Source organism: Mirounga angustirostris, unplaced genomic scaffold, assembly GCF_029215605.1.
Source record: "Mirounga angustirostris isolate CCGP_5_RB_7025 unplaced genomic scaffold, mMirAng1.0.hap1 SCAF_1, whole genome shotgun sequence".
Taxonomy (NCBI): domain Eukaryota; kingdom Metazoa; phylum Chordata; class Mammalia; order Carnivora; family Phocidae; genus Mirounga; species Mirounga angustirostris.
Genome location: NW_026991709.1, coordinates 214369563 through 214505164, shown reverse-complemented (window position 1 = coordinate 214505164; position 135602 = coordinate 214369563). Strand labels below are relative to the sequence as shown.

Genomic DNA, 135602 nt, shown 5'->3' with positions numbered 1-135602 from the left:
CCAGTGAGGGAAGATGGAAGTCTGGCAACACTGTGGCCTCACCCGCGGCCCGAGAGCAGACAGACCCGCTACACCACCTCTCGGTGTCTTCGGACAATAGCGTGGCCGTGTTTGGAAGCCACGGGCTTACGACGGGGTCACAACAGCGAGAGCTTGCTGACCTCAGCGCTTTCTAGTCACCGCTCGCTCGGAGCACCAGAGAGGCTGACACGGAGAACATGGTGGGGACGGGGGACAGGAGGGCACCCGGTGAGGGCCCATGACAGCCACGGGTGCAGGAGGGCCGCCTACCTTGCGGATCTGGTTCGTTGTCAGCATGATGACGTCGGTCCCCTCGTGAAAGCACTGGGAAGCAGCAAGGTAGCCGATCCGCTGTGAGTCAGACATGAGGGCATCAGACACGAGACAAGGGAGCCCCCAGGCCAGGGAGCGACAGCCTGCAGCCAGCCTCGGGGCCTCCAGAAGTCATTCGAGGAGGAGGAGGAGGAACCGGCCGCAGAGCTCCGAGGATGCAGGCTTTGAAACATAAAGTTCTCGTAAGGTCGGCCACACCACCCGGTCCTCTGCGAGCACGTGTCCTGACCACCTCCTTGGCAGCCCGGAACTGCCTTTGTGACAGGGTACGGAAGCCAGCCCACGCACTAGCTCTCCTTAGCTCTCAGATCTCCCTGCCAGGCTGACGCAGACGCCTCCGTCACTCTTGCACGTGATGCTTTCATGCCCAGACCTAGCACCTCCTGCATGCTGCTTCAGCGAGGGGCCCGCGGGCAGGACGACCGTGTCCATCAGAGGGGAGCCCAAGACTGACCCAGCCAGTGACCCACAGGCGGGTGCTGGGGCCCAGGGACCTGGAGATGGTCTCGCCGCCCTGCTGGCGCGCGTTCCCGTCGGAACCTACCCCAGCCCCGGAGAACTACGCAAGGCCCTCCGGCAGGTCATGGATGTTGACAATCACTCTGCAGAGTATTTACTAAAGTGGGAGCCACGCTCACGTTACGATACCAAGTAAGGAGGTAGGCCCCAGACCACTCTCAGGCAGGGCCTCCGTGAGGTGCAGGAAAACGCTCAGAAACACTATGAGGCCCTGGGGCTGGGGGCACATGGGGACCTCCGAGTACGACGGTCAGTGCTTGCTCGTTTTGGGGGAAAGAATTACAAGTTTGTTTTAACTAGTATTACAAAATGTACAACCAACCCTATGAACCCATTTCACAGACATCCCTTAAAGTTGAAAGACAAACACCATGCAGGTTACAGTTAATAAAGAAGATGACGAACGCCAAGGTGGCATCTAAGGGCCAAGGCTCACGTCCCACACTCTGTTTTTGCAGAGCGCGGCCTCCCGCCAGGGCATGCCCTCCACCCGTGAGCAGGAGGTTCGGGTCAAACGGCAAGCTCCTCCACCTCACCTTGAACGTGAACTTGGAGGCGCTCATCACTTCTATGATGTTGAAGGCAGCCCAGCTGATGTCATAGCCCAACATCTGTAACTGTTGGAAAGACAGGCCCAGTGATTTCCACTCACACGCCAAGGCTTGAACCCCAACATTCAGCACTGTCTGAGCTGGTGGAGGAGCAAACACAGTGCACATGCCCAGTGGGGGGGCCTCGCCGAACACACACCCTGGAGGATTTTGTTTCTTCTGGCGCTAGTCCTTGCATTTAGAACCCCAGGGACGGGCTCATCACAAAGGCGGAGGGTAAGCGCCTGCAGCTGAAATGCCAGTGTCCACGAGCGCTGGTGCAGACTCCCCGCCAGTGAGAGTGAACCGGCTCCCCCTAAAAGCTCCAAGGTGATGGGATGCCCCCCGCAAGCCTTCCCCCTCCCTTCTGACCAGAGACGAGGCCAGACGAGGGGAGTCTGCCCCAGGCCAGGTGGGGTCCGCCGTGCCCTGGGCCATAGGATTATCACGACATGCCCCCCCCCGCCCCAACTCTGAGAAATTAGTCCTGCGTGCCAAGGCCAGCACCTGGAGCTAATGTTGTTGATCCCTGTTTGGCAGGTGGGTAGAAATGGGCAGTGAGTGGACAGAGGAGGGATGGAGGGATGGCTAAGCAGCCTGACCGCAGCAGGGGTGTGGGAGGGGGCGGCCCTGTGAAGGGCTGTTGCCTGAGCAAACAGTCCTTGGTACTTACGTAGGTCAGCTTGCAGACTGCATTTGCTTTTACTGCAATGTTGTCCTGCTTCAGCTCTTGCTTGATTTCATCAATGCACTGAGAGATATATTTTGCCTGAAAGGAAAAAAAAAATGAAAAATTATAAGTGCCTGACTAAAACAGTTAAGAATAATTACTGCAGAAAGAAGCCAAACACCAAAGGCCACACAGTGTGATTCTGTTTACGTGAAACATCCAGAGCAGGCCCATCCACAGACACAGGAGGTGGGTTTGTGGGTGTCAGGGGCTGGGGCTTCTTCCTGGGGTGACAGAATGTTCTAAAACGGACCATGGTGCCGGCTGCACGACTCTGTGAATGCACGACTAACTAAAAACCACCAAACGGTACTCTTTAAATAGGTGAGTTGTACGGTACGTGAACATCTAATAAAGCTGTTATTTAAAAAGGCGATTTCAGGGGCGCCTGGGTCGCTATCAGTCGGGTGATAGTCTGATTCTTGATTGCGGCTCAGGTCATGAGATCGAGCCCCATGCTGAGCTCTGCGCTCAGCAGGGAGTCTGCTTGAGATTCTCGATTCTCCCTCTCCCTCACTACCCCCCCCCCACCAGCTTGCACATATGCTCTTCCTCACACTTTTTCTCTAAAATAAATAAGTCTTTATAAAAAAGCCATTTCAGTGTGGTAAGATGCCCAGGATTCCCTCACAGTTCTCCTGGAGAAGAAAGGAGGGTGAGAGGAGCAGGTGCCTCAACATCTATTTATTCGATTTTCCCAACTTGTGTGCATAGCTCATGTTTCTTTCTTTCTTTTTAAAGATTCTATTTTTAAGCAATCTCTACACCCAACATGACTGAAATCAGGGTCCCCAAGATCAAGAGTTGCATGCTCCTCTCAGCCAGCCAGGTACCCCTAGCTCATGTTTTCTACGTGGAAAAGTTCTAAAAGTTAAAAGAATTTCAACACAAAAAGTTAAGACATGGAAATCTTCCTGATTCTCTAGTGTAGCCTTTTAACAATTTGCTCCTGAGACTTGCACAAAGCTGGGAAGCAACCCCCAGGTCCCACCACCTGGTGTCCCTGCCCACCGTCCACCTCACGGGCCCCTCTGAGGATGACGCCCAGCTAGGTGCTCAACACCGAGCCCTCCCCATCCCCAGCCGCTCCTGGAAGCCGGTCTGGGTGTCTCTGTGGCTCCTGTGGGCTTCTCTCAAGGAGCAGTGTGTCAGGGCTCACGCACGCTGCAGAAAGGGGTCCCGGCCCCACCACATGCATACAGACCACCTGGTGTTTATCTAGTTGCTGGAGGACGGACATCTGCATCTTTCCCACTTCTCCACCCTTGTGAGTTGAGCTGCAGTGTTTGTGGGAACATATGTGTTAGGATTCCCTTGGGTTTCCTCTCGAATTCAGCATGTCTACCACTCAGACAGGTTTGACCTGAAGCAGTTCTGACACATGAGGACCAGAGCCACTGATGTGCCTTCTGGGAGCAGCGAGGCACAAGGCTCCCATCACCCCTGCCCCAGAGACACACAGCCCCAAAGAGAACCCATGAGGTGAGTGGCCACTGCAGGGCTCGCAATGAGTTTGTCCAGCCAATGCCCCAGCCCCACACATGCCCAGCACTTCACAAAGCACAAGGAGCCTCCTGTCTGTCATCTGACCAATACCAACAACCGCTAGAACATCCCCAGCCGTCCACCAGGTGGCAAGATTCGATGGTTGGCCCCTGCGGCGCCATCCCAGGAGTGACCGCTTCCCAAGAGACCCGGATGGCAGGCACAGACGGCAGACTCCTGCTCTGAGTGCCCTGTACCCTGACCTCACACGCTCCGGTCACGTCCCCCCAGACCACAGCCCGTTCTGGCCTGAAACGCAGGCTCACGGGGAAAGGAGCTCTTCGAGCCATCTCTCCGCCACAGATGTTTTATGAATATTTGATGATTCGGAGCCATGGAGCAAGCGTCACTATAGCTTTCTGACAGGCTTTGAATTACTGAATCCCACTCAGGGAGCTGCACTCCCGCCTGGCGCACAGACGGCCCCTCCCGCGTCCCTGATCACGACTGTGAACAACAAAAGGGAGAGAACAAAAAGATGGTCACAGGTGTTGGAGAAACCGGCCGTCACACACAGAGGACGGGGCTGGGAGATGGCGCAGCGCCGTGGGAGACAGCCCGGCAGCTCCCGAAAGGGCAAACACAGAGTCCCGCTCCTGGGTGTACACCCGCGAACACCAAAAACAGGGATTCAAACAAAACTACCCCCTGAACGGGCAGAGTAGCATGGCTTGCGACAGCCCCAGAGAAGAAACTCAAATGTTCTGCTGCTGCTGGATCAATACAATGCGGTCTACCTGCACACAACCCTCCTCCAGACAGTCTAGGGGCCTCCCCACCCAGCTTTCAGGAGGAGCACACACAGCCCACGGCTGCTGGTGTCCAAGGGGCTCCCATCGGACCAAGCCTCCCACAAAGACAGTCTGAAAACGGTGGGAGGCACTAGAGAACAAACACAAAGGCACTGGGCCTCACGCTGATCCTGGCTTTTATCTCCAGCACCGGGTCGCCGCGGCCTTCAAGAACCAGAAAGCAGAGACTAGGGTTGACACAGCGGCTGCCAAGCGAGGAAGGAAATCCCAGACAGAGGGGGGTGGGGGATGCCCACACTCCGCACACAAACCCAGCCCAAAGCCTGGCTGACCCGGAGCCAGGAACGCACGATGCACGGTTCACTCCACACAGCCGGATAAAGCTAGAAGTGAGCACATTTCACCTGCCTCCTGCCCATGACAAGGGAGGCAGAGCTGGAGTTCCAGCCCAGACAAGCTAACTGCCCCCAAACAATACTTCCCACAGAACAGAACAGAATCTAGGGCCTCTACAACAGACCAGTCACAACATTCAGGATATGATCCGAAGTTCTTCAAAATAAGAAACAGGAAAACACTACCTAGACTCAAGAAAAAAAGACAATCATGGTGCACTGGCCCTGAGCTAGCCCCAATGATGGAATTAACACCCAAAGATTTCAGCTTCACAACTGTAACCATGATCTCACGGACCAGAAAAAAAAAATGCCCATAAAGAATAAAAAGAGGGGAAATCTCAGCAGAGAAAGTCAAGTGATATAAAACAAGCAAATGGAAAGTCTAGAATTGAAAAACAATTTCTGAAATAAAAGAGTCACTGAATGGGCTGAAGAGCAAACTGGAGATGAGAGAGAAAGTCAGCAAATTTGAAGATGGAACAATAGAAACCAGCCAGTCAGAAGGACAGAAAAGTTTCAGAAAAGATGAGCTGAGCCTCAGGGTCTGTGGAACACCATCACAAGGTGTAACATATGTGTAACTGGTGTCCGAGAAAGGTAAGGGTGGGACAGAGAATATATTTGAAAAACAAATGGCTACAGCATCCCCAAATTTGGTGAAAGACATAAATTTACAGGTTCAAGAAGCTCAGCACCCAGGAACAGAAAACGAAAATAAAACCACACCCAGACAAATCAAAGTCAAACTGCCAAAAATTGAAAATTAGGAGAAAATCTTTTTTTTTTTTTTAAGTTAATTTATTTACATAATCTCTACCCCAGTGCGGGGCTCGAACTCATGGCCCCGAGAGCAAGAGTCACATGCTCTTCCGACGGAGCCAGCCAGGCGCCCTGGGAGAAAATCCTGAAAGCAGCCAGAGGAAAAGGACGTGCTACATACAGGGGAGAAAGGATGTCGTCAGAAACCATGGAGGCCGCGTGATGGTGGGGAAACTGCTGACCTGAGTTCTCTACCAAAGACAACATCCCCCAGGGAATAAAGGTGGACACACGGAGCCCGGTGACATCCATCCCTGCACCTCAGGGCACTCACTGGGGAGGACAGATGAGCCTCACAGAAGCGGGGCTGACTTTCAGGAAGGTCCTGCGTGAACATTAGTTTTTAGGTGGAAAAGAGGCGCACGGCTCGTGGCTCCTGCAGACAGGAAAAGGGGACTCATAAGGACAGAGAAGAATCTGTCTCCTGCTCACTCAGGAGAACTTAAATATTACCTTACGCAGAGTCATGGGAAGGTAAAGGAAGGAAAGTGCAACACAGACATGACATTCATCTCTCATCCACATACAACACTGCTAACAAAAAAGCAGAGTACCTATTCTCCTTTTACAACAAGAAAACAAAATTGGTCAGGGCATGCAGACATGATCTAGATCCAGAAAATTATAATAAAAATGTAAATTAGAAAGATTTTAAAGTCTAAGGTATAAGTGACTACAAAGCATTGAGATTTATTTATTTTTTAAATTTTATTTATTTATTTAACAGAGAGAGACACAGCGAGAGAGGAAACACAAGCAGGGGGAGTGGGAGAGGGAGAAGCAGTCTTCCCGCTGAGCCAGGAGCCCGACACGGGGCTCGATCCCAGGACCCTGGGATCATGACCCGAGCCGAAGGCAGATGCTCAACGACTGAGCCACCCAGGCATCCTGCACTGACATTTATTTATTTATTTGTTTTAAATAGACTCCGTGCCCAGTGTGGAGCCCAACGTGGGGCTTGAACCCACAAGTCCCTGATGAGATCAAGACCTGGGCAGAGATCAAGAATTGGATGTTTAACAGACTGAGCCACCCAGGAGCCCTGACACGAAGGGAAGGGAAGGGAAAAGAAAAGGCGGGGGGGGGGGGGGGCGCCTGGGTGGCTCAGTCAGTTGGGCATCTGCCTTCGGCTCAGGTCACAATCCCACGGTCCTGGGTTGGAGCCCCATAGTGGGCTCCTTACTCAGCAGGGAGCCTGCTTTTTCCTTTGCCCCCCACCCCGTGTTCTTTCTTGCTCTCTGATAAATAAAATCTTAAAAAAAGAAAGAAAGTGAGAGGTACAAGCATGACTCAATTTCTCAAATACCTCAGCCTGTTCTGTGCAAATTCACACTTCAGCACAGAGCAAACCAAGGAATGGAATGCATGCCCTTTCCACATCATCTTCTTTATTAGAGAATTTAACTTAAAACAAAGGACACAAACTTCCCTTACACAGGAACTCCTCAGGTCTAATACGAAATAACCATTTCGACCCTGGCCACTTTGCAGAGTTCTCTGAAGCACTTTATTTAAATCTAACAATCAAAAGTCAAACAAAAACCCACAACAGATTCCTAGGCCCTCCCTGGACTAGTGATGTCAGGATCTCCAGGGTGAGGCCCAGAGTGGGTTTCGCAAAGCCCCGCAGTTGGTTCTGAGGAGCGCAGCTCCATCCAAGGCTGGACCCTGGACTTGTTTTTAAGAGCAATTTTAGGTTCAGAGCAAAACGGAGTGGAAGGTGGAGTTCCCCCAGACCCCCCTCTCTGTAAATGCACAGCCTCCCCCATGACCAGCATCCCCGCCAGAGCCCGATGTTTGTGACAGCTGACGGACCAACACTGGGACATTATGAACGACAAGCCGCAGGGGACACCAGGGCTCACTGTCAGTGCCGCGCACCCTGTGGGTTTGGACGAATGTCACAGGCAGCGATCCACCATCACAGCGTGGCACAGAGCAGTTCCTGGCCCTGCCGACCCTCCGTGCTCCACCCAATCACCCTCCCCCACCCCGGCCACCGCAGATCCTCGTTCCGCCTCCGCGGTTCTGCGGTTTCCAGAACGTCCTAGACCCGGAACCACACGGTGTGCGGCCTTCTCAGCCCGGCTGCTCTCACCAGGGACGTGCCGCTGAGGCTCCTCCGTGTCTCTGCCTGGCTCAATGGCTCATGTTCAGGGCTGGATGGACCAGCCCACCTACCTGCTCACCCGTTGAAGGGCATCTCACTTGCTTCATCCCTTGACATTTTCGAGAGGTTCTCTGGACTGTCCCAAACAGGCCAGTTCTGTCACCGCCCACAGTTGGCTGTGGGCCCCACCGGCTCCCCAGCTCAGGGACTTGGGAGCCCACGCCACTCACTTCATGAGCATGTGCCCCAGGAGTCCTGTGACCTCCGGGCCCCTTAGGTGGTGGAGACCACCTGAGCCTAGTGTGCATGGAATGTCCTAGTGAGAAATCTAATTAAATCAGTGTTCCAAGCCTTTCAAATTTCTCAGATCAGAAAATTTTCAAGTCATCACAACGGGACAGGGTGGGGACAATTTTGTCCACCTTCGGACAACAACCTGGTTACGGTCTGCCATCAGCATCACTTCAATACATTTTAACCCAAAAATGTAGGAACGTCAGTGAGGAAATGAAAAGATGTCCTCCTGACTATATTCAAGCGTAAGCACAGCGGAGGCTGCTGTCCTCGTTTTCACTTGGCCGTGGCTGGGCTCCTCTACGACCGAGCAAGTCTCGGCGACCCTGGACAAGCACAGACCCAAAGGCCCTACGCCAACACACACAGCCACTACAGTTCCAGCAACTGAAGAGAGGGAGGCTGGAGCAACACAGCAGCCAGAGAGCCCTACCCCCGCCCTGCCCCTCTCCCCAACTCAGCCCCCAGACCCCGTACACAGTCAGTCGTGACTTTCCTATCACCCTCCCGGCCCACGTCACCCTCGGCCCAAGGGGTGGCAAGGCCCACCTAGGGGGCGGGAACACCATTCAAAAGCCTTTGGTGCAGGGGCGCCGGGGTGGCTTAGTCCGTTAAGTGTTGACTCATGGTTTCCACTCATGATCTCAGGGTCACGGGATGGAGCCCTGAGTCGGGCTCTGTGCTCAGTGGGGAGTCTGCTTGAGATTCTCTCTCTCCCTCTGCTCCTTCCCGTGCTCAGGCGCCCCCCCCAAAATACATAAATAAAATCTTTTTTAAAATAATAAACAAAAGCCTTTGCTGCAAATACATAAAAACAGAAGCAGAGGGTCGCCTGGGTGGCTCAGACAGTTAAGCGGCTGCCTTCGGCTCAGGTCATGATCCTGGAGTCCCTGGATCGAGTCCCGCATCGGGCTCCCTGCTCGGCAGGGAGTCTGCTTCTCCCTCTGACCCTATCCCCTCTCATGTGTTCTCTCTCATTCTCTCTCTCTCAAAATAAATAAATAAAATCTTTAAAAAAAAGACCGTGTAGAGGAAAAACCACTGTGAATCATCCAGAATCCCCACGTTAGTCCACACGGGACCTGGACAGACCTGCTTCCAGTTTTGCAGACGCTCACAGGGCTTCTGCTGTGCCTGCTCTTCTGTGTCCTACAGCAGGAGCCCCTCCTCCCTGCAGCAGGTGCCACCCCCTCCCCCAGACCCGGCCGGACTGTTGGAGCTGCCCAGACAGGTCAAAGGTCCAAGTCCTTCTGCTGAAAGAACATCTGTCCTGTGGACTCCAAGCAGAGGCAGGTGGTGACCCTACACACCAGGGTCCCACCGTAGGGGACAGTGGTCCCAGCACCCACCTGTGAGCCTGGGTGCTGCCTGCCTAACAAGGATAGGATCACAACATGTGGCCCAATTTGTGGCCCACGTAAGCAGCATTGGGGAAACCAAGATGGGAGGGATGGTGAGGCAGGGAGCGCCTGCCATCTCTGTGCCCTCCACAGTCCCCGGGCAAAGCAGGGGAGGGGTCCATGGCTTGGGGGTGGGGGAGGAAGCCCATAGGCAAGCCTCAGACCTCCTACCCTTCAACCTCCCACCCCCACTCCCTAACCAGCAGATCTCCTAGAGCAGAGGGGTGTGTGCGTGCGGGGGGGTGAGCGTGCCCCCAGGGGTGCTCCTGGCATCGAGTGCCCAGGGTGGCCCCCACAGTACTGAGGTAAGAGCTGGCTTCCAGCGTACCTAGGTCACCCTGCCCTCCTCCTACCACCGCTCCCGGGGGCTCCAAACTGTAGTGCACACCAGAACCACGTGGAGGCTGGTTCGAATGCAGACACAACCCCAACGCCAGCCTTGGTCCTCCCAGCCGCCCCACCCACAGCCTGGCTACACACCATGCCTCCGGCCTAGAGCAGGCCCTTTACAAAGCCCCTACAAATGGGCAGCCACACAAACAGGAAAAGCGACAAATGCCCCTAAGAGGCAATGTCACAAGGAATGCAAAGGGCCACACACTGAGGAAAGCACACCTAGCCATGTTCTCAGTCAGGGAAGTGAGACTGCCGTCTGTCCTGCCCATTCCAGATGCACTCCAGAGCACTCACCGCCTGCTGCTGGGACCTGTGCGGGGAAAAGCGCTCCGGCAGGTGGGCAGCGCCCCCCAGCAGCTGGACAGCAATCCCACCCCAGAGAGTCGTTCATAAAAGGCCCCAGACTGGAAACCACCCAGATGTCCAGAACAGCCAAACAGGTAAATAAAGTGCTGCAGACAGAGCACCAGGTTACCCTAACCCTGCAGCAGCGAGCACCAGGAAGGAGCCGGACCCAGAGAATTATGTTTTAGGCAACAGTCTGCCAGACCGTGTAGAGACACAAATTTCAGTGATAAATTATAAGCAAAGCAAGGAAATTACGCTCAGAGAACTTAAACTAATTATATATATATATTTTTTTAAAGATTTATTTACTAATTTATTTGTCAGAAAGAGAGAGAGAACAAGCAGGGGGAGTAGCAGGCAGAGGGAGGGGGAGAAGCAGGCTCCCCGCCGAGCAAGGAACCCGACGCAGGACTCGATCCCAGGGCCCTGGGATCATGACCTGAGCCGAAGGCAGACGCTTAACCACCTGAGCCACCCAGGCATCCCAAGCTAATTATATTAATTAAACTACATATGACAGGGACGCCTGGGTGGCTCAGTGGGTTAAGGCTCTGCCTTTGGCTCAGGTCCTGGGATCCAGTCCCGCATCGGCCTCCTCGCTCAGCGGGGAGGCTGCTTCTCCCTCTGCCTGCCACTCCCCCTGCTTGTGTGCGTGGCGCTCCCTCTCTCTGGCAGATAGATAAAAATTTCAAAAAATAAAATAAAATAAAATAAACTACATAACATCCTATGCACCACAACTTCACAATGAATAAGGATTAGGAAAGAAGCAAATCTAGAAAACGCTATGCATGTCTGTCTGGGACCAGTTTTCCTTGGCTCCCATGCCTGGGAGGGATGCCGGCAGGCTCAGCGCTCGGTCTCTCGAGACTGCCCCCCACCTCTGACCCCGGCCCCCAGCCCAGGAATGGCTGTCACCAGTGCTCTGACCCACCAGCTGTGAACTGCAGTTCACATGACCCCCTCCTCTCAGGTTCGATTAATATGCCAAAGCAGCTCAGAGATCTCGGGAGAGCACCTGTTCACCTTTAGCAGTTGAGTACAGAATAAAGGGCATGGCAGACAATATGATCAACAGCCAGATGAGGAAGTACACAGGGAGGCGTCCAGAACGGTCCCAAGCGTAGGGGCTCCCGTCCTTGTGGAGTTGCTTTGCACCCTGCCATCCTCCCAACACACGATCCTTTCGCCAAGACTCTCCCCCAACCCCGCAGTTTAGGGATGTGCCTGACAGATCATTAATTCCATCCCTAGCCCTCTCCCCTCCCCCAAAGATGGGGGTGGGGCTGAAAGTTCCAAGCTTCTAATCATGGTCTCTCTGGTGCCTCGCTCCCATCCAGGAGCCAGGTCATCTCATTAGAATGAAACACTTCTGTTGCCCAGGAAATGCCAACAGATCTAGGAGCTCAGGGTCAGGAACTGGGGGCAGAGAACAAATACGTAAACAAGGATGTTCCTAATACCTTTACTGTTTAGGAAATGACAAAGACTTTAGGAGCTCTGTGCCTAGAGCGAGGGACAAAGACCAAAATATGTATTTCTCAAATCACAATATCACAGGGTCCAACAACATGGTGACAATGTAGGAGACACAGGGTGCATGGATGAAGGGAAGAGCATTAGGGAATTTGGGGAGATTTTTATCAATGTGGGTCAGCGGTTCCCCTGGGCAATGTCTGGGGATGTCTGTGGTTATCACGATGAGATGCTCCTGGCAGCGAGTGGGTGGGGCCAGGGATGCTGCTCAGCTCCCACAGTGCCAGGGACAGACCCCACCCCCAAAATGATCCAGTCCTGAATGTCAGCAATGCCGAGGGGAGAGACCCTGATTTAGGGTAATGACCCGTGTTATTAAAGAAAAAAAATAACTCAGTTCAAATTTAGTATCGGATTCTCCTCAGAAGTTGTTAAAATAAAAGGAACCTCTCACAAACAGCCACAAAGCCCTGAGTGCCTGACCCAGGCCAGACATGACCTGCGCTTCAGTAACCGTCCCTGGAGCGGACTCCGGTCCCGCGTGCGCCTCCACGGCCTGACAGGCCCCACCACCAACCTCCTGGGTTGAGCCTCAGGAAACTGCGATTTTTGAGATCAGAAACAACAGAGTATCAGCAATTCCATACAGTTCAATCTTAATCCCAGATTACATGTCATTTCAAAATACTACTCTACGCAAACTGAATGAAGTTCTGAAACACCAGTTAAATGGGCTGGAAGTGTTTATAGCCAAGCAAATCCAAGTGGACATTATTCAGATACTAGTAGATCCACTCAGGGCCCGTGCCTAAGGAAGTGAAGCCACTTAAATGCTGGGAAATAAACTAGGGCACATCCAGACCAGGGAGTGGGACATGTTAAAGATCCGTGGGAGGTCTTCAAATGCTGTACCCTGGAAAGCAGTAAGGACCACTACACTAACCGGCCAGGTGCAGAACAGAATCTTTTCTAAGTAAAGTCTATGCCCAACATGAGGCCTGAACTCATAACCCCGAGATCAAGAGTCGCAGGCTCCACGGACTGAGCCGGCTGGGAACCCCAGGATGCAGAACAGAATCTTAACAGACACTCAGAATCGCCCACGATTTCTATGCACAGAAAAAACACTCAAAGCATATACTCCAAACTGACTTACAGGGAGGGAGCTTTTCCCTTTTTCTTTAATATAAACACCGAGCAGGGGCACCTGGGTGACTCAGTCAACTGCCTGCCTTCGACTCAGGTCATGATCCCAGGGTGCTGGGATGGAATCCAGCATCGGGCTCCCCACTGAGCGGGGGAGTCTGCTTCTCCCTCTCCCTTCACTCCACTCATGCTCTTTCTCACTCTCAAATAAATAATTAAAATCTTAAAAAAAAAAGGTGGGGGGAACGCCTGGGTGGCTCAGTCGGTTGGGCATCTGCCTTCAGCTCCGGTCATGATCCCAGTGTCCTAGGATCGAGCCCCACGTAGGGCTCTCTGCTCGGAGGAAGCCTGCTTCTCCCTCTCCCTGCTGCTCCCCCTGCTTACACTCTTTGTGTCAAATAAATAAAATCTTAAAAAAAAAAATCTCTTAAAAAACAAACCACCCAACATATTTTTAAAACTATGGGTATGACTCTACAGCTTAAAAAGACTGAAAAAACAGCTTTCTCCCAAATATGAAGAGGACTCAGAAGAATAAATTTAGAAGTCATTTGGGTATTTCCCCCTGATCATATCCAAAGTTCAGAAGCAAGGAATTCGTAAGTGGAGTTCCCCCTACCTGTCAACATTGTTTGTGCTCTATCTTAAGGATACCTTAAGGATTAAAAATAAACTCAAGCACTCTAGAAACGTATGAATTAGACCAGTTTTTCAAACTTTTTGGACTCATTTTAAGAAATATGTTTCCACAGTAACCCAATATGCACGCATGCACGCAGCTGAAATAAGTTTCAATAACCAGCAGTTACTCTGCGTGCATGAGGGACTGGGATTTTCTAGTTTCTTCTTTAACATAACCCATTAAATTGAATTCACAACCCACTAAGGGGTTGCAGGCTGAGATTTGGAAGAACCAAGCAGACAGCTTCGTGGGGTGGTCTGGTGCTCGCTCACAGAAGCCCACATTCCAGCACCGCTGTATCCTCAGAAGTGCACAGTGAGGTGGGGAGGTGGCTGTCACCCCCACCGTATAGGGGAGGCTCTCCCCATCTCACCCAGTCAAATAGGCCCAAGAGCCTGGACGCAGGTCTCCCAGCATCACACAACACGAGTAAGTTCCTGTGAATCATGCTGCGTTTCCACGTGGCTTTCAAGGCCCCTTTGAGCCTATTTGTAGGATGCCACACAGAAGTTTTAAGCTAAAATCCACTATAAGCAGTACACCCTGAGGGCACCAGAGCTGCAGAAAACGCATGTCCTTGCTGGGGTGCAGTGGGTAGAAGGGAAGGGCCTACCGGAGCCAGAGTGGGGAACTAGAAGAGCAGCAAGTCATGTGCTGCGTGTGTAGGGGCGTAAGAACGTCTGGGGTCAGAACGGGGGCCTCAGTAACCAGCCTCCAGATCACCACGATCTTCTGGTGAGGAGGCCACGGCACCAAGACGTCGCGGCCTCTGAGAACCGCCCACAGGTCAAGGGCAGGACCCACACAGAACCCTGGCCGTGATGACTTCCGACAGCAGCCTCCTCCACCACCGACACGCCCGTTAAAAGGGCCCCAAGGGCGGAGATGGTGCCGGTGAGTCTCAGTGAGTCAGGTACGGCCGGGGCAACGGCCAGGGACAGTGGGCATCCCCCTGAACGCGAGCTGCCCTACGTGGAGTGGCCAGGGTCCCCCCGGAATCCCAGAACAGGCTGCTCACTAGCAGCCACTAACAGACGGAACCCTCAGGAGCTCAGCCAGGGCGCGCAAGAGCCCTGGGGGTGTGAACCTGGCCACTCTGGGTAAGCTCAGTCCCGCGCAACCGCCTGCTCCTTTCTCCAAGCCAAAGGCACTGGGGTCCAGGACTGAGACGCACAGCGTAACCACCACCGCCCCAGGCAGAACCCAGGCGCAGCGGGGGAGGAAGGAAGGAGGGGTGGAAACGACCTAAAATAACCCCACCACTTTGGGGAGGTCACGCCCATTCCGAAGACGCGCCCCGGCGCGGCAGGAACTCAGGCCCAGCGGACGGACCTGGGCTGCGGGTGCCCCCGACACATTCGCGGACTTCTCTGCACCTCGCAGCCGACGCGGCCGCTTCTCCCGCCGCCGTCGCGAGCAGGGCGGGGGAGCCCGGCGCCGGGGCCGGGGCCGGCTCCCCAGGGCGCCGCTCGCTCCCGACCCCTCGTGGGTGCGTGGGCCCCAGGAAGCCAGCGGCCCGACGGCCACTAGCTGTCCCCATTCCTCTCGGATCTAGGTCACGGGCTGGGGGGAGGGGCGGGGAAGGAAGCGGCGCCCGCGGTTACGACTCTGCTTCTGGAAAGCCCTCCCCTCGCCCTGCCTTTAGGGTTTCTAGCTGGACGCGGCTTCCGTGCTCGAATCCGGGCTCCCGCTGCCTGCCCCCTCCCTGGGAGGGGCGGCCCACCTTCCCGGGGACACGGGCCCCAGGCGGCGGCCTGGACGCGCCCTAGCGGGGCGGCCCACGGAGAGCGAAGTCCCCCGCGCAGGAGTGCAGAGCCCCGGACAGGTCTCCTCCGCGGACACCGGCGGGACGGAGGCGGGCGGGCGTCCCGGCCCCGGCGGGGAAGCGGAAGCCTCGGGGGCCCCCGGGTGATCGACACACACGGGGGGCTCGGGGGCCCCCAGGTGATCCGACACACACGGGGGGCGAGGGGGGCAAGGCGGGCTCGGGTCCCGGGGGCAAGGCGGGCTCAGCGTACCGGGGGTACCCTGAGGCTCGGGCAGAAGGTGGGCGGGGGTGGCTCGAGCCGGGGGCGGGGCTTCGGGGCCGCGCCGGAGGCCGGAGTCGGGCGCAGGGCGGTCCCGGGGCCGAGGTCGGGCAGAGCCGGGCTCACCTCGTCCTCTTTGTGGTTGCGGATGCCGCGCACCAGGTCCTGCAGGTTCTTGTCGAACATGCGGTCGATGCTGCCCTTGACCATCTTGAGGGCCATCGCGGCGGCCGCCGCCGGGCTCGAGCCCCGAGAGGCCCGCGGCGGGGCACCGAGCGGGGGCCCGGGGGCCGCGCTTGCCGCGCGCGGAGCGCTGCGCCGCCGGCTGCCGCGGCGGGGCGTGCTCCCAGGCCAGGTCGGCGGCTGTCCGCGGGGCGGCGGCGGCTGCGACCTGCCCCGCAGGCCGCGCTCGCACTCCCGCTCCGCTCAGGCTCCGCGCCGCGCCGCTCGCAAATGGCGGACAAGATGGCGGCGGGTCAGCTGACGACGCGCGCTCCGGCTCGGCGGCCCGCCCCGGAAGCCCCGCCTCCCGGGGAAGCCCCGCCCCGCCCCCTCCGGGCCCCCGCGTTTCCCTGGCGACGCCGGCCGCCCAATGGAAACGCGGACAACGCCCTCGCCGTCCGCTCAGCCGCGCCCCTCGGCGCGGGGCTTTCCCCTCTCACTGGCCAGGACCTCCATGACTCCACCCACTTCCTCACTTCGGGTCCCAGCCACGCCCCCGGGGGCGGGCCTTCCCTGCCCCGCCCCTAACGAAGTGACAGCTGTGGGTGGGGTCTGCTGTGGGCGGGGCTCCCACGTGGAGCTTCCCAGGCGAGTTCCTGGGGAGGAATCCCGCTCCGCCTTTTCCGAGTCGCCACGCTGACACTGCTCGGGAGTTTCCACCGCGGGCGCTGCGGTGAGCGGATGCGGGGTCCCCTGCGGGCCTCACACACAAAACCCTGGGATACGGGCAGGACAGGAATTAGCATGCCCACATGGAGGAACGGAGGCCCGGAGCTGGAACTGCGGCGCGGTCTCCATTCCACAGACGGCAGTGGGGGCCTGCTGGGCGCCAGGCACGTCGGGGCGCGGGCTGCAGGCAGTGGGGGACGCGTGGCGCCCTCCGCGGGCACCGCCGCGAGAGGGAAGACGCAACCGCAACCGGGATGAGCTGGAGGCGGTATGCACGTCTGAGCGAGGACTGCCATCCGCGATGAAGTCGAGCAGAAGAAGGCAGAACCAAACGGAACTTCCAGCAAATCGTGGAGAGAAGACCAACCCGGTTCAAGCCCGGCAAAAGGCGAACATGCACTTCACAAAGAAAACACCCCCGTGGCCAAGAGATATAAAGGGAAAGGCAGGGAGATGCCCATTTAAACGACAGCGAGACGCCTCCCTGCCTCTATGAGGGTGGCTGAAATGAGAAAGTGTGACGACACCAAGTGTCGGTCGGGATGATGTGGAGCGATTAGAATTCTCCTTTTGGGGGCGCCTGGGTGGCTCAGATGGTTGGGCGTCTGCCTTCGGCTCGGGTCGTGGTTCCGGGGTCCTGGGATCGAGCCCCGCGTCGGGCTTTCTGCTCGGTGGGGAGCCTGCTTCTCCCTCTCCCTCTGTCTCCTCCCTGCTCATGCTCTCTCTCTCTCTCTGTATCTGTGTCTCAAATGAATAGATAAAATCTTTAAAAAAAAAAAAAAAAAAAGAATTCTCCTTTTGCTCTCCAGGTAGCGATACACAACTACACGGCTACACTGGAAGTCCGGCTGGCTGTATGCTGTGGGGCGGTCTGTTTCTTTGTTTTTTGTTTTTTATTTTTCTTAAGATTTTATTTATTTATTTGACAGAGAGAGACACAGCGAGAGAGGGAACACAAGCAGGGGGAGTGAGAGAGGGAGAAGCAGGCCTCCCGCGGAGCAGGGAGCCCGATGCGGGGCTCGATCCCAGGACCCCGGGATCATGACCTGAGCCGAAGGCAGACGCTTGACGACTGAGCCACCCAGGCGCCCCACTTTGTTTTTTTAAAGTAAACTCTACCCCCAATGTGGGACACGAACTCGTGAGCCCAAGGTCAAAATTCGCATGCTCAGGGGCGCCTGGGTGGCTCAGTCGTTAAGCGTCTGCCTTCGGCTCGGGTCAGGGTCCCAGGGTCCTGGGATCGAGCCCCGCATCGGGCTCCCTGCTCCGCGGGAAGCCTGCTTCTCCCTCTCCCACTCCCCCTGCTTGTGTTCCCTCTCTCGCTGTGTCTCTCTCTGTCAAATAAATTTTAAAAATCTTAAAAAAAAATCGCATGCTCTACCGACTGAGCCAGTCAGACACTCCTGGCTGCATTCTTTCTTTCTCTCTCTCTCTCCTGACAAATAAATAAATAAAACAATGAGACACAGCCAGAGAGGGAACACAAGCAGGGGGAGTGGGAGAGGGAGAAGCAGGCTTCCCGCCGAGCAGGAGCAGGTGCCCCTAAATAAAATCTTTTTAAAGAAAGGATTAGGTGACTCATTATAGGTTACAGAACTGTACAGAGGAGAGCTGGAGACTGGATGGATAAGGTCTGGCATATCCATGCAATAGATCCCTGACCAGCTGATAAAAAGGCTGTAGTGGGTAACTGCTGTGGGAATTGTCCTCCCACCCTAAACAGCTGGAGAACTGGACAAAACCTATGAAACAATGGGCTTCAGACAGCTTACGATAGGCAGTGCAGGACTACGACCCCTGAGAGAAGGGAAAAAAACAAGAGGAGCTCTACTGTTGCTCCTGGACTCTGCCTGTAGGTGAGATCCAGGCTGTGGTTGGGGGAGGGGGGGACCGCAAACACAACACAATGGTTTCACAAAGTGAGGAGACAAAGATGGGAGATGAGTGAGGTCGGGGTGGCTAGAATTCTCAGGGCAATGTACCAGACAGCAGGGAACTGTCTTGAGAAAAAGCTCATAAATTTTCACAGGGGCCCACACGAGTCTTTGGAGGACTATCACTGCACATGGTGAAGCTTCACCAGGTCAGGCAAAAAACAATGGCTGAGAAACAGGGGGAATACAAATAAACTTCTAGTCCAAAAAAGTACGGTGTGAAAAATGCTTACTGCATGGAGTTAGCAATAGAGTAGACATTGGGGAAGAAATGATTAGTGAAGTTAAAGATTTTAAAATAAAAACTATCTAAAATGAGGGGAGCCTGGGTGGCTCAGTCGTTAAGCGTCTGCCTTCGGCTCAGGTCATGATCCCAGGGTCCTGGGATCGAGCCCCGTCAAATCTTTAAAAAGAAAAAAACAAAACAAAACAAAAATCTATCTAAAATGAAACACATGGAGGACAAAAATGCTTTCAAGATGAACAGAACCTCAGTGATCTGCAAGATAATATCAGGTAATCTAACATACATATAATTGGAGTCCTAGAAAAGAAGGAAAAAAGCACACCCAGGCACATTATAATTAAAGTATCAGAGGAGTGCCTGGCTGGCTTAGGCAGGGGAGTGAGTGACTCTTTTTTTTTTTTTTTTTTAAGATTTTATTTATTTGACAGAGAGAGACACAGCGAAAGAGGGAACACAAGCAGGGGGAGAGGGAGAGGGAGAAGCAGGCTTCCCGCCGAGCAGGGAGCCCGATGCGGGACTCGATCCCAGGACCCTGGGATCATGACCCGAGCCGAAGGCAGACGCTCAACGACTGAGCCACCCAGGCGCCCCGGGAGTGAGTGACTCTTGATCTCAGGGTCATGGGTTCGAGCCCCATGTGGGGCAAGGAGATTACCTTAAAGAAATAAAAATAGGGCGCCTGGGTAGCTCAGTTAGTTAAAGCGTCTGCCTTCGGCTTATGTCATGATCTCAGGGTCCTGGGATCCAGTCCTGCATTGGGGTCCCTGCTCAGTGGGGAGTCTGCTTCTCCCTCTGCCTCTGCTGTTCCCCCTGTCTGTACTCTCTCTCTCTCTGACAAATAAATAAAAAAAATATTTTTAAAAAAGATTTATTATAAACTTATAGTAATTGAAACAATAAGAAGACAAAAGAGAGTCCAAAGAGTAGATTCATGCTTATATTGTGAATTGATTTACAACAAAACTGCCAAATAACTCAATGGGGGAGAGAATAGCCTTTCAAGCAAATGGTGCTGTAACACCTGAATATCAAAATAGAAAAAAAAGTTGTCCTTACTTTTTTTTTTTTTTAAGATTTTTTAAAAGTAGTCTCTACACCCAGCATGGGGCTTGAACTCATGACCGTGAGATTAGGAGTTGCATGCTCTACTGACTAAGCCAGCCAGCCACCCCGTCCTTACTCTTAATATACATACACAAATATAATTGAGAATAGATCATAGACCTAAATATAAAGGCTAAAAGTTTAAAACTTCTGGAGGAAAACATAGGAGAAAGTTTTTATGACTTTTGTTAGGAACAGATTTTTTTTTTTTGATAGGATACAAAAACCATGAACCATTTTTTTGAAAGCAATAAGACAGACTTTACCAAAATTAAAAAAAAAATGCTCTTCAAGCAAATGTTTAAAAAATGATAAGGCAAGGGGCCCCTGGGTGGCTCAGTCGTTAAGCGTCTGCCTTCGGCTCAGGTCATGGTCCCAGGGTCCTGGGATCGAGCCCCGCATTGGGCTCCTGCTCGGCGGGAAGCCTGCTTCTCCCTCTCTCACTCCCCCTGCTTGTGGAAAGCCTGCTTCTCCCTCTCCCACTCCCCCTGCTTGTGTTCCCTCTCTCACTGTGTCTCTCTCTGTCAAATAAATAAAATCTATAAAAAAAAATGATAATGCAAGCACCAACTGGAGAAAGTACTCACAATACATATATGTGACAAATAAAAAGAAAATACTAAGAAACAATAGGAAAATAAGCCAACCAATTTCTTAAATAGGTAAGTAGATTCCAACAGCAGATACTTTACCAAAGAAGATTATGGATCTCCAATAAGCACATGAAAAGATAGTTGCCATAATTAGTCATTAAGGAAATGCTCCCCAATGGGATATCACAATATATCTATTAGAAAGATTAAATTTAAAGGTCTGTTAACACCAAGTATTGGCAAAGATGCACAGCAATTGGAACTTATATGCATGACTGGAGTAAACACAAAATGGCACGACCACTTTGGAAAATGGTTTAGCAGTTTCTTACAAAGTTAAAGGTACATTTACCATGTGTGCCAGCAATCCCACTCTTGGGTATTTACCCAAGAGAAATTAAAACATATTTCCAAACACTGACTTGTATGCAAATGATCACGGCATCTTTATTTGTAATGGCCCAAAAGTGGAAACAATTTAAATATCCGTCAATAGATGGATGGACTAAAAAAACCGAAACACGGTGGCACGTCCATCCAATGGAATACGTCTCAACGATGACATGAACTACTGATGCACCCAACAACTTGGATGAATTTCAAAAACATTATACCACATAAGAGAAGCCAGACCCAAAACACTACACACTGTATGCTTCCATTCTATGGAATTCAAAAAACACTGGAAAACAATATTGACAGAAAACATATCAGTGAAGGCCTGAGGGCAGCGGGGGAGGGTTCACTGTAAAGGAGAGAGAACTTTGGGGTGATGGAAATGTGCTATATGGTGATTGTGGTATAGTTATGCAACCATAAACAACTGACAAAACTAGGGGCGCCTGGGTGGCTCAGTCGATTAAGCATTTGACTCTTATTTTTCTTAATTTTTTTGTTAAGATTTTTATTTATTTGACAGAGAGAGACACAGCGAGAGAGGGAACACAAGCAGGGGGAGTGGGAGAGGGAGAAGCAGGCTTCCCGCCGAGCAGGGAACCTGATGCGGGGCTCGATCCTGGGATCACGACCTGAGCCGAAGGCAGACGCTTAATGACTGAGCCACCCAGGCGCCCCAGCATTTGACTCTTGATTACAGCTTAGGTCATGATCCTAGTGAGATCGAGTGCTGCATCAGGCTCTGCACTCAGCACAAGTCTACTTGGGATTCTCATTCTCTCTCTCTCTGCCCCTCTCCCCACCGCTCTCTCTCTCCCTCTGTAATAAATAAATTAATAAATAAATAATAAATAAATAAATAAAATCTTTAAAAAAACCTGTCAAAACTTATCAAACTGTAATATAACAGTAAGTGAATTTAATTGTATGTAAAGTATGCTTCAATAAAGCTGAGGGGGAAATGCTACAAGTGGGGGGGAAAACGTTACATTGTCAGGAAAAAAAGGTAAAACATGGAAAAAGATACATCATCCCAACACTAATCATAAGAAATCTGGAGTAGCTGTATTTTTATCAGAAAAAAAAAGAATTCAAAACAAATAATATTACCAGAGATAAAGAAGGACATTACAAAATGTTGTAGGGGTGAATTCATCAAGAGGACATAACAATCTTAGGGGGGCCTGGGTGGCTCAGCCATTAAGCGTCTGCCTTCAGCTCAGGTCATGATCCCAGGGTTCTGGGATCGAGCCCCGCATCAGGCTCTCTGCTCAGCAGGAAGCCTGCTCCTCCCTCTCCCACTCCCCCTGCTTGTGTTCCCTCTCTCACTGTGTCTCTCCCTGTCAAATAAATAAAAATCTTAAAAAAAAAAAGAGGACATAACAATCCTAAACATGTATGCCCCTAATAACTATGTTCAAAATACACGAAGCAAAACTTGACTAGAATGAAAAGAAAAAATAGTCAAATCCACAATCATGGCAAGAGATTTCAATATCCCTCTCTCAGTAATTTGTAGAGTAAGTAGAAAATCAGTTAAGATATAGAAGACTCGAACACCACTATCAACCAATAAGAGTAGTATATACATTCTCTTCAAAAGCACATGGAATATTCATCAAGATGATTGGATAATGAGTTGGGTCATGAAATATGTCTCAATATGTACAAAATATTTCATGACTACAATGTAACTGAATTGGAAATTAATAATAGATACCTGGAAAACCCCAAAATATCCCTCTAAAATCAATAAATATCTTAGGGAAGATATTTTGAGACTATGTAATATCTTGCTTCTCATCCTATTTTTCCTCTGATATTTTAGAATTTATTGCATCTATTGATTTCAGATTTGCTGGGACACTGCATACCTTTTGGCTTTTCTATCTCATGGCCTTCCTCAAAAAGCCTTCCTCCTCATGCCCCAATATCCTCTCCCCAGGTGAAAACCGCTGTTAGCATTTGGGGATGTCTCCTTCCAGACGCTTCTCTCTACATTTATGCATGTTGGTATCTACCTGTTCCATCTGGGAGTGAATGCACTTTCATACAAAGAGAGCATGCTGATCTGTTGCTTGCCTTCCCTTACCAATATATCTTGGATGCTGTTGTTAGCAGAAAAATGGCCCATAAAGATGTCCACATCCTAATCTCTGGGACCCGTGGGTATGTCACGTCACATGGCTAAAGGGATTTTATTAATAAGGACCCTGAGATGGGGATGACCCTGGACTACCAGTGGGGAGGGAGGGCAGCGTCCTTACAAGGACCACACAAGAGGGAGGCAGAGGGTGGGAGTCCGAGATGGGAAGAGCCCGCACTGCTGACTGTGAGGATGGAGGAAGGGTTGTGGGCCAAGGATGCGGCACCTCTGGAAGCTGAATAAGGCAGAAGATGGGTCTCCCTGGGGCCCCCAGAAGGAACCAGCCCTGCCCATGCCTGGGTATACCCAAGTGAAACCCTAGTCGGACTTGTGACCCCGGAGTGTAGTGAAGAATCGTTTTGACAAGGGCCAATTTTTGGCAAGGGTTATGGTGGGCTGCCTGCAATATCAGGGACAGCCAGCAGAGAGCAGTGCTAGCCAGGCTCAGAGAAGGCACCGGTCTTCTCTGAAATGTTCTTGTCTTGGAGCCCTGAGCATGCATCCTGGCCAGAGGTTTGGGCATCCGTGACCAATTCCAGCTCCAGCCCTAAATCAGTTCTCTCATCTATAAATGACCCATCCATCCATGCATCATCCATCCATCAATCATCCATGCATCCATTATCCATCCCCCATCCATTATCCATCCATCCATCCATCCATCCATCCATCCATCCATCCATCCATCCATCCAATCCATCCATCCATCCATCTATCCATCCTCCCATCTGTCCATCCTTCTTTCTACTCATCCATTCATTCAACAACAACATACTGAGTGTCTACCGTGTACTGACTTTGGCAATGAAAAGAGATGGAGGACAAAGTCATAACCAAGGGAAGTTTTGGGGAAGTGACCAGGCAGGTGTCAGAACAAAGTGAAAGGTTAGAACAAACTTAGCATGGTGGGAGAACAGAGAGAAAGCTGGTGTGATTGGAGGGTAAGTGAGGAGGGGAGTAGAAGGTGAGCGTTCATAGAACGTCTGTGCTATACCCCACATGTGTTCTTCTATTTTGATCCTCAAGACAATGGGTGAGGCTTATCTCAATTTGCTCTTGATAGCAGAGGCTTAGAGAAGTGAGGTCAGTTAATCAAAACCCCACAGCTACTAAGTTGCCAGATTTGGACCCAGGTGTCACATTTGTCTCCTGCTCCCAGCTACCTTTGGACTCTTTTGTAACTGTGTCACCATTAACAGACTCTTTCCTTCTGCACTTGGTTTCACTGCTTTGAAGCTCTTTTGGTCCAATAATGTGGACACCTGTATCAGTCAGCAAGTGTTGTGATAATACTGTGTAACAAACTACACCAAAACTCAGTAGCTTTGAAAATAATCATCTATTCTCATCTTTAGGTTCGTCGGGCATCTGTAGAGCTAACCTTATCTTGGCTGGTTTTGGTTCCAAGGTTCATGCTGCCCTACATGTCTTCCTTGCAGGGTGTGCTGGTCAATGTTTAATAGCATTTTGGGGGTGGGGTTGGGGGTGTTTGTCACCTTTGCCAATATCTGTGGTGTAAATACTCCCACTGGGGCTGATCTCAGTTGACCATTATGACATCACTGAGTGCAGAGTTGGAAAGAGGTGCGCAGTGGTGGACCATTATACACTTAGTCCATTTGGGCTGCTATAACAAAAATACCATAGATGGGGGGGGCGCTAACCTATAGACAAGAGACATTTATTTCTCACAGTTTTGGATGATGGGAAGTCCAAGTTCAAGTGGCTGGCAGATTTGGTGATTTGGTGTCTGGTGAGGACCTGCTTCTTGATTCACAGATAGCTGTCTCTTCTCTGTGTCCACATGTGGTAGAAGGGATGAGAGAGCTATCTGGGGTCATTTTTTATAAGCACACCAATCCCACTCATGAGGACTCCACCTTCGTGACCTAATCACCCCCCAAAGGCCCCACCTCCAAATTTCAACACACTGGGGGTTGGGTTTCAAGATACAAATCTGTAGGGGACAGTACTGATGCAATTCACATAAATAGCCTGAAAATATAACCTATTTATACCTATATAATCTGAGGCATGTGCAAAATGTGATCAATAACACCAAGAGAATGGTAAAACAAATGGGAATAGTAAGTTTTGAGTATTGATCACCTTTGTTTTAAATATAACTTATTTAAGTGTATATTCATATAATTTAACTTCTAACACTGGCTGTGTCTAAAACCCAGGTCACCAAATACCTAAATGTTTAACAATTGGTCTTTATGAGCCAGTGCGAGCTGACTTGAGCACATTGCTGGCTCCATGTGTGATGGTTCAAACCCTCCTGGGGCCAGGCTACACCCAGGGGTCGTGTTCCACCCCGGGCCACTGGTGAGCACCTGCTCTCATCCTATTGGCCAGAGCAAGTCAGGGGCATCTCACCCCATGGGGCAGGGACATACTTCCTACAGTTAGAAAACTTTCAGCCTCACCTGACTGTGTTGACACAGGGAGGGGTTAGGAATATGGAAGAATAAAACAAGGAACCACATCTGCCATTGTGTCTCCCTCCCCACCTTTTAAAATAATAGCAGTTATGGAGATGTGCCTAGGAAAGCTCACCCTCCTCCTGTGGGTGTCTCCTTTGCTCTCACACCACCACGTTGACAACACTCTAACACCAAATGTGACATCAGCTGGGAGCCCTACAATCTAACACAATTCTGACATTATCTTCCCGGAGACACATCGAGCCCTGCAAGTTCAGGGCTCTCTTCCACATGGCTGCCCCTCACTTCAGACACCAATCCCCAGTCCAGGCTGTCAGCTGTGCTGCTCATTGACTGGCTATAAATCAGAGGTTCTCACAACCCCCTTCTTGGGTATGATTAATTTGTTAGAGCAGCTCATAGAACTCAGGAACTCAGTTTGACTTACTGTTTATTGGCTTATTATAAAAGGATATGATAAAGGATACAAACATCCACATGGAAGAGATGCATAGGGAAAGGCAGGTGGGAGAGGCGCAGAGCTTCGTATCCTCCCCGGGCACACCACCCTCCCAGCACCTCCACGTGCTCACCGACCTGGAAGTTTCCCAAACCTGGTAACTTTGGGGTTTTATGGAGGTTTCGTCATGTAGCCATGATTGATCATTAACTCAATCTCCAGCCCTTCTCCATCCTCTAGGGAGGATGAGAGCTGGGCTGAGAGTTCCAAGCTTCTGGCTTTTTTTTTTTTTTAAGGTTTTATTTTTAAAGCAATCTCACACCCAATGCGAGGCTCAAACTCACAATCCCAAGATCAAGAGTCACATGGTCCACGGACTGAGCCAGCCAGGGGCTTCTGAAAGTTCCAAGCTTCTAATCATGGTCTCTCTGGTGACCTGCTCCCGTCCAGGAGCCCACCAGTTCATCTCATTAGAACAAAAGATACTTTTATCACCCAGGAAATGCCAAGGGATCTAGGAGCTCAAGGTCAGGAACTGGGGACAGAGACCCAATGGTAGAACAAAAGATATTCCTAGCGCTCTTATCACTTAGGAAATTCAAGAGTTTTAGGAGCTCTAGACAGGAACTGGGGGACAGAGGCCTATATATGTATTTGTTATTATTTCACAAGACATGATTTACATACCATAAAAGGCACCCCTTTAAATGTACAACTCAGTGGTTTTTAGTATATTCCAAAAGTTATGCAAAACATCGCTACTCTAATTTTAGGACAGTTTCAGCACAAAACAAACAAAAACAGAACACCCCTGTCCCCATCAGCAGTCACTCCCCACCCCCTGCCCAGCCCCCAGCCCCTACGAGCCCACTTCCCATCCGTGGATGAGCCTGTTCTGGACGTGTCACCCACATGGACTCACACCCCATGTGGCCTTCCATGTCTGGTTCTCTCCCTGAGTGTCGTGGGCCCGGGGTCCGTCCCAGGGCAGCACGTGTGGGGGCCTCGCTCCTGTTCTCGGCCGAGTGACATTCCTGTGTGTGAATGCCTCCTCATCTGCTCATGGATATTTCGATTGTTTCCATTTTGGGGCACTTATGAAAAATGCTGCTGTGAACATCCACGTACAAGTTTTTGTGTGGACACATTTTCATTTCTCTTAGGCATATGCATAGGAGCGGAACCGTGGGGTCATACGATAACTTTATGCTTAATCTTTGAGGAATTGCCGGATTGCGTCAAAAAGCAGCTGCTCTGTTTTATGTCCCATCTGCAGTGTATAAGTGTCCCAGTTTCCACACATCCTCTCCAACACTTGATATTATCTGTCTTTTTTATTCTAGACATCCTAGTAGGTATGAAGCAATAGCTTATTGTGGTTTGGATTTGCATTCCCCTGAAGGCTAATGACATTGAACATCTTCTCATGAGCTCATTGACCATTTGTATATCTTCTTTGGAGAAATGCCTATCAGATCCTTTGCCTATTTTTCAATTGGATTATTTTTAAGTTGTTGAGTTATAAGAGTTCTTTATATATACTAGATACAAGTCCCTTATCAGATACCTGATACGTAGATACTATTTTTTCCCACTCTGTGAGTTGTCTTTTCAGTTTCTTGATGGTGTTCTACTAAGCACAAAAGGTTTTCATCCTGATGATGTGTAATTTATCTAAGTTATGTACATGCTTGTGCACATTTTTTAGTGGGTATATGCTCTCATTTCTCCTGGCCACACATCCAGGAGTGGAATCTCTGGGCCATGGATTAAGTGTACGTTTAGTTTGAGTAGATTATGCCAAACAGTTTTCCAAAGTATTGTATGAATTTACAATCCCTGAAGCAGTGGGTGAGATTTCCAGTGCTATCTATTCCTGCCAACACTTGGTTTTGTCAATAATGTTTGTTCACTGAACACATATGCGATGTTACAGTGCCTGTCTGGCAGACCAGGAACCTGGATACTACAGAGGGAGGTGGCAGAGCATGAGTCCTCTGGTTCGCAGTGAGAAAACACCTTTCCTTTCTGCCTGTGAGGGGTGGAGTCCCTAGGGCTAGGCCTGGTTCCTGGGTGAACAATTTGGTACCTCCACCCCCCCAGAGACACCAATTAGGCTGTTTCAGTCCCCTGGTAGCTGAGGAGGAGGTCCCAGCAATGAGGCCATCATCTTGCATCACCTGTGGTCCTGGTAACCACAGGCACCAGGTTTGCTGGGAGGATGCGGAGGTGAGGAGGCAAGAGAAGTACGCGTCAGGCTTCCAGGGAGGTGGCTAGGGACCCTGGAGGGGCCTGGTCCCAGCCAACGCTCCACCAGGAGCTCAGCCCGACAGCTTGATCCCAGTCCTTGGTTTCCTCAGCTGTGAAGTGGGGTTATGATACTCCCCATTGGCCTAATCTCATGGGAAGAAGGCAGGGCAAAGATGTTAATTATATTGACAGCGGTAATCACAATAATGGACATAATTATGAGCATTTACTCTAAGCTTTGTCAGAGGTATCTCACTTAATGCTCATGCGTGGTTCATATAAAAATCAGAGGCTGGGCACCTGGGTGGCTCAGTCGGTTAAACATCTGCTCAGCTCAGGTCATGATCTCAGGGTCCTGGGATCGAGCCCCAAATTGGCCTCCCTACTCAGTGGGGAGCCTGCTTCACCCTCTCCCTCTGCCTCTCCTCCTGTTTGTGCTCTCTCCCTCTCTTTCTCAAATAAATGAATAAAATCTTTAAAAAAAAATCAGAGGCCGATGACCCTCCTCTAAAACACAAACAACTGCTAAGGGACAGAGGCAGGATTTGAACTCACATTTCAACCTAGGTGTCCCACCTTCAATAATCCCACAGAGGGGGGCGCCTGGGTGGCTCAGTTGGTTAAGCAACTGCCTTCGGCTCAGGTCATGATCCTGGAGTCCCGGGATCGAGTCCCACATCGGGCTCCCTGCTCAGCAAGGAGCCTGCTTCTCCCTCTGACCCTCCCCCCTCTCATGTGCTCTCTCTCTCTCATTCTCTCTGTCTCAAATAAATAAATAAAATCTTTAAAAAAAAAAAATCCCACAGAGGGAAGCTCCGATTAGGCCATTAAGTCACCGTCCAAAGCCTCTATTGGCTAGAACTCCCGCCCACCCGATAGGCTGCTTCCCCAACCTACCTCGACAATCCCTATGGAGAACTATGACCACAGGACAGCATCTCATGACGATAAATAGGGCTGCTTAGGCTCCAGGAAGTAACTGGGGCCATTTCCCCAAAAGGCTGCTGTATGTTGGACAGGTGTTTGGGTTTCTGGGGAGGAATCCCGCTTAAGATACAGGACTGACCATTAAATTTGAATTTACGGTGAACAGTGAATTTTGTTTAGTTATAAGCATGTCCCATTAAATATTTGGGGCATGCTTACATTACAGAAATTATTCGCTGTTTATCTGAAATTCAAGTCTAACTTGGAATCCCGTATATTTAATTGCTAGATCTGGCAAACCTAATTCCAGAGACTCTCTACCACAGACAGTTCATAGGGAGGAGAATGGGAAATGACAGAAGGGAGAAAAAGTTCATGAGGACTTTTATCCCTGCATGGGGGCTAAATCTCTGGGTTGTCGATCCTGGCCCTACCTGCTCCCACCCATATTGCAGCCCCACTCCCCCTCCAGATCCTTCCCTTCTTTCCTCCCACGAAGAGGACAGTTGAAATACGTCTCTCATCTCTCTTCTCTTTGATTATCACAACATCCACTGGAAGTTTGAACACTGAACAGACTTCCAGACCTCATTATGCTCATGCTAGAGCTGTGTGGCTCAGAGCTACTAAATGGCTCATCCGACATTAGCAACAACTAATCCCAGCTTCTTTTTCTGTGTTTCAGAACTAACCCTTTCCCCACCACCATCCCCTTCACTGCTTAAAGCCCATCTGATAAAGACCTCCAGGGATACAACTGTGGTCCCAGAAAGTTAGGTTTATTAACTTGCCACACCATGAGACCACATAATAGAGGATGTATGGAGTGTCTCACCAAAAAAGGAAACAGATGATAGGATTTGAGGGAAAAGTAGAGTTTAGGTAATATTGACATGAAGTGGAGTTTGATGGGCTCAAAGCTAAGCAGAGCTATGAGTGAAGAGGTTGATGTTAAGCTGGCTAAGATGTGGATGTAGGGTCTTGTTGCCTTGGAAACTGTCATGTGAAATGTGTCTAGACAGCCTAGAAGCTCCACACCTGGATTGGAAATCCAGATTACTTCTCTGGGTCAAAGTGCCCTAGAGGGTTCAGACCCTCCAGACAAGAGCAAGATGTTGCATTCCCACCAATGAGAGTGGAAATAGCAAAGATTCTGACTATGATTTTAGAGAACAACATTGTCCTGCACTATATCTTTTTTTTTTTAAGATTTTATTTATTTATTTATTTGACACACACACACACACACAGAAAGAGCACAAACAGGGGGAGCGGCAGGCAGAGGGAGAGGGAGAAGCAGTCTCCCCGCTGAGCAGGGAGGCTGACTGACAGCGTGGAGCTCAATCCCAGGACCTTAGGATCAAGACTCGAGCCGAAGGCATACGCTTAACTGATTGAGCCACCCAGGTACCCTACCCCCCACCCCTGCACTATATCTTTAATGTGATTAACAGAAGCCATTTGCACAGATTCACATCATGTATCTCTGTCCCAACATGTGGAACACATAAAAGTCCATGACACCCAGCACCCAGACCTTGATTTCTAATACCATTCTCCAACAAAAGGAACCAGGGTCCAGGGAGAGACGGCTGATTCTAGACTGAGAATGTATACAAGATGGGCCTGGAGCACCTTGTGGTACCAGGAAGTAAGTGTTTAAAAAAAAATTCACCACAAAGATGGGGTTATGTCAACAGGACACAGGAACCAGCTGAAAGAGCTCCCAGTGCCCAAAGCTGAAACAATTTTTGCAGTGAAATAAAGCAATATTTGATTAAACCCCAAATATAACATAAATACCTATGACTCCATATGGATGTAAATAAGTGATTAAAGAAGTAAGTGGGGAGATAGATAGACCTCCCAGGCAGAAAAATTCCAAAAAAATCCCATAAACACTCAACCCTCAAGGAGAGGGAGCATAACTTCCAACTTATAAATGTGAACTATACATAACAGCTTCCTGGATGAAAATAGGATGGAGAAGGGGGAGGGAAGAGTAATTTATAGCAGAGACACCTGACATACATACCTCAACCAGGTGATGAAGATCAACAGTGATGTCATATTGAGAGCATGGACACTTGCTTTGGGATGACCCTTCACCTCTGTGATCTTCTTCCCTAAAACCCATAACTCCAGTTTAATCATAAGAAGAACACCAGACAAGAACCAATTGAGAAACATTCTATAAAATGCCTGATCACTACTCAGAACTGTTAAGGTCATAAAGAATGAGAAAATTTGAGCAACTGTCTCAGCCAAGAAGAGATCAAGAAGAAATGACCACTAAATATCATGCAGTCCCCTGGATGGGATCCTGGAACATAAAAATAGCATAGAATTGGGAAAGTCCTGGAGACAGGAAGTGGGTGGTGGGAGCCAGGGGTGGGTGGGTAGGAGTAGAAGGGGAGTTAAGTGTTTAATGGGGACAGAATTTCTACTTGGGAAGATGAAAAGTTTTGGAGATAGATGATGGTGATGGTTACACAACATGGTGAATGTACTTAATGCCCCCAAAGTGTACACTTAAAAATAGTAAATTTTGTTATGTGTATTTTGCCACAATTAAAAACAACAACAAAACACAACTCCAGAAGCCCTGTGTGCTTGACCAGATGGCTTCTGGAGGCTGCCATGTGGTTAAAAAAAAAAACAGAAGAGCGTTTCTTTTTTGTTTGTCCTTTGTTTTTAATCACCATGCTCAAAACAACTGGTATAATTTGAAGCCAAAGCTTGGACACTTGAGGTTGTCCAGGAGTGACTTTTCATAATCCCTAAGAGATATGTCAGTAAAGGGAGAGCTTTCTTCAATCAAAGATCTGCTTACTACTCACCCTCTGGGACTCTCCAAATGTGGAAATATTTAGAAATTCCAGGAAAGCTCTAAGCTCTTGGGCTGCCCTAGAACTCCCCACCAACTGGAGGCCCAGTAAGGGACCTGGGGGGAAAAAGGAGTCCTGGGGTGTAGTTAGCAAAAGAAAGCCGAAGTTAGAACACCAGAGACCCAAACCCCTGGCCGTGAAAGGCAAGCAGTGGTGGGGAGTGGGGTTGGGTATGGGTGGTGGTGGGGGGGGTGTTTCAGTACCACGGAGAGCTCTGAGCTGCCCAGAAAAATATCAATGTCCAGATCCTGCCAAAGTGTGTGTGTGGAGGGGCGGGGCGAGGACACAGCAGCCTGGACCAAGGGGATGAGAGAGATGTAATCTCAGACCCCAGGGACTTTATTGTGGTGGTGGTGGTGGGGGGGGCGTGGAGTGCCCTCCAATAGATCTACCTACTTTACTTAGTGAGAGACTGGGTTTCTGCTTTTCTAAATCCTATATTCAGGGACGCCTGGGTGGCTCAGTCGGTTAAGCATCTGCCTTCGGCTCAGGTCATGATCCCAGGGTCCTGGGATCGAATCTCACATCGGGCTCCCTGCTCCGCGGGAAGCCTGTTATTCCCTCTGCCTGCAGCTTCCCCTGCTTGTGTTCCCTCTCTCTCTCAGACAAATAAAATTTTTATTTTTTATTTCTTTTTAAATTTTTTTTAAAGATTTTATTTCTTTATTTGACACAGAGAGAGACACAGCGAGAGAGGGAACACAAGCAGGGGGAGTGGGAGAGGGAGAAGCAGACTTCCCGCTGAGCAGGGAGCCTGATGCGGGGCTCGATCCCAGGACCCTGGGATCATGACCTGAGCCGAAGGCAGATGCTTAATGCCACCCAGGCGCCCCTGACAAATAAAATTTTTAAACAAAAATAAATCCTATATTCAGCTCTGCATTACCTTCCCCCTGCCCCCAGGCACTTGGCATCCTGCATGTCGTAGCACTGCCTAATAGGCTGGGCTCTGGAGTTAGATCAACCCAGCTGGACCACTGACTAACCACTTGTGACACAGGTAATCACTAAACCCATCTAAGCCTGAGTGGGTTTTTTTTTCACCTGCAAAATGGGATGTTTATAGAGTATGGTAGGTAGATAGATGCTCTTCAAAGACATCCACCTCCTAATCACTGGAACTTATGGACATGTTAGGTCAGGTGACAAAAGGGAATTAAGGTTGTAGATGGAGTTGAAGTTTGAAGGAACTGACCTTGAAATGAGGAGTTTATCCTGGATTATTTGGGTGGACCCAAGGTAATCATAAGACTCCTTAAAAGTGGAAGATGGTCAGGGAGGTAACAGCTTGAGATGCTGCTGGCCCTGAGGATGGAGGAAGGGCCATGAGCCAAGGAATGCAGGCAGCTTTTAGAAGCTGCAAAAGGCAAGGGAATGAATCCTCTCCTAGACCTTCCAGAAGGGAGTGAAGCCCAGTTTATTAGACAGGGAGCTCCAGAGATACAATGTATGTATGAGAGTACATTTGTCTTGTTTTAAGTTGTGGTCCTTGGTTACAGAAGCCATAGGAAACTGATACAGGAAGAATATCCCTCCTGGGGTCCTTGCAGGATGAAGTGAGATTGTGTATCAAGTGCTTGGCTTAGCCCAGGCATACAGACAGCACTCAATAACTGGAAATGGTTGAGTTGCCAAATAGTCCCATTGCAGGGAACTTGGAAAACCCTGGGCTTCACAGGTGACAGTGGCCTGGATCCCAGAGCAGAAGAAACCTGTGGTTTCTCAGTTCTCTTCTGTTACTGCTGTCACTTCTGAAACTTTAAAGTGGACCCCCAAGTGCTGGAAGCACCACCATGTCCCTGCTGGGGAAGATTTGGTGAATTCACTGAGATTTCCAGAGTATCTGGCAATCAGATGTTATCCTTCCTATTTGTGGACCTTATGGGGGGTGTCATAAAAGCCATCAGCGCAGTCGAAATGGTCACGAGCTCCATTTCCACTAGGAGAAAATACTTGTGTTGTGGAGACGTGGGACTGGGGAGTGGAAGGGTCTGCGATTCTGTGTGGGGTGAAGGACAGAGAGGCAATCCACTGCGTCCTGTGCTTTGAGCTCCTATAACCTTAATCAGAGGGTCAGCAAACCACAGCCCCGGGGGGCCAAAGCCAGTAGGGGAGGTTTGTGTTCCGTGCTTTGCCCCAGCCCCCCCCGCAAGCATGGTAGGCGTGCCGAGTCAGCTGATAAAAGAGGCAAGTGTTCTTCTGTCTCATATCAGAGGCTGGCACTCTTTCTGTAAGGGACCGGGGAGTAAATATGTTGGCTCTGCTATCACAGCTCAACTGTGCAGTGGTGGTGGAAAAGCAGTCATGGATGATGTGGCAATGAATGCATTTGGTTTTGTTCCAATAAAACTTTATTTACTAAAGTAAGAGGTGGTCTGGATTAGACCCTGTCCTAAACCAACCTCCTTAAAAGAGAAAGTATGGGCCCTTAAAGCCACCCAAAATAGCTTCAAGAGGTCTGGAAGCTTCCATTCTTTTTTTAAGATTTATTTATTTATTTTGGGGCGGGAGGGGCAGAGGCAGAGGGAGAGAGTCTGAAGCAGATTCCCCGCTGAGCGCAGAGCCTGACTCAGGGCTCGACCTCATGACCCTGAGATCATGACCTGAGCCAAAACCAAGAGTCAGATGCCCAACGAACTGAGCCACCCAGGAGCCCCTGGAAACTTCTGTTCTTTTGCTCTTACTGACATTAGAACACCATGAGGCTGGTCTACTGGAGGATGAGACCAGAAAGTAGAGGCGAGCCTCCCAGCTGAAGCCCTTTAGACCAACCAGCCTACCACCGACCCACTGTTGGAAAGACTCCAACAATCTACTATTCGTCCCTTCAAGCTATAACCACTGTAATGTGTTTCTTGTGAGCCAGAAAGAGCCTACTTATATGCAAGCATGTTTATGTACCTATATACATATATATATTTAAATACAAATATGAGCTTTCTTAGCACGCTAATCTGCACCTTGCTCTTTTTAATACAACATATCGTGTACATCTTTCTCCATGAGGACATCTTTCCACAGTTTCATCTGCTGGATGACCTTTAACTTGGCATACAGATTTGTAATCCTCCTTCCCTGTAACACAGATGCATCCGTGCATCCAGTCTTGCCAAGAATGATCTCATTGACCCTAGGACAAAGCGAATGACACAACAGGAATGCAGAAAGAGGACTCTCAGAGGGTTCCATATTTCTGGGGCAGAAGCTTACCCTTGTCTGCAAAGCAGGTCATTATGAGTATATTTGCTATCACTTTTTTAAAAAGTGTGATAAAATACACTTAAAGTTTTTATTTTTATTTATTTTTTAAAAAGATTTTATTTATTTATTTGACAGAGAGACCCAGCGAGAGAAGGAACACAAGCAGGGGGAGGGGGAGAGGGAGAAGCAGGCTTCCCGCCAAGCAGGGAGCCCGATGCGGGGCTCGATCCCAGGACCCTGGGACCATGACCTGAGCCGAAGGCAGACGCTTAACGACTGAGCCAGCCAGGCGCCCCCACTTAAAGTTTTTAAATGGTTAAGATGGTAAATGTTAGGGCGCCTGGGTGGCTCAGTCGGTTAAGCGACTGCCTTCGGCTCAGGTCATGATCCTGGAGTCCCGGGATCGAGTCCTGCATCAGACTCCCTGCTCAGCGGGGAGTCTGCTTCTCCCTCTGACCCTCCTCCCTCTCGTGCTCTCTGTCTCTCATTCTCTCTTACAAATAAATAAATCAAATCTTAAAAAAAAATAAGATGGTAAATGTTAATTTTTCTTGAATCATAGTTAACATACAATATAATGTTAATTTCAGGTGTACAGGTGATTTGAAAATTATATACATCATGAAATGCTCACCACCGTAAGTGTAGTTACCATGTTAGCCATTCCTAAGTGCACAGCTCAGGAGCATGAAGCACACTCACACCGTCCTGCAGCCACCCCCACCCGCCGTCTCTAGAACTTTCCATCTCTCCACACGGAGACTCTGTCCCCATTTGCGCGGACTCCCCACCCCCTGCCCCAGCCCCGGCTCCCACCCTCTCCTCTCTGTCTCTGTGGACGGGACTCCTCTGGGGACCTCGTGGGAGTGGGGTCCTGCGGGATGTGTCTTATTGGTTTATTTCCAAGCACAAGGTCTTCAAAATCCATCCATATTGTAGCAGGTGTCAGGATTTTTTTTTCCTTTCTAAGGCTGAATAATATCCTATCATATGGGTGGAACACATTTTGTTTGTCTATTCATCCACCAATGGACACTTGGGTTGTTTCTACTTTTTGGCTATTGTAAACAATGCTGCTGTGAACATGGGTGTGCAAAAATCTGTTTTCAATTCTTTGAGTGTATAACTAGGAATGAAATGACTGGGTCACACGTAACTCTATGTTTAATTTTTTTTTAAGATTCTATTTATTTGACACAGAGGGACACAGTGAGAGAGGGAACACAAGCAGGGGGAGTGGGAGAGGGAGAAGCAGACTCCCTGCTGAGCAGGGAGCCCAATGTGGGGCTCGATCCCAGGACCCTGGGATCATGACCTGAGCCGAAGGCAGATGCTTAACGACTGAGCCACCCAGGCGCCCCTATTCTTTCTTCTTTAATATGAGGGATAGCATACATACAAAAGGACACAAGTGCACTAATCTCAAGTGACTGGCTTAATAAATTCTCCCCCCACCCCTTTACCTCCATCTCCACACAATCACCACTCAGACTACAATGTAAAACACATCCAGACCCTTCTTAGTCAATGCCTCAACCCCCAGAGACAACCCGTATCCAACTTCTAACGCCATTCATTAATTTTCCTGGTTTTGCACTTCATATAAATGGAGTTAAGAAGTAGATCCCTTTTGTGGGTGGGTAACGGGCGAAACCATCGAAGAGTACGAGTATGATGAGCACTGAGAAAGGCATAGAATTGTTGAATCACTATATTGTACACCTGAAACTAACACTGCATGCTAACTATACTCAAATTAAAATTAAAAATGAAATAAAAAAGAAACACAAAGCCCCCAAAGAACAAACTGCTCTGAAAGAAAGAAAGAAAGAAAGAAAGAAAGAAAGAAAGAAAGAAAGAGAGGGACGCCTGGGTGGCTTAGTTGGTTAAGCGTCTGCCTTCGGCTCAGGTCATGATCTCAGGGTCCTGGGATCGAGTCCCGCATTGGGCTCCTTCCTCAGCGGGAGCCTGCTTCTCCTTCTCCCTCTATCTGCGGCTCTGCCTACTTGTGTTCTCTCACTGTCTTTGTCAAAGAAAGAAAGGAAGGAAGAAAAAGAGCCTCTTTGGTGTTGCTTCACTGCCCTTCCCTGACGGCTGCGTGAGATCCACCCACACCGGCATACCGGTTCTTTCCTTTTCAGTGCTGTGTGGCATCCCCTTTTCTGAGTATACCACAATTTCTTCACCTGCTCTCTTCTGGAAGGACATTGGAATCATTTCCAGTTGTTGGCTATTGTAAGTAAAGCCCCTGCGAACATTCCAGGGCATGTCTTTTCGTGGGGACTCAGACACTTATTTCTCTTGGGCGAGCACTGAGGAGGGGGATCACTGAGACCTGGGGTGGGTGTAGTTAGCTTTTGGGGGTCCAGCCAACAGCTTTCCAAAGTGATTGCTCCAATCTGCACTACCAGCAGCAACGCATGGGAGTTCTAGTGGCTTGCCATCCTCACCAACATTAGATATCGTCAGTCTCTTTAATTTTGGTTACTTGGGGAAGGGAGATGTCCACCATAATTGAAAAGATAATAGTAGCCAGGCGATCAAAGTCAACAGCTCGGTCATAAATCCTGTTGGCAGCAGGTGTGTTGATGTTATCTGATGAGAATGGCATTTTATCTCTGGGTCTTCCTCCCCCAAACCCAATAGTCCCATACTAACCATAAGAAAAACATCACAAAAACGAAGTAAGAGACAAAATGCCTGATTGGTCCTCCTCAAAACTTTCACGGTACAAAACCTGTCACATCGAGAGAACACTGGGACAGAAAAAAGATGTTAGGGAAGAACTAAGGAAATGCAAATAAAGTTTGGACTTTAGTTAGTAATAATGTATCAATGTTGGTTCTTTAGCTGCAACAAATGTATCATACTAATGTAACATGTAAAAAAGGGGGGGGACTGGGTATGGGGTGGCGGGGCATAGGAACATTCTGTACCATCTTTGCAACTTTTTGGGTAAATCTTAACTATTAAAATTAAGCACTTTTACAAAGATAATAGTGTATTTCCTTGATTTAAACATGCCTGAGTCTCCTTTCGTCTTTACGATTTTGGTATCTAGATGCATCTTGATTTAAGAAAGAACTGCTGCTGGCCCCCGAGAAGGGGGTGGCTTGTCAGCAGGTGGTTCACTCCAGACCTGAAGGTGAAAATCCTGGGTGGAAGTCTGAAGGCTCCACAAGTATTTAGAACTGTAGGAGAGGAGGAACCTCTTCACTTAGGGACCAGATTCGACTCTGCTGGTGCCCTGGCCTCTTCTGTTGGACACGACTGTTTTGAGACTCCAACAGCCAGTATCTGCATCTGGAGGACTGTGGCAGGCTAGAAGTGCTGGGGAATTCACATCCTCCCAACCCCTCCCACCCCTCCACTGATAACAGGAGTTAGTGCGTTAAGTACCCCAGCTCCTTCGTCCCCCCGGGGTGGGCTCATGCCAAGGTATGTGTTTGCATATCCCCAGAGTCTCTGTGATGGTGGAGGTCCCACTAAGACAGCTGGTATCAGAGCGCACCTGTCTCTTCCTGTCCCCCCCACCCCAGGCAGTTCTCTGCACCTCTCAAATCATCAACCTGCACTCATGTCCTTGTTCTCAGAGTCAACTCAACCCAGGACAGGGACCAGAACAGTGGCCAGAGGAGGTGATTCTGGAAAGAGCTAGCTGCACAAGGTGGGTGGGTGATAGAGGCCATCGTGTGTGGGGGCCAGCCCCACCTCTCCAGCTCTGAGCGCCAGGTGGATGGGCATACACGCTTGCCATTTCATCCCCAAGGCTTGTCTCAGCCCTGCCTGGCTGCCTCACTCTGCGTCACCTCTGAGGGTGTACAAGTGGCTGGGATGGAGTCCCTGCCCTTGCAGGATTCTGGGGGAACCAGATCATCAGAATAATGTTGGAGCAGGGTCTCTGCCCCTTGGTGCTGCTGACGTTGGGGCGGTTCGTTCTCTGTGGGGGGTCTCGATGCTAGCCTCACCCCTGGTCGTTATAAGCACAGATGTCTCCAGACACGGCCCAGTGTCCCCTGGGGGCCGGATTGCTCCAGGTGAGAGCAGTGGGCCCCTTTCATTTCAAGGTCTGCATTTAAAGCTGCCCCCTCTCCCTTTCCTTTTCTTACTTTAGTGATCTCCCTGACACCATTCCTGTATAATAAATTACATCTTATCAGCTTATTGTTTGCTGCCCTTCCTGGAACGTAAGTTCTATGAGGACACGGGTTTCCATCCACTGTCCTGGCTACTAGGTTCCCAGCACCTGGAAGAGGGCCTGCTATGTAGTAGCTGCTTATGAAATACTTGTTGAATAACGGAGTTGAGCAAAGACACGAGTGGATGAATGGTTAGCAGGAAGGAAGGCAGGTGCAGGGAGATTTTCTTTCTGGCTGCGTGGGGATGGGAGATAAATCCTAAATAGAGTGAACAACCATCCCTGTGTGCCCAGAACAGAGGGGTTCCCTGGGTTTCCAGTGCTGAGACTGGGACAGTCCTGGGCAAACCAGACGGCTGGTCGCCCTACAAACTACCATAACAGTACCAACAGCAATGCTGGTGGCAAATAACTTCCATGTAGCAGGCACTGTTCTGGCACTTTCTATGGTAACTGACTTGACCCTCTCAAACATCCTGGGGCAGGGACTGGGGGCATCGGCTGCTCAAATGAGGAAACGAGCAGAGGTGGAGACACTCACCCGGCAGGGAAGGGAGGGCTGGGATTGGAATTCTGTGGGTACAGGGCAGGTGTAAAGCATACTCTGGGGCCACACCTTGTCTGTGGAGTCCAGGAAGGTTCTGGAGGAAGTGAGCAGAGAACAAGACTGATGGCAGAGGGAGGAGTCTTGGGGAAGCACGTTCCAAGCAGGGGAACGGCACGTGCTGAGGGCCCGGGGCCAAGGTCACCCTCCTCCAGGGCTTGTCTTGACATCCCTCAGATGGTGGGGGACAACGGGCAGGGGAGGGGGGGGATGGGAAGCTGCTGTCTGCAGCCACTCTCCGGTTGGCTGCCTGAGTCAGGGTCTGAGAGGTCCCTGGGGGTCTCTCTGCAGGAAGGAGAGAATAGACAGAGGGAGGGGGGAAGGAAGGAGGGGAAGGGATGGAGGAGGAGGCAGGAGGGAGAGAGGGAGGGAGGGTGTTTCCTGAGACACATGCTTTGGCTGCCTCTGTGTCCTATGGGATGGAAGCTGAAAATAGCCTGAGAGCCCGGGAGCCCGAGGTGGCTGACTGGCTCTCTTCACTGGGAGGATGAAGGGTGGCTCTGGGCTTTGGGTTCCTCAGGCTGGGGACCCTAACCCTTGTCCCAGGCTGTCCTTAGCTCACAAAGTCCAGTCTAGCTAAGTTATCCATGGGGGGTTTGTCCCTCTTCGGAGCCTTCCTTCCTTGTCACCTGGGTGACTGTCTGGCCCCCTCAGTCCTCTTCCTTTACCACCCCCCCAACCTCCCAATGTGTTCCCTGCATAGCAACCAGAGGAATCTGTTTTTAGAAAGCTTTTTATTGATAGACATACAAAAAGTGCATGATGGATACTTTTTCACAGGTGAATGTCCCTGTGTCACCCCTCTGATTCCTGAGCTAACCACTGTCCTGACTTTTTAAAGATTTATTTATTTATTTGACAGAGAGAGACACAGCGAGAGAGGGAACACAAGCAGGGGGAGTGGAGGAGGGAGAAGCAGGCTTCCCGCGGAGCAGGGAGTCCGATGTGGGGCTCGATCCCAGGACCCCGGGATCATGACCTGAGCCGAAGGCAGACGCTTAACGACTGAGCCACCCAGGTGCCCCAGGGCACCAGTTAAATTTTATTTTTTATTTTAATTTTTTAAATTTTTTAAGATTTTATTTATTTGACAGAGAGAGAGACAGCGAGAGAGGGAACACAAGCAGGGGGAGTGGGAGAGGGAGAAGCAGGCTTCCCGCTGAGCAGGGAGCCCGATGCGGGGCTCGATCCCAGGACCCCGGGATCATGACCTGAGCCGAAGGCAGACGCTTAACGACTGAGCCACCCAGGTGCCCCAGGGCACCAGTTAAATTTTATTTTTTATTTTAATTTTTTTAATTTTTTAAGATTTTATTTATTTGACAGAGAGAGAGACAGCGAGAGAGGGAACACCAGCAGGGGGAGCGGGAGAGGGAGAAGCAGGCCTCCCGCGGAGCAGGGAGCCCCACGCGGGGCTCGATCCCGGGACCCCGGGACCCCGGGACCCCGGCCCGAGCCGAAGGCCGACGCCCAACGGCCGGGCCGCCCAGGCGCCCCTCGACGCTCTTGGGTGCGCGGGGCGGGCCGCGTACCCCAAGCGGCAGCGCAGGCCTCCCGGGCCGCGGGCGTCCCATGCCACGAGGAGTTACGGCTCCGCTGGGCGCGGGCGGTCCCCCGGGCCCCCGGTCTCCGGGGCGGGGCTCGAACCCGCCATCCCAGGGCGGCGGCGGCGGCGGCGGCGGCGGCGGCCGAGGGCAGCCGAGGACGTGCGTGCCGCGTCGTGTGGGCGAGCCCACGGGGAGGGGCGGCGGGGGGGGGCGCGCGCGGCGCGGCGGGCGGGGCGGCGGGCGCGCGCCGGGCCCTCGCGCCGAGCGCCCCCGCGCGCGCGCGCAGAATGGTTCGGCCCGGCCCGCGGCTCATTGTGCTCGCCTCGCGCCGGCCCAAGATGGCGGCGGCGCTGGGGGCCCCGGGCCTGTGAGCACAAAGAGGAGCCGGGCGCCGGGCGCGAGCGCGGCGGCGGCGGCGGCGGCGGCGGCGGCGGCGGCCGAGGCCGGGCCGGGCCCCCCCAGCCGCCCGCCCCCCCGCCCGCCCTCCCCCGCCCGCCGCCGCGCCCCGCCCCGCCGGCGGCGCCGCGCCCCTCCCCCAGCCGCCCGACTAGCATGGTGCGGCGGCCGCGCGCGCCGACATGGGGGAGAAGCTGGAGCTGAGGCTCAAGTCGCCCGTGGGCGCCGAGCCCGCCGTCTACCCGTGGCCGCTGCCGGTCTACGTGAGTGCCCCGCGCCCCGCGGCCCCGCTCCCCCGGCCCCGCGGCGGACCGGCCGCCGGCGCCGGGAAGCCCCGCTGCGGGGGCGCCCTGCCGCCCGGCCGTTGGCGGGGCGGGGGGCGTCTGCGCCCGGCGCCGTCCGGGTGCCCGGCCTCGTAGTCCCCGCGCTGTTTCCCGGCCCCGCCGAGGTCGGGGCCCGGGGCCGCTCCGTCCGCCGCTCCCGAGGGACCCCCGGGAAATGACCGGCCGGCGGCAATTCACCGGGGCGGCCGCGTCCCCGGGGCCGCTCGGACCCGGCGGGCTGCCGTTGGGCGCGGGCGCGGGCGCGCGGCGGGGGCACCGGGGCCTGCGGGGCGCCCGGCGGGGAAGCCCGCGCGCCCCGCCCCTCGCGCGCGCTCCGTGTGTGTCAGTTTTTGGAAACGTCGCGGCCGGGGGCGGGCGCGGGGGCGGGCGCGGGCGCGGCGACCGCCCGCGAGCGGGGCTTGGCTGCCGGCCCCGGCGTCTCCGCGGTCGGGGGCTTTCGCGGTTTCCAGCCCGCCGCGCGCCCCGGAGCGTTCTATTTTTGCTCGTCCTGCGGCCGGAGGCGAGGTCGAGCCCGGGCCCGGGCCTTTCCGGCTGGCGAAGCGTGTGTGTCCGGCCGCCGGGGCGGTGGGCAGGGCGGGAAGACCGACGTCCAAGGTGACGAAAGTGGGGAGCACCTTCAAAACTCCAACCGTTCCGCCGGCCTCCGCCTCTCTCCGCCCTTGTGACAGCGCCCCGCATGCACCAGTTGGCTGGCCAGCGCATGCTTTAAAATTGAGTTATTTTTTTATCCGTAGCTCGCACGCGGTGCAGCTCCAGGGGTTTTGACAGGTCCATCCCAATCAGGCCGCTGTCCGCCCTCCGCGTGCCCTCCCACCAGCTCAGCTCTTTCCGCTCGGCTCCGAAGTCTTGTCTTTTCCGGGAAGCCACACGAATGGAGCCAACAGCAGGCAGCTTTCTGGCCCGGGAGGGCATCTCTGAGACTCATCCACGTTGCTGCGGGTGTCCGCAGCCCGTCCTTTCCATTGCTCTGTCCCGTTCCGTCTTTTCATCTCCCTGTTTCACTGCCCGGTGGTGGCCTTGTGGGATGTTTCCAGTTAGAAACAAAGCTGCTGTGAGCGTGTGGGGGCAATTTCTGCGCGAACTTGGCTTCTCACCTTGGGAAGCATGCAGGGGGAGGACGGTGGGGCCTGTGCGGCTCTGTGTGACGCTTTTGCATCTCCCGGGTTGGCACTGTTGGGCATTGGAAGACCGAGGGAATGCACTGTGACCCACTGTCCAGCCCTGGACACCAAGGCGAAAGTTCACCCAGAGACAGCCACCGGGTGCCCCTCACCGCCATCTTTTATTTGGAGCAGAGCAAGGCCCACAGGGATTTGCACCTGGTGTAAACTAGGCCTTCCGTGCTGGGCCTGGCTTCCTAGCGGCCGCTGGTTCTGAACTGCGGAGCGTCTTTCCCTCACTGGCCGGGACCTCGCTTGGCCGGGGGATGGGATAGTGCTGCCCGCCTGGCCAGGCGCTCTGCCTGACGTCAGCAGGCCCTTTCCTGGTGTGCTTGTCCCACTGCCAGGCCCGTGGGCAGGCGGGCCCCGTGAAATCCTCTGCTAGTGCGGTGACAGCCGACGCTCCTGCTGCAGCTTTGTGGCGATGTCTGTTAACTTCCCGTATCCCTGCTGACGAAGTTTGCTTTCTCATGTGAAGCGAGGGCCAGTGCTTTCAGAAGGGTTCATATTTTGTGATGATTCGATGATGACTATGTTAAGAAAACGGACGACTTCATAAGTTAACTTTTCAGGAGGTCAGACTGTCAGGTCAGACTGTTGATTACGTGTGCGAGATGACTGGGCCCGTTTGTTCATGGATCCATTCATTCTGCCAGCACCTACTGGTTGCTTCCGGTGCTCCTGGGGCCGCAGAGGACAGTGGACAGTATTCGCACGCTCAGGAAACGTGTAAGCATAGGGAGGTGGGAGATCTATAAACCCACGAGTTCAGCAGTTATGTGGCCACATAGATAGCTGCCGGCTGAGGTGGTCCTGGAGGGAGGGGCTGCTGGTTTTGTCCTGGGGGAGGTGTGGGTTGCTGCTTGGAGGTGGGGGCATCTGCAGGAGGAAGTACCAACAGTCACAACCACCGGCACTGGGAAATGTCCAGGGTCAGAAACAGGCTTTTTGGGAAATTAACAAATGGGAGGGAAGGTGGGGGCGGTGGCGGCTGAGTTTTGTTGCTTCCATGACTTAAGCGTTCTCGGATACTCACCTACAGCTCAAGGTGGCTCTGGTCTTAGTGGGAAAACCAGGTCCCAGCTGGAAGGGGGGTAGTAGTATTTTTGGCTGCCTGGCTGCGGGGCAAGAACCTTCGAGGGCGTGGAGTGGTCCATCTCCTCCATGACTTATTAAGCCTGTGGGCGGGGGAGCAGCCCCATCGTGACTGTCCCCGCCTTCAGCTTCCTCCCGGGGAGCCCACGATCTGATGAATGCCCTCTGAGCAGTCATGCCCTTTATGCAGGAGGATGAGTGGGTGGGCAGAGTGAGCCATCCCTCCCTGTGACTCAGAAAATATTTTCTGATGCTGACCTAGGCTTGTGTGAGCCTTCTGTCTAATCCGCACTCAGGTGGAAGGCAGATTAACCCTTAGACAACCTTGTGTGGGCGGAGTAGCTACTTCAGAGGGGGGAGGGGTAATCAGAAAAGCCTGTCTGTCATATGTGGCTGTTAGTTTTCATAGTCGGGTCCCTAGGATCCAAATGCCTGCCGGTACTCTGTTCTGGATGGGTAGGGGACGGAGGGAGCAGGAACTTCGGATGTTCCCTAGGGAGGCAGGGGCGGAGCTGCAGGGCACCTGCCTGCCCAGTCTCCCTCTGGGAGCTCTGCTTTTTTTCCCCTTAAACTATTAAATAATTTCGAAATAATCGTATATGCACCTGAAGCCATAAGAAGTAACAGGGGCGCCCGGATGGCTCAGTTGGTTAAGTGTCTAACTTTTGGTGTCAGCTCAGGTCATGATCTCAGTGTTGTGAGATTGAGCCCCGAGTTGGACTCTGCACTCAGCCGGGAGTCTGCTTCTCTCCCTTTCCCTCTGCCCCGTGCTGTCTCTCTCTCTCTCTCAGATAAGTAAATCTTATAAAAAAGAAAGAAGGAAAGAAAGAAAGAGCAGAGACATCCTGTGTTCTCCTTATCCAGCTCCCCCAGTGGTGACATCTTACATCCAGAGCGCAAGATGAGCATTCAAGATACAGAGCATTTTGGGGTCCTCTGGTGAATGTGGGACCGGTGGGCTGCCAGGGTTCTTCTGCATTTGGGAGCAACTGGGTCCTGGGCCCCATGCCTCTCTCGGGAAAGTTCTTACTCTGCCTGACTTCCCCTGCAAAGTGTGCCTGGGTCTCCCTAGCTGTGGGAATAATGTTCCTGTTTCCTTCCTCTTGCTCAGGGTTGTACTTCCTGAAGCCTCTCTCTGCTTTCTCTGTCCCCTTGAGGTGTCCCTACAGTTCCCACCAGTGGGGGCTCCTGCTAGCCCAGGCCACGGTATTGATTCCACAGGTATTTGCCGAGGACCTGCCGCTTTTTGGGGGGTGCCGGGGTGTCGCTCTGCCACTCCACAGCCCACACGTGGCTCCGGCCTGCCCCTCAGTGCCTCGCCATTCCCTTGCTCCATGCTCTCCTAGCTCCTGCTCTTCCTGAACGCAGTCTTCCTTCTCCCCGACCCGCATCCCGCTTCCAGTTCCGAGCCCGTGGGCCCTCTCCCCTGCGCTGTACCAGCCCTTCTTCCTGTCTGTTGTGTGGCACCTGGGGTGCTGCCAGTGGAGGTTGGGAGGTCAAGGGCTCTGGGCTTTACCATGCAACCGCCCTAAGCCTCACTTTCCTCTCTCTAGAGAGACTTGGGCTTGAGTTCCACTCAGCTAGTCATGGGGGTGTGTGGGCTAGTGTGCAGAAAGCATTAGCTTCACTCCACGTGCTGTGGGGGTGGGGGGTGTGAGTGATGGATACTCACTCTGATAACGCTTTTGTCGTTTAAAAACCCAACCCTTCTTTTTAGGAGTTGGGGGACAGGGCTTTCTGGGCTTTGTGGTAGGGCTAGGGATAGAGGAGGACGCAGGTGCCGGTGGGGGGTAGTGTGGCCTGTGGGACCACAGGAGCCCCCATGGGGCTCAGGTTTCTGCTCTGGATGGCTGTTTTGCTGTGACCTGTTGAAAGGGGTGAACCGGGTTGTTTCCCCTGGGGTGCATGTGGCTCACTGCGGCTGGGCTGCATCCCTGGCCTGGCAGTTCGGGTTGTCTGCCCCAGATGTGCCGGGTACGGGAGGCCAGGCGCAGGGGCCTGGGCACGGCGAGGGTCCAGGAGGACAGTCAACAGGAGGGGGCAGTGCTGGGGCTTGTGGGTTTCGTTTACAAGTAACAGCTTTATTGCAAGGTAATTCACACACCACTCCGTCTATCCATCTAAAGTACGTTGCCACAGACCAGTCCATTCACAGGGTTGTACAACTGCCGCCTTTAGTCTCAGAACATTCCATCACCCTAGAAGGAAACTCGTCCCCGTCAGCTATCACCTCCCCCCCCCCCCCCAGCCCCCGAGAGCCCCCTTCCCGTCCGCGGATGAGCCCGTTCTGGACGTGTCACCCACGTGGACTCACACCCCGTGTGGCCTTCTGTGTCCGGTTCCCTCCCTGAGCGTCGTGGGCTTGGGGTCCGTCCCCGGGGCCGCGCGTGTGGGCGACTCTCCTGCTCACGGCTGAGTGATGTTCCTCTCCACGTATGGATCAGGTGGCCACGGCTGCTGCTAGGATGCCACAGTTCCAGACTCCTTCCTCGTGGGGGCTCCTTCCTCTGGACCCCCTGGTCATTGGATTGCACGGAGCACGGCGTCCGGGGCTGTGTGGGACCGAGTCTGCGCCAGAGTGAGGTCTGATGGGCCCTGCTGCTCTGGCCTTCTGGACGGCTATGGCTGGAGCCTCCGCACCAGCGCTGCCGGGCCTGCCCGGGCGTGGCTCCTCAGACCACTCTCCGGTGCTCCTTAGCACGCCCTCCCGTTTTCCCTCTCCCCTCCCCCAGCTGTATTATGGCCGCGGGGGGATCCCTGTGGCCCACCCTGCTTCCCACGGCGACTCGAGGGGCTCGCGTGTCGATTCCTTCGTTGGAGCGCCTCTTCGAGATCGTTGGCCACGGCCACGCCGCAGGCCCGGTGTGCTGCTGGGATGGCGTTGCGCGGGCCTCCCTTGCCCTGGAGACCTGGGGGCTGCGGGTCTGGTGGGCCGGGTGCTTTTAGATGTGGCCCAGTCCTCTGAGCAGTCCTGTTTGTCAGGGTTGGCGCTGGGCAGCGTGGCCCCGTGGAGAGGGGTGCAGTGGGGGTGGTGGCAGGAGCCATGGCCTCCTTCCTGGTGAGTCACTGCTGGCTGTCGTCACAGAGCTGAAACATTCCCTGAGAGCCAGGGTGCGTCACAGGTGAGTGGTTGGCTCGGCTCCCCCTCCCCCGGGAGAAGTTACCTGAGCAGCATAAGCTGCCCTCCTGGCCCCTTTGCAGCGTGACATTGTTTTGGGGGCCATGCAAGTTTAGTCCTTAAAACTATGAAGCTCAAAAGCAGCGGCTGGGTGACTTGACTTTTTCTACAGCTTGGGGGAGTGAATTTGCTGCTCTCACGGATCCTATGCTTCATCGTGGTAGTGACTGGCTTCCTGTCACTCAGCCCAAGCAGGCGCCCCCAGTGTGACCACAGTCACTGTGTGGGTCTTTAAGTAACTGTCCCCTTCTCTCCCTGTGCCGCCTCCTACCATGGACAGCAGGCCCAGAGCCCCTGGGGTACCCATAGACACCAGGGCTGTGAGCTGGGAGATTGTCTCCCCTGCGCAGATCTCTCATTGTGTGGGTACGTGGAGTCTGAAGACCCAGCCAGTTGAGAGCGGAGGTCTGGGAGAAGGACCAGCACAAACAGGAGGGCTTTCCAGCGTAGGTGTGTCCTCACGGGGTCCGGTTTACAGACGAGGGAGCCACGCACAGAGATGACAAGACCTGTCCCAAGTCCTGTCCCTCCCGGATGGCAAGCCCTCCCGCGGAAGGGCCCCGCGCTTGGTTGAATGCTGTGGGGTGGTTAACCACGTTTGAACGGGAGCGCCCTGGGCCCTCCCGAGCCGCCGTCTTTGCCAGGTCTCCGGCCTCTCGCCCTGCCCCACTCTGCACCCTTCCTGAGGGCTAAGTGTGAACTGCAGACCTGAGCCCTCGTTCACCTCCCAGAGCACCATCAGTAGCTGTGCTCGGCCTCGGGGGAGCTCCCAGACTCTGCCTGCTCTGGGCACCGCACATCGACCTTCCTCCCCTCTAGGCTGACCTCCAGGGTGATTAATACCCTCCCATCCCGGCCTTCTTACCATTGTTTTGTGCTCTTTACTTATTTGTACACATGGCCTGCCTTTCTGGGTTCTTGCTTATTTGAACTGGAAAAGGTGCTATCGCTATAAATACTTGAATTGGTCATGTTAAGAACAAACCATAAATTAACTGCTTTTGCTCCCCCTGCTTAGCTTAACCATGAACTCAGCCCGAAGTGGCGCTGTTTTAAAGTGATTAGGAATTAGGGTTTATTTTGTCAAAGGGCCATGTAGTAGTCTCTGTGAAAGGGCAGCTTCTGGATGAAATTTAAGGTGATTATTAAGATAGCAGATTGACCACGTTGAGTGTTGAGATGTTTAAACAGATTCAGACTGTAATGTATTACGTTTCTCAATGTGGGTGTTATGTTACACATTTTCCTTATTTCTGAGTTGAGGAATACAAAACTTTAGCAGGGGAAAGGGACTGTAAAATTTATGGAATTACTAATATATTCAGAAGCCTTCAAGTATGCTCTTTATTTATTTATTTATTTTATTTATTTATTTATTTATTTATTTATTTATTTATTTATTTATTTTTAAGTAAGCTCTAGGCCCAATGTGGGGCTTGAACTCACGACCCTGAGATCAAGGGTTGCATGCTTTCCCGACTGAGCCGGCCGGGCGCCTCTAAGTGTGTTGTGTTTATCATTATAGTGCTCCTGCCAAGTAAGAAGGCAGCAGGCAATGTCCCCGTCAGGTGGCTAGAAGGCCTTCTCTGGGTGGGGATGGGGGTGGGCTGACGGACTGCGTGTGCCCTGGAGCACATGCAGACCCCGATAGCACCTTTCTCGTTTGTCTGCATTTGGAGAACCTTCTGAGTCTCACTTTCCTGTGCGACATTTTTGCACTTGGAAAGGATTTTATTTTTACTTCTACTCTTTTTTAAAGATTTTATTTGTTTATTTGAGAAAGAGAGAGAGAGAGCAAAGGAGAGCTCAAGCAGGGGAGGAGAGGGAGAAGCAGACTCCCCACGGAGCAGAGAGCCCGATGCGGGGCTCCATCCCGGGACCCTGAGGTCATGACCTGAGCCGAAGGCAGACGCTCAACCGACTGAGCCACCAGGTGCCCCTGGAAAGGATTTTTTTTTTTTAATTTAATTTTTTAATTTATTTATTTTTGAGAGAGAGAATGACAGAGAGAGAGAATGAGAGGGGTGAGGGTCAGAGGGAGAAGCAGGCTCCCCGCTGAGCAGGGAACCCGATGCGGGACTCGATCCCGGGACTCCAGGATCATGACCTGAGCCGAAGGCAGTCACTCAACCAACTGAGCCACCCAGACGCCCCGAAAGGATTTTAGACAGAAGAGCGTGTTGTACAAATAGAACAGAGTTGCTGTAACCCTCACTCAGCTGCCCGTGGCACCAGGATCCAAGCCGGGGCTCAGCGCTGAGGAGACTCAGGACTCCGTGTCCCTTTCTGCTCAGGTCCAGCCCAGGTCCCCTTAGTGTTTAGTTGTTGTGTGTCCTCAGCTCTAACCTGGGGCAGTCCCTCATGTCTCCGGAAAGGCCAGCACCTGTCATGACCTGCCCACCCTGCAGGGGCCTTAGTGTGGGGTTGGAAGTGCATTCTTGGCAGGAGTCCCACAGACTGACGCTGTGTCTCCTCGGGCTGTGTCACCTCTGAGGCTGCTGAGGCCGTGCATCTTCCTGTGGACGGTGCTGACCTTGAGCCCTGGTTGTGGCGGCAGTGCTGGGTCCCTCTCCCGTCCACGGTCAGGTTGCTGCTACGTTCCCCTCTTTCCCGGGGGGCAGGGTGCGTCGAGGCTGTCTGGGACCCTGGGAGGCCTTGCCTACAGCAGTCGCTGCAGCCCCCGCATCGTGGGGCTTTCTCCTTTCCTCCACCGCACTCCCACGTTGACTGCAGTTCCTGTCCGGGAGAGCTGCGGCTGTCCTCCACTTACACGTTTCTAGCCTCTGCGTGGACTGCATTCTCCGGGTGATGGTCCAGTCTCTGAGGAGCTTGTTGCTCACGTTCTGGAGCCGGCCCCCCGGGAGCGCCTCCGGGCTTTCTCCTGGGGCCTGGGCCTGCCCATGCCCCTTTGGGGACACGTCTTTGCTGCCTGGTGCACAGGATGTCGAGGCTTGTCTTGTGTTTTCCCTGCCCCAGCCCTGGAATCGGCCATTCCTCCAAGGAGCCAGGTTCCTTTTCAGAGTCCTGTGGAGGAGAGTACCAGTGCTGGGCACGGTCGTGCAAACCTGGATTTAAAACCGTGAAGGAGCTGTGGCCTGCCCAGCCCTCGCCACCGCTCTGAGGGCCTGTCCCTCCACGTGGGTTCTCAGGGGCGCAGAGGCCTCCTGGCTGTGCGCGGTTTTCCGCTGGGCGTGGGCAGCTGCCGCGGAGGGTGCCTGGCACCTCGGGTCGGAGCGGGGCTGCCTTGCCTGCTCCAGGGTTCCTGGGCCAGCCGCAAAGGTGCATTTTGTCAGGAGCCACTGTTTGCGGCCATTTTTGGCGCCGGGTGCCACTGCCGGCTGAAATTCCACCTTCCCAGCTGCCACTTCTGGTTGGATTTCTGCTTTCCCACCTGTGTCCTCCTCCCTGCCTTCGGCCCGGAGGCCTGTTCCTTCTTGGCCGGCTCCTCGTCCCCTCCTTTGGTCCTGGGCCACCCTGTGAACGCTGGCTGTGTATCGCCTGTGCCCTGGGGATCACGGTCTTCGTTTGCTTGGGCTGCGCTGATGGGATACTGTGGGGGGCGGCTTGAAACATAGACACTGATTTCTCATGGCCCCGGAGGCTGGCAGTCCGAGGCCATGGTGCCGGCAGGGCTGGTACCTGGGGAGGGTCCACTTCCCGTGCAGCCCCGCCTTCTCGCTGTGTCCTCACGTGACCAAGAGAGAGTGCTCTGTCCCTTCATCCCCTTACATGGGCACTGATCGCACAGGGGTCCCCACCTTCGTAACTTCCCTTAACCCTATCACCTCCTCCTGTCTCCTAAGGCCCTGTCTCCTAATACCGTTCCGCGGGGGTCAGGGCTCTAGCGTGTGCATCTGGGGGACCCAAACATTCTGTTCTTCACAGTGTCCCTGTGTCTCACCATCTGGCCCCTCCAGCAGCTCCGAGAGTACTTCCATGTTGGTGTCTTTGTTCAGCTTCTTCTTTTTTGGAGTGTGTTGGCTGGAGATCCAGCTCACTTGGCTGGGCCTGGCTCCCCGCCTGTGACAGCCCTGGCTGGGTGCAGTGCTCTGTATTTGCGTTTCTTTATGAGGCCTGTGTCCATCGCGCGCACCTCGGCCTTGGCCTGGCCTGTCCTCAGGTATGGTTGGCGGGGCTCGCTTCCACCGCCTTCCTGGATGGAGCCCATAGGGCAGGCGCTCCATTGCTGCCACCCTGCTCTGCCCTTGCTGGGGGTGTGTAGACATCTGGGACTGGCTGTGGACGCGGCTGGCGTGATTCTGTGCAGCCTGGGATCTCTGCTGCCCTGCACGAATTTGCTCATCTTCACATGAAAGCCTGTCCCTTTTTGATGCTCAGGCCCTGCAGGGGCCACATTGTGCTGGTCTGCTGTCCTCTCCGCTGCCCCCTGCCCCCGGTCCCAGGTGCTCGGGCACACAGGCGGACAGGTGAGGCTGAGCACCCCAGCCAGGCCCCTAGGCCCTGTGCTCTCCACCCTGCTGGGCTTTGTAGCTGCAGCCCTCTGGTCTTCCTCCCGGACCCAGTGTTCTGGATGCCTGCTGACTTTGCACTGTGTCCTTCTTCACTCCCACCAGATCTCTGCCATCAGAGCCCTGCCACTGATAGAGACAGACAGCAGGCCTCCCGCCATGTCCCATCACCCCACCTTCATTCTCTGCCCTTCTCCACGCCTTAGAGCTCTGCCTGCACGTCGCCATCCCATCCACGGCAATTCCCACGTCAGTTTACTCAGGGCCGTGGCTCTCAGAGTGGGGTCCCAGAGCCGGCAGCCTTCGCATCACCTGGGAACTTGTTAGGAATGCAGATTCCCGGACCCCCAGACTTGCTGAATCTGAGACTTCGTGGGTGGGCCCCATCTGTGCTCAGGAGCCGTCCAGGGGATTCTGACGCTTGGCACAGTGTGAGACCCCTGCTTCAGAGGACAGCTTGGGTTCTGCCCTCCGCCTGTGAATCCTGATGGGAGCCGAGGGCACTCCCTGGATGTTGTTCTTGTTGCAAACGGAGTCAGGAGAATGGAGCTGGCGGGCGGGTTCCCCGGGCATGCACCCCTCTGTGCACCTCTTGGTCTTCCCTCTGCAGCCCGCCTCTCACCGACACCCCTCCAGTCGTGCAGAGGAGGTCTGAGTGCTCTGGAGCCTGGGCTCATGCCCTTGTGGAGGGCATCTCAAAGACCCTCCTGTGCACGCTTCTTGTGCTGAGACTACAGACCTGCCGGGGACAGGCTGGTGGCGGAGCCAGACCTTGAGTTCTTGTCCTGGGCGCTTGTTCTCAGGTTTGTCCTCAGGGTACAAGAGGGGGCTGGGCCTGGCCTAGTGAGGCAGCTGGGGCTCCCCGCACGCTCTGTCCCTCTGTGCGTGTGCCGTCCACACACCGTCTGTGCTGGGCAGTGCTGAGGACACAAGGGCCAGTGGCCTCACACTGCCACCGGAGTTGGGGAGGCGAGTTTCACGGCAGGGACGAGTTTCGTGTCACCTCCGGGTGTGACGACTGCCCCCTGAGCGGTGTGCAGTGTAAGACAGGGACAGATTGTACTTGTCATGGATGTTTTCACATGCTCCCCGAGGTGGAGGGCCTAGTGCAGCCTGGTGCCCGGTGCCTGCTCTCCCAGTTAGCTGCGTTCGCTAAGCAGGGTTCGTATGGAAGAACCTCTCTCAGCTGCTCCGTGTGGACGCTCCAGTGCAACTCATGGTAAGAGAGTGGGCCAGTCCCCACTCTGCAAACAGACGTTCATGCTGTGACCAGCGCCAGGCTGGGGACACGGGCTGTGTGTGTGTGTGTGTGGAGGGGTCCCTGTAAGGACCCCAGGGTTGGGGCACAGGAGGAGGAGGAAAGGGGGGTATCCCTGGGTCACAAGACAAGGGCTGCTCATATTCATGAGCAGGCTTCCTTGGGGCTGTTCTCAGTCTAACCTTTCCGGGTGGCTTCTGGCCTCTTTCTCCTGAAGGCCGCATCCACAAGTTGGAGTTTCTGAATCATTTATGGTGACCAGTGCATCTTAAATTACACACCTCAGGGCTGCCAGTGGCAGCTGGCCAGTCCCTGAAAGGATCATTCTGAGACCTTTGGAGGCCCTGTCATAAACTTTTTTCTTCCTTTTCTCTGCTTTTAAAGCATTGAGAAAGCTGGATTTCATTTTCTCACAAGAAGAGATCAAATTCCAGGCACCTCTGCCTTTCCGGGTCTGTGGGTCTCGTGTGAGGCGAGTCAGCCTGGCAGGCTGTGTGGGCTCCTGGGAGGATGGGGCGAGGGGTGCGAGCCCTGCATCTGCCCGGGCCTGCCGCACGGCAGCTGCTCAGGCTCCTGTCGGCAGTGCTTGCCCCTGCCCTGCTGTGCGCGGGGCTAGGCAGCTCGTCCTGTAACTGTGGTGCTGCCCTGACCCAGACCCTTGTGGTCAGGGGCGTTTTTAGAGTCACCTGTGCTCCCGGGCTGGCTCAGCAGCCTTAACACAGAATCTGTACCGGTTAGCTGTGGCTGCGTAACAAATTAATCCAGATTAGCAGCTTAATGCAACACACGTTTATTTTCTCAGGGTTTCCGTGGTCAGCAGTCCAGGAGCAGACGTAGCTGGGTGGTCCTGGCTCGGGGTCTCTCATGAGATTGTGGTCAGCACATTGGCCAGGTGGGGCTGCCTCATCTGAAGGCTGGACCAGGGCAGGAGGAGCTGTTCCCGCCGGCTCCCTTGTGGGGCTGCTGGTGGGAGGGAGGCCTCGGCTCCCCACCGCGTGGGCCTCTCCGTGGGGCTGCCGGTGGGAGGGAGGCCTCAGCTCCTCACCACGTGGGCCTCTCCGTGGGGCTGCTCATGACCTGGCAGCTGGCTTCTCTCGAGTGAGTGATCCGAGAGAGAGAGAGGGGGCGCTTTGGTGGAAAGTTCCAGACTAACCACCTTCATCACCTCTGTAGCTGCTTGTCCTGGTGCTGGGTGAGTCTGATGGTCTCTTCTGTAGATCCTGTGACATGGTGTCTTGGCTTTTTCAGGGTCAGTCAGTACAGGAGTCAGGTGAGCTCCTGCCAAAACTCTGAATCTGGGTTTCATTAACTGTGTGGACAGCAGCAGAGTAGGGTCATCATGTGAGTGTCTTACAAACTCAGTATTTTCCTAGTGGGGTGGGGGGTGCTTTTAATGCTAGGCGGCATTACTTCTGCAGATGTTTTTGTTGTTAACAGCTTTTTTTTTTTTTTAAGATTTTATTTGACAAAGAGAGAGACAGCGAGAGAGGGAACACAAGCAGGGGGAGAGGGAGAGGGAGAAGCAGGCTTCTCACTGAGCCAGGAGCCCGACATGGGGCTTGATCCCAGGACCCTGGGATCATGGTCCGAGCCGAAGGCAGACGCTTAACCATCTGAGCCACCCAGGCGCCCCTGTTAACAGCTTTTTTGAAGTATAATTCACATACCAAATAACACCCATTTAGAGTGTGCAATATTCGCAGAGTTGTGCAGTCATCACTATCAATTCCAGAAACTTCCATACCGCAAGGAAGCCCCATCCCCATTAGTGGTCACCCCCACTCCCCTCCCCAGCCCCCTGCCCCCACGAGCCCCCTTCCCGTCCATGGATGAGCCCATTCTGGACGTGTCACCCACGTGGACTCACACCCCGTGTGGCCTTCTGTGTCTGGTTCCCTCCCTGAGCGTTGTGGACTCGGGGTCTGTCCCCGGGGTTGTGCGTGTGGGCGCCTGGCTCCTGTCCGTGGCCCAGTGTTGTGCCCGTGTGTGGGGGACAGGTTGTGTTTGTCTGTTCATCTGTTGATGGACACTTGGGGTGTTTCCACTTTTTGGCTATTAGGAATGCTGCTACTGTGACCGTGCATGCACAGATTTTCGTGTGGATGTATGTTTCCTTTGGGTGTATACTTAGGGGTAGGATTGCTGGACCGTATGGAAATTCCACTTAAGCATTTGAGGAACGGCCAGACTGCTTTCCCAGAGCAGCTGCACCATTTTACGTGCCCACCAGGCAGGTGTGAAGGCTCTTACTTCCCCATCCCCACCCCAGCACTTGGTGTCCATAGTTTGGACTCTAGCCATCCTTGTGGTTTTGATTTGTGTCCCTTCATGGCTCAGGAGGTGGAGTATCTTTTCATGTCCTTATTGGTCTTATTGGCCGGCCACTGGAGTATTTTCTTTGTAGCAGTGACCATGTCAATTCATGTTTTAATGGCCTTGTCTTTTTATTTTGAGTTATTCGAGTTACAGGCACGCATTAGGAGTCCTGTGGGTTTGGTTCCAGACCAGACCACTGCAGTAAAGCCAGTGTCTCAGTAAGACGACTCACGTGAATTATTTGGTTTCCCAGTTAATATAAAAGTTATGTTTACGCTGTACCGTAGTCTGTTAAGTGTGCGATAGCGTGATGTCTAAAAAAAGTCAATGTACTTTGCTAAAAATGTTAACTGTCATCTGAGCTTTCAGTAAGACAGAATCACTGATCACAGATCGCCGTAGCAAATATAGTAATAGTGAAGTTTGAAATATCGTGAGAATGATCAAAATGGGACACACAGACCCCAAGGGAGCCAACGCCGTGGGAGACATGGTGCTGGTAGACGCGCTCATCCCAGGGTGGCCGCAGCCCTCAGCTTGGAAAAGCGCCCTGTCTGCACAGTGCAGCCCGGTGAGGTGTGCCTGTGACAGATGCTGACGCTGTTCCGGAGAGATGACTTGCAGAATTTTTCTCTCATTCTGTGGTCTTTTCGGCTTTCTTGGTGCTGTCCTTGGAAGCATCATTATTTCATTCTGATGAAGTGCAGCTTACCTGTCTTCTTCCCCGCCCCTCCGCCCGGGGAGGATTATGTGATCATTCCGGGAAAGGGCGGCTCGCCGCCAGGCAGGGACTCTGATTGCCCTCCCCTCCGCCCTGCACGCTCCTCACCAAAGCAGTAGGTGCTGCCGTCTCCCCTGCCTCTCTTCAGGTCCCACCGCTGCCTCGTGAGAGGCGCTGGGGGCAAGTTGGTGCTCAGCGTCTCCATCTGCACAATGGACTGCTGGCTGTGCACGTGGAGGGCTTGGCACCACCTGAGCTCAGTGGTTGTGTCCCACGCTCACCTGCGTGTGTCGTGCAGTCTCCCGAGCTCCGTGGATGCCACCCACTGCTGTCGCGGTCAGATCTCCCACCTCGCTGGTGCCCACATGGCGGGTGTGGACGTAGAGGGCCAAGGGCTGAGTGGACAGGCCCGCTCGGTGATGGGCCTGGAAGCCTCCGGTCGAGCCACGTGGAAGGATGGCACTGCACGCGGGCACAGTGGTGTTTCACAGCGTGGGCTCCTAGGCGAGCAGTCCAGCAGCAGGAATTGTGGCTTCCTCCTTGTTTCCGACACTCTCACAAAATAACAGGGAAGTGCCCACGAGGAGTTTGTGGGGACTCTGAAGGTAGCAGTCTGGGTTCCTCTGGTTAGAGGAGCTCCGTGTTTGATGGGCCAGGAGGTGTGAAGACGAGGCTGAGATGAGCAGAGAAGCTGTTCCCTTATGGATGTCACCCAGCTCCTCACTCCTGCCCACCCTCCTGGTGCATCGGAGCACCTGGGTGTGTTCCCGCTTACTTGGGACCCAGAGGGTATTGCACAGGCTGGCATGGCTCACCGACAAAGCTGGGGCTCCCGTGTCAGAGGCCGGGGGTGTCTGCTGGCTCTGTGTTCCTTCCCCAGAACGTGGGGGGCAGGCAGTGCGGGGCCTTGGGACTGCTGTGCCCGCGGCCCGCGAGGAGGCTCTCCTTGCGGCCAGTTCCCATCATTCCTTTAAGGCCTTTTGAGGTTGGGCTAAAGCTGTCTTCATGTGCCCAGCAGAGCTGCCCCAGTTGTCTTCTGGCATTTACCAGGAGGTCTTGGGGCCTCTAGTTCCCATCAGTGGTCCCCACCCCAAGTTTCTGAGTCGGCAGTGTGCCGACGCTGCAGGTCAGTCAGGTTCCCCACCGTTGGGACCGCTGGGCTGCCTGCCTTCCATCTTGCCCCCCTGCCCCCGCCATACCCGGAGAACAGGACTGCAAGTGACGTGTGTCATTTGATCCTTCGTCAGTTGGAGGATATTATTAAGTACGTGGAAAGGTTGGCTCTTCATTTGCCTTAAGAAAAATAAGGCTTAGCACAAAATGCCGCACAATGTGTGATTCCATTCACGTGAAACGCCCAGAAACAGGCAAGTCCACAGAGACAGAGAGTAGATTAGTGATTGCCAGGGGCGGGGGAGTGACGGCTCATGGGGACGGGGTCTTTCTGGGGTGACGAGAGTGTTCTGGAATTAGTGCATTGCTTGCACAACGCTGGAAGGACTGAGAAGCCACTGAGTTGTGTACGTGAAGCCGGTGAGCTCCGATCTGTGAGACTCCCGTCGGCGTGGAGCTGTCGCTCCGGAAGCAAGGGTAGGGCCCACGGGTACTTGAGTCGTGCTGACCCTCACCCCGGGCCCTTGCCCCAGAATTCTTCACCTGCTGTGAAGTGCGGCAGGGGGCAGGGCGTGGACACGCCCTCTCCGTGGTGCAGCAGCTGCAGCACTCACGTCAGACAGGGCGCGTCTGGCCCTGGTTTCTGCGAGGTCTGGGCTCACCTGGCTGCCCAGACCCCACTGAGAGGCCTGGAGGGAGTGGCAGTGAGCCCCCATGCTGCGGGCCCTGTGGGGCTAGGGGGTGTCTGTGCTCTGGCGGGAGGGCGGCCCCGTGAGTTTTCCCCATGGTTGTGGTACTGGTGTTTCCCCATTTTACAGATGGGAAAACAGAGGCCTGGAGAGGTTCAGTAAGTCAGAGCCAGGCCTGTGGCTTCCAGGCTGCAGCAACACCTGGTTGGGGGGGGCGGGGCGCGTGAGGACTCAGCAGAGCGGTGGGTGCGGGGGGCCGGGAGAGGAGGGGCGGGGCGAAGACTCCATCCCAGGCCCCTGCCCCACTGCGTGCTGCGGAGGGACAGGTCTTCCCCAAGAGCGGCGTGTCCAGCGTGGGCAGGGGTCCCAGAGCAGCACCTCTTGCCCCGGGCCGGGTCCCCGCACCCTGCATCACCGGAGGGTGTAAATCCTGTCCCTTTGTCTTTCAGGACAAACACCACGATGCTGCTCATGAAATCATCGAGACCATCCGGTGAGTGCGGCACCTGCCGGGGTGGGCGGGCCCCCATGCAGGCCAGCCCAGCTGTGCTTTCTGGGCTTACAGCCTGCCCTTTGACCCCGCTTTGCCCTGCGTGGCTCCTCTTGGTGAGCACCTCAGGAGGACTTGAGAAGCGACAGCTTGGTCAGAGGCGGCCAGGTCGTCCGCGTGTGGCCCTGAACAAGTCTCCGTGCTTCTCGGAGCCTTGGATCCTCCTGTGGAAGGGGAGGGAAATGCCGAGCAGGCAGGGGGCTCCCCCACCTCTCCTCACCACCTTGCTTCCTTCTCCTCCCCCTTGGATCTGGTGCTGACTCAGCCTTCCCACGGGGCTGCTCCGCTCAGTACCCCGCACAGCCTTTCGCCCGCTTGTTCCCTGAATGTGCGGAGAAGAGCGCCGCCCCTCCCCTACCTCAGGCGGGCGACCTTGACAGAACCCACAGAAGGCTTTCTCTTTGCTGGCCTGGGGTCTGGAAGGACCTCCAGAGTGCGGGCCGTGGCCGCTGGGCGCAATTCTGTAACTGCTTCTTGCCCTGTGGTCAGGGACCCTGTTCTTCTCTGAGCATCTGCAATAAAGCCGGGGGTTTGTGTGTCTGCGTGGCTTTGGCCTCTCTTGCCGTGTTGTTCCTCAGAATTCTCACCTGCGTAGCCACCCCCGGGCCCCTGCCGTGATGTCTGCAGGAAGCTGCCGTGGCTGGAGACAGAGCTGGGCTGGTGGTGCCAGGAGGGCAGGGCCAGCTTGTGGTGGGCCCCTTTCCCTGCCGCGTGGTAGCTGGGCCACCAGCCCAGGCCACTGCAGCTGCCCGAGCCTGTCGGGTTGGCTCTGGGGGCCAAGCAATGCCTCCTCGCAAGATCGTTTCCAATTTTAAGTGAAATAATGTGTGCAAATGTTGCAGGGTGGGCCTGAAAGCAATCAGTGGTGTTAACTAGTTGCCTTAGTTTGATTTATGTTATTTTTAAAGAAGGCTGCTGGTTAGGAAGTGGGAGAGTCGAGGTTAACAGGGAAGGCTCTGAGTCAGGTGGCCTGGCATGTGCCCCAGTGGCCTCTGCGCCTGTTTCTCATCTGCGGAGTAGGGTGCTTCTCCCTGCGCAGCTGAGGGTCAGCATCCGTGCTGCAGCTGCTGAGCCAGCCCTTTGTCTGCTGTGGCCTCGTCCTCTCCCCGGGCTGGCCAGAGCTGCCCATCTACAGGCCTGATCCCCATGTCCTGGGTCTCAAAACCACGTTACCTTCTTCCTCTTTGTCCCTGCAGACAAGTTCTGTTCACTGGCGAGATGGTCAGTACCTCGTTTTGTTCTTTCTTTTATTTTACTTTCTATAATGGAGAATTTCCAGCAGATACAGTGGTAGACAGAGGGTGTCATGAACCCACGTACCTGCCACCCAGCCTAACAGGGACCAGCTCATCACCACTCACGTGTCGTCTGTACCTCCATCCACTTTAGTCTTTGCTATATTTGTATTTCTTGAAAAAGCAATTGAGATACAATGGCGATACCAGAAACCACACGTGGGTAAGGTGCACGCTCCAGCCGATGTGGACGTGTGCACCGGTCTCCCTGTGTCCTCTGTGATCTGCTTGCCCTCCACCACCGTCCCCAGGCAGCCCCAACCCGCTTTCTGCCACGACAGGTTACCTCGCCTGTTCTAGAATTTTACCTGCAAGGACTTGTTCAGGATGTCCTTTTCTTTTTCCTGACTTCTTCCAGTCAGCACAAGACTTTGAGATTCTCCCTGTTGTTGTGTGTATCAGTCATTTTTCCTCTTTGTTACTGAGGAGTGTTCCGTTGTAGGATAGACTATGGCCATGTTTGGGCTGTTCTCGACTTTGGCGATTATAAATAAAGCTGTTACGAATATTCATGTGGGGTTTTTTTGTAGACATGTCTTTTGTTTCTTTTGGGTAAATACCCAGGAGTGGGATTGCTGGGTTTTATGGCAGCTTGCTTTTAAGAGGAACTACCAAGGTGTTTTCCAGAGGGATCGTCCTGTTTTGTACCCCACAAACAGTGCAGGAACATCCCTGTAGCTCTCCAGTGCACCAGCATGTGGTGTTGACATGGTTTGGTTTTGCTGGCCTAATACGAGCTGTGTAGTGGTATCTCACTCTGGTTTTAATTTGCTTTTCCTAATAATTAATGACGTTCATCATCTTTTGCCTGTTTTTAAGAATTGATTTTACTGTTGAATTTTAACTGTTCTTTACATGGTCTCATTACCAGTCCTGTATCAGATGTGTATTTTGCAAAAGTTTTCTTCCTGTCTGTGGTTTACCTCTTCATATTCTTTTTTTTTTTTTTTTAGATTTTATTTATTTGGGCACCTGAGTGGCTCAGTCGTTAAGCGTCTGCCATCAGCTCAGGTCATGATCCCGGGGTCCTGGGATCGAGTCCCCACATGGGGCTCCCTGCTCCACGGGAAGCCTGCGTCTCTCTCTCCCACTCCCGCTGCTTGTGTTCCTGCTCTCGCTACCTCTGTCTCTGTCAAATAAATAAATAAAATCTTTAAAAAGATTTTATTTATTTGTCAGAGAGAGAGAGAGCGCGCGCAGAGGGAGAAGCAGACCCCCGCTGAGCAGGGAGCCCGATGCGGGACTCGGTCCCAGGACCCCGGGATCATGACCTGAGCCGAAGGCAGACTCTTCACCAACTGAGCTGCCCAGGTGTCCCTCCCTTTTCATATTCTTAACAGTGTCTTTGGAAGAGTAGATAGCTTAAATTTTAATTAAAGTCCAATTTGTCCACATTTTTCTTTTATAATTTGTGTTTTTCGCCTCCTAAGAAATATTTGCCTAATCTGAGGCCACAAGGGTTTTCTCCTATGCTTTCTAGAAGTCTTATGGTTTAGGTTTTCTATTTAAGTTTTTTAATCCATTCTGAGTAAATTTTTACATATGGTACAGGGATGAGTTGAAACTGATTGTTTTGCATGTGGACGTCCACTAGTTCCAGCACTGTTTGTTAATGAGACTGTCCTTTCTGTCTGGAATTTCCGTGGCACCTTCGTCAGAAGTCAGTGGACAGTGGGAGTTGGTTTATTTCTAGGCTTGGTTCTGTGCCACTGACCCGAAGAAAACCTTGATTCCTTTATCTGTAGAGTTGTGTTGAGATTGAGCAGAGTAAGTTCTCCACCTTTGTTCTTCTTTAAAATATTGCTTTGGTGGAGCACCCGGGGGGCTCCGTCAGTTCAGCGTCCGACTCTTGGTCTCAGTGCAGGTCTTGATCTCGGGGTTGTGAGTTCAGGCCCCATGTTGGGCTCCATGGTGGGGGTGGAGCCTCCTTAAAAAAAGTAATAAAAAAATATTGCTCTGGTTATTTCACCTCCTTTGCATTTCCATGTAAATTTTAGAATCAGCTTATTGATTTTTGCATAATTTTGTTAGGAAATGCATTGAATCAGTAGGTCATTTGGAGAGATTGGCCCTTGAGGCTTCCAATACTGGGTCTTTCAATCCAAGAACATGGTATATATCTGTCTACAGTTCGCTCAGCAGTGCTCCGTTATCTAAGTGTGGGGTCTCGGACACCTTCTGTTAGATTTATTCCCAGGTAGTTGAGCTCTTGGCAGTACTCTGGATGGGATTCCATGTTAAATTTTATTTTCCAGTTGCCTGCTGCTAATAAATAAGAACACAGTTGATTTTCATATATTAACTATGACCTGTTGCTAAATTTGTTGATTCTAGTACTTGATTTGTAGATTTTTTAGGACTTGCTGTAGAAATGAATGTACCTGTGAATAGGGACAGTTTTACTTCTTTGTTTCAGTCTTCATGATTTTATTTCTTTTCCTTCTCCTTACTGAATTGGCTAGGACCTTCAGTACAATTTAGCGTAGAAGTGGTAAAAGCTACGGGTTTTTCATAGATTCCCTGTGTGAGTTGAGGGAATTCCCTGCTATCCCTGATGTTGTTTTTCCTAGGTGTGACCATGGCATTGTAGTTAATATTAAAAGAAGTCTGTAACTTTTACAGATGAATGCTGAGGTATTTGTGAATGAAATGACATAGTGTCTGTCGTCTGCTTCTGAATGATAGGGAATGGGTGCAGAAAAAGCGTTTGACAAAAGTGTCTGCTCGTGAGAATAGCTGTCAATGTGGCTAGAGGCATGTGGTCTGCGATTTTGTCTTACTGTGGTGACATTAACCTTGCTCACCTGCTCCACCATGTCTCTCTGATGTGTAGTCACTGCTTTTCCCCTTTTAATTAAGACCTTGGGCGAGATCCTTGGAGACCATGCAAATATCCCGTTTCTCCTTGGACTTTCGCCCCTTGATTTTAGCATCCGGAGGTGGCTCTCACAGGTCACGACTGGTTACTGTTGCTTCTGAAGGCGATTTCTCTCTTCTCACTCTCTCCATAGTTATTGACTGGAATTCTTCTGTGAGGAAGAGCTGTTCTCTCATACGTATTTATTTCATTCCGTGAGCTATAACCCATTACTGCTGTTTCGTCACTCACATTGCTCCTGTGCTGGCCACTTGGGGCTCTCTCAGTGTGCACCCTGTCCCTTTGGCATGCCCCCTGCCTTCCCGAGCCTGTCCTCACTTTCCAGAACCAGTCACCTTGAAGTTCCCGTGTTCCAGACCTGCGAATCAGCCACATCTCTGAGGAGCCCTGGTTTCTTTTATTGGAGAATAGTTTGTGCTGTTTTTTGAGACTGAGTTTTCTTCTCCTTGCTGAGTTGTGAGGATTCTTTTTTTTTTTTTAAGATTTTATTTATTTATTTGACAGAGACAGGCACAGCGAGAGAGGAAACACAAGCAGGGGGAGCGGGAAAGGGAGAAGCAGGCCTCCCGCGGAGCAGGGAGCCTGATGCAGGGCTTGATCCCAGGACCCTGGGATCATGACCTGAGCCGAAGGCAGACGCTTAACAACTGAGCCACCCAGGCGCCCCAGGACCACAGTTTTTGTGTGTGTGTGTGTGTTTTTTAAGATTTTATTTATTTATTTGACAGAGACAGGCACAGCGAGAGAAGAAACACAAGCAGGGGGAGTGGGAGAGGGAGAGGCAGGCTTCCCGCGGAGCAGGGAGCCCGATGCGGGGCTCGATCCCAGGACTCTGGGACCATGACCTGAGCCAAAGGCAGACGCTTAACGACTGAGCCACCCAGGCGCCCCTGCCGCATTATTTTAAATGCTCAGTTTTCAGAAAAAATTATGAGATACACAAAGAGGAAAGTATGGTCTATATACAGGGAAAAAAAGCAGTCAACAAAACTGTACCTGAGGAGGTCTAGATGCTGGGTTTACTAGACAAAGACTTTAAAGATTTTATTTATTTATTTGACAGATAGAGAAGGAGCACAAGCAGGCAGAGGGAAAGGGAGAAGCAGGCTCCCCGCCGAGCAGGGAGCCCGATGCGGGGCTCAATCCCAGGACCCTGGGATCACGACCCGAGCCGAAGGCAGGCGCTTAACGGCTGAGCCACCCAGGCGCCCCAGTTGTGAGGATTCTTGACCTACTCTGGCTGCGAGTGCCCCATGAGATACTGTATTACGTGCCCCTGATTGTGGTTTAATGGCACTTGCACTAGTGCAAGTCTTCAGTGTATCCCTTCATTTTTGGTGGTTACTCCTCTGGGTCATGTCCAGGAAGTCTTCGCCTGCCCGAGTCACAAAGGTATTCTCTTTTGTTTTCTTCAAGAAGCTTTGTGGTTTCAGCTTTTGTGTTCAGGTTGAAGATGAGTTGTGAATGGATGTTTGCGTATGTCGGCTGGGGGTTTATGTTTGTGGGGATCAAGAATAATTAAAGAGACTTTGTTTCCCCATCAGGTTGTCTTGGTGCTTTTATCCAAAAGCCATTTAAATGTTAGCCTGAGTCTCTTCTGTGTGCTGGGTCATTGATCTATCTCTTCGTCCCTCTGCCAGCACCACGTTCTCCCGGCTACTGTAGACTTACAGTGGGTCTCAAAGTAAGGCGGTTAAATCTTTTTTTTTTTTTTTAAAGATTTTATTTATTTATTTGATAGAGAGAGACAGAGAGAGAAAGGGAACACAGGCAGGGGGAGTGGGAGAGGGAGAAGCAGGCTTCCCGTGGAGCAGGGAGCCCGATGCGGGGCTCGATCCCAGGACTCTGGGACCATGACCTGAGCCGAAGGCAGACGCTTAACGACTGAGCCACCCAGGCACCCCGGCGGTTAAATCTTTTAACAGTGTTCTTTTTAAAGATTATTTAGGCTAGGTTCTCAGTCTTTGTATGTCAGCTTTAGAATCAGCTTGTCTGTTTCTCAGAAAGCCTACTGGGCTTGTTCTAGGAATTACTTCCAGTTAGCAGTTCAGTCCAGGGAGAAGGGCCATTTTAACAACGTTGAGTCTTCTGTTCTGTGAACATAGTTTCCCTTGCTTTCTTTTGTCTTTGATTTTTCTCAGCAGTGTTTTACAGTTTTCAATATAGAGGTCTTGCAAATCTTTCATTAAAATTATCACTAAAGGGCGCCTGGGTGGCTCAGTCAGTTAAGCGTCTGACTCTTGATTTTGATTCAGGGTCGTGAGGTTGTGCCCTGGGTTGGGCTCCACGCCAGCCATGGAGCCTGTTTAAGATTCTCTCGCTCCCTCTCCCTCTGCCCCGCCCCCACGCACAAGTGCTCTCTCTCTCAAGTAAGTAAATCTTAAAAAAAAATTATTCCTAGGTATTTATGTTTCACTGGTATTTTAAATGGTATTTAAGAAATTCATTTAAAAATTCTTTGTTGCTGGTATATGCAAACATAGCTCATTTTTGCTCATTGACCTCATGTCTTGTGACCTTGCTCAATTCACATAAGTTCTAGAAGCTTCTATGCAAATTCTTCAGGGTAGCGTATTAATTTGTGTATTAAATTGTGTGTCTGTGAATGAAGACGTTTTGCTTCTTCATTTCCAGTCTTTACGCTGTTCACTTATTTTTCTTGCCACGTGGTGCTGGCCAGGGCCTGTCGTAGAGCATTGAAGGGAAGTGTGGGGGCCGGCATCCTCACCTGTCCCCACCCTTCTGGGAGGGCTCAGTCTTGTGCCAGTGGTCTGGCGGTGTCTGCGGGACCGGTACCTTCCTGTCCGTGGGGTCTCCTGACCTACGCCCTCTGTGCTGCTGAGCAGAGTTTACCGTACAGAAGTGCTTGTGAGGAGGGAAGGTGGGGACCCCTGGGCAGGTTGGTGCTTGGAGGTGGGCACTGCCCAGCTGGCCCTGGTGACTGAGACTGGGGAGGGGTGTCGTGGGGAGGGGCCGCAGAGTCTGGGGCTGGAGGGCCTGTGTGTGTGTGTGTGTGTGTGTGTGTGTGTGTGTGTGTTGGGGCTGGCGGGGCACGATGAAGGAAACTGCTAACCGGACTCAGCAGCTGCTTCCTGCTCCGGCGAGGGAGTCTGGCTTGAGGACACAGGGACACAGGGACAGACGGCCCTCCCTCTTCCAGGAGACCTCCTGTCCCCACAGAGCAGAGCTGGCCAGGAGTCCGCAGGGAGCCGGCAGGCAGAGCAGAGACAGTGGGCGCGTGGGCAGCACTCCCCTCACACCCCTTTCCACCTCTTGCTTCCTCGGAGGTTTTTATCCTGTGTGGGGCTTGGGTTTGGCTTGGGTGTTTTCTGTATCTGTTGAGATGATCCTACTACTTTCTATCCTTTATTCTGTTAATGAGGTGAAGGACAGTGATTCATTCCTGCGATAAACTCCACCTGATTAACATGTATTGCTGACTTTAGTTTACTAGTATTTTTAGAGGATTTTTGTGTTTGTATTCATGGGGGATATTGGTGGATAGATTTCCTGTTTGATACCGACTTTGTCTTTCCAAGGCTTTATCTCCCTCTGGTTTTGGCATCAGGGTAACACTGGCCTCCTAAAACTGAAAACGGTTAGTGTCATTCCTCCTTAAATGTCTGGATTCCCCAGCGAGGCTAGCTAGACCTGGAGGTCTGTTTGTGGGAAGGTGCTTGATCAGGGAATCGAGGTCTTTCGTAGGGTGGAGGCTGCTGAGATGTTTCCTTTCTTCTAGTGTCGGTTTCGCCTGCTTGTGTTTTTCCAGGAATTAGTTCATTTCATCTAAGGTGTCAGATCTCTTGGCGGGACGTTTTCCATAATGGCCCGGGTTTTCTCTGGAAGATCTGTGGTGTCGACTCCTCTCCCCTGGCCCTTTGTCAGGGTTGCCTCAGGATCCAACGAGGGTTACACCTTGGGCTTGGCTGGTGTGTTTTTCTGCCCCTTTACTCTGTCGGCTCCCCTCCATCCCTCTGTTTCTTCAGCGTGTTTGTTTAAGCAGCTTCTTGTCTTGGGCTCGGGTAGCTCGTGGTGCGGCACTCGCTGCCAACCCCCGGGCACACGGTGCGTGCCGAGCTCTCTGCCTGGAGTGGGTTGGTTTCCTCGGCTCTGTCCCATGTGGGCCCACTGACACCCAGGAGCTGACCCTGGCGGGGGCTCCGCACGCCATGTGAGTCCCAGCGTCAGCCACAGCCTCACGTGGTTTGTTCTGAATTAATGCCGCCCTTTTCTCTTGCGCATTTGAGTTGAATAGTGAGGATTTTTTTTAATGTTTGGGAGTTAACAGTGTTTGAGACAGCCGAGAGTAAAAACTAGAGCATGGAGAATGGTTTTCACTGTAGGTTCTGCTTTTGTGTTTCAGATGGGTCTGTGAAGAGATCCCAGACCTCAAGCTTGCTATGGAGAATTACGTTCTGATCGACTACGACACCAAAAGGTGAGCAGAGCTCTGTCCACGCTTGCTGGGGACGCGGCCTCCCGTCAGCTCTTCTTCGACGGCACAAGCTGGTCTGCAATTTCCTTTGAGAGTTGGCTGTCGCCTCCATGAAGTTATTTTGGTAGGAAATGTTTATCAAATATTGGCAGAGGCTGTCAGAGTGAGGACGGAATTGGAAATGCCACACTGCGGAAACGGCGCCTGGTATGTGTGAAGTCGGCCCCAGCTAGCTGCCGAGGGGCTGTGTTCCCTGCGGGCGGCCGTCAGCAGCCACTGCTCCTGCCTGGGGCCAGCACCTCTGCACGGGCCTCCCGGGGCTCGGGCTCCGGCCAGCCCCGCCTGGGTCTCCGTGGGTCTGGTCCGTCACTGTGCGTCCAGCCCTTTGGCCGCTTCTCGCAGTTTCCTGCAGGCACGTCCTGGATCTCAGAGGAGAGTCCTGTGGGTGGAGAAGGGTGAGGCCATCTCTGGAATGCCTGCCTGGAGTTTTTTTGTTTCTCTTTGAGAAGGAAGGCTGACATTCCAGGCTCCTGCCGTTTTAGCTCTTGGCAGGCTTAGCAGGGGCGCTGCAGTCTTCGCGGAAGGATCGTGTCCTCTGTGGGCTTTGCTAGCTCGCTCTCCATAAGGTGCACAGTCTAGGGGCCCCTAACAGGACCCGGCACCCAGGTGTTGTTGACCTGGTCTCACTCTTGTGTTTGAAGGGCCTCTTGGTCTGCTCGTCAGCCCTGATCCCATTCCCCTGGCCTCCTGCCTTGTTCCCCATTTAATCATTGGCTCAGCATTGAGAAAGAAGAGAACTGTGCTCACTCCTCATGCGGAGCATCCAGGCCCCTGGGCTGTAGGGTGGCCCATGGCCTCGGGTGGTGCACATGCCTCTGGCAGCGTGGGCACACACCGAGGAGTGGGGTACACCTCTCTTCCTCCCAGGGTGAGGGTGCATACGGGTGCTGACCCTCGGACCTTAGTCGTTTGGCCAGTGAAACAATGGGTTGATTGCTCTGTGCCTGGCCGAGAGCAGCCAGCATTTTTCGGGATAGTATTGCTAAAGATGTTTGCAGGGGGGTGTTTGAGGTTCTTCCCCTCCAAACTCCGTTGGCTTAGAAAAGACTGGGAGTGGGCAGCGGGGGGCCAGTCTGGAGTATCCACCTGAGGGATCGGTGCGGCCGCGGGGTCAGGTTCGTGGTGGGGGATCCTCATTTCTCTCTTAAGCAAGGTGGCGGCAGGGCCAGCCCACAGCGTTTGTGCATCGTCCAGGGACAGGCCTCCTCCGGGGTGGGCTGAGGCCTGGTGGCTCACAGCTGTCCAGGCGGAGGGGAAGCACGAGGAAATAAAATGACAAAGTGGTGCCTTCGTTTTCGCCTGAGGGCCGCACGAGAAACTAGGAGCCCGAGGTCTCGGATCTTTCATTTGGCAAATTAGGAGGGCGAAGGAGTGTCACTCAGACGCTGGGCATTGCCGGGGCCGCGGGCTGCCAGGTCCTGGTTCTTGTGACCTTGCCTGGCCCCGTGCTGAGCGGGGGCGGGGGTGGGGGCGAGCGCAGCTGCTCCGGAAGAGTAGCACAGCCCATTGTTGCTCTTGGGTTCCTGAGGTCACCACGTTGGCCCGGGGCGGCTCCGTCACTGTCCTTTGTGAGGACCCATCACGCTTTGGTGGTGACTGCTCTTCCCGCCCGCTCTCCACTTCTCTCGCTTTTCCACCGCAGCTGTCCTGCGGGGACCTCGGACTTGCTGTCGGGGAGCCAGCTTAGTTGAATCCTTTGATTTCTGTTGTGAAGGAAGGGTGCGCGTGAGCTGTTGGGGTAAATCTGGGGCCGAGGATGAGGGGCAGGCTGTCAGTGAAGATGCAGGGGCCAGTGGGGCGGGCGGCTTGGGGTGCCACAGCATGGTCATTGCTTCCCGTGTCCCGTGTGGAGGGACCTCTCCCAGGCTCCTGGCGTCTGGCTCGGGGAGGAAGCCTCCCTGCTGCGGTGTGTGCACGTAGGTAGACAGGGGCCCCCAGCGGACGTGGCGCCCTCCGTTACAGCGTGGACATCGGAGCACGTCCCCCCGGCACTGCTCGTAGCAGGCAGGTCGTCCTCTGCGGGGCGTCCCGGGCACCGTCACAGGCTGAGCAGCACCCCTGGCCCCAACCCTCTGATGCCACCCCTTCGACCCCAGAATGTCCCCAGATGTTCCCAGACAATGCGCAGTGTCCCCTGGAGGCAGAGTCAGTCCTGGGGGGACCTCCTAGGTTGGATTTCGTTGAAAGTCATACCTGGAGTAAGCGTGGTGGGGTCTGGGAGAGTCCTGTCTCGTGAACAACTCCCAGGCAGGCGCTCATTCGGCATCTGACGTGTACTGCTTGCGTCTGTGGAAGAGTTGGAGTCTGTAGGGCAGGTGTTGGGCGGTGTCCTCTTCTGCCAGGAGAATCAGCGGGCCCTTTCTGCCGCTGGGTGGACCCCATGCCCATCAAGCTGGGGCCGAGATGGAGGCTCTTTCCGGCCCGGGGAAGGAGGTAGGGCCCGTGCACACTGCCCTGGGGCAGTGGGTCCGGCTTGGGGAGCAGGTGGGATTTCTGTCCATCTCCTGGGTGGGGAGTCCGGGCCGGCCAGGTCCCAGCCGCAGTGCTTTATGAAGGCTGTGCGGAGCCCTTTCTCTCACCTAACACTTGCTGGGCACACCATTCACCTTGGGTTTGACCCGTGAGCTGTGACCTCCGCAGGCTGCCCTGAGGTACACGATTTGGCCACGTAGCCGAAGACCGCCTCAGCCCCAGACACTGGGCTCAGCCTTGTTGCCCACCCGTGGTTCTCCTCGGTGCCCTGTGACCTCTGCCTTCTCACCAGGGGAGAGCTGGCTCTGCATGTCCAGGAGCCGTCCCTCCCGAAAGGCCTGCCAGGCCCCTGTGGCTTGTTCTGAGCTCCGCAGTGACCAGCGCCTTCCCTTGCCTTTTCAGCTTCGAAAGCATGCAGAGGCTCTGTGACAAGTACAACCGCGCCATCGACAGCATCCACCAGCTGGTAGGTGGCCTCTGCCCTCCCCTCACGTGCGTCTGCTTGTTGGGGACCCGTGCGGGGGTGCTCCCCCAGTTGCCGTCACGTTTCCTGGGTAGTTTTAATGACATGCCTCGCAGACCCCCTCAGACCACCCTGGAGTGCGGGGGTTCACATGTGCGGCGTGGGGCCGGCCACTGCTGACCCCCAGTGGGAGGTGTCTCGGGAGCTGCTGTTGGGACCGGGCTGGGGGTGGGGTGTGTCCTCAGCCCCTGTCCCCGGCATGCTGAGTGCTCATCCCCGGGGTCTCCAGTGCATATGGACCTTCACGTCGGTGCCCCGTCCCCACGGGCTGAGGCAGGCAGGTGCGGTCAGGAGCCTGCCCGGGGCTTCTCCTGTCCCTCAGCCAGCTGTGTTGTGAGTGTTTTCCTGCCATCCCTTTGGGCTGTTCTGATTATGGAGAGGCCTGGGGCTCTGTCCTCACCTCCCTCTGCCACCATGCTGGGGTCTGGGGAGCCTTCGCCTGGTGAAGAACAGACGACAGCCGGGCCGGGCCAGGCTGCAAAAGCAGTTCCAGAGAGCGGGTCACTCCTGTTCTAAGGGAGTTTCACTGTCTAGGCAGGGTGGGCTCCTGCCGGGGGTGGGGGTTCTCCGGCAGGAGCCTTGCTGTCAGGGGAGGCTATGGCGGGGTGTCGGGCCACGCAGCCCCGAGGGCCTAGCACGGGCTGGCCTGGGCTCTCTGGGCAGTCATCCCCGTCACTGTTCCTGACGGGAGGGGAGGGGGATGCTGAGTCAGATGAGTATGTTCTGGCCTCCTGTGTGAGGGACCGGGGTTCAGAGAAGTTCTTCTGGGTGTCAGCTGTGTGGGCCCCCCCCGACCCACTGCCTCGGCCCAGAGCCCTCCCCTCGGTTTTGTCCTGGGCAGGAGGTGGGGCCTGAGGCTTGGGGCTGACCTGGGCCGCTCGTGGTGGCCAGGCCACGCGGCGTCCAGTGCCCTGCACGGCAGTGGCCTGGATCCAGGCTGGAAGGCCCTTGGGAGCTGCCAGGGCCGCAGGAGGCTGAAGGGCAGCTGGCATGAGTCAGAAGGGGGTGGACCGTGAGGGGTTAGGGCACCAGGCCTCAGTGGCGCCCCAGGGCTGGGAGCCTGAGGACTCCCTCCTCGGGTCAGCATGAGCTGGACGGGCGCCGGCCTGGTTCTGGCCCCTGAGGCCCCTGACAAGGACCCACGAGGCGCTGGCTCTCTCCGTGGCTCTTGGCCCGTTTCTTTTCCCAGACAGGCTTTCGGGTGAAGGCGCAGCTCCCCACTCAGTGGGGAGTGTGCTTGAGGCCAGGATTGCAGGGTGGCCTCTGCTGCCTAGGGAGGCGGCGTGGCCGGCTGCCCGCGAGCACGCACGCTGTTGTCTGGCGTGGGCAGGCGCCGGGGCGCACCACCGCCCGTGTGACGTGTGCGGTGCTTTCTCTGCCGTCCTAGTGGAAGGGGACCACGCAGCCCATGAAACTGAACACTCGGCCGTCCAACGGGCTCCTGCGGCACATCCTGCAGCAGGTCTACAACCACTCGGTGACAGACCCCGAGAAGCTCAACAACTACGAGCCCTTCTCCCCCGAGGTGTACGGGGAGACCTCCTTTGACTTGGTCGCACAGATGATCGACGAGATCAAGATGACCGAGGATGACCTGTTTGTGGACCTGGGCAGTGGTGAGTGTGGGCAGGCCGTGCTGGCCCCCAGAGATGGAGGAGGCGGCTCGGTCAGCACCCCAGGCCGCCTGCAGCCCCTTGCGGTGGGGGCCGCCCCTCTCTGCAAGCAAGCTGGTGCTCTGCACAGAGGAGAGGCCGGGTCGTCGTACTCCCAAGGGCCCTTCCCTGTCTCTCACCCCTGCTTGCCTTGCGGGACCTGTTCTTGGCTCAGAGGGGACCCCAGTGACCACTGCAGACCAGCCCCCCACGTTGCTGGGTGTCTTCGCCCCTTCCCCACACCCCCCGGCTCTCACTAGCCGCCCCCCTCCTTTATGTATGGCTGGTCCTCTGGCACCAGAGTGGAGGCTCCTGAGGGCAGGGCCTGTCCTCAGTGCGGCCTAGCAGGTGTCCATGTGATGAACTACAGACTGTACGGAATAAACAAACGCCTCGGATTGGCTGATTCCAGACGGGATGTGTTGAGGTGACAGGGCTGATGATGTGGCTGCCAGCCTGCCGTAGGAACCCCGCGCACAGCCCTCCTCTGGGGCGGCTCTGCCACCTGGATGTGACCTCGTTTTGACAGCCTTGTGCTGCAGACTCAACGTCCTGTCTCAAACCGGCATGGCCTCGGTGCTTGGAAAAGGGCCCCGAACACCGGGCGAGGACAACTTTTTTGATGTCATCGTGAATTTGAGCTTTTTTAAGCACAGAATTGGTATTTTAAGAAGAATGTGTATACTTTAGGGACGCCTGGGTGGCTTAGTCAGTTGAGAATCCAACTCTTGGTTTTGGCTCAGGTCATGATCTCAGGGTCGTGAGATCGAGCCCCGTGTCGGGCTTCGCACTCAGTGGGGAGTCTGCTTGAGATTCTCTCTCTCCCCCTCTGCCCCTCCCCCCTATTCATGCGTGTGCATGTGCGCGCGCTCTCTCAAAAAAAAAAAAAAATGCTTCGAAAGTCAGTTATCTAAAAGGCCACAGAATTTATCTGTGTGTCCTGGAAGGTTTAGGAGTTTTGGAAAGCACCTGCCTGACTCATGCCCAGCTCTTAACCTCCCTCCCCCCGTCCCTTGGCCACGACCCTTGTGTCCTCTTGCCGTGGGCCTTGCCATTTACCCTGTGTTTCTAAGTAGTGGGCTTCTTTTCTTTTTTCTTTCTTTAAGATTTTTTATTTTAGGGCGCCTGGGTGGCTCAGTTGGTTGAGCGACTGCCTTCGGCTCAGGTCATGATCCTGGAGTCCCGGGATCGAGTCCCGCATCGGGCTCCCTGCTCAGCGGAGGGTCTGCTTCTCCCTCTGACCCTCCTCCCTCTCGTGCTCTCTGTCTCTCATTCTCTCTCTCGCAAATAAATAAAAAAAAAAAAATTTATTTTAAGTAATTTCTACCCCCAATATGGGGCTTGAAGTCACGACCCTGAGATTGAGAGTCACACGCTCCACCCACCAAGCCAGCCGGGCACCCTGGTGTGCTTATTTTTATTATTTGAATACATTCCATTCAAAGTGCAAACTCAGAGGGCTCCCGGCACAGAATCTGAGAGGCACGACCGACCCGCGTGGGAGGGGAGAGCACACGAGGCCTGAGCGCCAGGGCGCCGCCTGCTGCCCCTAGTGGCCTGCACAGCTGGGCGTGTTGGTGCGTTCGGCCTGCTTGTCGGGCTGCACGGGGAGGCCAGCACACGACAGTGGTTTGGAGACCCCGCTCCTGGTATGCATCAAAGCCCCGTCGATGCCGTGTTGACGGGTGTTCTCAGGGATTTCGGATTTGGCCGGCCATGCCGTGCTGTGGCGGAAACATGGGAGCCTTGCAGAGGTAGACAGAGAGCAGGTTCCCCCCTTGCGAGAGCCCTGGAGTGCCCTGGAGTGTTGTCAGTATGAGGCCGCATAGGCCAGATGGCCGTCCCCCTAGTGGGGGCTCAGCTCACGGCCTGGGTCACTGGCATATCCTAGGGCCCTTGGAGAGTGCTCGCACCTTCTTGGGGAGCCGGAGGCCTCTGCCTGTTGACCCCCATGGCCGGCACCTGCCTGTCCTGGGCCTCGACTCTGGGTCGGTGCCGCCTCTGTCCCTGGGGCTGCATCTGACGGTACCTCTGTCTCTCTGAAGGAGTGGGCCAGGTCGTGCTGCAGGTCGCCGCGGCCACCAACTGCAAACATCACTATGGCGTAGAGAAAGCTGACATCCCAGCCAAGTACGCGGAGGTGAGTGACTCTGGGGTGGGACACAGGTGTGTGTGTTTGCGTCTCTTTTCTTTCAAACCTTTGTTTGCCGTGACCCACGGGGTGTAAGGAGGGGAGGACAGATCAAGGTGGGCGTTCGGAGGGGCTGCTTGGTCTCTGCTTGCGCATCTGGGCCCCGCTGTGTGTGCTGCCCGCAGGGACTACGGCCTGGTCTCCCCCAGGCTGGGCCTGTCTCCCCCAGACGCCCCAGGGGCACCACTGCTGTGCCTGTGTCTGCCTGATGGGGTCAGTGGGGTTTGGGGAGTAGGTGCGTCTCCAGAAATGCCCGTAGAGCGTGTGGCCTGCGCATCTGGTGGACTCTGCAGGTCCTGCCGTCTGTCCTCCCCTGCAACCCCCGGAATCAAAGGGGTTGTGCTGAGGGCTGGTGGATGGGCAGTCCCAGCTTGTCCCGGGGTGGGGGTGGGTGGGGGAAGGGGCCGCGGGGAGCCGCTGACGGGCTGTCGGATCATTCCCTTGCAGACCATGGACCGAGAGTTCAGGAAGTGGATGAAATGGTATGGAAAAAAGCATGCAGAATACACAGTGAGTGCCATCGCTCCATGCCCCTGCGGCTAACGATCCAGCTCCCATTTCTGTGTCTCCTCCTCCCCTGACCCGCCGTTTCTCTTCCCTCCTGGGACGCCCTCCCTGCCTGCCCTCGCCCGGTGTGGAGCGCAGTGCGCATGGCCGAGCTGGGCGTGCGGCGCTGTGCGGGGGGAGGCCCGCTCAGCACAGCAGTACCCTCCTCCCTCTCCCGCCTCTTCTGCCCTCTCTGGGCCTCCTCGGGGGCTGCCCCTGCCCCGTGTCCTCTTGAGAACAGAGGTGGGACGTGGCGGTGCCCCTCTGCCCCAGCCCTCAGACGCTTGAACGCAGTCACGTGCGGCGTGTCTGCAGGCAGCTGGCGGGCCTCAGGGAGCCCTCCTTCAGTGTCGTGGCAGCGGCGCGGGGCTGGGCCGCGGGGTGTGGTTGGCAAGGCCTCTTCCCTTGTCCGCTGGCCAGCCCAGTGGCATCTTCTCCTTACCTTCCTGGCTGCGTGTGACCCAGACGCCGAGTCCCTCCTCCTGGCAAGGCTCAGGTTTGGGGCGGCACGTGCCCCCAGCTCTCCTGGCTGCCGCTGCGTCTCGGCCTCCATTGCTCGGCCCAGCCTTGCGGTGCCCACGCTCCTTGGCCGGCCGGGGTTCTAGACCCCTGGCCTCCACTCCTGTCCGGAGCATCTGCGTCTCACGCATCGAAACGTGTCTGGGCCCAAGACTCATCCCTTACTCTATCTGTTGCTCTGGACACACTGTGGCCATGGAGCCCACACCCACTCGGCCGCTGTGGGGACACCGCAGACAGAGTGTGTCCAAACCAGATCTTGACCTCCTCCTTCTCTTCCCATCGCAGGCCATTACCTACACATACCCAGAGCTCGAGGCCCAAATCACCAAGGTTCCACTTGGTTCCACGGCCCGCCGTATTGCTCCTCCCTCCTGGAGACTTCTTACAAGTGTTCACGTCTCGCCCTCTCCATTGTCACCAGCCCAGAGCAAGCCATACCATGGGGCGTTGACTGTTGAGCTGGAACCAGCATTCCTTGTTGCGTTAGGGACCTAGAATAAGTCATGCGATCACGGGCTGGGGGTCAGTTGGGGTGTGGGGAGAAGGGGAAAGAGGAGGTTTTCCTTTCCTTAGGGCAGCCTGACGGCCTCTCCTTCCGTGGGTCATGCCTGCACTGTAGTGTCTGAAAGTCATTGCCAAACCCAGGGTCACCCACACTTGTTCCCTGGCGTCTTCTGGGAGTTTTATAGCGGTGTTTTACCTGTAGGGCCGTGAGGCTGTAAGGACAGCACCTGGGTCCTTGCCTTTGCACTTGGAGGCCCAGCCATTTCAGCCCGTGGTTGCAGGCTCTGCCCTTGCTCCTCTGTCTCTGTCTGTCTGTCTGTCTGCTCCCACACCAGGCCACACCATCTGTGTTACCATGGCTCTGTAGCGAGTCCTCACTCGGGCAGTGTCCGCCCGTCCTCTGGCCTGGCTCTTCTTCCACGCTGTGTCTGCCTTGCTGGGGCTTTCACCTCCCCAGATAAACTGTGGAGTCAGCGTAGAGCCAGTTTGTGGGCGTCCACCTCAGAGCTCACGGTGGGCTGGGGTCGGGATGCCTTCGACTCCGCGCAGCAGCTCAGGAAGGACGGCCGTCTGGACGGTATCGCGGCTTCCTGCCTCCGACGCGGCCTGCCTCTCCCGCACCGACTTTGCCTCATGTACGTCTTGTACATCTTGTAGGTCTTGAAGTCTGTTTGTCTCTCTGTCTTGGTGCCTGTGTAAATGACACTGTATTTTTAATTTTAAATTCCACTTGTTCGTTGCTGGTTTTACAGGAAAGCAGTTGACCTTTGTCTGTTGCGTATCAACGTACAATACTACTTTCACCTGAGAATGTTCCTGTATTGGCTTGTTGGCTGCAGGTTGTTTGTTTTTCTGACTTCTTTCAAATTTTCTGCATAGATGATCGTGTCACCTGTGAACAGAGGTGGTTTTACGTCTTCCTTCCCGAGCTGTGTATGTTTTATTTTTCTTGTCTTACTGCACGAGCCAGCGTAACAGTAGGTATGTATGGTCCGCTGCCAAAAAGCAGTGGTGAAAGGGGCGCCGTGGCCTTGTTCTTGTTTCCTTTCCACTGGGAAAGCTTTGACTTGCTCACCGTGGAGATGATGGGAGCCGTAGGTATTTTGTGGTGTTCCTTAGCAAGTGGACACAGTTCCCCTCCGTTCTTACTTTGGGAATCTTCATCTTGAATGGGTTGGAGTTTGTTAAATGCCTTCCCTGCATGTGTTGACACGCTCCTAGGGTCTCTCTTTGGCCTCTTGACGGGTGTCCAGCCAGCCTTCCGTGCCTGGGTGAGTCCCGCCCGGTCTGGCGCACGGTGGTTTTCACACGGTGTTGGATTTCCGCTCCGCACCGGGTTGTCGAGAGTGTTTGCGTCCGCGTCCACGAGAGATCCCGGCCTGTACCTCTCCTTCCTCCTTCCTTTGGGTGTACAGTGATGCCGGCCCCGTGGGGAGAGGAGCTGCACCCTCTGCTTCTGTTCTGTGTTTCTGGAGCCAGGACGTGCACAGGCAGAGTGGGACCTGGCTTCTCTTCCCTGTCTCCTGGTGCGGTGTCTTCTGAAATTCTCTGCCGGGGCCCCCGTCTGAGGCCCCCTGGGGTCTGCCAGTCGGGCTGAGCATGCGGGGAGTCCAGTGGGTTTCCATTCCCAGGAACTTGTTCCCGCACGGTCCCCACATCGGCTCTTACGCTGACTGCGTTCCTAAACGGACTTCCTAAAACACAGGTTTTCGTGTTTTAAACCACTTCTTGTTTCTGGTGAGAAAGCCCCAGCCCGGGGTGTAGGAGTGGTGTCGCCGCACTTCTCAGGAACGGCCCCTGTGCTCCAGGCACGGCTTCCAGGACTCCGTTTGTAGCCTGGTCTTAGCTTCTGGCAGCTCCTCTCGGCTGGGGCGATGGGCAGGGGTGAGGCTGGAGGCGCTGCTCGCCTACTTCTCCTTCCGCCGTCCTCCTTCCTTCTCTTGTCTCCAGCCGGGGTCAGTGGTCGGCATGCGGGAGGGGCTCCCCACGTGGAAACCGTCTCATTCCTTGGGTCTCGTGTGGGGCAGAGTGCTCACTGGCCCCGCCTCAGCCCCTGCGAGGTGGCTGCGAATAGAATTTGGCTCAAAGGACGCTTGGGCACGACCTTGGCGGGCGGTGTGTGGAAGGAGCGGGCCGCAGGATGGCAGCTGGCCGTGCCTCTGCTGTTCTGTTGTCTGTTTCCAGAGGGCTCCGCGGGGTGTGGTGAGCGTGTGCTGACTGATGAGCACCCACGTTTGGCGGGAACTTGTGTCCTGGATCTCGTGAGGCCTTCCCAGCAGCTTTCTGTGGCTTTGACCAGGCGTCCTCGTTGGCGGACGGAGTCCTGCTCCTGTTACTTAACCTAAGAGGAAACAGAGCCAACAGGAGTCTAAAAATAGCCCATGTGCTTTTCCAAGCCCCAGAGCCTGCTTGTGCAGGCCAAGGACCCCATGTGGCCGCCGCCTCCCTGTCCTGCAGCTCAGCGGTGCCCGGGCGCCAAGCCCTGCCTACCCACCCCCGTGCCTCCTCCTGTCAGAGCCCCGTTCCCTCCTTCCACTCGGCTTCTGCTGGCCGGGCTGTCTCAGCTCAGGGTGCCCCCTCCGCCTGGGAGACGCTCTGTCCAGCGCCCCACCCAGGCTGGCGTCCAGGCCCCCAGAGCCCCCACAACACAGTAGCCGTGCTTGTTCACGATGCGCCCCGTAGGGTGGGCCTGGCATGCAGCGGGTCCCGAACGTCAAGAGCCTATTAACTTGGGTGGCTGTGGCCTCGTGGAGGAACCACGTGGGGGCGGCGCCATGGCGTCTGTGGACCTGCGCTGAGGCACTTCTTGCACTCGGGGGCAGGGGCCTCTCTCTCCAGGACATGTGCAGGGCCTCCCACCTGCCACCCCTCCAGCTTTGCCCACGTCAGGATGGCGCCTCTGTGGTCCTTGGGGTGGCTGGGCCACATCAGCCGGGGCCCCAGGCATCTCAGAAGCACTGGCCCACCTCCCCTCTGGTCTTGGGCTGGGTTGGGTCACCGGCAGGCGGCTGCTGCCAAGAGACAGGGCCTGGGGGTTCGGCCGAGCTGGACTGTGTCTGTGGACTTGGGGCTGCTCCTGGGCAGGTTTGCCGAGTGCCAGGATGTGCCTGTGGGTGGCGCTTCCGCACCTGACTTGGGTGGGGCCAACCTCGGTCTCTTCGTTCTCGGATGCTGTGCTCTTTTCCCCTGACTGGAGAGCGTGTGTGTTCCGTGCAGGGGTGGGTGCAGCCTCCAGGACCACGTATGTGGCGAGCTGGGGCGGCCTGCGGGGGGCGCTGCACCTGGGTCTGCGCACGGACCGGTGGTCTCCGTGGCATGCGTGGTCGTGGGCACTGAAACCCTCTGCACCTGTACGTGCCCGGGGCCTTCTCCGCGTCTTCCCGTTTCTCTGCTTTCTCTGTACTCGGAGGTCTCCGTGACGCTGGGGCCGCTCACGGGGTCCCTGGGCGGGGCACAGGAGGGCCACGCACCTTTCTGGCCACTGTTAACTCGGGTGTTCCAGCCCCAGCAGCACAGCCAGGGCCTTTGCTCCGAGGGTCGCAGCTTGCCCACGCAGAGCTGCTGCCGCGGGGCCTGGACGGGGGAGCCGCCAGGAGAGGGGGGCCACACGGAGAAGTGCCTGATAGCATCCGTGTCCAGCCCGGGCCCGGGCCCAGGCGCGGGGATGTGCCGGGAGGACCCCCAGGCTCAGCAGACGGTCGACCCCACGGCCGTGGTTTATACAGAGAGGACAGGAGGCCAAATGAGCTCAGGGCAGAGGCGTGGGGGGCGGGGGCGGGGACACCAGGCAAAACCTTCCAGAGTCCTCTCCCGGGGTGTCCCACAGGACGCGCTTAGCTCCCCTCAAACGAGACAGGACCGCGTGTGTGAGGTGTGGTCTCCAGGGGACCGGCAGAGACCCAGCGCCCGGTTCTCTGCGGGGGTCGGTCTCGCGGGCCCCTCTGCCCGGCTTGGGTCGGGACCCCAGACTCCGGGAGGGGAGCAGGCGCTCAGCCCGAGCCTCGTGTCTGCACAGACGGTTCAGGGACCCGAGCCCCCCGGCAGCGAGGGTGGTGGGAGCCCGGAGTCGGTTCCAGACGCCGCTGAGAGCCAGCCGTGCGAGCCGCCCTCTGGGGAGGGAAGTCTCAGGCCCCCGTGCGAGCTCTGTCTTGCAGCACCAGTAAGACTGTGGACTCGAGTCACTCCTGAGGCCTGGCAGGGCTGTCCTCGGGAGTGTGGCAGATTCAGAAAGCTCCACAGGTTGGAGAGGATTCAGAGATAGGACAGCTGGGATGTGGGCAGCCCCCCACAGTGCCTGAGAGTGTTCAGGTGGACCTCCCCCTCTCCCCACCACCCGCGCCCTGCGTGGTCGTCACGTCACATACACATGATACCCCGGGTGGTCTCTGTGCGTGCGCTGGAGGGCGTAGCACCGGTTCCTGGCCTGGCACACGGCCTCTGCCCTGGGTCAGAAGTGCTTACTGGACCGTCTCTGCTCAGGGTCTTCTGTCCCTTTCTGAGCGACAGCAGGCCGAGTGCCCCAGTGGGCCCCTGCCGTCTTCCTGAGGAGAGTGGGGGTTCTTGTCACCTCACAGCATCTGTAGGGGTGCAGGTGAGGACAGTCACCCCCCTCCTTACCCCCCCGCCCCCACGAGCCCCCTTCCCGTCCGTGGATGAGCCTGCTCTTGACGTGTCACCCACGTGGACTCGCACCCCGCGTGGCCTTCCGTGTCTGGCTCCCTCCCTGAGCGTCGTGGGCTGGGGGTCCGTCCCCGGGGCCGCACGTGTGGGTGCCTGGCTCCTGTTCTTGGCAGGGGGACGCTCCCGTCCGTGGTGGATGCGTTGATGGGCATTTTGGATTGTCTCCATTGTTGGCTCTTCTGAGTCCTGCTGCCGAGACCTCGCGTGTGCAGGTTTTGTGGGGATGTATGCTCGCTTCTCCTCGGCCTCCACTGAGGCCTGGTGTGATAGCGTTTTTGAAGAACGGTGGACTTGTTGGTTTGCTGAGTGCCACAGCTCGGACATCTCGGTCACGAAGAACCGGGTGCGCAGAGAGCAGGCGTTGAAGGCGCGGATGGGGCTGTCAGGTGAGCGGGCGCGGGAGGCCGGGCTCAGCCGCTGCACCTGCACTTCTGTGGTACAGAAAGCAAGCCCGGCCTTTGCCGCGTGCCGGGCCGGCGCTCTGTGCCCCGGGCACCTCCCGAGGACACGACCACTGTTCTCTGCTGTAGCCGTGGCCGGCCGGCCCCCGTTCTGTCCAGAACCGCCAGCAGGCTGGGAACCACGCGTGGACGCGCCCCGGGCTCGCCCCTGGCTGGCTCAGTGTGGCTCTGCAGTGTGTCCTCTGCTGGGGCTGGACCCTCCGGAGCTGCCACTGCCTCGGTCTTGTGTCGTCCCCACTTCCGTGACAGCGTTCATTTCATCTCCTCTCCGCGGGCGGGCGTGCAGGGCGCGAAGCTGGGTGAGGCCTCCTGAGTCAGCCTCCCTCCTGTTTTTCTTTCAGCTGGAAAGAGGCGACTTCCTCTCGGAAGAGTGGAGAGAGCGGATTGCCAACACAAGGTACGGTCTGGCCGGGTGTGCGCCCCTGGGGAGGGTGCTGGACGTGGGGCGAGCTGTGGTGCGCCTGGGAGAGGTGGCTGGCGAACTCCTTCTCTCCCCGTCCCTCGCCTGTAGCCGAGCAGGTGGTCCGGGAGTCAGACCCAGGGCCCCAGGGCAGTCCCCCGGCTGCCCGTCAGGAAGGGCCCTTTCCAGCTGTCTCAGCCCTGCGCTCAGCGTGCAGGTCCTTGCTGTGTCCGCACCTCCCCCAGCTGGGTGTGGGGGCAGGGCTGTTTCTCTGCACCTGCCATGGGGTGGCGTCTTGTCCCACGCATCTGGGGTGCTGCAGTTTTGCCCACACCTTCCTCTGGACCCGCTGTGGGCCGGAGCTGGTCTGCAGCCCTTCCCCTGACCTCAGGCCGGGGGCGTGCCAGTCAGCTGGAGACTGCTAGAAGCCTGGGGACCCAAGAGGCGTTGCACACCCCAGAGCCATCTTCCTGGGGAGAAGTCATTCTTGCCGATGGTGGCCCACTGTTTTAGGAGACCTTGCCGTCTGGCTTCTCTCTGTCTTTCCTTCAGGCACATACTGCCTGTAGCCCCATAGTCCCCACTAACTCCTGGGGGCAGGTAGAAACTGGGCACTGCTCTTTCCAGAGCCTCTCCCTTTGTGGCTGTCCCACGAGAAGTCCTCATCTGAGTTGGGTCCACTCTGCTCTCCCCTACTGGCCAGGTCTTCCCCCTTTCCCTGAGAGACCCCTGCTGACCCCATGGGCATCCCCATCCGTGGGGGTCTGGGGGCTCTCCAGTGCTGGCCAGCAGCATCTGGGCCAAGGTGTCTCATCTTGTGGTCACCCTGGCGATGTGAGAGCTCACGGGGAGGGCACCGTCCCCCGGGCCTCGTCTGCCCCTTGTCCTGCAGGCAGAGTGGGAACAGGCCTTGGTGATGGGAGAGCATCCCCTTGACAACCCGTCAGGTGTTCCGCTTCCCGACAGGGGTGTCCCCTCCCCTCCCAGCCCATTTCTTTCTTTCTTTTTTTTTTTTTTTAAGATTTTATTTATTTGACAGAGAGACACAGTGAGAGAGGGAACACAAGCAGGGGGAGTGGGAGAGGGAGAAGCAGGCTTCCCGTGGAGCAGGGAGCCCGATGCAGGGCTCGATCCCAGGACCCTGGGACCATGACCTGAGCTGAAGGCAGACGCTGAACGAATGAGCCACCCAGGTGCCCCTTCCGGCCCCTTTCTTATTAGGGACTCCATCTCTGCTTTGGACTCCTCGTGCATGAGATGGGAGGGGCGGCTGCCTTCGGAACATCAGAGCCGTCCGCAGGGCCTTTGCTGGCTCATGTCCTGCCTTCCCAGGCTCTGTTCCCGAGTAGGGACTGGGACAGGCCAGCCTTGCTCTCTGTGGGAGCTCTTTCCGCCCAGCTGTCTCGTCAGGGCTCCGTCCCTTGGCTCCCAAGGACGCCTGCGCCTCAGCCTAAAGCCTCCCGTCCTCAGCTTTGTGGTGCGGTGGGGCAGGGAGAGTGCACTGGGCTCGATCCGTGTCTTTAATGATTCTTCCCTGCTGCTCTGCCCACCGGGTGTCTGGTGTCTGTTCTCACTCTGGTCAGGTCACCCGTGACTGTTCTGTTTCCTGGTTGCTATGACGGCTTCCAGAGTCTCGATTTTAGACTGTCGAGACTCTAACAAGCAGCAAGGGGATGGCCGTCAGCCCAGTCTGTCTTCTGTCCCTTTCAAAAGAGGACGTAAACCCTCCGTCCGCAGTTCTGCCCCCTGGCCCAGGTCTTATCTGGAGGCACTTACGTGGGAGAGAAGGGCCGCACAGCTGGGTCGGGAGCTGTCTCACCTGTGGGACTTGAGATGACCCAGCTGACGGCTGTGGGGAGAGCATAGCCATTCAGAGAGTGCCTCGAGTGGGCACGAGCTGGGCCCGGGCGGGCAGGCAGGACTGTGTCTCCGCGTGCCCAGAGTGGGGCAGCAGCCTCCCCCGCCACCCCGGTTGGCGTGTTCGGACCCAGGCTCCTGGGTTGTCCGGTGCCAGAGCGTGTGGGAGGAAGGAGAAGGACTCTGCCTCTGGTCCTGCAGGTCCTCAGGCGGCTCCCTTTCAAATGCAGCCTGATGGGGTCCTCACACCTCTGTCCCCAGGTGACCTTTGTGCCGTCCACATTCCCACCCCAGGGACATCCCGGGGGCAGGCGGGGACCACCCACCCACCAGTGCAGCCGGCTTGTCCCTTGGGCCCCGCGGGCCCCGGGTCCCGTCCCCGGGCTGGGGGAGCTGATGGAGGAGGCGGTAGGCGTGGTGTGCCCTGGAACTCTACACGTGCGGAAATGGAACCTTCGTTTTACTCAACTGGAATATTATTTTGCAGTGTTATATTTGTGAATAATTTTGCCTTTGGTCCTGAGGTGGATCACCAGCTGAAGGAGCGGTTTGCGAACATGAAGGAAGGTAACGTACCCCCCCTTCACCCTGCCCTGTCACGGTCAGCATGTGCTCCTGGCGCCCGAGACCCACTCGGGTCTGTCTGTGGCTCCTGCACTGACCGCAGGGCCTGGGGCCCTTGTAAGTGCTGACAGCCCTCCATGTGCGGGCCGGGCGGAAGGCCTCAGGCCCAGGGGTCTGCTGACGGCGGTTCTGCCCCCTGCTTGCGGGCCGGGTGCCTCCCGGATCAGTATGCGCGGCAGGGCCGACTGGGCCTCCCGCAGGCAGGAGCTGCCAGTGGGCCCGAGGGACCTGGGGTGGGTGGCCACAGTAACAGGCGGGCTGCAGGCCATGCAGTCACACTCAGATTCCCTGGAGACGGCCAATAACGTCTCAGTACAAGCTCATACTGAGGGATCACTCACTGTACCTGAAATTCAGACTCGACCGGCGTCCTTGTTCCATCTGGTGACCCTAACCTGGGGGCAGTGAGGCCACTGGGGTCGTCCAGATGGGCCTCCTTGGCTTTTTCTGGGTTTTTCCTGCGTTTGGGCCCCTCTCAGCCCGGCCAGAGCTGCCCCTGCCACCCTCGTCCGCCTTCCTGTCCCTGGTTGGGGGAGGGAAGGCCCCTTTGCTTCGTGCGTCTCAGACTTGCAGCGGAGCTTCTGGGCACAGCTGTGGGGGACGTCTCGGAAGGAGCTCGAAAGCTGTGCTCTCGTTCTGCAGCTGGGCTGTTGCCCTGGGAGTCGGTTGGCATTTAGGTAGGACTGTGTTTTCCTTGTGCTCGTGGAGGCTTCTAGATTTGGAATTGTGTGGGTGGTTTTGTAGAGCGAGGTCCTGTACTGTATCTGGCCTGAACCTTCTAGGGAAAAGTTTGTTTTCTGAATCTTGGCAAGCTGAGACTGGCGTGCAGCCTCTCAGCCAGCCTTGCGACCTGGCCGGCAAGCTGCTCCTTCCCGGGAGCTCTCTGCTGTCCCTGGCTGCTCCTGTGGCCCGTGGCGCACCGGAGGGTGGCCGTCCTGAGTGGTGGCCTCAAGAACCCCCCTGCGCCAGAGGGTGTGTGCCGTGGGCCCCGTGCCTTGCTCCCACGGCCGCCCTGCCGGCTGGACGAGGCAGGGTGCACCCTCGGGCCCCAGCTTAGCCGCCGGTAGGGGAATCGGGCTGTGGCCAGGCGCCAGGCAGCGCAGCTTAGTGTCTCCTCTCGCTTTGCTGTGCCCAGAGCCCTCGTGCACTTGGAACGTCAGGCAGAGAAGACCATCCAGTCCAGAACCTTCTAAGTAGGTGGGAGTGAACTAGTTCGATTTGAACGCCTTTCAGGCCTTTGTAACTGCAGCGGGTTGCAGCGTGTGTGCTCTGACTGAGAGCACAGGAGAGCCCAGCGAGCTCCTGGAGGAAGAGAGAAACATCAGCCCCTTCTTGCAGGTGCCGGTCACTCTGGGCGCCGTCTGGGGCGCACGGGCCGGGCCGCAGTGGGTCCTCCCGTCTCTCCCATGACGAGGGCCATGTTGCCTGGTTGTTTGCTCCCCTCGGTCTGCACCCTCATGCCTCTTGCTTGTGTGTCCTCACTGAGCCGAGAGTCAAGGTTCTGGCTGTTTCATTTCTCATTTTCTCCACGTGGAGAAAGTCTCAGGACAGTGGGGGGCCCTCTGTCCGGCTGAGCTCGGTGTCACACTGAATCCGAAGTCCTTGGTCATAGCCCACTGTGTTTCAGGATCGAGATGAACCCACGGCTTGTGGGTCAAGTCCTCCAGCCAAGGGCTCAGACCCCAGTCTGTGGACTCCCCTCCTCCCAAACGCCCGGGGTGAAGGGTGGCCAGGCTCTGGGTCTGCTGCTGCCATCCTCATTAGAGCTCTGCCTTGGGTGCCCGTCCTTCTCGGGTTCTCCTGGCATGAACGTGGCTGGCCTCCCTGGTCCTCAGGGTGACATGCCCTGTTGGAGGAGCAGGCCACAGGCTGCGACCTTACTGTGGGCATCGGCCCGCCTGGGCCCTGTGCTCAGGGGCCTGGGTGGGAAGCCTCAGGCAGTGCCCTCATCCTCGACCAGTCACTGCAGCTCCTAACACAAGTGCTAAAGCTGCTGGGTTTTCTAGGCTCTGCGATGGCCTGGAGGCGGCCTTGGCGCTCCTAACCCAGGAGAGCCCAGCACAGCCGCGGGTGGTTACAGCTGCCTTGGGCGCTGACAGCTGCGTGGTGTGCGTGCTGGTCTGTGTGCAGGGGAGCGTGTGCACGCGGCCCGGGTCGCTCCTGACCATTGTGTAGGAGTGAACGGTGGCTGTCCCAGGGCACCGAGCCACGCGCCAGCCCCAGGACAGAACGGAGGGCCCCTCCACCTGTCGCTCTCCTGCCGCCCGCCCAAGGGCCCACCTTCTGGCCGGCTCGTCCCGGGCCAGGGGCCAGGTGGGCTTTTGCTGGAGCAGGGTGCCTCCGTGTTTGTTGACGACGCCTGCTGGGCATCCGGGCTCATCGGCTCGTGGGTGTTGCTGCTCTGGTCCCTCCCTCATGGTGTCTTGTGGGCGGGCTTCGGGGACCTGATAGGGCAGGAGTGCCCGACGAGCCCTGCGGTCCACAGCCGCCTGACCTGTTGTCCTGTAGTGTTGCGCCCTCAGGGACCCCTTGCGGCTCCCATTGCCCTTGCCGTGTGGTGCATTCCTAGCTGGAGCACGCGGGGGACCCCAGGGTGTACCCCACTCAGCACCACACTTTCCAGGTGCCCCACGGGACTCTGTTCAGCCTCTGGCTGCTGAGACCTTTGATGGGACCCCATGGGCCCTAACCCTGGCTGCCACCTGACCTTGCACCTGGCCCGGCCCAGCGCTGGGCCCATCGCCTGCTCCTGCAGGGGATGGTTCTTAGGACGTGGGCTGGGTGGCTGGGTGCTCCTCGGGATGGGGGTGCCCTGGCCGGCAGGTGTGTTTCTTTTCCATTTGGTTCTTTCTTCTTCCCACCGAGAAGTATGGCTTCTGAGAGCGTGCACCTACCCATCTGCAGTGTGTCCTCCGGCGCGTGCTGGGAGCTCCCTCCTGAGCCTCCCTCTGTGCGCCTTTTCCTCCTTAGAGCTCGGCACACGGAAGCGCTGCCGTCAGCGTGGCCGGCCCGCCTGGCAGTCCGGTGGTGGGACTTCAGGGTTTGCCTTGGCCACTCGCACTCGCTTGCAACTGTGGGACTCGTCCGCACAAGTGCCGAGATGGCAGAGGGGGCGCATGTCCTCGCCGATGGTGTCCGTCCGGTGCCGGCGTGACCCCCAGCTGGGAGCTCTGCGGGGCAGCACTGTGGGGCCCAGAGCACGTTTGTCCACGAGGGCCGCTCGTGGGACGGACTTCCATGGGGAAAGCCTCTCCTGGTTTTGCTCTGACCTGTGGGAAGCGGATGGGACTCAGCCATGCTGCTGTCCCCGTGGCAGCTCCCTCCTCCGCCAGACGTCGTTTTCCTTCCATTTGTGGTGTGTAGCTGTCCCCCCACGAAGGGCAGTAACTGGTGTTTGTGTTTCAGGTGGCAGAATTGTGTCCTCGAAGCCCTTTGCGCCTCTGAACTTCAGAATAAACAGCAGAAACTTGAGTGGTAAGAAACTCGCTGCTGAATTATTAACATATGTGATTTTGAGCATCTGACGTGTGTCAGTGTGGGGCCTGTCCCCCTGGTGCTACTCACATCAGGGCAGGTCGTTCTCTGCGGGGGTGTCCCGGGCACTGTGGGGCTTTCAGCAGCACGCCCGGCCCCACCCCCTCGGTGCCAAGAGCACCCCCAGTCCTGACCACCACAGACCTCCCCACACGTGGCCCTGTGTCCCCGGTGGGCAGGGTGGCCCGGTGTGGGACTCAGAGGGACAGGTTTGCCGAGCGCTTCGCGTCCCTGTTGTGATTGGCCTGAGCAGGCGGTGGTCGCCCTGTCCCTGCACAGGGAGGGTTGGTGGCAGAGAGCCCGCGGCAGGAGCTCAGCCGGGCCCTTGGGCCGGGCCGCATGGGCCTCGGGGGCTCGTGACTTCTCGGGTGCTGCTGGGAGCTCCTGTTGCCACATGGTTTTTAAGTCGTCCTCCAAGTGCCTTCCGATGCCACCCGCCCCAGGCTTGTCGCTGTCTGCCTCGGACAAGCCCCTCGGCGTAGCCATGCACGCCTCTGCGACCCAGCTTCCCCGACCCAGCCAGGGGCGTGCTGGCGGGCGGTTGGGTTGGTGAGGGACCGCAGTTCCGCCCCTTCTTGCCTCAGCTGGGCCTCTCGTGGGGGAGGGAGCCCCCGAGACGGGAGGCGGCACAGAGGGCCCTGCCCGCCCACCCCCTGGGCGCAGGAGGGGCCCTGAGCGTGGCCTGTTGTACGCAGACATCGGGACCATCATGCGCGTGGTGGAGCTCTCGCCCCTGAAAGGCTCGGTGTCCTGGACGGGGAAGCCAGTCTCCTACTACCTGCACACCATCGACCGCACCATAGTGAGTGCCCCACGTGGCCCTCAGCGCGCACGGAGCGGGAGCGGGAGCGGGGCGGGGGGCGGGCGGGGGGGCCCTGGTCTGTCTTGCCTTCCTTGTCCTCCGCCCTCGTGTGGGGCACTCCTTGTCTCGAGGACTCGTGGAGCGGCGGCTCCGCCCTGGTGTCAGAGGCCTCCCAGAAACCCGGGTTCTCGGCCGGGCCCACCGCGGGGCCGCTGGCTCCACGTGGGACGGCGCCGGGGGGTGTGTGCGGGCCGCACTGCAGGGGCGGGGTCCTTGAGCCCCGCGGGTCCCCGGGCAGGAGCGCGTGCCCTGCCAGCCGTCCGTCCGGGAGCCACCGCCGCACTCTGCGCGTGCCTGGTGTCCGCGTGCCCGGGTTACTGCTTTCACCCCAACAGGGCTTGGGGCGGACTTGTACTGAGACTCTGCCTTGTGTTTTCTCTTTGCATTTTCAGCTTGAAAACTATTTTTCTAGTCTGAAAAATCCAAAACTCAGGGTAAGTGTGTGTTTTCCTTTGCCTTCATGACGTGTGTGCGCTGCGGGTGGAGGGCAGTGCAGATGGGGAATGGGGCTGGCCTGAGTGACGGGGGCCTGGGGCCCACACGCTCACCTGTCTCGTCTTCAGCAGCCTCGGTGGCCACAACTCTTGGGCACGTTTTTGGGGAATGGGTCGAATGAGTCTCTGAAATGGGATTTGGTGATCTGGTGAGCCGTGCCGAGGTCCGGGATGGCGAACAGCCCTCGCGCTGTCCTGACCCGAGGCCCGAGGCGCAGAGGGGCTGGGACGCTCCGAGTTGCTGTGCGCGGGGAGCCGGGAGGCGGGCTCCCATGTCCCTCCCGCTGCCCACTCCGGCACTCCGTCCCGTCCCGCACCCTCACGGCCACCTCAGACAAGTATCCAAGCAAGAGCGGCCCCCCCAGAGATGGCCGGCTCCAGCTACCCGGGGTCCTGTGTCCTTCCTACTGTGTGTAGGGGCACTCGGGTCCTAACGTGCTGACCAGCGCCCTCACCCCCGGAGCTGGCCGGCGCCGTCCTTCCTCTTACCGCGGTGTCCGCGGAGGACAGCGCTCTAGCGCACGCAGCCCCTTGGTGTGGGCAGGCGTGCCGCCAGCAGGGGGGAGATGACCATCAGGCAGCTTCTCCTGCCCCAGCCCCAGGGTCCTGCGCCGCCCGTGGTTGGAGGGCCGCCTGCTTTCCGACAGAGGACGGGGGTGTGCGTGTGTGCGTGCACGCGCTCTTGGACTCCCCTGCGCTCCACGGCCTGGCCGGTGTCGGACAGCAGGCCCGGGCTGCGGACACAGCTGGCGCTTGCTTTCCAGGAGGAGCAGGAAGCGGCCCGGCGCCGGCAGCAGCGAGACAACAAGAGCACCACGGCCACTCCCACCAAGCTGCCCGAGAGCAAGGCCGCCGTGCCCGCGGACACCCCGATGGTGAGCGCTCGCCCCGCGTCCCCGCAGAGGGAGGCTCACGGGGCTGGATGGGCCCGCCGGTGCTCCCCTGACGTCCCCCACCCTCCGTCTGCTAGGATTCCGGGGCCGAGGAAGAAAAAGCTGGGGCGACCACCATCAAAAAGCCGTCACCCTCCAAAGCCCGGAAGAAAAAGCTGAACAAGAAGGGGCGGAAGATGGCCGGCCGGAAGCGCGGGCGTCCCAAGAAGATGAGCACCGCGAACCCGGAGCGTAAGCCCAAGAAGAGCCAAACTGCACTGGACCTCCTGCATGCCCAGGCCGCGTCGCAGATGGCAGCGCCCTCGCCGCAGGGTGAGCCAGCCGCGTGCGGGCCCCGCGGGCGTGCAGTCTGCCGGTCCCAGCGCACCCCTCGCCGCTCTTCCTTGGTACGGCGGGTGGGGTCCCTCTCCTGTCCCCTGCGGCAGTGAGGGGGGCGGAGACCGCCGGGACAGCACCGCGCGCTGAGTGGCTGAGTGCTCGTGTTCCAGACCCTGCTGGGGGCGCACGGGGCGTGCTCACACCTGTCTGCACTTGGCTTGGGCTCCCCGAGAGCGAGCCCCAGATGGCCTTCCCATCATCCTGCCACCCCGGGATCTGATGAGGGACCGCACAGAGGGGACACGGCTCCCGGGCATGTCTTAGGTCACGTGGGGATTCGAGTCTGCTTCTCGGAGTGCCGAGACGCGGTGTCTGGTGGCGTGTTTAGTCTCTGTGTTAACAAGCTGGCCGGTTCCCTGAAGCAGGGAGCTTCCGGGGCACCAGCCTGCCGCTGACGTGTGGCCGCTCTGTCCCCCTGCAGATGCGTACAAGCCACCTCACAGCCCGTTTTATCAGCTACCTCCCAGTGCGCAGCGGCAGCCCCCCGACCAGCTGCTGCTGGCACCCACCCCGCCCGCACTGCAGAAGCTGCTAGGTGAGCTGCGCCGGGACCTCGCAGGTCTGCAGGGGGCGGGGGGGCTCTGCTGCCCCGCGGGCTTCTCCCGCAGGCCCCAGTGCTGCCACCGTCAGCTGGGCCCCCGTGCTCGTCTGCGGGCGGGCTTCTGCCCCAGGGCACACGGGGCCAGGACTGGGGTGCTGCCGGCCTGGGGGGGGTGGGGCCGGGGAGGCTGCGCCATCTCCCCAGCACCCGGGACGCCCCCAGAGAACCACCCGGCCCGTGTCCACTGCGCGGGGTTGGGAAGACCGTGTCGCGGGTGAGCTTGGCCCCCGGTGTTGCTGAGCTGAGTGCGTGCGTCCTCACGCTGCTGGGGTAGATTGAGCGGCTGCTTATCTCTAAAAATTGGGTGAAAGAAACCCCTTTTCACATCTTGGGAGCTGCCGGTTTTCTCAATTCAGCATCAGTAACGTGCTTCCCAAGAAAATGGGTGGATTTACTAACGGGAACCCACGTGGTGTTGGAGGGAAGAAGATGTGGGGTGGTGGTGGCAGGTGCTGTGAGGGGCGCCCAGGGTGGGGACCGAAGGCCCCGGCATGTCGGCAGGCGGTGAGACGGACACTGCAGCAGCCTCTGGGGGTGGCAGCTGCCCCCCCCACCGACTCATTTCTGAAGGCCTGCCCTCCTCCCTGCTGGCCTCGGTGGGGTCACGTCTGCACTGAACTGTGTATTTGATCTCTTGCAGAATCCTTCAAGATTCAGTACTTGCAGTTCTTGGCGTACACCAAGACCGCCCAGTACAAGGCCAGCCTGCAGCAGCTGCTGGACCAGGAGAAGGTGAGCCCTGCCCCATGCCCCCCACCTCTTGTCCCCCAAAAGGTGCCTTGGCCGTAGGAAAAGCAGCAGTCTCTTCTCAGGCCCGCACACTGTCCCTGCTGGTTCCAGAAAGGCCGCGGGGTCTCACTGCTCACCACGGGGTCTCATTGCTCACCAGGGGATCACGTTCTTTTTTTTTTTTAAAGATTTTATTTATTTATCTGACAGAGAAAGACACAGTGAGAGCGGGAACGCAAGCAGAGGCAGTGGGAGAGGGAGAAGCAGCGGGGTCACGTTCTTAACCAGCGAGAACGGCTGAGGGTTGTTGGCCTTCTGGGCCAGGGCGTGTCCAGCTGAGCAGCCCCCTGCAGGCCCTTTGTGGGAAGGGACGTGGTGGGGACAGGGCCTTGCCGTCACCACGCGCCGTCCCCCCAGGAGAAGAACACCCGGTTGCTAGGTGCTGCACAGCAGCTGTTCGGCCACTGCCAGGCCCAGAAAGAGGAGATCAAGAGGCTCTTCCAGCAGAAACTGGATGAGGTAGGGGTGCTGGAGACCACAGCTGCCGCCCTGGGCTCACCGGCCCGGCAAACAGCCCCGAGTGCGGGATTCGGGTGGGTGGGGGCAGGAGCAGGGTGCAGGCCCCAGGGCTGAGATCCGGAAGGACCTTCTCCTTTCCGGTGCTTTGACGTTTTACGGCTTCTGACAGAGGGATGTAGAATGTGTGTAGTTGGAGGGCTGCTGGCTTGGGTTCATGCCCTGGGGGTCAGCCCCTCGTTCCTTCTCTGGATCACTGTAGGTCCTCTCTCTGACTGCCATCGGCCGCCGCCCTAGCCCTCCCCTTACTGCCCCCAAGTGGCCCCCAGCCCCACTCCCTGGCGGCTCGGGCCCGCTGAGGCCTCCCCCTGCCCTTTGCCTGCCATTCCGTGCTCCTGCATGAAAGCCCACCTCTGCTGTCATGTGTCCCCAGCTGGGCGTGAAGGCGCTGACCTACAACGACCTGATCCAGGCGCAGAAGGAGATTTCGGCTCACAACCAGCAGCTGAGGGAACAGACGGAGCAGCTGCAGAAGGACAACAGGGAGCTGAGAAGCCAGAGCCTGCAGCTGGTGGGCCCCTGGGAGAGGGCGGGCCTCCTTGGTGGCTGGGCCCGCAGGCTGTGGTTCTGGTGTGGGCCCTGGACAGAGGATGAGAGGGTTCTCGCCAGAGCCCAGGCATCCTTGTTGAGCACACGCTTCCCGGGACCCCTTAGTCTGCAGCGGGACATGGCCGTGCATTCTTTTCCTGGGCTGTCAGAGCACATTGGAACCAGCGGGGCCCATGACCCTCCAAAGGCTCTGACACCTTCACTAAACGGGGCTTTCCAGGTGGCCCAGGCTTCGATATCCTTCTGCCACCCCCACAGCCCCGTGCCGGTCTCCTTAACCAGCCCTTGGGGGCCAGGGTGTAGATCTCTTGGGCCTCACCCCCCTGGGGACCAGGGCACACTTGCCGGGCATGCAGGAGCATCACTTCTAACGGGGCCTCCGTGTCCCATCCTGCGGGCACCCTCGCTTTGCTTCCTGTGGGTGTTCTTACAGGGGAACCCCGGTCTCTCCCCTGGGCTGCTTCCTCAGCCTGGCCTTCTCTCAGCAGGTTCTGTTCTCCGGGCACACAGGCGCTCGGAGGCACCTGCCCAGACATCGGCTGTGTCTCCCTGCAGAGCCCAGGGTCTGCCCTCCGCTGAGCGGACAGCTGCCCAGCCCACCCTCCCCACAGCTGTGCATGCTCCGGGGCGGGGGTCTGCCCGGCCGGGGCTCACAACTGTGACCTCCCTATCCCTACAGCTCAAGGCTCGGTGTGAGGAGCTGAAGCTGGACTGGTCCACGCTGTCGCTGGAGAACTTGCTGAAGGAGAAGCAGGCCCTGAGGACCCAGATCTCCGAGAAGCAGAGGCACTGCCTGGAGCTGCAGGTGGGGGCTGGGGCCGTGGGGGGCTCTCTGGGCTTCCATGGCGGCGCCATTAGCCGTCCCCCCCCCCCCCCCCGGAGCTGTCCTGCTGCCAAGGACAGGGGGTTCGTTGTGGTGTTGCAGTAACAGCCTGGATATTCCGGGCATCCCTGCCTCTGGCCCTCAAAGGGGAGCGAGGGGCTTAGCATCTGAGTGGCCCCACTTGCTCCCAGAGCGTCTCGGGCTCCATTCAAAACCTAGGATTTCCCCAGTGCCCCTTATCGAGCCATTTGTGAAGCTGCCCGTGAGGAGCCTGGTGCTTGCGCGGGAAACTGTAAGAGCTTGCACCTTTTGCCGAGGTCAGCTGGAAAACAGGGCTGGGAGGAAGGAGAAACGGACAGGTCTGTCTCCTCCCGAGGTTTCCCGGAGCTGGCTGACCAGGTGTGTAGCCTTCCGGGGATGGCAGGACCGCGGCAGGGTGTGCGGCCATCACTGGCGTCTGGAAGCTCCGTTTGCAAGGCTGTGGCCTCCCTGTTGGCGTCTCCCCAGCCTGGCTTCACCGTGAAACCCTCCTGGTCACCAGGCCCTCGGGGTTTTTCGGGTGTTTTCTTGTTACAAAACGACACCACCACAAATTGTTCTGCACCGAAGACTCACATTAAGGATATTTGTTAAAGACCTACTCCCCAAAGTGGGTCTGTGAGTGGTTTCCGGTCCCGGGATCTGGGGCCAAGCTGCTTTCTGAAGGGTCGTGGCCCAGGTGAGCCTCTCACAAAGGAGGCTTGCTGCCCGCGATAGCAGAGCCAGGCCTCGCTTCTGCGCTCACGTCCGTGAGAAGCCGTTTGGGTGCTGATTCCTCCGTGGAATAAAGGCCCGTTAGTTACCGGCAAAGCCCAAGCCAAGCAGACAAAACCAGAGAAAGTGCCTCGCGCCCCGGGTGCCAGTGCCAGGGTTTCTCGGGGCGGTTAATACGTGGTCTCCTTCGGCGCAGATGGGGTCCCCGCACCCCGTTCCCTTCCCCCGGGTGCACATTGGCAGAATGGCTCTCGAGACCAGCTGTTCTGTCCGTCGGCCCCAGCGCTTCCCGCCCCGTGTGGGCGGTTGGGTGCTCTGGCTTCCCCGTCACACACAGAGCTGGTCTCCGTCCTCGCAGCCGCTCTGAGTGTGCGTCCGCCGCGCCTTCCCGGGACGGTCCCTTGGCTGGGTTGCTGCGTGCGGTGGGGCCGGCCTGCCCTTGGGCGCTTGGCAGAGGTATGAGCGGGCCTCTGCGCCGAGCAGCAGGCCTGACCCTCCCCTCGCCTGACAGATCAGCATCGTGGAACTGGAGAAGAGCCAGCGGCAGCAGGAGCTCCTGCAGCTCAAGTCTTGCGTGCCACCGGATGATGCCCTGTCGGCGCACCTGCGCGGGAAAGGCGCCCTGGGCCGGGAGCTGGAGGCCGACCCCAGCCGGCTGCATCTTGACCTGGACTGCCCCAAGTTCTCCCTGCCCCACTTGAGCAGCGCAAGCCCAGAGCTCTCCATGAATGGCCACGCGGCCAGCTACGAGGTGTGCGGCGCGCTGAGCCGGCCCTCGTCCAAGCAGAACACTCCCCAGTACCTGGCCTCCCCGCTGGACCAGGAAGTCATACCCTGCACCCCCAGCCACAGCAGCCGGCCGAGGCTCGAGAAGATGTCGGGCCTGGCCTTGCCCGACTACACCCGGCTCTCCCCGGCCAAGCTGGTGCTGAGGCGGCACCTGAGCCAGGACCACGTGGCCAGTGGCAAAACGGCGGCCAGCGAGCTGCACCCGCGGTGAGTCTGCACTTGAGCTCACTAGCCCTGCCCTGGCACCCGTGGGCCACCTTGGGGTCTTCTGAGTGAGCGCTTGGTGGTTTGGAAGAGATTCGGGACGTTTGCTAGGCTTGGGCCACCAGCTCTAGATGCAAAGCCGTGGCTGTAGCCGCTTCCCAGAGAAGGAACCAGGGATGTGTCTTGTTCCAGAGCTGAGCACGCCAAGGAGAACGGCCTTCCGTACCAGAGCCCTGGCATTGCGAACGGCATCAAGCTGAGCCCTCAGGACCCTCGACCCTCATCCCCCATGGCCTTCCAGATGACAGGGGAGAGGGGCGGCGAGAAGGTGCGAGCAGGGCCCAGGCTGTGGGGGGTGCGCGGCGGGTGTCCTGAGCCAGGCCTGGGATGTGGTGCTGCAGAAGAGCCCCTGTGAGGGGCCGTTGCCCGTAGGAACGGGAAGGAGAGAGCCCGGGGGCAAGTAACGGGTGTGGGCGCCCTGGAACTTCAGGAGGCGGAGCGTGGCGGAGATGGGTGGGCGTCACAGGCGAGGGACGGCCTCCTGTGCTGGGAGGGTCCCCGTGGCCTTCGGGTGGTGCTGGGGGTTTGGCGTTGCCGGCCGGCAGGAGCGAGGCCGCTCTGGTGTGTGTGTGCAGGGAGTGAAGGAGCGCAGCTATGCCAGCAGTGGGGAGGCCATCACCAGCCTGCCCGTCAGCATCCCGCTCAGCACCGTGCAGCCGAGCAAGCTGCCCGTCAGCATCCCTCTGGCCAGCGTGGTGCTGCCCAGCCGCGCCGAGAAAGTGGTGAGTGGGCGCCGGCCGGGGAGGGCGCCGGCCACCTGGTGTGACCGGCCCGGGCCCTCGGGCTCCAGCAGTGTGGCGTGCCTGCGGCGCGTGGTAGGCAGGGAGGGGTGTCGTCTTGTTTTTCCCCTGCAGGACCTAGTCCCTTTTTGTTAGTTTGCATGCTGGTCAGTCTGGAGCGTACCGCAGCGCCCCAAGACGCACACAACCCTGAAGCGCGGAGTTTGTTACAGTGCGATTTTCCCATTCTGATCTCAGGCCTGTTTTTGTGGAAGGTGGTACGTGCGGGTGGGGTGGGAGTCGAAGTCGGATTCGGTGGAAGCACGAAGCCCGTCTCCCTTCGTCCCGTGAACATGGCGCGTCTCGCGTGACGCGGGCTCGGCTTTGCTCTGGTTGAGAGGCGATTCGCATCCAGTCCCCCGGCTGCATGCACGGTCTGGCGTAGTGGCGTTTAGTACATTCGGAGTTGTGCAGCTGCCTCTGCGAGTCCACGTGCACGCACACCCCGTGGGGCCTCCTGTGTCTGGTTCCCTCCCTGAGCGTCGTGGGCTCGGGGTCCGTCCCCGGCTGAGTGACACGTGCGTGGACAGACCACGTCGTGTTTGTCTGTTCATCCGAGGGTGGACATTTGTTGTTGCCACTTTTGGCCGTTAGGAATCACGCTGCTGTGAGTGCGCATGAGCAGGTTTTGTGGGGGTGGGTATCTTCACCCCATTCCATGCAGGAGTGGAATCACTATTTGGATCATAGCTGCAGCCCCTTGCAGCCGTCCCTGCTCCCTTCGTCCCCAGCCTGACGTTTGCCGTAGCCAGAACAGTCCTTTGGGACTCGAGTTAGACATCTGCCCCTCACCTTGTCAGAACCTTCTGAGGGCTACCCACAGTGCTCAAACCCTGAGCAAGTCATTTCCCCTTCTGTGCGCCGGCTCTCACATGCCTGCCGTTCTCCCTGCCCCAGGCCCTTTGCACATCCTGTGGCTTATGTCCGGGACTCTCTCCAGTCCTGGCTCAGCTGACAGCGTGTACTTTTTCTCCACAGAGGAGCACCCCCAGTCCTGTGCCGCAGACCCGAGAGTCCTCGTCCACACTTGAAAAGCAGATGGGCGCTAATGCCCACGGCGCTGCAAGCAAAGGCCTCACCCCTGCTCCTGCAGGTCAGAGTGCTCCTCTTCCTCCTGGGTCCCTGCCCCTGGCCCTTCCCCCAGACCCCAGCCCTCCGCAGCCTCTGCTAAGGCTGCTGGACGGAGGAGGAGGCCCCAGGTCCGCCAGGCCAGGCTCTGAGCTGGCTTCCCTCCTCCCGGCCGCAGGGTCTGAGCTGCATCAGGGCCATCGGCATGCAGCACAACGAGCCCTGGGGGTTAGGGGCTCTAGGCTGGGCCTTGGCACATCCAGGAGCCTTTGGCCGTTTCCTCCCGACGTTCAGCCCGGGCGCTGTGCCCCACCCGGTTGGTGGCGTCCTTGTGGAGCTGCCTGGTTTCTAGCTGGGTTCTGACTCTCCGTCAGAGACTTCTGATGGTTGCTGGCAGAGGCCCCCGCAGACTTTCTGTACAGGGCTAGGAGGCACATGGCCGCTCGCTGGCATCGGGTCTCTGTCCCAGCTGTTCAGCCCCGTGGCGTGGGGGTGCCAGTGACGGTGTGTGGGCGGGCGGCGTGTGCCGGTGAAAGTCCTTACACCGGCCGTTGGCCAGACTGCCAGGCCCAGGGGCTAGTCGTTAGTGTGCCGACCCCTGTGTTGACCCAGGGAGGGCAGGTCCTGCGTCTGGTGTCTGGTACACCATTTCCTCTGGGGCGGGGAGGGCTTGATGGCAGGCGCGTGAGGAGGCCACGGACCTTAGTGAGCCTCCGTGGGCGGAGGGGGCTTGGCCAGGTCCACCTGGGGGGGTTGTCGGGTTCCAGCACCCGCAGTCATCTTACACCCAGAAGCGGGACGGAGCCACGTGTCTGCCTGGCCGCCCGGGAGCCCCCGGGGCTGGCACAGCCGTGTCCGGTACTCGACGGAAGCACATGGAGGGCGGGTTCCCAGGCGTGGAGCTTCCTCACCATCTGCACCCCAGGCAGTGGCGTCCTCCCCTGAGAAACCCCGTCCTTCCTGGCAGGCTTCTACGCGGGCTCAGTGGCTGTCAGCGGGGCCCTGGCAGGCAGCCCGGCCCCCCTCGCTCCCGGAGCCGAGCCCGGCGCCTTCGATGAGGTCTCGGGCTCGGGAAGCCTGTTCGCCGGCATGGGGCCCTGCTCCACCCCGCAGCACCCGCCCCTGCTGCCGCAGTCCCGCGGCTCTGGTGCAGCCTCGCCTGCCCATCCGCTCTGCGCCAGCCCCCGGCTCAGCAGTGCCGCCCAGGGCCCGCTCCCCGAGGCCAGCAAAGGGGACCTTCCCTCCGAGGCCGGCTTCTCAGATCCCGAGGGCGAAGCCAAGAGGAGGGTCGTCTTCACCATCTCGGCTGGCGGCATTGCCAAGCAGTCGCCTCCCGGCAAACCCAGCCCTCTGCCCACGGGCGCCCGCGGGGACAGTGGCCAGGGCCACGGGCCGGACGGCCGCAAGCGGGGCAGGAGGAAGCGGGCGGCGGCTGGGACCCCCGGCTTGAGCTCCGGCGTGTCGCCCAAGCGTCGGGCCCTGCCGTCCGTTGCCGGCCTTTTCACGCAGTCTTCAGGGTCCCCGCTGAACCTCAGCTCCATGGTAAGGCCAGGGCCGCAGTGGGGAGGGCATGCTGGCCCCGCTGGCCCACTCAGGTGCCTGCGCGTGGCATCTCGCGTTCCCAGCCTGGCCAAGATGGCGGGGCACGAGGAGCACAGGCAGGAGGCGGCGCCACGGTCCACCTCCCTCTGAGGGCAGCAGGCCGGCTTTGCCGTTCCCCAGCGGCCTGAGATCCAGGGCGGGTCTGGGTGGGAGGGACCCAAGCGAAGCCCTGGGGTGTCGGTGCTCGGGGAGCCCGTTGACAGGCTTGTGCTGTGTCTGTGCTGGTCCCTCAGGTCAGCAACATTAATCAGCCTTTGGAAATCACGGCCATCTCGTCCCCCGAGAGCCTGAAGAGCTCCCCTGTCCCTTACCAGGACAACGACCAGCCGCCCATCCTCAAGAAGGAGAAGCCGTTGAGCCAGACCAACGGGGCCCACTACTCCCCACTGACCTCAGACGAGGAGCAGGGCTCCGAGGACGAGCCAGGCAGCGCCAGGCGAGTGGGGCCGGGGCATCCACGGGCGGGGCTTCTGGGAGGAGAGGTGCTCGTGATGAGGTCACCCTCCCAGGGCAGGGCCTGGGCGAAGGACGGGCAGTGTCCAGCTACCGTTGGTTGGTGGGTGCAGGGGCCCTGACCGCCACGGTCACCGCTTCCCCCTTGGGGCCCCCCAGCTGCTGTCCGCAGTCCCACACAGTGGCTGTGCTCGAGTGGGTAGTTTCCCGAGACTCTTAACCTTGACTTGGTGAGGAGCTCCTCGGGAAGGGCCTGGGCGGTCTTTCGCCTCGAGACGTCACATGCAGGGCAGGGCCAGCCCTCTGGGCCTAGAGCCCCCGGGACGTGGCGTTGCTGTGTCCGGTCTCGCTCCTGGTGTGTATGTCACCTGGTTAGAGCAGACGAAGGGCACGCAGGCGGCCACAGCAGGCACGGGCCCGAGAGAGCAGAGTTCCCAGTTCTTGTCGACTCTGCACATCTGGTGTGTTTGATCACGAACGGTATTCTTTCGTGATACGGAACAGCTTTATTAGATCTAATTCCTGTGGCGCATCTCCTGTCTGGAGAGTGCAATCTAGTGGGTTTTGGTATATTTATAGAGTTGTGCAAACATCACCAGTATCAATTTTTTTTTTAAAGATTTTATTTATTTATTTGAGAGAGAATGAGAGACAGAGAGCACGAGAAGGAAGAGGGCAGAGGGAGAAGCAGACCCCCCGCCGAGCAGGGAGCCCAATGTGGGACTCGATCCCGGGACTCCAGGATCATGACCTGAGCCAAAGGCAGTCGCTTAACCAACTGAGCCACCCAGGCGCCCTCACCAGTATCAATTTTATCACCCCAGAAAAAAGCCTGTGTCCCTTAACACAGACTCCACAGCCCCGGCTCCCATCCTCTCCTCTCTGTCTGTGTGGACGGGACTCCTCTGGGGACGTCCTGGGAGTGGGGTCCTGCGGGATGTGTCCTTCGGGGTCTGGCTCCTCTCGCTGAGCCCAGTGTCCTGGGGGTCCCTCTGTGCCGTGGCAGGTGTCAGGGTCCCTTCCTTCCTGAGGCTGGAGCGTGTTCCCGCGTGGGGACGGACCGCACACATTATGTTCATTCGTTACATGCTGATGGACACTTGGTGTGTCTGGTGTTGAGCTAATGGGGATAACGCTGCTGTGAACTTTCGTATACCTCCTTTTGCTTGAAAATGTTTTCAACTGTGGCGCCTGGGGGGCTCAGTCGGTTAAGTGTCCGACTCTTCATTTCGGCTCAGGTCGTGATTTCAGGGTCGTAAGGTGGAGCCCCGCATGGGGCTCCACGCCCAGCATGGAGTCTGCTGGAGGATTCTCTCTCTCCTCCGTCTGTCCCTCCCCCTGCTCATGCGGCCACGTGCACGCGCCTGTGCACGTACTCTCGCTCTCTTGCTCGCTGTCTCTCAAATAAATGAATAAATCTTTAAAAAAAGAAAAATATTTTCAATCTACCCAGGAGTGGAACTGGAGGGTCAGACGGTGACTCTGTGTTCAGTGTTTTGAGGAATCCCCGAATGGTCTTCCACAGTGCCCCCACCACCGCGTGCCCCCACCTCGTGCCCCCCACCTTGCTCCCCCCACCTCACGCACCTCCACCTCATGTGTCCCCCCACCTCGCTCCTCCCACCTTGCTCCCCCCATCTTGCGCACCTCCACCTCGCGTCCCCCCACCTCACTCCTCCCACCTCACTCCCCCACCTCGCGCACCTCCACCTCGTGTGTCCCCGCACCTCGTGCCCCCACCTCGACCTCCCCCACCACGTGTCCCCCACCTCACGTGCCCCCCCACCTCGCGTGCCCCCCCACCTGGCGCCCCCCACCTCGCTCCCCCCACCTCGCGCACCTCCACCTTTCGTGTCCCCCCACCTCGTACCCCCACACCTCGCTCCCCCCACCTCACTCCCCCCACCTTGTGCACCTCCACCTCGTGTGTCCCCCCACCTCGTGGCCCCACCTCGACCCCCCCACCGCGTGCCCCCCACCTCGCGTGTCCCCCCACCTGGCGCCCCCCCCACCTCGCTCCCCCCACCTCGTGCACCTCCACCTCGTGTGTCCCCCCACCTCGTGGCCCCACCTCGACCCCCCCACCGCGTGCCCCCCACCTCGCGTGCCCCCCACCCCCCGTCGGCGTGGTGAGGGAGCCGGGTTTTCCCCATTCTCGCGGACACCTGCTCTGGTCTGGTTTTGTTTTTTATCGTGATAGCCGTTCCCGTGGGCGTGAGGTGGGGTCTCGCTGTAGCTGTGGGCTCCGCCGCTCTGACCAGTGGTGTGGAGTGTCTTCTCGTGCGCTGACGGCCGTTGGAGTGTCTGGGGAGAGATGTGTGCTCGGGTCCTTTGTTTTTGTCGAGTTCTAAGAGTCCTTCGTATGTTCTAGGCAGGGGTCCTTTATCTGATATCTGACCCGCGAACGTTCTCTTCCATTCTCTGATTTTTCTTCTCACGTTCTTGCAGGTGTCTTTGAAAGACAAAAGTGTTAAATTTGGGTCCAGTTCTGTTTTTGTTCTCTTTCGTTGCCTGCGCTTTTGGTGTCTTGTCTAGGTTCGTTCATCCTGTTCCTCTTCTGCTTACGTAAATTACGTTTTTGAAAGTTTTGCGCTTGAGTGCTTTTCTTTTGTGTTGGGAATGTCCAACTTCACGGTTCCCAAATTCTCTTGGGCAGTTTCCTTACGCTTGTGGAGGTCGCGGTGTTCTCTAGGATGTGCCGTGGAAGTGCGGGCAGTGGAGTGTGTGTGGTCTGCGGTCTGGCGGGGCCGCGAGTACCGACTCGCCGTCGTGTGCCGCACGCTGCGGGTCACGTAGGTCACCCGCTGTCGCCGACGCGGTGCCTGTAGCTACAGCAGGTCTCGGGGGTTTGACAAAGAGCCCAGGAGGCAAGGTGAAACAGAGGCGGCCCCATCTGGGACTCGGGGGTGTCTCTGTGTTGGGATGTGACACCCCTGTTCCCGAGCTCTCGGCCCTGTCGCCTGCTGCTGGGCTCGGGCTCTAGAGAGGTCTGCAGGCGGGCAGGCTGTGTGTCGGCCTGCTTCCCCACCTCCCTGGGCAGTCCATGTGCAAATGGATTTCAAACATCTGTCATGTATTTTTTTCTTGATAGAATCGAGAGAAAAATTGCAACAATCTCCTTAGAAAGCAAATCTCCTCCAAAAACCTTGGAAAGCGGTGAGTAGCTGTGCACCCTGCCCTGTAACTCCCAGGCCCCAGGGTGTGGCCTTGACACTCAGGACCAGCCGTGCCAGGCTTCTAGAACTGTCTCTGGGTGATGCTGAATGCCACCTGTGTCCCCACGATGGCTGGTCTCGGTACCGTCGAACCGGGCCAGCATCTGACACACTCTGCGTGCCTGACCCACCCCCCACCCCCCACCCCCCGCAGACGCTCCAGTCTCCAGCTCCCGTCCCGTCCCACCCTCGCTCTACCATAGCACGCTTCCCTTGGGCGGAACGGGGTGACTCTGAGCCCCCGGGCCTCACCGGCTCTGCCTCTCCTCATCAGGTGGTGGCCTGGCCGGGAGGAAGCCGACCCCTGCCAGCGAGCCCACCAACAGCAGCAAGTGGAAATCCACCTTCTCACCCATTTCCGACCTCGGCCTGGCCAAGTGCGCCGACAGCCCGCTGCAGGCCGGCTCCGCCCTGAGCCAGAACTCCCTGTTCGCTTTCCGGCCCCCCCTAGAGGAGCCCGGCTTGGCTGAAGCCAAGCTGGCTGCCCACCCCAGGAAAAGCTTTTCCAGTGCCCTGTCGGGGGCTGGTGGGCTGAGCCCCAGCAGCAACCCTCCCAATGGCTTCACCTTCAGCGGGGGCCTGGCCGCCGACCTCAGTTTACACAGCTTCAGCGATGGTGCTTCTCTCTCCCACAAGGTCCCCGAGGCGGCCAGCCTGGGCACCCCCCTGAGCTTCCCTGCCCCGCGGGGCAAGGAGGGCAGTGCCGCAGAGTCCGGCGCCTTTGTGAACAAGAGGCAGCTGGAAGGACTGGCTGGCCCCAAGGGCAGGGAGGCCGGCGAGCTGGGCCTGCCGGCGTGCGGGCCCCCGGACAAGCCCTTGCTGGTGCACAGCAAGCCGGGCAAGGGCCGGGACCGCGAGCCCGACTTGAAGAACGGCCACAACCTCTTCATTTCTGCCGCCACTGTGCCTCCCGGGGGCCTCCTCAGCGGCCCGGGCCTCGCCACGGCGGCGTCCTCGGCAGTCAGCGCGGCCCCCTCCGCCCAGACACACCGCCCCTTCCTGGGCACCTTTGCCCCCGGCCCACAGTTCGCCCTGGGTCCCATGTCCCTGCAGGCCAACCTGGGCTCGTCCGTGCTCCAGTCCTTGTTCAGCTCCGTGCCGGCCGCCGCCGGCCTGGTGCACGTCTCGTCCGCTGCAACCAGACTGACCAACTCGCACGCCATGGGCAGCTTTTCCTCCGGGGTGGCAGGCGGCGCAGTTGGAGGTAGGCAGACGCGCGTCTCTCCCGCCTGAGTGTCGGGTCCTGCGGGCCGCACGCCGTCGCCCTCCCGGACCGCTGGGCTAACGACGACTGCTTTACAGGTTCCCTTGCAGGGCCCCCTAAGGGGCGAGAGGCTGTGCCCACCTGTCCCTTGGGGTCCACTTTGCACCTGCCACCTCGTTCCTTTCCGTGAGATGCAGATGTGCCCGTGGTGTGGGCAGAGCGCTCACGCGTGAGTCGGCCTGCGTCAGGCCCTCTGGTTGTGACGGCGTCCCTTGTACCTTCAGGAGGGCTGGCGCCACGACTAGGGCTCTGTCTCCTCCCCGTGGAGGTCTTCTGTCCGACCCGACACAGCCCATGGGTTCTGGGCAGCCTCGGGGGCTGGTGCTGGGCAAGAGCGAGGGCCACAGCGCATGCTGTGTGGTGGCACCGTGTAGGGGTGGAGAGGAGCCACGTGGCCGGGCTGGGCCGGGCCCGCCTTGGGGCCCCAGGAGTCCGCAGCCAGCTCCTTGCTGGGCACAGGCAGGCGAGGCCCTGTCTCGCGGCTGGGAGCCCGGGTGGGCGTGCCCGCAGGGGGTGCGGCCCGGCGCTGCCCTGCAGGTAAGTCGCACCCGGCCGCCCGTGCCCGCTGCTTGCTGCTTCGCCCCCGCGCCCGCGCCGCACGCGGACCTGTGGCCGCTGTCTGCTTCCCTGTTGTTGTGTCTCTCTGCGCTTGCCTGGCGAGTGCCCACCTGTTGAAGCTGAGTTTTTCTCTCCTGTTTGCAGGTGTCTTTAACCACGCGGTGCCTTCCGCCTCCGCCCATCCGTTTGGAGCCAGTTTCGGCCGCGGGGCTGCGTGTCGCAGCGCCACGCTGAGCCTAAGCCCGCTGCAGGCGGTGGCCGGCGCCCCCGCGTCTTCCTTTCAGGCCCCGCCCCCGCCCCCACCGGGGCAGCCCGCCCTCCCCGCACCCCCTCCCCCTAACGCCGCCTTGCCTCCTGCCCCCGCGCTGCTCCCAGCTAACTCTGAGCCCATGCTTCTGCAGAACCTCGCGTCCCTCCCGGCTAACCAGGCTTTCTTGCCCACCTCCTCTGCCGCCTCTCTGCAGCCTGCTAACGCCTCTCTGTCCATCAAGCTCGCCTCCCTCCCGCACAAGGCCCCCCGCCCCTCCTTCACGGTGCACCACCAGCCCCTGCCCGGGCTGGCCCTGGCCCAGGCCGCGCCCGTGATCCCGCAGGCCAGCTCCACGGGGCCGTCTGCCGTGTGGGTTTCCCTTGGCATGCCGCCTCCGTATGCCGCGCGCCTTGCGGGGGTTAAGCCGAGATAAAGACCTTGCTTAGCTAGCAGTTCGTATTCTGTAAGGTAAGGCTAGAGCCTAACCAGGGGGCCCATACGAGACCCTGAACTGTCTGTCCTTCCTTCCACAGAGAGTGGACGGGCCCGCAGGGCTCCGAGGAGGGGCCCAGGGGACCCAGGCTATTCTGCCTCGGGTGGAGACGGTTGGTCCTGAGAGTTGTGTGCAAGGGAAGATAGAGCACAGTGAGGCGAGGGAAAGCGGGCGGCTAGGCAGGGCTGGCCGTGTGTTCCGGCCTCCGGGGCGGCTGAGCAGCCACCGCGGAGCTCCAGGGGGTGGCCCGCTCTCGCCCGGCCCAGCCCTTTACGGCAAGCCCCCATGGGCCCCTGCCCAGCGGAGGGGGCCGGGAGGAGGTGGCTGAGGCCGGCAGCCCGGCCCGGCCCGTCTAGCTGGATGGAGCCCGCCATTGTCACCCTCAGGCTGTGTGTCTGCAGCGGCCAGGGACCGGGGCCCCCGGGGCAGCTCAGGGCTCAGCCTTGCCGTCTGTCTGCTCTAGGGCCTCCTGCAGCCTGTCTCCCTGAACGCACCCTTAGGGCTTTAAGAAAAGGCGACACGTAGAGGGTCGTCCAAACTTGGTGCTCGTGCCTCGGGCTCCTGAGCCAGAGGCCCCTGCCTGCAGGCCCAGGGCAGCGTGGCGCCGGCCACAGAGGAACGGCTGCCTGGCGGGGGGGCAGTGCTTTGCCTTGGTGCCCACACAGCATGCCTCCTGCCGCTCCCGGGAACGCGGCCCGTGCCTCGGGGCGGTCAGCGTGGAGGCGTGCAGGGCCGTGTAGGAAAGGCCCGTCTTCGGAAGCGGGTGAGGAGGGTCGTCGTGAGGCCCCCGCGGGCCGCGTGTCAGCGTTAGGGAGCTGGGCCCTGGTACAGCCGGCCCGGCCGCTGCTGGTGCGGCTTGGCGTCCGCGGGGCCGAGGGCTCGAGGAAAGGAAGCCGGCTGCTAACGGGGCGCTGGGCCGGCCCATCCTCCACTGTCTGCCGCGTGTTTAAGTGGAAACAGGCGTGGGGCCGCCGCAGTCTAACGGCCTCCCGGTCAGGGTGCACGTCTGGGGACGGGCTGTGCCACAGTCCTGTTGGAAAAGCCCAGAAGGTAGAGCAGGTCGCGTGCGCGTGCGCGGGGGCTTCACGCCATCAGAGAAGGCGTGCGGCCGGGACCGGCTTTGAAGAGGTCCGAGGTGTGCGTGCGGAAGCATCTGGGCATCAGGCTCCTGGTCCTGGCCCACAGGGGACCACCGCCTTCTGTTCCTCTGCCCCGTGGCCGTCACGGGCGGTCTCCCTGGGCTGGCCTGCGAGCAGGGCCTGGCCTGCGGCCGGGGGGCCTTGGTGCCAAGGCTCCTGGGGGGGAGGGGAGGACGGGGACCTGCTGCCTCCGAGCAGACCAGGGGCACGGCGCCGGGGGTCCCTGCCAGGAGAGGCGGGGCCTGCAGCAACCCTGTTCTGTCTGTCCGACCGTCCGTCCGCCTGTAGGAGGCTTTGGTTCCCTGGCCTGGGGGAATGTTTGGGCCCCCCCAAGAAAGACGCTGAATCTGTGCTGCCTTTTCTCCCACGCGCGTCTCTGCAGGTAATTAGGATTTCTACCTCAACCGTGAGACCTATGCAAGGACGGGCTGGGCCGGCGGCCGGCCACGGGACGGCAAGGACGGACTGAGGACGGGGGACGAGGCTCTACTGTGAATCCGTGCTGTGCAGACCTGCAGGAGGCGCTGGGGCCTGGCTCCGGCTCGTACTGTCGATAGTTTTAGATAAAGTATTTATCGTTTTTTAAAAAGTATAAACAATCCTGACTTATTTTACTCCACCGAAGTCGTAAAGGCAACCTATCGAGAAGTGTAAATACTATATATGAGAGGATCTATATACAGACGTCCACCCGAAGGACTGGCCTGCCCGCGGACGCGCTGACCGCGGTCCCGGTGCTATCTCGACGCAGGCCTCGCCGCCACCTCGTCCTCTTGGTGCTGACTGGAGGTTGACCAACGCCAAAACCAGGCCGTGAGGCGCCTGCCCTATTTATTCTCGCCGCTCTTCCTATACCAAAGGCATGGCTGTCTCCAGGTGGAGGGTGGCTCGCGCTGTCGTGACATTCCTCGGAAGAGGCCCTCTCCCCAAGGGGGCGCCCGCCCCCGCCCCATCACTGTGAACGGCTCCTACCGGACTGTTGGCCCTTTGGCCTGGGATCAGCGCCTTTGGCATAGGAACGGTCGGCGGGCGTAGGGCGGTCAGACCCTCCCCGATCCTGCGCGGACCCGTTCCGAGTGGTGCTTGGGGAAGGTCTGGTACCCGATTCCCGACGGCGTGGCGGGCTGGTGCAAGTGCATTTACTGTCGTACGTCCCTGCTCGTCCGGGGCTCCCGCTGCGGTCCACCAAAGCGCGCAGTAAGCTCGCGGCACGTGGGCCGGTGACGTGGGGCAGGTTAGTCACGGGTGCTTGGTGTGTCTGTACAGAGGAGAGTCACGCTGAGGAGTGACAGTATTTTATAGAGATGCGATGAAAATTTATAAATTTCATAGACTTGACTTCATTTATTTTTAGATTGTATAATGCATAGTAAACTAAAGAAGAAAAGTGAGGGGAGAACCTTTCTATTTATTCAAGTGCACACAGTGGCGTGGGCCCAGGGCCGGCCCTCGGCCCCGGACCGCGTGACCGCGGCTCCCGGGGTGGAGTGGACAGGCCCTGCGCCCTGCCCAAGCCCCTCTGGCCAGTCCGTGCGGTCGCTGAGGCCGTGCCGCCCCCACCCTGGAGCAGCTCTGATGGTGCTTGGCAGTGAACGCACGGGGGGGGGAGGGGGGGCGGGGGCAGGGCAAAGCTGGGGGAGCTGTTCGGAGGCGTCTAGAGGTTGCCAGTAGGGCTCTCCAGCTCCTCCAGGGTAGCAGTCGGCCAGTGTTGTGTATGTATGTGGTTTTCAGAGGGTGCGTCCAGAAGCCCCCAGCCCCCCCCGAAAGGGCCAACATCAGCCCAGGTCCTGGCAGAGGGATCTGGACCCCGAGATGGGTGCTCTAGGAAGGGCTGAGTCGGTGAGGTCAGAGCCCTGTCCTCAGGTGCTTGCATCCCCCAAGGAACACAGGGAACTTGCCTCTTTCCAAAGGTGGGCTGTGTTTAGCCCGTTGCTCAAGTAGAGGCCCTGAGCTCCTGCCTGCCCGGGAGGCTCGGCCTGGCCCCCGCTCTTCTGGTGGGCAGGCAGAGGCCTGAGGCATGCAGGCCAAAGACAGCCACCGCAGGACCCTTTTCTGCCTGCAGCCGCCGCCTGGAGGCAGACCAATCTGTGCAGGCTGGGTCTGGCCGTTGGCTGTTCTGGAAGTTGGCTGGACCCCTGGTTTCCACAGGCAGGGGCCTGCCAGAGCCCTGCTTTCCTGCTTGCCCTGGGGGCGACGCCCCTGGCCCAGAGCAATAGTTGAGGCAGAAGATGGTGCTCGCGATGGGTTCTTGAAATTGGCCCATCCTTCTGTAACTGGCTGCCCTGGCTCCCTCCCTCTGGGTTGGCGCCCCCGGTGCATGAAGGTGCTGTGCCTCACCCCCATGAACCCCAAGCCCTGGCCCCCAGGACAGGGCAGTGTTTGCTTGGCCACACACACACACACGCCCACCCGTGTCAGGGGCACAGGGCTCCCTAAAAAGCTACAGGGTGGGTGGACAGCGGAGAGGTCACGCCTGAGTCCCCAGCGTAGAACAGAGCGACCCTGTTCGCACATACTGCATCACTTCAGGGGGCCCGCACGGTCACTGACGTGGGGCTCCCCGCGGACGTGCCACACTGAGTCTCCGGCACGAGCGGGGGCGTGTTTGGGATCACCCCGCGGTGGCTGGGCTGACCCTAGCAGGAGGGGAGGCAGCAGGCCCGTGCACAGAGCCCCGGGGCTACCGCCGACCGCGGGCAACTTCAGGGAAGTCTGGTGGGCCGCAGGGGGCTCTGCTCAGGAAAACCTAACCGTGAACACGGCCCTCCCGGGCAGCTCGCCGTCTCTTGCAGCTACGGACTGTGATTTACCTAAGGCTCACGTGCCCCTCTTTACCCGCCCCGCCCGCCCTCACTCCCACGGTCCAGCCACACTGGTTTGTTTCCCACGTCTCTCGACCTTGGTTTGTAACTCAGACGGGGCTTTGCTTTGTGTTTCTGGTAGACTGTGTTTCAGTTGGGGGTGCTGGCATGGCCTGTCCCTCCCTGGGCTGCTGGCTTGACCCTCTTTTCCTAAGAGAACCCCAGTGCACTCTGCATTTCCACCTCTAGGCGCTGTAATAAAATACTTTTCACTTGAACCTCATCTGGCGGCAGCATTTCTTTCTGACGATGATGCAGCAAGGAAGGGAGAGGTGTGAGGGCCAGGGGTCACGCTCACCATTCCCCCAGTGGGGAGGACGGTGCTCCCGGCAGAAGCCTGGTAGGCTCCTTAAGGCAGCCCCGTGACCACGGCAGACAGCAAGCACCCTCCTCAGGGAGGCCCAGTCCCTCCCGTGCTTACAGCTGATTAGGCCAGGCCCACCCAGGATGCCTCCCTTTTTTATTAAAAGGGATTGACTTAGGATTCTAACACTGGCAAAAACCCTTTCCGAGGTCCTGCCTGTACTCAAGGGAAGGCCTAGGAACTGGGATCACAGGTCACCTTCAGGTTCAATCACACCACCCTTCCATTGTCCCTTGGGGCCTGGCAAAGTCCCAGCCTCCCTGCCTCTCCCTGGTCTGGTTCTAGGTCTCTGTCCCTCTCCTGGGGCAACCTGGCCCTTGCTCCTGGGCACTTAAACCTCCAAGCTGGGGAGGACTGCCGTCCCACAGAGGCCTCACTGCCCTGCCTCGGGAGCCAGCTCCAACCACCTGGGGCCAGCAGCCCCTTCCTGCATTCACGGCAGCACCATCCCACGTGGAAAAGAGGTCCCTTTATTTGAATACAACAAGCACGCTGGCCTGAGAGTGAAGACTTCCAGCTCCACCCAGAGGCGTCCGGCCAGGGCCTGCCCCATCAGCAGGAGTAGAATTCACAGTGGCTCCAGCAGGCGTGGCCACCACGCCCGTCTTCACAGCATCGTTTAGCTTTGTACATTCAGCCTGCACAGGCCAGGAGAGCTACACCAGCCTCAGGAGCCTCCAGACCCCAGACGGATGTGCCCGAGGGGCTGGACGCAACTTCTAGGAGTGGACGTTTGTCCCCCGGTAGCAGCATGGGGCACCAATAGGTGCAGACCAGTCTGGGGGCCGGGGGGGGGGGGGGGTCAGTGGGTTGTTTCTCCAACCTGCCCCTGCCCACCCCCACCGATCTTGGGTTTTTGAAGTCTTTAAGCCAAACATCTGCAGCAAATCCAGGCTTGACCAGGAAACCCAGGGCCTGGAGAGGATGGGGCGGGGGGTTGTTCCAGACTCAGGCCTTCAAGCCACCCAGCTGGAACCTGGCCTCCTCAGATATGCCGAACTGCTCCAGGGGGTCCTGTGTGGGTGAACGGGCAGCATGAGCCCAGGCCCCAGGGGCCCACGCCCCTGCCCCCACCCCCGGCTCCCCTGGACCCTCTGTGTACCTTGCCAGTCATCTTCTGGATCTCATTCCTGTAGAATATGAGGCTCCTCCGCATGAACTCGTAGCTGGGGGAGAAAGTGGCGTAGGCTCACAGAGCCCTGCTGTGCCCCAGACCCCCCCCCAGGCAGGCCCACACCCCACCTGGCTCGCCGCAGAGCCCCCATCCACTCCTGACACTGCTCCTCACTGCAGCACTCGAAGTGGTACTTCCTCTCCGGGTCCTCCATGAAGCCTGCAGAGGGAGCAGCCCCCGTCTGTTCCCGCCCACTGCCCGTCCCCCCAGCCCGCCACAGGCCTCAGCTTCCTCTTGCCTCCATCCTAAAGTGTCCCCTCCTCCAGTCCCAGCCCAGACTCATGGCTTCCCACCAATTGTGCTGTGGACTGAATTGTGTCCTCAGAACAGAATGTTCAAGTCCTAATCCCTAGAACCTAATAATACGACCCTATTTGGAGTCAGGACGGTTACAAGTGCAATTACTTAACCGATCAACCTGAAAAGAGTTGGGTACCAAACCTAATCCCATTAGTGTCCTTGTAAAAAGGGGAAATTTGAAGACAAACACGCAGAGGATGAGCCACACGCCCATGGGAGACTACAGGATTGACTCTACAAAGGCAACGGGCACCTCGGGCTGCTGGCGACCCCGGGGGGGCCAGGATCGCCTGGTAAAGTTTCCCCGGCAAGGAACCACCCCTGCAGACACCCTGTTGTCGGACTTCTGCCCTCCTGGACTCGGGGAACACACATTTCTCTCGTTTGAGCGCCACACCAGAAAACCAGCACGAACTCCGCCTTCCTCTGCTGACTCGACGCTCTCGAGACGACCCGGAGGACCCTCCCCGGCGCCCAGAACCCGGCCGGGCACCCGAACAGTGCAGCGCTCCCCAACAAGACAGAAAGTCCTAGAGCACCTGCGGCTGCAGCCAGCAAGTGGTTACGCCCCGGGGGAAGAGCCCGGCCCGCCCTCCGGCCGCCCGGGGCAGTGGACTTTGCCTCCGCGCAGACAGACGCGGCGACCGGGCCCGGGGCGGGGGGGGGGGGGGGGGGGGGGGGGCAGGCCCGGGGCCGGCACTCACTGATGGAGAAGCCGCTGGGCTCCTCCTGGGTGACTCTGCAGCGCTCCAGCAGCAAGGCTCCGACGGGCTGCGGGCAGAGAGACGCGAGGGGGCCGGTGAGGGCGGGCCTCCGCGGGGACCCCGGCCCCCGCCTCGGCCCCGCGCCCCCAGCCCGGCCCCGCCCTCGGCCGGGCCCCCGACCCCAGTCCGGCCCCGCCCCCCCGGGCTCCGGCCCCCCGCCCGGCCCTGCCCCCCGCCGGGCTCCAGACCCCCGCCCGGCCCCCCGCCTCGGCCCCGCGCCCCCAGCCCGCCCCCGGCCTCGGCCGGGCCCCCGCCCCCAGCCCGGCCCCGCCCCCCCCGGGCTCCGGACCCCCGCCCGGCCCCCGCCCCGGCCCCGCGCCCCCAGCCCGCCCCCGCCCTCGGCCGGGCCCCCGCCCCCAGCCCGGACCCCCGCCCGGACCCCGCCCCGGCCCCGCGCCCCCAGCCCGCCCCCGGCCTCGGCCGGGCCCCCGCCCCCAGCCCGGCCCCGCCCCCCCCGGGCTCCGGACCCCCGCCCAGCCCCCGCCCCGGCCCCGCGCCCCCAGCCCGCCCCCGGCCTCGGCCGGGCCCCCGCCCCCAGCCCGGACCCCCGCCCGGACCCCGCCCCGGCCCCGCGCCCCCAGCCCGGCCCCGCCCTCGGCCGGGCCCCCGCCCCCAGCCCGGCCCCGCCCCCGCCCCGGCCCTGCCCCCCGCCGGGCCATGGCCCCCGGGCCCCGACCCCGGCCCGTCGGCCTACCTCGGCCTCGTCCGTCCGGAAGTAGAAGAGGAAGTTGACCACCAACTTTACCAGCCGCCGCTTCAGCACTGCGGGCACAGGGCGGGCTCACGCGGGCTCGGCGGCCGCCCACCCCCGCCCGTCCGGCCCGCCCGCCCCGGCGCCCCAGCCCGCTCACCGCTCCCCTTCTTGGGGCCCCGCATGCCCAGCTCGGCCGCCAACTCGGCCGGCTGCCGAGACAGCGCCTGCAGCTCCTTCTCGTTGTAGCGCATGGCGCTGCCAGGACCCAAAACGCGGAGCGCTGACCGCGCCCTCCCGGCCGCCGTCCCCGCTCGCGCCAAAAAAGTCCCACAGCGCCGTCCCGGAAGCGCTACCGCAGCCACTGCGCTTGCGCGCACTCGAGTCACTCATCCTGTGGATCGTCCGGGAGCCTCGGCGCTTAGCGAGGCCTGCGTGGGGCGCACGCGATAGTAGACGCCGCAGACGGTCGTTATAGATAATCATGCCATAAGCTGGATCCGGGGTGAGAACAGAGGGACGTACCCTCACGATCGGTGGCGCCCTTTACCGACGAGCAGAAGCCGGGCCTCCGGTGAGAACCGACCCCGCGCGAGCGAGGCGTTGAGAGCCTGGTGCGCACGCGCACTTCGAGTACCGGCCCTTATTCTCAGCCCCGCCCCGTTTCCTCGCGCCTCCGGCGCTTCTGTCCACCTCGCTGGGCAGAGCGGGCATGCGCACAAGGGAGGCCGTTCCCGCCCCCCCCCCCCGTTGCCCCCGGAAGTGCTTCCCCAGCACGCGACGCGCGTGCGCGTAACGTATTCGTGGCCGCGGCGGGCGCGGAGTGAGGAGGAGCGCGGGGTGAGGGCCGCGGCCCCGGGGCCCTGGCTTCCCGGGGCCGCAGCGGACGTGGGCCACGGGCGTCTGTGGCGGGGGCGCGGGGTGAGGGCCGGGCCGCGCTCCGGGCGGGCCAGGCAGTCCCGCCGCCTCGGGGGTCTGGCGGGCGGCCCGCGGGGCCGGGTCGGGGTGGCGGGGCGCGGGGTCCCCGGGGGGGGGTGAGGCCCGGCGCCCGCGTGCTTCGGCCCCCGCCGCCTCCCCTGTGTCCTTGGGGCTGGCCCTGGCTTGTCCCGCTGCGGTCGCGCCGGCGTTAGCGACCCCGCCGGAGTTCGCCCGCCTGTGCTCTGCTCTCCCGCGGCACCGGCGTCTCCGTTCGTCCTGGTAGCCCGGTTTTGTCGGCCCGGTGGTGATCTTCCCCTCGAAGCTCTCACCGCCGCCCCCTCCTGTGCTTCGTATTTCTCCCACGGCCTCCCCGCGCTCTCCCTCCACCCGCTCGGGCCGCAGACCTGCCCGGGTCCGCGCGGGTTGCTCGCGCGGCGGCCGGGCACTTGTCCAGAACTTTGTGTCCTGCTCTCCGGAGTGGGCGACTGTTCTGTCCGGCCGTGTGTTCCTTTTCCCGGTCCTGTCGGGGTGCATCGCGGGTGGCTTTCGAGGACCTGGGCCGGCTGAGCGAGTGTGAGTCCTCGGTCGTCGGGGACCCCGAGTGACCCGAAGCCATGGAAACTGGGAAGGGGTTGCTCGCCGCTTGTTTCCAGTGCTCTCGTGGGAAATCGCATTCCCTCCCGGTTTCCCCACCTTTCGCTCCTGGTCTTTCTCTGTCTTTGCTCGAAACTAAAGTTTTTTCTGGGCGTGGTAAACGGTCCTGATCGTTTTTATTGACAGGCGTTTTGCGTGCTTCTGTCAGAACGAGGAGACTCTCTCAGCCCTGGGTTATTTCCCTTTTTTGGGGAACACTCTTGGACTTTGGGGACGATACTTCCCACGCTTCTTGCTGTTCTTGCTCCAAAATTTCATTTAGGTTTTCTTCTTTGGTTTTTCCACTTTTTCTTCTCCTTTTATTTAACTTGGACCTCCAAGCTCTCACAGTCAGCTTTTTATTTGGATCGCCCTATCTTTACTTTCCCAAGGTTTTTTCTTTGTGCTCTGGTTGTAACTCGCCTTGATAACGAACGTTTGGTGTGCTGTTCTGCTTTGGTGGTGTAGTAACCCCCCCAGTAATTAAGGACGACACTAATATCACCGGGGGGGGGGGGTTATGTGGAATTCTTCGTGTGTGTGTGTGTGAGTTCCCCGCTTCTCACCTAGTGAACCTCACTGCCCAGCGAGCCTGGGGAGACGCTGGTCTTTTCTTTGGGGGGTGGGGGACCCCAGCTGTCAGTGTCTGAGAACCGTCTCTGGCACTCATGCTGTGCCCCTGGGCTGGGCGGTGGGCCTCCAGCTGGACCTTCTGGGCAAGGTGTGGGGGAAGGGCAGGTTTTGATGGCATTCCCTCTTTTCAGCCTGGCCTTCATTCCGCTCCCCGACTTTCCGACTCTCTCCCGTTGTCCCTGCCCCTATAAGTGGAGTGGCCCGTCGTTCCGGTTCTTCTGAGAATGAAACTACAACCTACCCAAGCAGCCAGTCAAGGGCCCCTGGGCCCATGATGATCTGCTGGGGATGAGCTCTCCTAGGGGGGACAGGGATGCTGTGTGCAGTGGGCTACCAGTAACTGGCAGTAACTTGGGTTAACCAGTAACTTGGGTCTCCAGTGCTTACTGGTTTCCCTCTACCTTGGTGACCAGGTCAGCGTTTGAGTTTGGTCTCCCTGAGCCCATCACTCTCTCCGTGGGCCCTTTTTGCGACACCTCTGGTGCCTGTTCCCCAGCCAGCCACCAGCATTCGAAGGCCTTCTCCTGTTTAAGAAGGAACTGGGCTCCTCACCAGACTGGTGGGAACTCTTGGCCCTGTTAACATTGTTGCCTTCTGAGTTACTCTTGTAGTTCTGTCTCCCTTGGGGTCATTGGGGTGTTCTGGGATGTCACCTGTACAACAGGTGACAGGAAGTGAGGGTATGTCTCTGTCCTGGACCCTGGAGCTGTCAGCGCCTGCTTCCCAGGGGAGCACGCAGGTCCCCCCTGAGCCCTGGCCGAACTGGGGAGCACGCGCTGCCTTTGTTTTCTTCTTGAGAACAGCCGCCCTGAGCTGAGTGAGGTGGCATCCCACCGTGGTTTCTGGCAGACCAGGAGAGCCTGCTTTGGCCAAAAAGAGGTCTTGAATCTCTCTTGTGCATTAGGCAGAAGACAGCAGGATCTCATCCACCTGTTGGTTGGCTGCTGACTTGCTCAGAGCACACGCCTACCCCCAAAAGCACCCAGTTTTCGTTGTTCAGGTGAACGCCGTCCTGTAACGGCCTTGAGAAGTGAGTGTTCTCTCTCCACGGAGGCCTGTAAGTCACTCAGGACCTGTGGGAAAGAGATCTCCCAGGCCCCCATCCCTGCTGCGCTTCTGTGCTGCTGGTGGAGGCGAGCGGGCTGGTAGCGTCCCTCCCCCTCCCCACGGGAGTTTCTGTTCCTCCGCCCAGAAACCTTGAGTCTCCGGCAGGGAAAGTCAGGTGTTTCACCAGCAGGTGCAGGCAGTGCTTGGCCTCCGCCGAGGAGCCTGTGGCCAGGTCTGGCAGCGGGCGCCACGGAGCTCTGGGCAGACTGCGGCTGCAGGCCCCCGGGGCTGTTGGGGCGCAGTGTTCCCTGGTCTCACGGAAGATGGCACAGGTGACGCCCTGGTGTTTCTGGCCGGGGCGGCCCTGGCAGCATGGTCTCCTTTCTTCAGGGTGAAAGATTCTTTTTCACAGAGTGCTTGCCACGGTAGACAGTGCTTGTCTCTCACGCTTTGTCTCACGACACTTAAAAGTTGGCAGCTCCAGGTGGACTCGTGTAATAAAAGTCCGACGCCTTGACGGGTATAAGTTCCTGATTCAGCAGCCATCTGGAAGGTCGCTTTGCTGGTTCCCAGGTGCGAGGGCTTCATGTGCTCGTCAAGAACAAGAACCAAGCCAGGGACAGGTCTGGATTCGTACAGAGTTAGGGGTGACTCCGAGTCCCACTGCAGGTCCACGGCAGAGCTGGCCTGCCCCTGACGTGTTCCTTTCCCGCTGTAGCCAAGCACCAGAGTCAGTGGTTGAAATGATGCAAGTCTATTACCGTGCAGTTCTTGACGTCAGAAGTATAAAAGGGGGGCTCCTGGAGGGCTCAGTTGGCTAACTGTTCGACTCTTGATTTCGGGTCAGGTTGTGTTCTCAGCGTTGTGAGATCGAGCCCCGCATCAGGCTCTGCACTCAGTGCATAGTCTGCTTGAGATTCTTTCCCCCACCCCTCTCTGCTCCTCCATGCCTTCTCTCTTTTTCTTTAAAATAAGTAGATAGGGCGCCTGGGTGGCTCAGTTGGTTAAGCGACTGCCTTCGGCTCAGGTCATGATCCTGGAGTCCCGGGATCGAGTCCCGCATCGGACTCCCTGCTTGGCAGGGAGTCTGCTTCTCCCTCTGACCCTCCCCCTTGTCATGTGCTCGCTCTCTCTCATTCTCTCTCTCTCAAATAAATAAAATCCTTAATAAATAAATAAATAAATAAATAAATAAATAAAAATAAAATAAGTATATAAATCGTTAAGTATTTTTCTAAGTATAAAATGGAGGGTTGTGTTCCCCTGGGGACCCCAGGGAGACCCGGCTCATGCCTTTTCCTGGCCCGCGGCCCCTCCTCCATCCTCACCACCAGCAGCGCGGGGTCCGCCCATCTCTGGGACTCCCACCCTTTGCCTCCCTCCCGTGAGGACCTTGTGAGGATGCTGGGCCCCCTGGAAACCCAGGGTCACCCCCACCTCAGGGCCTTGACTTGCCTGCCTCTGCAAGGTCCTTTTTTGCCATTTATGGTTCCATGTTCTTGGGTTTCAGGGATTAGAATGGGGACATCTTTGTGGGGTCATATTCACTCTTGGACCCTGTTCCTGTGAGCTCATCTCTACAGATAAAAGATACTATGGGTGTAAGCCAGGGGCCCGGGGCTGACATTGACCAAGTCAAGAGGAAAGTGTTCGGAGGCCGGAGGGAGGTACCTGGAGGTTGGGTCTGAGCTGAGTGAAAGAACAAGGGAATGGAACCAGGCTATTTAGGCCCAGGAGAGCCTGCTTTGGCCAAAAAGAGGTCTTGAATCTCTCTTGTGCATTAGGCAGAAGACGTAGGTAGGTAGGTGGATGGATAGAGATCTTCCTTGCTTTCAGCAAATTTACAGCTGAGCCACAGAAGTAGAATTTAGCTTGGGAGAAGTGAGTGGAGATGAGCAGAAAGAATTTAGAGGAGTGCACACCGTGTGCTTGGGCAGTCCAGGAAGGCTTCCTGAAGGAGGTGAGATTTGGTGAGAGAACTTGGCTGCCTCTTCCCTGTTGCCATTTTGGGTCTCTGAGCTTTTACACTTCTCCGTCTGCATTGACTTCCTTTCCAATCCTCCCCCACAGGCATTCATAGACACCACACTTGTCCTTGTTCATCCTTATTCCTGGTTTGTGTGTCCTTGGGCCACCGTGGGCCCTCAGTCTCCTAGAAGATATGCAGGGAAGAGGGCGCTGAAAAAGAGGGTCTTCAGCTGACCCATCCACCAGGCTGCACCCTGCATTCTCACAGCCTCCCCCTTTGGCCCTGCAGGTCTCTCTACCAGTGTGGTAAAGTCCCAACGCCCTCACCATGGACTTCCAGCATCGCCCCGGGGGTAAGACCGGGAGTGGAGGCGTAGCCTCCTCCTCGGAGAGCAACCGAGACCGCAGGGAGCGCCTCCGGCAGCTGGCCCTGGAGACCATCGACATCAACAAGGTTGGCTGAACCGTGGGCAGGCGGGCAGGCAGCTCCCTCTGTCTCGGGGCCCCTCCCTCTCCCTTCTGTCGATGGAGCCAAGTTCAGTATACCCTGCACCTGGTGCCCTTGGCCCTGCTGCCCAGCTCTGTTGGCCTTGGGGTCCTGGTCTGTAATCGAGGGAACTTGACCTAGAGCAGCTCCTGCTGTACAGAGGGACCTTTTGTTGCACGAAGTTTTTTGGTTTTGTTTGATTTACCAGAGACATGGAGCATTGTCAGTGGCGAGGGCCACAGTAGCATCACGTGAGTTGATATTTTAGCTGTAAGCAGCAAAGGGCGACATTTTATTTGGGTGTACACAGCCGTGGGCAGACCAGAGTCTACCCCTTGGCACTTCGGAAATTTAGGGCACTGTTGGCAGCTGGGCAGTGTCCCCAGCTCCCACCCACTCAGTGCCAGGAGCATCCCAGTTGTGAGGACCACAGATGTGCCCAGACATCACCCAGTGTCGCCTGGGGGCAGAGTCACCCTGGGCGTGACCCCCAGCGGTCAGCGTGTGTGTGGTTCCACTTAGACTTTGAACTCTGACATGTGTCGAGCCCTCACCTCTGAGGTCTGTTCTGCTAACATTCTCCTGAGGAAACAAGACAGGACCGTCATTGCCAAAGATGCCACGGCCGCTGGGCAGTGGAGTTAGGGTTTGGACCCCAGCTGTCTGCCCCATGCCTGCAGTCAGAAGCACTTACTCTGCGGCCTTAGTTCATGGAAAGTCACCGGTCTGGCCTGGGAGCCCCCGCACACAGAGACAAGGGTCTCCGTGGGCCTTTGTTTTAACCCATTTGCTTCTGTTCTTCCCACACCTGGCTTGGGTGGTGGTGCTTGGAATGCCGGCGTGGTTGGCGACAGATCTCTGTCCCGGCCCAGAAGGTGGGCGCCCAGCAGTGCTGTTTTGGCTCTGCTGCGGTCTAGGCCCAGAACTGCCCCAGACGTGGGGCCAGGCACCGGCGTTGTAGGCCCCCAGCCCTGCCAGGTGGCCTGTGTCCGCGGGATCCCAGGGGGCCCCACAGTGCTGCCTCAGAAGGCCCTGTGGGGCCCCGGGCTGCAGGCTGCTGCTAGTCCTCTGTCCTCAGAACACCTGCCAAGGAGGAAAGCAGCCGCCCTCTCTGCCAGTTGAGGGAGGGCTGTGCGTCGTGGACAAAGGGAAGGCTTTGGCTCTTCACGGGGGGCGGGGACCACAGGGCGAGATTGCTAATGGAGTGTGTCTCCCTGCGCAGGACCCGTATTTCATGAAGAACCATCTGGGCTCGTACGAGTGCAAGTTGTGTCTGACCCTGCACAACAATGAGGTGCGTTACCCCTGCCTTCTCCATTCCGGGCAGGGTCCTGCTGCTCCGCCGATCCCACCCCTGTCCCATCGTGCTCTCCCTGTTAATTCTGGGACGTCGTTCAGAGCGTGGCCGGGGGTGGCGGGGCTCAGGTCTGCTCACTGACCAGCCTGCGCCCCCAGCGCCCGCTGCCGCCCTGGGTGTGCAGGGCTCCCTCCAGCCCGCTTGCTTTGAACACCGTCAGTGCCCATTCCGCGTGAATACGTGCCTGCAGGCATGGGGTGGGCACAGTCCCGGACGGTCCGGTCTAGATCCAGGTTTTGAGATCTCGTTGATGTGGCTCTAGCTCATCTCTTTCAGCGACCCTAGGATTGTCCCAGTGATGCTCTCACGAGTGCTCACCTGGCCCTGATTCAGGAACAAACAGATTTCGTTTGTCTTTTTCACACCGTTTAACGTTCTGGTGGTTTTCAGTTTGTGTGTAAGTAGTTCTGAGTTGGCCAGTCTCGTCTGTCAGGGTCTGCCCGCTTAGCACTGCTGACGTCAGAGCCGGGCCGTCCTCGGGGGGTGCTGAGCGTGACGACCACAGACATCCCCGGATGCGGCCCAGTGTCCCTGTGCTGGTCCAGAAATACGTAGAGTCTGTCCTGCTGTCCGGGGACAGGTCTCCTGGGCTGTAGTCCGAACAGACACACAGGGTCTCAGGGCATGTTCACTTGTGGGTCCGCCAAGTGGTACCAAGTGGTCTCCACCATCCAGCCAGGTCCACTAAGCCCCCCCACCCCCACGGCAGGCGGCAAGACTGCCGTGTCCCACACGCCGTGACCACTGACGTTTGCAGACTTACTTTCTTAGGCTCTGTGTGCGTTTCATTCCGCTTTGTGTGAACCCCATAGAACTTGTTCATTCCGCAGTGGCCTGGTGGACAGAGGCCGGCTCCTTCTCTCGGGGCGCCCCCACCCACCTTGAGTTGTCCGTGTGCTTTTCCCACTGCAGGGGAGCTACCTGGCACATACCCAAGGGAAGAAGCATCAGACCAACTTGTGAGTACCTCAGGCCCCTTCCAGTGCCCAGGGTCCGGCTTCCGAGGTAAACGAGGCGTCACTTGCATCCCTGCGTGAGATGGTCTCAAGCCAGCCCAGCCATGCCTCAGGGCCGGTGGAGGGGGGATGCCAGGGGAGGTGGAAGGTGCTTTTTCCGCAGTGGTTAAGCTAACTGATCTTGCTTGAGCGTCAGGCTTCCGGGACACGAGGGGAAAGAGGTGAGGGTTCACGTAAGACTCCCTAATAAGGGACAGTGGGAAAGGGGACAAGAAGAGAGGGGTGCCCCAAGTCTGTCTCATCCCCATTTCATGCAAACCCCGTGACCCCCAGCCAGCCCCCCTATGCCCCTGGCCTCTCAAACAAACTCCGAGGTCAGTGTGGGGGTTGGACAGCTCCCAGCACCTGGGCCTGTGGCCTTGGCGGCCTGTGTTGCAGGGGCCACAGCTCCATATCCATCCCACCTGCAGGGCCCGGCGAGCCGCCAAGGAGGCCAAGGAGGCCCCCGCCCAGCCGGCGCCAGAAAAGGTCAAGGTGGAGGTGAAGAAGTTTGTGAAGATTGGCCGCCCAGGCTACAAAGGTAATTCTGTCTGGGAGCGTGGTCTGGCCTGCCCCTGGTGCTGGGCATGAATGAGCCCTTCGCCACGGCCCCCATCCCTCGTCCTTGAGCCCCATGGAGACTGCTGTTCTCTTCGAAGCAGGGGCCCTCCCTCGCCCACGCCTCTCCCACTGGTCCATCACTAGTGCCCTGGGCCCCACTTTCCCTGTGAACTTTCCCAAACCACCGCATCACAGTGTCAGGGCTTCCCTTGGGCCCCTTGTGCCTTATCCTGGTGTCTGGGGAGCCTTGTGAGGATGAGGGGCCATGAGTCCCTTTCCTTTGACCCTGGGGGGGGAGGAGAAGGGGGAGGGTCCGTGTAAGAAACCACTTACTCAGTGGAACCCTTGGGCAGAGAGGAGGATTCCTGTATCACCTGCCAGAAAGTTGGTTAAGTGGCTCAACGGAATGTAGAGAACTGTGGTCCGGGGAGTTAAAAAGAAAGAAAGAAAAAGCTATTAGGCATATATCCTAAATAAAGGTAAAAAAAGCATGTGGGGGATTGGCATTCCAGGCAGGACACAGCAGTGCAAAGGCCCTGGGGCACGTCTCTATCATAAGCTAGGGTTGAGATGATAGGATCCTTGTGGGGAGGCTGTCAAAGGCCTTTTGGCCATAATAGGGCATCTGTTGTTGTCTGTCCTGAGTAAAGCGGGGGGACGCTTGAGGGCGTAAGGGGGGCCGAGTGTGGCGTGCCTCGGAGCTGCAGGGAGAGCGGCCTGGAAGTGGGGGCATGGCTGCTGGAGGCTTGGCTGCAGACCTCTCGTGCGAAGGGCACCCTCCCAGCAGCCGGGGTGCAGACCTCGCTGGCCTTAGGTGCCCAGCGTGCCCAGTCTGGAGCTCCTGCCCGGTGCTGTCCCGGGCCTCCAGGGAGGGCAATGGTACCCACTGTCCTGCCTGCACCCCTCCCCGTGACCTCAGGCAGGGACTCTGCTGGCCCTGGGCGGCAGCCACCCGAGTATGGGTCCCCCAGTGTCCTTCCCTCCTGTTTGGGGGCGGCATTAGGCCACATCCCTGCCTTAGCTTCAGGGAGGACAAGCTGGCCTGGACTTGAGACCCTTGTGTGTTGCAGTGACCAAGCAGAGGGACACGGAGATGGGCCAGCAGAGCCTCCTCTTCCAGGTAAGTTGAAGCCTGGAGCCCGGTCGTGAGGGGGGAGGGTCCCCTGAAAGGCGGTGCTGCCACCTGCCGTGTCCCCACAGATTGACTACCCTGAGATCGCCGAGGGCATCATGCCCCGCCACCGCTTCATGTCCGCCTACGAGCAGAGGATCGAGCCCCCCGACCGGCGCTGGCAGTACCTGCTCATGGCCGCCGAGCCCTACGAGACCATCGCCTTCAAGGTAGCACATGTGGGGTCCCCAGATCCACCGCACTGTGGGGAGCGGCCAGTTCCTGGCCTCCAGCCCACTCCACAGATGCCCCCTCGGCAGGTCCTTGCCTCTGGAAGGCTGGGTGTCCTGCGGCCGGGTGCCCCTCGCAGTGAGAGGTCCTCCTTGCCAGGCTGTTCGGGGCTCCCGTGACCTTGTCCGGGGCCACACACACGAGAGTGCAAACCGCACCTCCCCCCGGCAGGCTTGCTGAGTAGTGGGGCTAGTCTGTCACGCGGAAACTGGATCCTGTCCCCTGCCTGGGACACTGGCACCTCACACTCCACTGAGCTCCCGCCCCCCGCAGGTGCCCAGCAGGGAGATCGATAAGGCCGAAGGCAAGTTCTGGACTCACTGGAATCGGGAAACCAAACAGGTAAGCCAGGCTGGGGTCCCGGCAGTTCTGGGGCCTTTGATGGCTGCCGTGGCCAGCCTGCCCCTTCACCCAGGGCCTCAAAGGCCCCACTGAGCCTTTTCTGTTTCTCTCCAGTTTTTCCTGCAGTTTCACTTCAAGATGGAGAAGCCGCCAGCCCCGCCGAGCCTCCCTGCTGGGCCTCCTGGGGTGAAGAGACCCCCGCCCCCCCTGATGAATGGTCTGCCGCCCCGGCCGCCTCTGCCAGAGTCTTTGCCCCCGCCACCGCCGGGAGGCCTGCCTCTGCCACCCATGCCGCCCAGTGGGCCTGCACCCTCAGGGCCTCCGGGCCCTCCCCAGCTGCCCCCGCCAGCTCCCGGTGTCCACCCGCCGGCACCAGGGGTCCACCCCCCAACATCTGGGGTCCACCCCCCAGCACCAGGAGTCCACCCTCCAGCTCCCGGGGTTCACCCCCCGGCACCGGTGGTCCACCCACCAACATCTGGGGTCCACCCACCAACTCCGGGTGTCCACCCTCCAGCCCCAGGGGTCCACCCACCTGCTCCGGGTGTCCATCCTCCGCCATCTGCTGGGGTTCACCCCCAGGCTCCAGGGGTACATCCACCAGCTCCTGCAGTTCACCCCCAGGCCCCGGGGGTGCACCCTCCAGCTCCTGCAGTTCATCCCCAGGCCCCTGGGGTCCACCCACCAGCTCCTGGGGTCCACCCACCAGCCCCAGGGATCCACCCCCAGCCTCCTGGGGTCCACCCTCCACCTCCTGGGGTCCACCCGTCGGCTCCTGGGGTCCATCCTCCAGCTCCTGGGGTCCACCCCCAGCCTCCTGGAGTTCACCCCTCAAATCCAGGGGTACATCCCCCTACTCCCATGCCCCCGATGCTGAGGCCCCCACTGCCCTCCGAAGGCCCTGGGAACATTCCTCCCCCTCCCCCAGCCAACTGAAAGGCAGCCCCTTCTCCAGGCAAGTCTGGTGTGTTGTGTTTTCCTTCAGAGCGGAGTTTGGTTCTTTTGTACGGGGCTGTGACGTGTCCCCGCTGCTCATTAAACGCCTCCCCCGAGGCCCAGCTTGCACTGCTGTGTCGGTGGCTGGGGGGCGATGGGGCAGAGGAGTGGGGGCGCCCACTCACTGTTGGTGAACACGCGCCGGGCTCCCCCACCACACGCAGGGGCAGCTCAGGGTTGGGCCATCAGTGTCCCTGCACCTTACAGGATGCCGGTGGGTGAGGGCACTGGGTCTGGGAGCTCCTTCGTGAGGAGGGTAGAGCTGCTCTTGCTCAGCCGTCGGGGACAGTGTGACCGAGCACTCGGGGAGCCGCAGCTGAGCGGGGGGGACCACCCGCTGCCTGGGCCTGCCCACCCAGCGGTCGGAGCACCAGGACTTGGGGTCCTCTGGGGCACCCGCCCTCTGCCCTGGTCCAGGCCTGCCCCTCCCCCCATCCGTCCCAGCGCTGTTGAGCGTCTGGGCTGACGCTCCCCGCTCCCCGCCCCACTCCCGCCCCAGGGGGGACAGCCTCGTCAAGGACAGGCGCTTGACAAGTTGGTCACAGGCTGCACCTTGTATCGTGGGTAAGAAGATAGGCAGTGAGGCGGGAACAGAAGAGGCTTTGAGCGAGCGCCCGGCACTGGTCCCCAAGGTCACACCCCAGGAGGGGCGAGGGGCTGCTCTGCACAAACAGCCGGTGCTCGCCCGCAGAAGCCAGAGCCACCCAGCGCCTCCCGGAGCCGGGATGCGGGCTCTGCCACTCCGGCCCCTGGCCCTGGTGCTGTCGGTGCTGGGGCCCCTGCTGGGAGCCGGGGCCCCCGCAGGAGAGGGCTCCAGCACCCCAGCCTCGCCCAGAGAGCCGGCCACAGGCGCGGGGGGGCTCATCTTCCACCAAGACTGGGACTGGCCGCCAGGCAGCCCACAAGACCCCCTGTGCCTGGTGACCCTGGACCAGAAGGGCAATAGGGGCAGCAGCCCGCTTCGGGTGGCAGGGGCCCTGAGACGCTACGAGCACGCCTTCCTCGAGGCTGTGCGGCGGGCACGCTGGGGTCCCCGCGACCTGGCCACCTTCGGGGTCTGTGCCGCCAGCGCCGGGCAGCCCGCCCTGCTCCCTCTGCGGCAGCTGCAGGCATGGCTGGGGGAGCCGGCGGGGCGGCGGCTGGCCGTGCTGCACCTGGAGGAAGGTAGGTGGGGGGCCGCGGCGCCAGCTGGGCTGGGGATCTGGCTCCGGTCTCCCGAGAAGGGAGATGGCCGCACTCTCGAGATAGGGCGCTGCCAGAGCCCCTGCTCCAGCCTCCTCCCCAGCCTCCTCGGGGGCCCTTAGGTTCTGTGTGCGGCTCTAAGCCCCCAAAGCCTGGCTCCCGAGCCCGTCCATGCCTGCACTTCCCGGAGCCCAAGGGAGTGGGGCCGGTCCAGCCAAGGCGTCCCTGCTGTGAGAGCTGGCCTGTCCCTGGGAGCCACTGGCCTCAGACCCCAAGGAGTCAGGGGTGACCAGTGGCGGCCGGTCATCCCTCCGGGCTACCCACGTTGGGGTGTCAGACCTCTCCCACCAGGTCCCCAAGGCTCCCGGTTGGGTTGGGGGCTCTCCCTGCAGGACTGGAAGATGGGCTTCGGGGAGGGGCTTGGGCTTTAGTGGCTCAGGTGTCGTCCCCTCCTTGTCTGTCCCGGCCACAGTGACCTGGGAGCCGACACTCTCACTGAAGTTCCAGGCGCCCCCACCTGGAGGAGCCGGTCCTCTAGAGCTGGCGCTGCTGGTGCTGTACCCCGGGCCTGGCCCCGAGGTCGCTGTCACCGGGACTGGGCTGCCAGGCACCCAGGTACCAGGGCACTGAATGGGGCGGTTCCCAGGCCTCCTGGAGCCCTCACCCAGCAGAGGGGGGGGGGCGGGGGGCGGGCAGAGGGAGAAGCAGACTCCGTTGCTGAGCAGAGAGCCCTTATGTGGGGCTCGATCCCAGGACCCCAGGATCATGACCTGAGCAAAAGGCAGACGGCCAACCGACTGAGCCTCCCAGGCGCCCGGGTAATGGAGTTTTTAAACTGTGCTGAACAAGGTTCCGAGTGTCCTGGCTGGGCAGCGGGCAGAGCAGGGCTGGCACCCTCACCCCACCCAGCTCGGCTGAGCCCCCATCTCCACAGAACCTTTGCTGGTCCCGGGACACGCGCTACCTGGTGCTGGCCGTGGACCACCCAGCGGGGGACTGGCAGAGCCCTGGGGTCACCCTGACCCTGCAACCCCAAGGAGACGGTAGGCTCTCAAAGGCAGGGACCCGGCAAGGGCGGGCTGCCCTCGGCCCCCCAACACTAAGCCACCCCCGGGTCACGCCAGGCCACACAGGTGCACCCCTGAGCACCACCCAGCTGCAGGACCTGCTGTTCGGCCCCAACCCCCGCCGCTTCACGCGGATGACCCCGGCCCTGCTCCTGCTGCCACTGCCCGGGCCCGCACCAATGCCCGCGCACGGCCTCCTGGAGCGAGTGCCCTTCCCGCCACCCAGGTGTGCGCAGGCCCAGGTGGGGTAGGGGGAGGAGGAGGGGAGGAACCTTGTACCTGCTCATCCCTCCCAACTCCGCCTTCCAGGCTCCCCCAGGAGCAGCAGGCCAAGGAGCCACCGCCCGGCGCAGACCCCTTCCTGCAGACGCTCACGCGCCTAGTGCGCGCCCTGCGGGGCCCCCCCGCCCAGGCCTCGCCAACGCGCCTGGCGCTGGACCCGGGCGCGCTGGCCGGTTTCCCGCAGGGCCTCGTCAACCTGTCGGACCCCGCGACACAGGAGCACCTGCTCGACGGCGAGGAGCCGCTGACGCTACCACGGGCCTCGGCCACGGCCGGGGACCCCGCGCCGCTGCAGGGCCCCGAGGCCGCGCCCTGGGCCGCGGGCCTAGCGCATCGTGTGGCCGCCGAGCTGCGGGCCGCGGCCGCCGAGCTCCGCGGGCTCCCGGGGCTGCCGCCCGCCGCCACGCTGCTGCTGGAGCGCCTGCTCGCGCTCTGCCCCGGGGCCCCGGGGGGCGCGGGGGACCCCGGCGGCCCGGGTGACCCCCTGCGCGCGCTCCTGCTGCTCAAGGCGCTGCAGGGTCTGCGCGCCGAGTGGCGGGGGCGCGAGCGCAGCGGGCCCCCACGGGCACAGCGCAGCGCGGGCGCCGGGGCGGCGGACGGGCCGTGCGCGCTGCGCGAGCTGAGCGTCGACCTGCGCGCCGAGCGCTCGGTGCTCATCCCCGAGACGTACCAGGCCAACAACTGCCAGGGCGCGTGCGGCTGGCCGCAGTCCGACCGCAACCCGCGCTACGGCAGCCACGTGGTGCTACTGCTCAAGATGCAGGCCCGCGGCGCCGCCCTGGCGCGCCCGCCCTGCTGCGTGCCCACGGCCTACGCCGGCAAGCTCCTCATCAGCCTGTCGGAGGAGCGCATCCGCGCGCACCACGTGCCCAACATGGTGGCCACCGAGTGCGGCTGCCGCTGACCCCCGCGCCGGCCGCCAGGGGCGTCCCCGCCCGTATTTATTCAGACCCCAATCCCCGCCCCAATAAAGACCAGCAAACACTAGCTGATGTGTATGTGCGTTTGCGGACAGGCGGGGGCCTCGTCCTGGCCAGCTCTCCCCGGGCGCGGAGGGCAGCGCCATCCCCGACGGCGCCCACGGCCTCGACTCCTGCCCACACCCCGCATCCCAGCCTAGACCTACCATCTCCGCCATTCAGGCCCGGGCAGCTGCCGGCGTGGAGGCTCGAAGGAGCAGGCGACCCTGGGGCGGCAGCGCTCAATTTATTTCGCTGAACCGCGGGGCCACCGACGGGGGGGGGGGGGGGGGGCAGGATTGTGTCCCGGGACCCGGGCCTGGCTCAGTCCCGCCCTTTGCCCGCAGGGTGCTTCTGGTGTCGGGGAGGCCGGTCCGTGTCGGGGCGCCGCAGGGAGTCCCAGGCCTGACTCTTTTTGTGTCCCGGGTCTCGGGAGTCCTGCATCCAATGCCGATGGCCCCCGTCGCGCAGCTCCCAGCGCCGGGGTAGGGCTGCTCGGGGCTCCCTGGCGGCCGGTGGCTTCTCCTGCTTCGGAGGCCTCACCTCCTTCCGCGGCTTCTTCCGCGGCCTTTCCTTTCGAGGCCTCTCCTCCTTGCGTGGAGGCTCCTTGGGCGCGCGCTTTTCCCCAGCAGCCTTCCCGGCACTCTCCCGGCTTGCTGGAACCTCGGCCTTCTCCTCCTTCTCCATCTGGGGCGCCCGAGGTCCCGATGGGGGCGCCCAGGCCTTGGGCTTCGGGCGCAACTGCAAGGCCGGTCGTGTGAGGTGGTGGGGTCAGCGCACACCTGCCCTGCGTGGGGCTCAGGCCCCTTCCCCCAAGGGCCTGTGGTCCCTTAATGGAAGCACTTACCGGGGCTGACGCTGGCTCCGGGGCAGAGCTTGGAGGTACCCACGGCTCAGGGACAGGTGCAGGGGCCTCTGCCTCCCCAGCCACAGCATCTTGGAGGGGAGGGGAGTCAGCCCAGGCCGAGGCGCGCAGACCAAACCCGCCATCCCAGCCCTCCCCCCCAGAGCTCTCCCCTCCCTCCCAGCCTCCAGAAGGGAAGGCTCCTGGCCTCCGCAGCTAAGGCGCCCCCTTCGCCCCAAATCGCTCTCATTCCAGTTGCAAAAGGGCTGGCCATGCTTCTCCACGGGCTACAGGAGCTCCCTGGCGCATACTAGCCAGAGGGGGCTCACGGGGCCAGTCCCGGGGGGCAGAGCCCATGAGGGGTGAGGACCTGTTCAGGGAGGAGAGAGGCGCGCCAAGATCCGATCTGGGAGAGGGAGGGCCCCCGGAGAAGGTCCACGGTGGGGGGAGGGGGAGGAGGCGCTTTCCACCAAAGCCCGCACAGAGGGAGGGCCCAGGCCCAGTCCGGGGGGCGCACAAGGCCAGTGGCTGCACAGGGCTGCACAGTGGGGCAGTGAGGGGACTAAGGAGTCCTCACAGAGTCCACACCAGGGAGAAGGGGACCAGCGGAGGGTGGGGGGCAGGTATATGAGACCCACCCCTGGAGGGGGGCACACAGATCCAATCCTTGGGGGCACAGGAGTTCCCCTGGGAGGGCGGGCGGGCGCCCAGGTGCAGCCACTCCCGGGGGGCGGGGGGCGGGGCTCAGGCTCACCGCGGCACAGCTGGAAGGCCGAGCCCAGCAGCGCCACAAATGAGGCGAGCACCAGGCACTTGTTGAGTGACAGGTCTCCCCAGGGCAGCTCCTCGCCCGGGGCCGGGGCCGGGGGTGGTGAGGCCTGCACCTTCTTGCGCACGGGGCTCCGGGGCGCTGCGGGGAGCAAGGGCTGGGCTGGGTGTGGCCCCCAGGGGCTCAGCCCTGCCTGGGCTACGGCTCCGGCCAGGGAGCTAAGCCTGCGAGCTTCAGAGCTTCGCTGGGATGTGGAGAATGCTCTAGAAGGCGATGAGCTGAAGCCTAGGAGCACCTTCCGCTGTGTTATCGTGAATCAGCGGAGGCTTCCAGCCCTGTTAGTTACCGCTGGAGACGCAGGGATAGAACCCAGCCAGCAGCCTCACTGCACCCTGTCCCTGCTCCCAGATCCAAGGACCCAGCCCAGGCCCTGCCCCCCTTGCTGGGCCATACCCACTCCCCCACCTCACCCCTGCCTTCTGCAAACCTACTTGCTCCTGCTTTCAGCCTCTCTTTCCCGGGTCCTGGGGCCACTTTGGCCACGGGCTCCTTTTCTGTCTTCTTGGGTCTGGCATCCACACTGCTTGTGGGGCTGCCCTCAGCTTGAGAAACCTATGAGAAGTCGTGAGTGGCCCGGGGTGTTTCCTTCCCCTCTTTCCTCCAAGGGAACCCAGAGCCTTCCCATGGGGTGTAGAAAGCCACCCCCTTGGCCAGCGTGTCCCTGACTCCAGGGGCATCCCAGGCAGAAACCCCAGGGCCCCGGCTACTCACATGGGGCCAGCCGCTAGAGTCGGCCAGCCTGGGCATAGCTGTTGGAGGAGAAGAGGGAGAGTCAAGGTCGTGAGACACCCCCCCACACCCCTAAGGCCCATCCCACCCTCTGCTGGGCTCTGCTGCCGGGGCGGGGGATTGCTCCCATTTTACAGATTAGAAAGCAAACAGGCTCAGGGGCAGTCCTGCCCCAAGGCACGCAGCACTTTGCTGGCAAGCTGGGATTTGAGTCCTGACCTGCGTGGCCCAGGACCCGTGTCCCTGGGGCTCCTTATAGATCCTCCAAGGCACTAATGGACACAGAGGGTGGAAACGGGGAGCACAGTTTGAGCCAGTTCAACGTGGGAGTCTTAGTCCTGGTCTCTGCCGGTTAGCTACCTGGCTCAACAGGAGGACGGGGGTGGGGGCTCCGTCCGGCCCGCACCCCTGTGGGTACCTTGAGCCCTGTCCTCCTGGGGCTGGTCAGGGCAGGGGTCAGCCAGTGTGGAGAGGTCCTCGCCTGCTTGGCAGCTGCCCAGGCCTCCATCCAGCTCCTGCAAGGCCCTGGTTGTCATGGAGACGTCTGAGCACCTCGGATCTGGGGCTGGGCAGGGGGAGGCCTGGAGAGGGGGCGTCTTGGTCAGAGGCATCTTGCATTTGCTGAGCTCCTGCTGTGGGCCCGGGCCTGAGCTGGGGGCGCCCCTTATACATGAATGAAGTGGCCCCCCGCCTCTCAGCTCAGCCTTTGCTGGTCCTTCTGCCTGGAACCTCCTTTGCGTGGCAGAGTCACCCTCGGGCGGGCGTGGCCCAGCTGCTCCCTCCAGCTGCCCCCCCCCCCCGCCCTGGGGCCCAGAGAGGGCTGGGACCCACCCAAGGTCCCACGCAGATGAGCTAAGACAGCCCAGACCAGAACCCTTGGCCCCAGGGTCGGCTCAGGTTCTCTGAGACCAGGCACTATTTTTATCCAGTGCTGGAGGCCAGTGGAACAGGCAGAACTGCCGCCCGGCCCCTCCCAGGCTTTTGCCCCCCGCAGGGTCTCTGAACTGTCCTTCTGGGCCGGCCGTTTCTGGCACCCAAGCCCCCAGCCCCTCAGTCCAGAAGCTCAGGCTGTAGCAGCCAGGACCGGCCTCACTCTGGCCACCACAGGCAGGAGCGGGGGGGCCCTGGGGCTTCCTGATCCCAGCGCTGGGGCCCCTGCCTCCTCCCACGGCCTCTACTCCCATAGGGCAGAGAGGGAAACTGAGTCTCCAGGGAGAGCCATCCACCAGAGGTCGTGGGCAGCTTGTGGTCAAACCCAGCTCTGATGGCTTCCCACAGCCATGTTTTGGGGTCCCCATGCCCCTGGCTGCCGGCGTTAGCTTGTTCTGACATCTCTGGTCGGAAGAGTGACCCTTCCCCGGGGCTGGAGCAGGGCACTGCGCGAGGGGCCCAGATGGGCCGTGGGCAGGTGCCCTTAGGTATGTAGGGGGGCAGCCATAAGAGTCGGGGGCCCCCGTGGACCTCAGAGATGCCCTCCCCAGACCCAAGGGACCCCCACCTCTGCCCAGGCCTCCCCCTGCCCCACTTACTCCACAGTCACCGCAGTGAGCCCGCTGGACAGATGGAGCCCGGGGAGGGTGGCCCCCAGACAGACAGCGACAGGTGTCTGGAGGCAGCAGTGTGGGCCAATCCGCTGAGCAGGCCGCAGCGGGAAGGGGAGGAGGGCCGCGGGGGCACTGAGGCTGGGGCGGCCCCCCCCCTTGCAGCAGGACCGGGCCTCGGCCAGAGGGTGACCCCACCCCCATTTCAGCACAGAGCCACTGGCCGGCTGGCCACGGCGGCCTGGGGCTGTCGCTTCCTGTCTCTGAGCCTCAGAGAAGCAGGTCCCGGAGGTGAGGGCACCCACAGAGGGTCACCTTGCTTTCTCTCTCGAATTCGGTCAGCAGGCCTATGAAGCCTGAAGGCGGCCGGGCTCCGCCGAGGTGAAGCCAACCGCCAACCGCCTCCCTGCACCCAGAGCAGCAGGGAGGTGGCCTGCGGGACCAGGGGCGTGAGGGAGGGCTCCCCGGGCTGGCCAGCGCGAGGCACCAGCCGAGAGGCCTGTTTCCTCGTCTAGAATCCGAATTCCGTAACCGTAACCACGGGCGCAGCTGTGCTTCCAGGACCACAGTCAGCTCCAGAATATTCTGTCACCACAAAAGCAACCCCCTCCCCAGCCCCCGCCCCCACAAGCCCCCTTCCCATCCGTGGATGAGCCTGCTCCAGACATGTCACCTACGTGGACTCACACCCCACGTGGCCTTCCATGTCTGGTTCCCCCCCTGAGCGTCGTGAGCTCGGGGTCCGTCCCCGGGGCCGCACGTGTGGACGCCTCGCTCCTGTCCATGGCCGCGGGACACTCCTGTGCGTGGGGGACACGCTGTGTTTATCTGTTCCTTGGCATCCGACAGGGCTGCGATTGGAGGGGAGGGGAAGTAATTTGGTCAACTACAGTGTCAGATCCTGTCTTTATAAGATATAAAATGTGGGTATTTTGTTCATCATGGGTTTTTATGCATTAATTTTTTTATTGTGGTAAATATATAGAACATGAAATATATCACTTTAATCTCTTCTAAGCACACAGCTCAGCGGCATGAAGCACATTCACACTGGCCTGCAACTACCCCCACCCTCCGTCTCCAGAACTCTCCATCTCCCCACACGGAGACTCTGTCCCCACAAAGCACGGACTCCCCACCCCCTGCCCCAGCCCCGGCTCCCACCCTCTCCTCTCTGTCTGTGTGGACGGGACCCCTCTGGGGACCTCCTGGGAGTGGGGTCCTGCGGGATGTGTCCTTCTGGGTCTGGCTCCTCTCACTGAGCCCAGTGTCCTCGGGGTCCCTCCACGTCGTGGCAGGTGTCAGGGTCCCTTCCTTCCTGAGGCTGGAGTGTGTTCCCGCGTGGGGACGGACCGCGCCGTGTGTATCCTTCATCCATCCATGGACACTGGGGTGTTTCTACCTTTTGGCTGCTGTGAATCATGCTGTTGTGAACACAGGTGTGCAAATACCTATTTGAATCCCTCCTTTCAATTCTTTTTTTCTTAACACCAGCTTTATGAGATATACTTTATATACCAGGCTAGTCACCCATAAGAAAAAGTGGTTTTTAATATTAAAATGTGTGAAGATAACCAAAGGTTACATAACAGTGAATTCCAGGGGCGTCTGGGTGGCTCAGTGTCCCGACTCTTGGTTCCGGCTCAGGTCATGATCTCAGGGTTGTGGGATCGAGCCCGGCACTGGGCTCTACACTCAACGGGGAGTCTGCTTGAGAGTCTCTCTCCCTCTGCCCCTCCCCCTGCTCACATGTGTGTCTGCGATCTCTCTCTCTCTAAAATAAATACATCTTAAAAAAAAAAAACCCGGGTGCCTGGGTGGCTCAATTGGTTAAGCGACTGCCTTCGGCTCAGGTCATGATCCTGGAGTCCCGGGATCGAGTCCCGCATCGGGCTCCCTGCTCAGCAGGGAGTCTGCTTCTCCCTCTGACCCTCCTCCCTCTCGTGCTCTCTCTCATTCTCTCTCTCGCAAAAAAAAAAAAAAAAAATTAAAAACTAGCCTCACGGGGGACGCCTGGGTGGCTCAGTCAGTTAAGCATTTGCCTTCGGCTCAGATCATGATCCCGGGCTCTCGGGATCGAGCCCCGCATTGCGGGGGGGGGGGTCCCTGCTCAGCGGGGAGTCTTCTTCTCCCTCTGCCCCTCCCCCTGCTTGTGCTCTCTCTCTCTCTCTCTCAATAAAATCTTTAAAAAAATTGAGCCTGTTCTGGACGTGTCACTCACGTGGACTCACACCCCGCGTGGCCTTCTGTGTCTGGTTCCCTCCCTGAGCATCGTGGGCTCGGGGTCCGTCCCCGGGGCCGCGCGTGTGGGCGCCTTGTTCCTGTTCCCGCTCCGTGGCCACGGGACGCTCCCGTGCGTGGATGGACTGTGTTGTGTGTACCTGTGTGTCCAATGGTGGACACTGGGTTGTCTCCACCTTAGGCCGTTGTGAATCGTGCTGCTCGGAACATGCGTGTACTAAGTATTTGGAGTCCCTACTTTCAGTCCCTCTGGGAAGATGTGTAGGATTGGAATTGCTGGTCATAGGGTCATTCTATGTTTAGCTTTCCAGGAACCACCAAACTGTAACATACTCTCAAGGGAAAAGAAAATGTAGTTTGCAAAACAAGATGTTCAGATGTTCACTAACGATGCTAGGTTTTTTTTTGTTTTTTGTGTTTTTTTTAAGATCTATTTATTTATCTGAGAGAGAGAGAGAGAGAGAGTGCGGGTGAGCGAAAGCTGGGGTGGGGAGGGGCAGAGGGAGGGAGAGAATCTCTAGGAGACTTCCCACTGAGCGCAGAGGCCGCCACGGGGCTGGATCTCAAGACCCTGAGATCATGACCTGAGCTGAAACCAAGAGTCAGAGGCTTAGTGGACTGAGCCACCCATGCGCCCCATGATGCTAGTTTTTATTTTTATTTATTTTTTAAACATATTTTTAAAGATTTATTTATTTATTTATTTGACAGAGAGAGAGAGGGAACACAAGCAGGGGGAGTGGGAGAGGGAGAGGCAGGCTTCCCGTGGAGCAGGGAGCCCGATGCGGGGCTTGATCCCAGGACCCTGGGACCATGACCTGAGCCGAAGGCAGACGCTTAATGAGCCACCCAGGTGCCCCGAGTGGTTTTTTTTTTAAAGATTTTATTTATTTGATAGATAGCAAGAGCGGGAACACAAGCAGAAGTGGGAGAGGGAGAAGCAGGCTTCCCGCCACGCAGGGAGCCCGATGCGGGGCTCCATCCCAGGACCACAGGACCGTGACCTGAGCCGAAGGCAGACGCTCAACGACTGAGCCACCCAGGCGCCCTGAATTGTACACTTCAAATGAGCCTATTGCAGGGGCTCCCGGATGGCTCATCAGTTAAGTGACCAACTCTTGATTTCGGCTCAGGGCTCTGATCTCAGGGTCATGGGATGGAGCCCCATGTGGGGCTCTGTGCTGGGCTGGAGCCTGTTTAAGATTCTCTCTCCCTCTGCCCCTCCCCCCTCTAAAAAAGAAATAAAATTAAAAAAATAAAAATAAAATAAATGAGATTTATTGCATAGTATATGAATTCTATCTGCTCAAACCTGTTACAAAATGTTAGGAGTTCCAGAAAAAGATAAAGCTATATGGAATAAATATATTATCTACAGTATTAATTATCACTGAAATATAATACAGAATAAGGTATATAGATAAATACTACAAAATTAGATACAGCAAAATATGTGTTTGTAAATACATAAATATATCAAAATGTATATAATGTGGAGTATTTTATATCCACACATAGAGTGTAAACACAGATATTAAAAATATACACAAAAGGAAAGGTCTGGTAAGAAATATGCCCGTATATATTTAGTGTCCTCAGTGAACATTTATTGCTCTTGGCTTTATTTATTTATTTTTTTAAGTAATTTCTACGCCCAACGTGGGGCTGAAACTCACAATCCCGAGATGGAGAGTCGTGCGCTCCACAGACTGAGCCCGCTGGGCGCCCCGTGGGTCTCGTATTTAGCAACAGAAATTCTGTAGAAACGAAGGTAAAACTAGGTGAACACAGAGGAGGGGGCCACGTGGGGCAGGAAATAGAATAGCCACGCCTTCGTGTTCTGACCTCTGCCTGTGGACCGTTTTCTTTCTATCAGGGAACCTCTGCGGAAACATTTGCCTCACTGGGTGTATCCAGGAGCCTGAACATGGAAAGTACAAAGGAGATAAGAAGAACGGTTCGTGCGTTTGAGATAAGCCCTGCTCACGTCTGTGTCATCCATCCCCTCGGGGGCTTCCAACGTGCGTGGCCCGTGGTCCTGCGCTCTCACGGCCACAGATGCATGTGTGTGGATCCGTGGCCAGATGGCTGCTGGGCTGGCTGACACCTCTCAGTTCTTGCCTGTTTTCCTGCAGCTTGGTCCACGGTCCGAAGGCTTGCCTTTCTGTTCCTGGGAGCGGCGATCGGAGAAAGGGCCAGGCTGGGCATGATAACAGGAGCTTCGAGCTTCTTCCAGTTTTTACTCTTTAGTGTTTTATTATGAAAATTTCCAAACGGTTGAGGAACTTCTCCAGCGGACACACACCCACACACCTCCCGCCTCCATCCTACCGGTAACGTTTGCGGTGCTCGCTTTGTCTGGCTCCAGCCGCGTGTCCACGGCCCCGTCTCTCGTCTTACTTTCTGCGTTTTATTTTATTTTATTTTTTAAAGATTTTTATTTATTTATTTGAGAGAGAGAATGAGAGACAGAGAGCACGAGAGGGAAGAGGGTCAGAGGGAGAAGCAGACTCCCCGCCGAGCAGGGAGCCCGACGCGGGACTCGATCCCGGGACTCCAGGATCATGACCTGAGCCGAAGGCAGTCGCCTAACCAACTGAGCCACCCAGGCGCCTCTCTGCGTTTTATTTTAAAGTCGG

At 58.0% G+C, this 135602-nt stretch overlaps 6 protein-coding genes across 22 annotated transcripts in view; 3 read left to right on the top strand and 3 right to left on the bottom strand.

Annotated features, from left to right (window-relative positions):
* AP3D1 (adaptor related protein complex 3 subunit delta 1) overlaps nucleotides 1-16038 on the bottom strand; it is a 37502-nt gene extending 21464 nt beyond the window's left edge. The window contains exons 1-4 of one of the 3 annotated variants that reach the window (XR_010406147.1): nucleotides 15713-16038; nucleotides 2137-2232; nucleotides 1410-1490; nucleotides 292-372 (exon numbers count right to left, since the gene is read on the bottom strand). Coding sequence is in view for 1 of the 3 variants with exons in the window: in XM_045863422.3 (XP_045719378.2) it covers nucleotides 292-372; nucleotides 1410-1490; nucleotides 2137-2232; nucleotides 15713-15808 (354 nt within the window). In the remaining 2 variants the exon portion in view is untranslated. Of the gene's footprint in view, nucleotides 1-291; nucleotides 373-1409; nucleotides 1491-2136; nucleotides 2233-15712 lie in introns of those variants that run through there. The other 2 variants (XM_045863422.3, XM_064574212.1) reach the window with 2 other exon arrangements.
* A 25784-nt stretch (nucleotides 16039-41822) lies between these two features.
* Nucleotides 41823-108880, top strand: DOT1L (DOT1 like histone lysine methyltransferase). Of its 9 annotated transcripts, none has more exons than XM_064574078.1 (29): nucleotides 41823-42000; nucleotides 58530-58573; nucleotides 67167-67241; nucleotides 70173-70236; nucleotides 71681-71909; nucleotides 73991-74085; nucleotides 74584-74646; nucleotides 81191-81246; nucleotides 83594-83673; nucleotides 87136-87204; nucleotides 87960-88066; nucleotides 88519-88560; nucleotides 89385-89495; nucleotides 89591-89825; nucleotides 90313-90426; nucleotides 91133-91224; nucleotides 91639-91740; nucleotides 92171-92308; nucleotides 93026-93151; nucleotides 94434-94918; nucleotides 95108-95243; nucleotides 95551-95697; nucleotides 96733-96847; nucleotides 97790-98364; nucleotides 98739-98860; nucleotides 101969-102033; nucleotides 102367-103296; nucleotides 104059-104632; nucleotides 106179-108880. In XM_064574078.1, the coding sequence occupies exons 1-28, from the start codon at nucleotides 41920-41922 to the stop codon at nucleotides 104595-104597; spliced, it is 5037 nt and encodes a 1678-aa protein (XP_064430148.1). In that variant the 5' UTR covers nucleotides 41823-41919; the 3' UTR covers nucleotides 104598-104632; nucleotides 106179-108880. The 9 variants fall into 9 exon arrangements, with proteins under 9 accessions (XP_064430148.1, XP_064430146.1, XP_064430164.1 ...); XM_064574076.1 differs by having other exon boundaries at nucleotides 98658-98860; XM_064574094.1 differs by lacking the exon at nucleotides 104059-104632 and adding an exon at nucleotides 103395-103525 and having other exon boundaries at nucleotides 98658-98860.
* Nucleotides 108881-109470: 590 nt separating this feature from the next.
* PLEKHJ1 (pleckstrin homology domain containing J1) lies at nucleotides 109471-112245 on the bottom strand. The gene is made up of 6 exons (XM_064574864.1): nucleotides 112111-112245; nucleotides 111954-112021; nucleotides 111200-111266; nucleotides 110264-110354; nucleotides 110124-110187; nucleotides 109471-110035 (listed from the first exon to the last, which is right to left on the bottom strand). Exons 1-6 carry the CDS (start codon nucleotides 112202-112204, stop codon nucleotides 109970-109972), a joined length of 450 nt encoding a protein of 149 aa, XP_064430934.1. The 5' UTR covers nucleotides 112205-112245; the 3' UTR covers nucleotides 109471-109969.
* A 71-nt stretch (nucleotides 112246-112316) lies between these two features.
* SF3A2 (splicing factor 3a subunit 2) lies at nucleotides 112317-123358 on the top strand. Of its 5 annotated transcripts, none has more exons than XM_054505058.2 (9): nucleotides 112317-112455; nucleotides 117439-117603; nucleotides 118859-118930; nucleotides 119906-119952; nucleotides 120420-120529; nucleotides 121620-121669; nucleotides 121750-121890; nucleotides 122225-122293; nucleotides 122408-123358. In XM_054505058.2, exons 2-9 carry the CDS (start codon nucleotides 117478-117480, stop codon nucleotides 123227-123229), a joined length of 1437 nt encoding a protein of 478 aa, XP_054361033.1. In that variant the 5' UTR covers nucleotides 112317-112455; nucleotides 117439-117477; the 3' UTR covers nucleotides 123230-123358. The 5 variants fall into 5 exon arrangements, with proteins under 5 accessions (XP_054361033.1, XP_045719365.1, XP_045719367.1 ...); XM_045863409.3 differs by having other exon boundaries at nucleotides 112386-112524; XM_045863411.2 differs by lacking the exon at nucleotides 112317-112455 and adding an exon at nucleotides 112693-112790.
* A 145-nt stretch (nucleotides 123359-123503) lies between these two features.
* Nucleotides 123504-126903, top strand: AMH (anti-Mullerian hormone). The gene is made up of 4 exons (XM_064574885.1): nucleotides 123504-124453; nucleotides 124944-125086; nucleotides 125406-125764; nucleotides 125848-126903. Exons 1-4 carry the CDS (start codon nucleotides 124015-124017, stop codon nucleotides 126722-126724), a joined length of 1818 nt encoding a protein of 605 aa, XP_064430955.1. The 5' UTR covers nucleotides 123504-124014; the 3' UTR covers nucleotides 126725-126903.
* Nucleotides 126904-127061: 158 nt separating this feature from the next.
* On the bottom strand, nucleotides 127062-130985 carry JSRP1 (junctional sarcoplasmic reticulum protein 1). Of its 3 annotated transcripts, none has more exons than XM_045863413.3 (7): nucleotides 130711-130977; nucleotides 129600-129762; nucleotides 129164-129201; nucleotides 128884-129004; nucleotides 128378-128533; nucleotides 127627-127715; nucleotides 127062-127520 (listed from the first exon to the last, which is right to left on the bottom strand). In XM_045863413.3, the coding sequence occupies exons 1-7, from the start codon at nucleotides 130924-130926 to the stop codon at nucleotides 127104-127106; spliced, it is 1200 nt and encodes a 399-aa protein (XP_045719369.2). In that variant the 5' UTR covers nucleotides 130927-130977; the 3' UTR covers nucleotides 127062-127103. The 3 variants fall into 3 exon arrangements, with proteins under 3 accessions (XP_045719369.2, XP_045719370.2, XP_064430892.1); XM_045863414.3 differs by having other exon boundaries at nucleotides 129542-129762; nucleotides 130711-130793; XM_064574822.1 differs by lacking the exon at nucleotides 128378-128533 and having other exon boundaries at nucleotides 130711-130985.
* Nucleotides 130986-135602: the final 4617 nt, after the last annotated feature.

Coding starts and splice junctions, on each gene's coding strand:
- DOT1L (XM_064574076.1), top strand. CDS start 41,920: ATGGGGGAGAAGCTGGAGCTGAGGCTCAAGTCGCCCGTGGGCGCCGAG. Junction 67,242..70,172: donor ATCGACTACGACACCAAAAG/GTGAGCAGAGCT, acceptor TTGCCTTTTCAG/CTTCGAAAGCATGCAGAGGC. Junction 92,309..93,025: donor GAAGCCAGAGCCTGCAGCTG/GTGGGCCCCTGG, acceptor CTATCCCTACAG/CTCAAGGCTCGGTGTGAGGA.
- PLEKHJ1 (XM_064574864.1), bottom strand. CDS start 112,204: ATGCGCTACAACGAGAAGGAGCTGCAGGCGCTGTCTCGGCAGCCGGCC. Junction 112,022..112,110: donor GGGCCCCAAGAAGGGGAGCG/GTGAGCGGGCTG, acceptor CTGTGCCCGCAG/TGCTGAAGCGGCGGCTGGTA. Junction 111,267..111,953: donor TCCGGACGGACGAGGCCGAG/GTAGGCCGACGG, acceptor CTCTGCCCGCAG/CCCGTCGGAGCCTTGCTGCT.
- SF3A2 (XM_054505058.2), top strand. CDS start 117,478: ATGGACTTCCAGCATCGCCCCGGGGGTAAGACCGGGAGTGGAGGCGTA. Junction 120,530..121,619: donor TGGCCGCCCAGGCTACAAAG/GTAATTCTGTCT, acceptor TGTGTGTTGCAG/TGACCAAGCAGAGGGACACG. Junction 122,294..122,407: donor GGAATCGGGAAACCAAACAG/GTAAGCCAGGCT, acceptor GTTTCTCTCCAG/TTTTTCCTGCAGTTTCACTT.
- AMH (XM_064574885.1), top strand. CDS start 124,015: ATGCGGGCTCTGCCACTCCGGCCCCTGGCCCTGGTGCTGTCGGTGCTG. Junction 125,087..125,405: donor CTGGGCTGCCAGGCACCCAG/GTACCAGGGCAC, acceptor CCATCTCCACAG/AACCTTTGCTGGTCCCGGGA. Junction 125,765..125,847: donor GTGCCCTTCCCGCCACCCAG/GTGTGCGCAGGC, acceptor TCCGCCTTCCAG/GCTCCCCCAGGAGCAGCAGG.
- JSRP1 (XM_045863413.3), bottom strand. CDS start 130,926: ATGGGGGTGGGGTCACCCTCTGGCCGAGGCCCGGTCCTGCTGCAAGGG. Junction 129,202..129,599: donor CCAGGAGGACAGGGCTCAAG/GTACCCACAGGG, acceptor CTCCTCCAACAG/CTATGCCCAGGCTGGCCGAC. Junction 129,005..129,163: donor ACTCTAGCGGCTGGCCCCAT/GTGAGTAGCCGG, acceptor GACTTCTCATAG/GTTTCTCAAGCTGAGGGCAG.